We start from the raw sequence: 144,179 nt of genomic DNA on the forward strand, positions 1-144,179 counted from the left end.
TGGAAGTAGGCCAATGCATGGAGAACTAGAACTAACCTGAGGGGAAATCTGACTTTTTCCCAACTGTCAGAACATAACTCTCCCCAGAATGGGAATAAAGCACAAAATAGGATCCCAGAAGTGAATTACCTCTGGGAATTATCATATCACCAGAGTTTGTATCAGCACCACTTTTTTAAGGTGATAAATGTTTCTCCCTGCTCTCACTAGTCCCACTGACCACCATTATCACGCTCTCCAGAAGTATGGCTATGAGAAAAATGACCATGACTGAAGTGAGGATGGGAGAGAGAGGAAGGGATAGATTCGACTAGTTAAGTGCAGAATTATTTCAAATCAGAACATTCGAATGATTCTTTCCACCTTTAGAAAATGATCTCCCTTTTCAAATAGCATGCAGATATAGTTACATCGAACAGCTCAAATTAAATTTCTCAACATGGAAACCAATCATGCTGATATCTTCACCCTTCAAGAGTCCAATCATTGATGATACAGTATCAAACCAGAACACACCCCCTCAAAGCCCCTGTTGGCTTTGAGAAATGAAGGAACACTGCATTGACGTCTGGATGGCCAAAACTCAAGAGATGACGATGAATTGTCAAGAGATGGGTTGATGTTTGCCCAGGACAATAGCTTCTCAGCCTGACTACAGTGAGTCAGAACAAAGGGATCTCCAGACAGACAGGGTCTACAGGGAATGTCTAGACTCTAAAGAGACCCTGATAGACAGAGCCTCCCCATTTGCCCCTGCGCACTTATAATGTATTTACATTCGAGACATCATAAAAAAAGTTTGAACACCTGAGGGGGTCAATTGATATAGCGTGGAAGAAACACTGAAACAAAACACTCCTTATGGCATACTAAATGTAGTCAAAGTCAAATGGCTGCATTTACAGTACTTGTACTAGAATTGTTGAATGTGCATTAGCAAGAATCCCTGTGGCCATCATGTAGGCTACTTTTAGGCAACACCACCATCTGTTGGTGGGGGAGCATGTAAAGGGGACAGAATAATTTGATAACAAAGCTAAACTATTTAGATTTATAGTAAGCATTTAAATTCTAGTTTGTCTGGATACTTCAATATCTTGCAGTACAATCTGAATGACTTGAACCTGAATGACTAGTGATTTTTTTTATGTATACACTCACAGAAGATGGGTTCTTTGAAAGAGAAGAAAAAAACAACAAATGTCACAAGGTAAGAAAATGCGTACATATTTATTCACAAAACGTCCTACTTCACTATACATGAACTTGAAATAATAGTCAAAGTCATCTGAATTCCTAAGTCGAGCGCTCATTCTTTTAAACACTTTACAACATACTTTATCTTAGGGAGCAGAGAAAAAGCACCTCTGAAAAGATGTGTGGTGTAACATGACCCTCCAAACAAAAGGTATATATGAAACTGTACAGGGGCTTTCTCTACAACTTGAAAGGGTTCTAAAGAGATGAAAATCATTCTTCAAATATCAACAATTCTCAAATAAGAGATTGTTCAATCCGAGGCAGTAGGGAAAACTTCCTAAACATATGGGCACAACAAACACCGTATACGGAGTACCACTGACAAAGAATTGTGCATTAATATTATTTCAATTAGACATTTCATGGAAATAGAATGAAAAGTGGAAGATAAAAGTATTATGTACATTGAGGTAAATTATAATAATAAAACATTAAAAACATTGGTGTGCTGAGAGGAGGTATCATTTCCTTTTTTTTTTTTTTGATTGTGTTTCAATCAAACTTTGTTTCATTTCCTTTTCAGCAGAACATGTGCTGGACTTTGAACATGGTTCCATATAATATAACAGAAGTCAAACATAGGCACTGGGAGAAATAAGAAGGCTTTCTTCTGCTGGATGTGTAATAGCACATACTGCAGCTACTTTACAGCTACTGTGCAATATGTGATATAGATGACCAGGGAATCTTCATATTATCCCTCAAATACTGTACGTTTCAGAATGGTTTGCTTACCAGAAGCTTATTTTTATTTGATTTGATTCTGTTTCACAATCTGTACTACACAGCAGAGCTTAATATCAATTTCCAATTTTGTGGTTGCATTAGAAGCCCACTACTAAATATGTATTCTTCGCTGCCTGCCTCACTGGTCTTTTTCTCCTTCTGCTAATCAGAGCATCTCATTCAGTACATACCGCCACAGGGCTCTTCTCCTTTAGCAAATGAGTGCTTGAGTTCAGGTCAGTGAGAGGTGACGACCGCAATCATGTATGTGTAATGATGGCTACATACTGGATTACTGGCAATTGGGGGATTCAATTCCACTCACTGAAAATAATGTGGGGTGCTTCAGAAAGTATTCATACCCCTTGGCTTATTCCACATTTTGATGTTACAGTCCGAATTCAAAATAAGCACTTTGTTTTTTCTCACCTCCCTGACCAATGTAATCCATTTTGAATGCAGTCTGTAACACAAAATATGGAATAAGTCAAAGGGTATGAATACTTTCTGAAGGTACTCTACACACAGATACAAAACACAGTACAATTCACAGCACATTTATAGATTACAGAACAATTGGGAAAGGAAATATCAAAATGTAGAACAGTTTTGAAACTGGGAGGGGGGAAAATGCAAGGTTCCTGGTGAAAGCTAGACTAGCAGATAGTGATCATAGTTAGTGGAGTCCTTGCTGGTAGGGAGTCAGAGGCTGTTTATGTTGCCAAGATAAATACCTGGATGTTTCTATGAGAGTCAGAAAAGTAAAAGGCTGCTGATGAGACAGAGGAATGACGTAGAAAATAAAATTGTTGGATGAGTCATGAACACAGTTGCATTTCTTGTTCCACTGTAAAATAATATTTTTTTTGGTTTAACATACACTGTATATCGTAGCAGCAAAATTCCTTCATCTCAAGTCTGACGAATGTGAAAAAACACCACGTTGTTTTTCCATCCACAACACTGTTCTGTAATGACCAGTTGACCAATTATGCATTCTATGCATGGCACAATAGTTCAAGGGTGTGTTTTGATTTGGTTTAAGCAGGTTGATGTAAACTTGCTAAAAGACAAAAAGAAATAACACAGTAGCAGATATGAATACAGCATGTACCTCTGGTATTGCAAAAAAAGAAGAAGAGAACCCTACAGTTCAAATCTAAATGCCATGGCACTTGACAAGCGTTCATCTGACCTCTGCTCACAGTACTTCATAGTCGATTCTATTAGTGTAGATTATATTTTTAAAATGTAATTATGCAGCAATGCTCAGAAGTGCACTTATTGCTACTAAAGAGATATGAAACAATGTCTACCTCAGATGACCTACAGCATTTCCTTGACTCGCTTAATTATCCTTTCTGTGTTCTGTCCTACTGGAAAATAATAAGGGATGTCACATGATCACATCTGTATGTTTAGCAGCATAATGAATCTCCAACTAATAAAGTAAAATGTTCTGTCTTTCATTCATGCAACAAATGAAAGAGACTACAGGACCTGTATAGGTCTCATGGGGCCTTCTCATTGTAAAGGTAGAGCTGTACACAAATCTAAGATATCCAAATGTACATTCTTGTTTGAAATGTTATGCCCCTAGATGTGAAAACTCATTCACATAAAAGCAATACAAATATACAGAAAATAGTGTATATAATGCAGCTCCGGCAATGCTTTCCCTTAAGACCGTCCAGGTTTGATTCCTACTGAGAAGATTGAAAGGTAAACTGGTATCACGGTGTTGCTTAATTGTATTCATTAGTGCACATCGTAGCACTACTCAGTGGAATACAAAAACAAGAAGGTCTTATTGGATAAATCCAGGTATGCCTAATGAATTTGACCCGGATTTCCACTGCATTTCTTCCTATGGCAGTGGGAGGACCCATTCCTTCAGAGAACCTCCTTGATTCAGAGCACTTCATGGTTATGGTTGAAAGAATGAAGAGTGCTTTGTATAAAATAGAGGTATACTATACTGAACAAAAATATAAATGCAACACGTAAGTGTTGGTCGCATGTTTCATGAACTGAAATAAAAGAGCCCCTGCCCAGTCATGTGAAATCCATAGATTAGGGCATAATTAATTTATTTGAATTTACTGATTTCCTTGTATGACCTGTAACTCAGTAAAATCTTTGAAATTGTTGCATGTTGCGTTATAATTTTGTTCAGTATATCTATCAGCTTAGGTGTACTGTATGTACACATAGAATGTACACCTGTATACACACACACAAAATACATAGGAATAGAGTACAGCATACACACCCACTCCAGAGGAGGCTGGTGGGAGGAGCTATAGGAGGATGGGCTCATTGCAATGGCTGGAATGGAATTAATGGAAAGGAGCCAAACATGGTTTCCATATGTTTGAAAGTTCAATTAATTCCGTTCCAGCCATTACATTGAGTCTCTTAATAGCTCCTCCCACCAGCCTCCTCTGACTGACTCATATTTACACTGTAAGAAATAAATATACAGGTGACAGACAAAATAAAGGAAACACCCACATAAAAGTGTCTTAATAGGGCGTTGGGCCACAATGAGTCCCAGAACAGCTTCAATGTGCCTTGGCATAGATTTGTGTCTGGAACTCTATTGGAGTGATGCGACAATATTCTTCCATGAGAAATTCCATCATTTAGTGGTTTGTTGATGGAGGTGGAAAACTCGGTCTCCGGCGCCGCTCCAGAATCTCCCATAACTGTTCAATTAGGTTGAGATCTGGTCACACACTCACAAACCCTTTAAACCCCCTATGCTCCTTCGAGACCCCTCTTTCAAAGGCAGATCTCTTCTACTAGCCATGGCAGTCAAAATAATGGGCAACTGGGCATTTTTATACATGACCCCAAGCATGATGGGATGTTAATTGGTTAATTAACTCAGGAACCACACCTGTGTTAAAGTACCTGCTTTCAATATACTTTGTATTTACTCAAGTGTTTCCTTTATTTTGTCCGTTACCAGTACATAGCAATGAATAAAATATTGCATATTTCACTGCATATTTGACAAGTCTTGATAAAGGTCATATTCAGTTTTTCTTGACAAAAGTATACACAATTATGGAACTGGCATCTGTAAAATATGTTAAAAAGGTACAAGATGTTGAGTGAAAAAAATAAATGCATGAGTAACACTCAATCCTGTTTGAATGAAATGCTTAAATAGACACAGACCGCGGTACTTTGAGAAATAACCAGACAGAGGTATTTGAAAATGTATATTTTCTTTCAATGTAACTAATTTCTTTGATTCTGAATATTTTCTATGGAATTCCTACAGGAGGAACCCAATAAAAGTCAAGTAGTATCTGTTGTGGGTAAGAAAGAAGGGCTTGTTGCAACCAGTCAGGCAAACCAACAGGAGGGTCAGGGGGTTGCGTCTCTGCATCCAGAGTCCAGACAGAGTATTATCCAGGTTATCCACTGGAATCAACCCATGTTTTAATGCCATCTTAGAGGAGAGCAAAGAAACAATCTCTCCAATCAGTCTTAAAGGAATGAGTCATAGAAGGGTAAACACACCCACCTGATTGTACCATCACCTCCCTCCCTCCTCCTTCAGAGAAAGAGGAGGCGTAAGGGAACAGCACACAGATGGGGACCGAGATTCCAGACATTCAGGTGGCGTTGTCTCTAGTTTACATCTTGATGCCTTCCTGCTGGCTGAGCTGGGACAGGGACTTCTTGATGCGCAACGCGGTGAGGCGGGCCGCCCCGTTGGAGTACCAGCACTCCCTCATGATCTTAGCCATCACCCGCAAAACCTGGGGAGGGGACAGAGGCAGGGGAGACGGCGTCAACATCACAGGACAGCAATTACACATCCATATTTTGTTTTGCATGTTGTTGAGCACTGAGATATACATATGGATTGGTCTAGCTGCCCCCACCAATCGTAGAGTAAACACCATGACTGCGGCAATTGCAATGTCACAATGTCATTCTTCAAGTGGAAAAAGTAATGTAATCACTGCTGTTGTGAAAGAACTCGAGAGCAAAAGAGAGAAACAGCAATAGAGAGACGCTACTCATAGACATGGTATTAAATCTGCAACCGCAGTTTGAATTAAGACTTAAACCCCTGGTCTGCGGCCCAGCAAAGACAATGGAGACACAGAGGAGCGCCAGCTTTCTGACCTTGAAAAGGCTGGTCAGACTTGCAACATCCAGGCCACAGGTCTGAATACCAATCCATTGCATTCCAATTCCTCAATCTCACGAGGGCCGCCGAAGGGCTTTGTCAGTGAGTCTCGTGTTGAATGCAGGGCTGTATTGAGCAGTATGCTCTCTGGCGGATCGGACAGTGAAGACAGACAGGATGTTCTGCTGGTCGCCTCTTAGAGGCTTTTATTTTCAATATTAGGTGCATTATGCATTTGACCTAACTGATTTGAACGAAACACTTGTCATATTCTCAGACATTGAATAGGTCCACTGAACCAAACAATACTTAAATTGGCCTTCTTTTTGGGAGGGTGGTTGGGACGATTAAAGGCATTAATTAAGATTTTGTACAAGGTGCAGGACATATTGGCTAATAGACTTTGTACAGAAAATAACAAACACACTTGAAATAAATATATTCTCAGTAGCAAATAAACTATTCAGGAAACAACTCTTTGCCTATAACATTTGTATCTTAAAGCATAATTGAGAAATAATTAATCAAAGTCATTTTAGACTCCATAATGTTTAATCTGTAGGTGCTACAAAGTGAAAATTGGTGTAATGAAGCTTTATCGCCTGCTCTGTAATATGAGTAGTATTGATTTCAAGAACAATTTTATGACATTAATTTATGAATATTGAAAAATAACAATGAATATTGAAAATATACTGTTGAACATAGTATACTTTACAGACATATTCAAGTTTCAATGTGGGACCTCAAAAGTTATGGCCCATTTTATACTGAGAAGTTGGCATAGTAAGCGATGTAACCAATAACAGCCTTCCTTTTACTTGTATCCAATGTGACACCCCCCCCCCCCCAAAATTGTTGAGCTCAAACTTGAAAGCTGTGAAAATTCTGTGCAACTTCCAGCGCGCGTTTACTGTGAACACCGAGGCTGTACCCCCTTTAAGTTTTAACAGTGATAATGTAGGTTACTGTGGCTATTTGATCATACTGTAGGCCTACTAGAGTGGCCTAAAAACAATGGAGAAAATGCATCACAACATTTTAACATGGAAATAGCTGTTCTATCATTCAGCCTACAGTAGCAGCCAATGTGTGGTGTTCAAAGTAGGCCTACATTCCATGAGACCTTTGGACAAAAAACATGCAGGGCTTGACATTAACCTGTTTATCCACTTGCCCTTCAGACCAGGAGGTGACTGAAAATGTTGTGGTGTTTGATGCAAGAAACCACTTTACAAAATAAAATGCATTATTATTTCCATACCATTATTACAGAGAATAAGACACATTATGCTACCGTCTGTCTATTGGCTACTTAGCTTATACGAGCCTGTCTCAAAATACAACACTGGAACTTTAAGACAAAAAAAAGCATTTTACCTGACTCGCTTTTCAAAGATGGCTATAAATCTATACGTTTTGTGCTCTTGTAGGAAGCAATTACTCCTCTAATGATAACTGCAAATTATGTATAACTGGGCTAATTTACATTTCCATTTTACTAATAACTCACTAACTAGCAAAGGATATGAACATATTGTGCACACGTGGCCACGTGGCCCACAATAAGTTGGGTGAATTTTGGTCCATTCCTCCTGACAGAGCTGGTGTAACTGAGTCAGGTTTGTAGGCCTCCTTGCTCACACATGCTTTTTCAGTTCTGCCCACACATTTTCTATAGGATTGAGGTCAGGGCTTTGTGATGGCCACTCCAATACCTTGACTTTTAAGCCATTTTGCCTTTGGAAGTATGCTTGGGGTCATTGTCCCTTTGGAAGACCCATTTGAGACCAAGCTTCAACTTCCTAACTGATGCCTTGAGATGTTGCTTCAATATATCCACAATTTTCCTACCTCATGATGCCATCTATTTTGTGAAGTGCACCAGTCCCCTCCTGCAGCAAATCACCCAGACAACATTTGATGCCATCTATTTTGTGAAGTGCACCAGTCCCTCTTGCAGCAAAGAACCTCCACAACATGATGCTGCCACCCCCATGCTTCACGGTTGGGATGATGTTCTTTGGCTTGCAAGCCTCCCCCTTTTTCCTCCAAACATAATGATGGTCATTATGGCCAAACAGTTCTATTTTTGTTTCATCAGACCAGAGGATATTTCTCCAAAAAGTACGATCTTAGTCCCCATGTGCAGTTGCAAACCGTAGTCTGGATTTTTTTATGGCGGTTTTGGAGCAGTGCTTGCTGATCGGCATTTCAGGTTATGTAGATATAGGACTCGTTTTACTGTGGATATAGATACTTTTGTACCCGTTTCCTCCAGCATCTTCACAAGGTCCTTTGCTGTTGTTCTGGGATTGATTTGCACTTTTCGCACCAAAGTACGTTCATCTCTAGGAGACCTTCCTGAGCGGTATGACGGCTGCGTGGTCCCATGGTATTTATACTTGCGTACTATTGTTTGTACATATGAATGTGGTACATTCAGGCATTTGGAAATTGCTCCCAAGGATGAACCAGACTTGTGGAGGTCTACCATTTTTTTCTGAGCTCTTGGCTGATTTCTTTTGATTTTCCCATGATGTCAAGCAAAGAGGCACTGAGTTTGAAGGTAGGCCTTGAAATACATCCACAGGTACACCTCCAATTGACTGAAATGATGTAAATTAGCCTATCAGAAGCTTCTAAAGACATGACATCCTTTTCTGGAATTTTCCAAGCTGTTTAAAGGCACAGTCAACTTAGTGTATGTAAACTTCTTACCCACTGGAATTGCAATACAGTGAATTATAAGTGAAATAATCTGTCTGTAAACAATTTTTGGAAACATTACTTGTGTCATGCACAAAGTAGATGTCCTAACCGACTTGCCAAAACTATAGTTTGTTTACAACAAATTTGTGGAGTGGTTGAAAAACAAGTTTATGACTCCAACCTAAGTGTATGTAAACTTCCGACTTCAACGGTATGGCAATTGTCTATTTGATTGTTCATGCCGCACCGGTCTGTGAGCCGTGTCAATGCAATAGAATCCTACTCCGATATATTCTGCATACAACAATATCTCTTGCATAGTTTGTTTTGGTATGTTGCATTGAAAGTGGCTAATATTGCGTTGATTAGATCACAATTGCCAAAGTAAAGGAAAAGTTGAGTGTTAACAGGAAAATTGTAGGGCAGTTTGACTCAAAACACAAGCCGAGATCTACCGCTCACATTTTTTAAACATGACTTATACCTTATGCAACATTAACCAATTAAACTCGGGCCGCACCACATTATTTCTGCCTCATGCACAAATTCATGTTGTTACTCCTATGAACAGAGAAAGTGAAATATTCCTTGATATTAAAAAAGACCCAAGCTGCTAATAACAACAACTACGCAAGCCTACACGTTCCTACTCATTCATTACCTCTGCAGTGCTTGTTGTAGTGCTGAGTGGAAATAGGAAGAATGCATATTTTAGAATTATAAAAGTGTTTAATACAAAGTGTTGATAGTGCTGAGTAAGAACTTACACCTGAACTCACTCATAACAGCATCTCTTTGCTGTATTTCTTGACAGTGTTTCTCTAGTCATGGTTTTATATGTTTTGAAATCTCACCGTATCAACTTAGTTGTAGCTAACGGTCATTTCGGGCCATCCGTTTGGCCAGCGGTAGGCCTATAGTGCACTTTATTTTCTCTTTGGGCCTGCCGGAAAGGCCAAGTTCGTTCCTTCAGACACATGAAATGGTTTAAAATGGCAACAGTTCGCCTACCTGGTGCGCAGGGCAGCTGAATCGGGTGCACCCACTGCCAACAGCGCGAGACTAGGGCTGTTATGGTGACCGTATTACCGCCACACCGGCTGTCATGAGTCATGACTGGCAGTCAAATTCCATGTGAATTCCGCTTAGTCACGGTAATTAGGCTTCTCCAAGCTCTGACGCTGCAGATGGTCATTAGTAGCCTGCCAAACTTGCTACCAGGACTCAGTGTTCTATTGTCCCTCTAATCACTCTGACATCACTGCAAATATAATCAAAAATCGAATCAAACACTTCATGAGAGCCCATGAGCTCATGTTGCGCAACATATCTATAGGCTATGCAATTGCATGAGAAAACAGAGTTGAAGAGGAAGATCCCATCAGCTTTCTATAGGCTAGGCCTACTATATTTATTTCTCAACTTCCCTAATATTAAGCACATTGCTTATCTTTACAACAGGAGTATAGCCTACCTGGCTGGCATGAAAATAAGCCACGGGAAAAACAGGCTCCATTCGCTATTTAAGTACATAGAGGACATGTTTTGTTTTTTTGCCTCTGTTCTGAGACAGGTGTATAACAATGGTCCATTCTAAAACTTTAACACATATTATTTACTATATGTAAAGACAAAATGTAAATTAAGAATATTCTGAAGGGTGACAATATTAGCCTTATCACTTGTGAATAATGTATTATCACGTGTGAACGATGCCCAGCTTGTGCAGTAAGGCAAGAAACGGCACGTGTTTTTTTGCGACTTTTTCTAAATCATAGTCGCACACCTCATGAAGCCAAGCACATAGACCTATATGTTTTGATAAGGTATGTATCACAACTAACGTGGCCAAATAACGTCTTAAAATTAAGCACATTATTGCACTTTATAACCGGTGTAGAGCCTAACTGGCATACATAGGCTGTGTGTGAGTTCCATGTTTGGGGAAGATCATTTTCACCATAAAAATGCATGGATTACCATAAACATATGCAGCAGGCTATCGTATTCAATGATGACTTCCACTTCTGAGTTAGGGCTGAATTCTTTGGTCCAATCAAAGATCCACAAACTGCATTGCAGGTAGGGCATATGCAGTCTGTTGACAGAGGCAGACATGGTTGTATGTCTCCTGAGCTGTTTTTGCTGTCTCTGTGCTCCTCTCCTCCTTCCACCCCTGTACACCACTCTGCCAGAGCTGGCGCCAGGTGGAATGGTTGGCAGCAGCATCGTCTAGGTCTGTGGGTTTGATGTTGCACTTCTTCAGCTGGTCCTTGTAGCGCTTCATCTGCCCCCATACAGACCGCTGGCCAAGATGTAGCTGGCCATACATGATCTTCTGTGGCAAGCGCTGTGGAGACATTCTAATGACATGCCAAAAGCCAGCGCAGTTGGTGTTGGGTGACCATGGCCTCCATACCCTTGCAGTTGGATCTTAGCAAGTATTTCAGTATGGGACACATGGTGGCACAAGGTGAATCCCAGGATGCGCTGCAGGCATCTTATGTGGAATCGCTCGAGCTGCTTGTTGTGGCGACTGTAATTGACCCAGGCTTCACAGCTGTAAAGAAGAATGGTGATGCAGACGGCAACTAGTGTGGAGGTGGAGATCCCTGTTTTGGAAGACCCTGCATCTGAGTTTCCTGATGCTTGATCTTATTTTGAATTGAGGTCGATGATGCAGTCCTCCGAGAGTATGCTGCCCAGATATATGAAGGACGGAACAATTGCCAGTGATGTGTTCAATGGTGAAGACAGGCATGGTGGGTGGAGGGCTTGATCTCCATTGGCAGACCACCTGTTGTGGTGGTGTTGATAGACAGTCCCATCCTGCTAGACCCTCACAGCCGCTACAAGGACAGACTGAAGGGCTTTCAGAGTGTGGGCCACAAGAGCACAGTCATCAGCATACTGCAGCTCAAGAACCTGCTCCATCAAAATGTTGGTGTTCGCTTGGAGCCTCCTGAAGTTCACCGTAACACTGTTGCTGTCTTCAAGCTCTTTGTGGAAAAGCTGGGTGACATACAGGAGGAAGATGTTAAATAGTACCGGTGCCAGCACACACCCCTGCCTCACACCGATGCTTACTCCAAAGGGCACTGACTCTTGCCCTCCTATGGCCACCCGAGCCATCAAACCATCATGGAACTGGCAAAGGACGTTGACACATTTGTCTGGACAGCCACATTTGAATAGAATGCCCCATAGTAGTTCTCTGCTCACAGTGTTGAAGGCCTTGGAGAGGTCGACGAAGGCCATGAAATGGTCCGGATGTTCAAGGCACTTCTCCTGGAGTTGCCGTACTGTGAATATCATGTTGACCGTACTCCTGTCCTTTCTGAAACCGCAATTTGACTCTGGCAACAGTTCCTCTGTGATGTTGTTCACCAGCCTGTGTAGCATCACCTTGAACAGGACCTTGCCGGCAACAGCCAGAAGGGGTATCCCCTGACTGTTGTCGCAGATGGACTTGTCACCAATTGTTCTTATAGATGGTGACAATGTTTGCATCCCACCGCTGTTGGGGGACGATCTCCTCATCCCAAACCTCAGTGATGTGCTGGTGGAGAGTTCTGGTGCAGAAATAACCTCCCTTCTTAAGTAGCTCTGCCAGGATGCTGTCAGCACCAGGAGTCTTGTTTTTCTTGAGGGAACAGATAGCTGATAACACCTCTTGGAAAGTTGGAAAATGGTTGAGGTCTTGAATGGGTGGACAGACAGGCAGTTCTTTCAGGATGGAGAGGTCTGTAGGAGAATGCTGATTGAGTAGTGCTTAAAAGTGGTCAGCCCACCTCATCGGGATCTGGTTTTGGTCCTTCAAGAGAGTCAGACCATCAGCTGTTTTCATGGTGGTGATTGAGCGACTTCTAGTGCCATAGATATCTTTAGTTGAGTTGTAGAAATTGTGCATGTCGTTTTTGTCTGCATAAAGGTGGATTTCCTGTGCCTTATTCTTCCACCATTAATTTTGTTTGCAAGATTGTTTGCGCAATGCATGCCATTGCTTGCGAAGGGTAGCAGATGTGGGACTGTTGAGAATAGCCCTGTATGCTTTATGCATATTATCCAGTAAGGCTGTGATGGTGTCAGAGGCTGGGTAGAAGGCTGTTCTTAATTGCCAGTCCCACACCGTGCTTATGTTGTCCACCCGGAGGGTAACCTTTCCAGAAGAAGGTGTATCCTTCTTCCTCTTATTTCTGGGAACCTTCATCCGGGAACTTGGTCTCACTCAGGGCAGCAATGTCAATCTTGTAGCGCCACAGTTATGCAGCAATCAAAGCTGTTCTCCGATGGGGTCTATTGCTATTATCGTCAGTGTCCAAAAGAGTTCCGATGTTCTTTCTCGCTAGTTTCAGGGGAATTATTTTCTTTAGCATTTTTCGACTGCTGAGTGGAACTCCCGATAGGTGCGGTAGTCTATCCAGGATGGAGTGAGTGGGCAATTTTTAGGCCACCTTTTCTAGGCCTCTCCCCAGCTGGGGTGAGCAGTGTGGCTCCTAAACAGGGCTGCTCAGTCACACAGGGGTCTGCCGAGAGCAGCTGCCACTCAAGTCACAGCTGCTGGCGACCATAATAGCCCTGTGCGGCTGCCACTGATTAAGGGCTCCCGGTGCATTCACTCCTGCCCCCGTCACCAGACACCCCAACGTTGCCAGACTTTAGTCCGGTTTCCGGTTGATGGCTTCACCGAGGCCTGAAGTGGATACCTGCGCAAAGGAAGTTATTTAAAGTGCCGCTGAGGGTGCACAATCCCCAACAGCACTACTTCACTGTAGGAAGGTGAAATTCCAGTGGCAAGAGGGAAACCCAGGACGACCAGTATCTTCCACAGCTGTCCGAGCCCCAGTCTGTCAGCGTCCGCCTATCACGCACCGCCAGCACGCTGCTTTTCTCTCAGGGTGTTCTCCCCTAGCCTTTGTCGTACCAGATGCGGGACAGTGGTTGATAGCTGCAAGGACGTGTCCGCAAAGAGGTGGGCCTGTACAGATGCATCTCTTGGGCCCACTGCTGCTCCGAGATCCCCTGCCAGTTAGCCTGGAGTTTCAAGACAACCAGTAAACGTGTGCCGCCGCGAGGAGGCCCGACAGGAGTCTTGGTCATGGAGAGGTTTTGCACCAACAAGGGGAGACTTGTGCATGAAGCTGCTCCCCACTTCACTACAAGGGCTAGCCGGTGACAGCGAGCTGTAAGCGAGAGTATGCAAGCACATGGTAAGCGGGCATGCAACTAACCTCTACCTAGGCACTACTGCACTAGATGCATCACATGCACGCTGCGGTTGCCTGCCAAAAAGAAAACGGAATTAACATAGATTGTGCCATTATACAATACATAGCCTACTGCATATATGCATGGCAAAACTGATTTAAGATGTCTTTGATACATAATTCATTGGTCTGGCCTGAGTGTGTACTGTTCTTATGCATCATGGATGGACTGGTTACCTTATGCTACGCTTCAAAATGTATATCCATGAGTCTGGGAGTGAACGTATAGCCCTAGGCGATGTTGTTGGTTCATTGATTGTGCAGGGCGTATTACAGTTAGCCTACAATTAGTGAATTGGTATTTGATTTTGAATAGCCTGGTTATAGGGAATTTTTATATTTTCATAATTAAATTGGGTGACACATTACCTTTAGCTATACAGAATCTCTCACTACCATGCGTTTCCATCTCCTCCTCTCTCTCCTTTATTCCTTTCTCGAGTGTGCAGACAGGCTGTCAACAGTTTAGTGAAATATGTTTAGTTGCGAAACGTTACTAATCGATGTACCCGAACAGATTTCACTTGGTTTCCCAAATTAAGCACAGGGTAGCTGCAAGAACCAAATTGGAGAGCCCATGGCATACAGAGTTTGGGTGGAATATCACCTGTCGGGCAGCCAAAGCATACTCATTAAACAGTGGTTGATGCAAGGAGTGAAAAAAGTGTTCTTGTATTTATTTATCAGCGGCTCATATTAAGCACATGCTCCACTATAAAACTGAAGTAGCCTACAAAATAGACCAACGTCCCATATTCGAGTGCATACAGATGACATGTATTTGTTCCCCTGCGATAATGGCCAATTCTAAACCACAAAAAATGTAGCATATTAGTAAAGACACTATTCAATTGAGAATAGTCTGATGGGTGAAAATACAATAATTTGATGAGAAAACAGCTGTGCAGCCTGAGGAAAGAAAAAGCGCAAGCTTTTTTGCTGCTTTATCAAATCATCAATAGCCTAGTCACACCTTGCAGCCCATATACTGTATGTCTTGATTTCTAAGACATTCTATGGTTTGTATCATTCACAACTAAAGATTCCAAATAAATCCAAATCTAGCATACAGGACCTGTCCAAAGTGTGATTGCTTTTACACAATATAGCCACGTCATACAGTGCATTCGGAAAGTATTCAGACCCCCTTTACTTTTTTCCACATTTTGTTACATTGCAGCCTCATTCGAAAATTGATTAAATTACATGTTTTACTCAATCTACACACAATACCCCATAATGACAAAGCGAAAACATTATTTACATAAGTATTCAGAACCTTTGCTATGATAATCGAAATTGAGCTCAGGTGCAACCTGGTTTTCATTGATCATCCGTGAGATGTTTATACAACTTGATTGGAGTCCCGCTGTGGTAAATTCAATTGATTTGACATGATTTGGAAAGGCACACACCTGTCTATGTAAGGTCCCACAGTTGACAGTGCATCTCAGATCAAAAACCAAGGCATGAGGTCGAAGGAATTGTCCATAGAGCTCCGAAACAGGATTGTGTCGAGGCACAGATCTGGGGAAGGGTACCAATAAAATGTCTGCAGCATTGAACATCCCCAAGAACACAGTGGCCTCCATCATTCTTAAATGGAAGAAGTTTGAAACCACCAAGACTCTTTCTAGAGCTGGCCGCCCTTCCAAACTGAGCAGTCAGGGGGAAAGGGCCTTTGTCAGGTGGTGACAAAGAACCCAATGGTCACTCTGACAGAGCTCCCGAGTACCACTGTGGAGATGGGAGAATCTTCCAGAAGGACAACCATCTCTGCAGCACTCCACCAATCAGGCCTTTATGGTAGTGTCCATACGGAAGCCACTCCTCAGTAAAAGGCACAGGATTGCCTGGTTTCCTCCAGTGTCGCGTCTGGAGGAAACCAGGCACCGCTCATCAACTATCCAATACCATCCCTATGGTGAAGCATGGTGGTGGCAGCATCATTCTGTGGGGATGTTTTTCAATGGTAGGGACTGGAGGGCTAGTCAAGATCGAGGGGAATGATGAACGGAGCAAAGTACCGAGAGATCCTTGATGAAAACCTGCTCCAGAGAGTTGAGGACCTCAGACTGGAGCGAAGATTCACCTTCCAACAGGAAAACGACCTTAAGCACACAGCCAAGACAACACAGATGTGGCTTCGGGACAAGTCTTGAACCCGATTGAACATCTCTGGAGAAACGTGAAAATAGCTGTGAAGTGACACTCCCCATCCAACCGGACAGAGCTTGAGAGGATCTGCAGAGAAGAATGGGAGAAACTCTCCAAATACAGATGTGCCAAGCTATTAGTGACATACCAAAGAAGACTCAAGGCTATAATCGCTGCCAAAGGTGCATCAAAAAAGTACTGAGTAAAGGGTCAGAATACTTACAGTACCAGTCAAAAGTTTGGACAGACCTACTCGTTCATGGTTTTTATTATTATTTTTTACTTTATTTAATTTTTTTACTTGTATTTTTTTTTTTTTTACTATTTTCTACATTGTAGAATAATTTTGAAGACAACACAACTATGAAGTAACGCATATGTAGTCATCAAAAAAGTGTTAGACAAATAAAATATATTTTAGATTCTTCAAAGTAACCACCCTTTGCCTTAATGACAGCTTTGAACACTCTTGGCATCCTTTCAACCAGCTTCATGAGGTAGTCATCTGGAAAGCTTTTCCAACAGTCTTGAAGGAGTTCCCACATTTGCTGAGCACTTGTTGGCATCTTAATCTTCTCTCTGAGGTCCAACTCATCCCAAAACATCTCAATTGGGTTGATGTCAGGTGATTGTGGAGGCCAGGTCTTCTGTTACATCACTCAAATAACCCTTACACAGCCTGGAGGTGTTTTGGGGTCATTGCCCTGTTGAAAAACAAATGATAATCCCACTAAGCACAAACCAGATGGGATGGTTTATCACGGCAGATTCTGTGATAGCCATGCTGGTTAAGTGTGCCTTGAATTCTAAATAAATCACTGACAGCGTCACCAGCAAAGCATCTGTAAGAATATTTTAAGACATAACGCAGAGGACTAAAAGGTCAAGAGGGAATTAACGATCAATGGAAATAGTTGTTTTTCTGCAATAGGGAATGAATGATTAATGGGTTAGAGACATGGGAGGAATTTCAGTCTGGGACTCATAGCTACATGTGGCAAGTTCTCATTGGTCCAAATTGTCTATACATTCAGCCTGAAACGGGATACATTGGCCAGATATTATTGCCAGGAATTCAAATTGGTCAACCACAGGCTAGGGTTGGGGGTTATAAATTACATCCTGCCCCTTTGTTCTGTGGAGAATCAGTGAGGACAGGGAAGAATGACCATCTACTTCCCAGCATAACAACTATGATTTGTTCTCTTTGAATAAAGCTATTTTTCTCCCCCTGATTTGCTTTGGGGTCTGTTATTGATGAATAACATCAACTGATAACACATCCCCACACCATCACACCTCCTTCTCCATGCTTCACTGTGGGAACCACACATGCGGAGGTCATCAGTTCACCTACTCTGCATCTCACAAAGACAAGGTGGTTGGAAACAAAAATCTCAAATTTGGACTCATTAGACCAAAGGAAAGATTTCCACCGGTCTAATGTCCATTGCTTGTGTTTCTTGGCCCAATCAAGTCTCTTCTTATTATTGGTGTCCTTTAGTAGTGGTTTCTTTTCATGAAGGCCTGATTCACACAGTCTCCTCTGAACAGTTGATACTTTTTCCAACCTACACTCTGAAATTTGAAATGATGCATTCAATACAGACAAGAAAAATATAATGTTATTAGTTTAAGCACACTGTCTATAAAAATAAAATAATGGATTTATTGTGATGGTGTATATTTAATGATTTATTAGACTTTTTGTTTAAATAGCGATGTTCCAAAGGCACGCATCAGCGGCTTGTATGTGTCGAGGCCTGGAGATGCGTGTTTGTTATTTAATGGTCAATTACCGGGAGACCGGCAGACTTTTGCATGACAACATTTCATGACTGCTACAGCCACACCTGAGACAAAAAAAATAAAAAATAGTAACACAAGTCTTTATCGTTGGGTTTTTTACAGGAATGTTTGGCGATTGACTAGGAATGCCTTGAAGATAAACTGGTTGGTGACCACTGCTCTAGAAAGTTGAGTGAAGTTCAGTGTAATGATTCTCCCATGGGCTGATATATTTCTGCGAGGCAATCCCGGGGAGCTGCGCGGCAGTCGGGGCTACTGCTCACGCAGCTTGGAGGGAACATTGCTTGTATCATCGCACATACTACAAATCACCAACAGAGGGCAACAATATTGAATACATTTTCCCATTCACTCTATTGGTAATGCTTACCATTTGGATCACAACTGTAACATTTGCAGAGATCCCCCTCTGGAACTTTGATATGCCCGTAGAGTATATTATGTTCACCAAAAAAAGATCCAAATAAATTGGACATCTTCAATATTCATGCTTATTTTTAAATATTAATTTAAGAATTGTTATTGAAATAAAAATACTACTCATATTACAGAGCAAGCAGTAAAGCTTCACATGACACCAATTTTTGCTTTGTAGCACCTACAGATGAAACATTATGGAGTCTTAAAGGAGGTCATAAATATGCCAATTGATTGTTTTTAGATACAAATGTCAATAATCCTTTCTCCATAAGGACCATTCTACGGATTTACATTTTGTGAAAATCCATAAAATCATGGTCTTTTTTGTGACCTGGTTTCATGAGGATTCACTCTATGGCTCTACTATTGCCAACTTGTTAACTGCCTAACCTGCTCTCTCTCAGGATAAGGCCAAATTAGCACCTAAATACGCTTTCCAGGAACCCCTTTCCATTAGGAATGTTTCAAACAATAGGTCAAAAATACATTTTTAACCATAACTTCTTATTTAACCAATAAATATTCCTCATTGACTCACAATTTTTTGTCATGAAAACCGTATACCACGGGTATGACAAAACATACATTTTTACTGCTCTAATTATGTTGGTAACCAGTTTATAATAGCAATAAGGCACCTCCGGGGTTTGTGATATATGGCCAATATACCACGGCTAAGGGCTGTGTCCTGGCACTCCGCGTTGGGTCGTGCATAAAAACACCCCTTAGCCGTGGTATATTGGCCATTATACCACACCTCCTTGGGCCTGATTGCTTAACAACAGACCATTGCACCATACTGAATCTTCCCAGATCCTTTGTCTGCACTTATGGACTTGCCCTCTTCAATTCGAAACAAAGGTTTTCAATGTGGTTCAAGTCTGGAGACTCAGTTGCCATTGCAAAATGTTGATTGTGGTCAATTAAGTTGTTTAAAGTTTTATTAGTCGTATGTATGGGAAACACATGGTATACACTGTCCAACGAAATCCTTACTTGCAGGTTCCTTCGACAATGCAACAATAAGAAATAAAATATAAACAAAGTAAAATGGCTCAGTAGAATAGAATAAACATTTTAGTATCAGTATAATACAGGAATTCACAATTTATAATCCAATATTTTACACACTTTGGGGACGGGGGGGTTTAGGGGGCAAGTGTTTACATTGTGCAGTATTTAGAAATCATAATACGAGTCTGGTAGCAGCAGTTGTGTCACGTCTGCTCCTGCTCCTCCACGCCAGAATACTAACCACCGGTCCTGGGATTCATCATTACGCACACCTGTACTCCATTACCTTCGTAATTTCCTCCCCTTTATGTCATTCTCCAGTTGGTATTGTTCTTGTGTTGTTTTGTTGTTTTATTAAAACGTTTCACCTGCACCTGCTTCCGACTCACCGCCCCATCATTACAAGTTGTGATGTGTGTGTGTGTGTGTGTGTGTGTGTGTGTGTGTGTGTGTGTAGCATACGTTTATATGTGGGTATGTGCTAAGGTGTGTTGAGTCAGTGTAGGTGGTCAGTCCAGTTCAAGTGTTCAGCAGTTTGATGGCTTGTAGATAGAAACTTTCTCTGACCCTGTTGGTATCAGACTTCATGCTCTGATGCCATCTGCCCGACGGTAAGGGAGAGAGAACAGCTCGTGGCTGGGGTTTCTAGGGTCCTTGATGGTACTGCGGGCTTTCCTCAGGTGTCCTGGATGGGCGGGAGCATGGTCCCAGTGATGTACTGGGCCGTCTTCACAACCCACTTGAGGGCCTTGCAGTTGTGGAAGGAGCAATTCCCTTACCAGGTCGCGAAGCAACCGGTCAGGACCTTCTCGATGGTGCAGCAGTAGTATTTGGAGAAAACCTGGGATGGCATGCCGAATTTCTTCAGCCGCCTTAGGACGTAGAAATGCTGTTGCGGCCTCTTGACAAGAGTGGTTGTGTTATTGGTCCATGTCAAGTCCTCAGTGATGTGTACAAAGGGGAATTTAAAATTGCAGACTCTCTACCGCAGTCCTGTTGATACGGATGGGGCCATGTTCCCTCCTCTACTTCCTGAAGCCAATAATCAATTCCTTTGTTTTGCTGATGTTGAGAGAGGTTGTCCTGGACTACAATGCCAGTTCACTTACTTCCTCCCTATAGGCTGACTCGTCATTGATGGTTAATCAATGGTTAATCTGTCTATTCCCCTGCAAGGAGACAGAAAGTCACCAATAATATTACAATTCATTCTATTGAACATTTATTCCTGTTTGATATGCATTTATATTGGATATGTTATCCTGTTATCACATGCCAGTATTTGTTTTGTATCCAATGCATTTAGCTTACATTAGGATGAAGTAACCTAGGCCTTCTAATCTAGTTAGATGGCATCATATTACCTTTCAATATTAGTTACCGACAAACGTAAGCATGTTATATTGAACATCTGTGTCATGTAATAATAATATGCAAGGGTGTGATAGTTGTATGAATTAAATCACAATTAAAGACTACTCATTATAAAAAAAAACATCAGCTCTAATGCAATATTAGCTTCACAGTGAATCTCCACTATTCTGGCTATTGATCATTCTTAAACAGTCAGTAAAATAGCATATTTAGCTATCACAAAAAAAACAGTCTAAGATATCATGGAATCTTACCAGTCACATCCACAACGATGAAGCTGCAGACCAAGCAATATGCGAGAGGAGGACCCCATACTGTAGGATAATTATCCTGGTCGGTGTCAATTTCATTCATGAACAGGTACTGAGGATATCAATTCTGTTACTTGTTATTCATATCAGATATTTCCATTTTGGGCTAGGTCACTGAATAGCTAGCACCAGTTGCTCACGCTGCTACAGTGGCAACAAACATCTCACCCCTCGTGGAATGTGAATGGTTTATCACGTGATGCTGCCTTTGAATCACTTCCCAAGTGGCAGTAACCTAATAGAAAAGTGATACCTACTAAGGTATGTGCCTTTGGAGGTAAGTAGGCAGCTGCCTTTGGATTGGTTAAATAATAAGAGTAGGCTACGTCAACATTAGTTTCCATTCATACAAAGTTTCAAAACAATTGCCCAGCAATGGGCGTGAACTCCTGATGCTCTGAGCCGAAGTGTGCTGATCAGACCACTGCGTTACGGCAGTTCACAATGCTCTAGAAAGCCGTAAAAATACTTGATGGTGTGAGGTTCGTTGGTTTGCTGGTTTGCAGAGCCTTCCCCAAACCATAGCCCCTTAGGTATGGTACGACAGTGCATTGTATAGCCTACAAACACCACTTCCAGCTGCCCCCAGGCAGCGATTCTAAATATTCAAAAACATTTTTTAATTCTCATTCTTCAGTATTATTTTTCTCCTGCGACGAAATGGGTCATATTAAGATCCGACATCTGTATGTATGCACTCACGCAGCCGAGTTGGGGAATAGCTTTCAAGATTCTTAGAATTGGTAATACAGTCAGGTGGGGGGGGGGAGAAAGAGCAGCACTGCTGAAAGAACACCAGTCCATCTATAGATTTTAAAGTGAGGAGCAGCAGAGACTGGTAGAAAGATGGGTCTTCTAGTCAGCTCTTCAAATGTGTCCCTGATGTGCTCATGTTAATTTAGTGAATAAGCTTTGAGTGATTTAAAACCGCACCTTTTTTTGCTTCTTTTCTCCAACCGCAGACAGAGTGAAACAAATAGACTGATGGGCCATTTAATATTCACCAGCCTGGCCATCAATTCAGGGGTTTGCTTTACAGCTGGCCTGGGATGCCTAGGCTCTGGCAGGAGCCATTGTAACCTTGCAGGGGATGATGATCAGATTACGATGCTTTATGACTGAAAATTGGATGTAATCTAATTGTCTGTTTCCAAGCAATAAAAATTGCATCAATAAAGACAGAGAGAAAGTGGATCTGGTGATGAAGTGGGAAGGCTTCTGGCAGGAGACCAAATAGGGAGAGAGTAATAGAGGAAACAAAAAAACAAAAAAGAGGGCGAGAAAGCGAGAGAGAGGCGAGGCAGACAGTTAAGAGACCGACCAAGAACAAACAGATGATATTCCCAAGGGAAGTGAAGCAGGACAAGAAGCACATAGTATGTCATACCTCGCAGCTCTGCCACCTGTTGGGGATGTTGGCCCGTAGTTTCTGGTCACACACCACCCTCCTCATCTCTTCCACCGAGGGGTCTGACTGGACCAGGTCATAGTAGGGCAGCTGGTAGTCCTCGTGGATACCTGGGGAGCAACAGACACGGGATGGGATTAGACACAAGGCCAATGGCAATCTAGGAACAAATTCTGACAAAGTGTTGAAAATATCAGAGAAAGGCAAATGATGACTCCAAGCCTTAGAGGGACAGACTAAACTAGAATCAGAGTGAGTCCCACAATATATCCCAAACCTTGGGCCTTGTGTCAGTGGCAGGCTGCACTGTGTAACAGACATGAGGCTTTCAGAAATTAGCTGCGGTCCTTGGGGCCAAAACGAAAAAGGAGCGTAGTGTTATCTCCAGTGGTGGGTAAAGTACTCATTGTCATACTTGAGTAAAAGTAAAGATACCTTAATAGGAAATGACTCAAGTAAAAGTCACCCAATAAAATACTATTTGAGTAAGTCTAAAAGTACATGGTTTTAAATATACCTAAGGATTAAAAGTAAATATAATTGCTAAGATGTACTTATGTATCAAAAGTCAAAGTATAAACTATTTCAGATTCCTTATTTTAAGCAAACCAGATAGCCAGGGTCACACACCAACAGTCAGACATAATTTAAAAACAAAGCATTTGTGTTTAGTGAGTCCGCCAGATCAAAGGCAGTAGGGATGAACAGGGATGTTCTCTTGATAAGTGTGTGAATTGGACCATTTTCCTGTCAAAATGTAACGAGTAGTTTTGGGTGTGAGGGAAAATGTATGGAGTAAAAAGTACATTATTTTCTTTAGGAATGTAGAGAAGAAAAAGTAGGCAAAAATAATAAAGTAAACTACAGATACCTAAAAAAACTACTTAAGTAAAAATACTTTAAAATTACTACTTAAGTACACAACACCACTGGTTCTCACCTCCTATTGAGCATCTCCGTGCGATCTCCCAGAACACCAGGCCCATGGCGTAGATGTCTGCCCGCTTGAACGACTCAAAATGCTTCATATTGATTGAGTCATCCAGGACTTCAGGGGCCATGTACCTGAGGAGACATTCACCAGACAGTTCTCTTTAGCCTTTCAGACACAGGGTCGACAACATGAGCTCTTTACTCACTCTTCATTCTCAAAGAGTATCCTGAGTGATCAGGGTGAACAAGTGTACTCTCAGTTAAGAGGTAATGAATGTACTATGCTGGTTTAAACATGAACGTTCTAAAGATGAATATTCTACACTGACCTTTTCTGATCCAAAGCTCCAATGACTGTCTAAAATCAGGATTTAAACATCCCTGTACAGCACATATGTCAGAGTCAAGGCCCGCGGGCCACATCCGGCCCGCAAGAAGGTTTTTTACGGCCCCTGGGATGATCTTGATTTATTATTAGAACCGGCCCGCAGCAAGCCGGCAGCCCGCAGATCTTTTACACGCACCAATACTACATTTCCCACAATGCAAAGGTGACGCACCGAGCAGTAGGCTGCTTCATTTCAATATTTATTGGCACAGCAGTCGTCAGCATCACAGTAAAATTAACTTTCAGATACCCATCAAAAATGGCAAAACGGAAGGTGGATACTGAGAACCGGGGGTTTCAAACAAGGTGGGAGTCGGAGTATATGTTCACGAAGGTAGCTGGAAAACCTGTGTGTCTTCTGTGTGGAGAAAGTGTGGCGGTACTGAAAGAGTATAATCTGAGACGACATTATGAAACGAAACACGCGGACACACACGCGGACGCAACTGTCAAGGCCAGTTTTATTTTGGCAGAAGAGATCGCTAAATCAGCCCGGCCATTTACGGAGGGGGATTTCATCAAAAACTGCATGATTAAAGTTTGTGACGAAGTTTGCCCAGAAAAAAGGCAACTCTTTTTAAATGTGAGTCTGAGCAGAAACACCATTGCCGAGAGAGTAGACCAGTTGTCCATCAATCTAAAAGAGCAGCTTGTGAAAAAGGGAAAAGATTTTATTGCATATTCCTTGGCTGTGGATGAGAGCACCGACATTTCTGACATTGCCCAGTTGTCAATTTTCATCCGCGGAGTGGACTCCAACCTAAGCGTGACAGAGGAGTTTTTGGCTTTACGTCCTATGCATGGCACAACTACGGGGCATGATTTGTATGAAGAGGTGTCAAGATGTGTAAATGAGATGGAGCTGCCTTGGGAAAAACTCGTGGGTTTGACAACCGACGGAGCACCTGCGATGTGTGGACACAGGAGCGGACTGGTGGCGAAGATACGGGAAAAGATGCAAGAGGAAAACGCGACAGGTGAGCTGACAGCTTATCATTGTATCATACACCAGGAAGCGTTGTGCGGTAAAGCCTTGAAAATGGAGCATGTAATGAGCATCATCACGCGCACAGTTAACTTTATCAGAGCCAAAGGTTTGAATCACCGCCAGTTCAAGGCATTTCTGACGGAGTTAGAAACGGAGCATGGTGATTTGCCTTATCACACAGAGGTGCGATGGCTAAGCCAGGGAAAGGTGCTTCAAAGATGTTTCGAGCTTCGTGAGGAGATTTGTCTGTTCTTGGACAGCAAAGGGAAAGACACAACACAACTCCGAGACGAAATGTTTCTGTGTGAAATGGCTTTTCTGTGTGACATTACGAGTCATCTGAATGCAATAAACTTGCAGCTGCAGGGTCGGGATCGTGTCATCTCTGATATGTACAGTACAGTGAAGGCATTTAAAACCAAACTGACTCTGTGGGAGACGCAGATGCGGAAAGAAAATTTGAGCCACTTTCCCAGCTGCCAGACCATGAAAGAGAAGCTCTCTACCAGTGCGTTCCCGAGCACACAGTTGGCTGATAAAATAGGTATGCTTGCCGCTGACTTTCGACGCCGATTTGCTGACTTTGAAGCACAAAAAAGCAGGTTGGAACTGCTCGGTAACCCATTTGCTGTTGACGTGGAAAGCTCACCACCAAACCTCCAAATGGAGTTGATTGACCTCCAATGCAATGATGCACTGAGGGCAAAATATGCGGCAGTGGGTGCTGCGGAGTTCGCCCGTTTCCTCCCCGGCACAATGCCCCAGCTGCGCATCCAGGCTGCTCAAACGTTGTCTATGTTTGGCAGCACATACCTGTGTGAACAACTGTTTTCTTTGATGAACCTCAACAAAACATCACACAGAAGTCGACTTACTGCTGAACACCTCCACTCAATTCTGAGGATTTCTTCAGCTCAGAGCCTTACCCCGAACATTGATGAACTTGTGGAAAAGATGGGACACCACCAAGTATCACCCTCAACCTCAAACAAGTGAACATTACTGTGCAATCACATATTTAGAGTTTTTACTCAGTTCAAGTTTAAAAGTTAAAATTTAATATTTGTTTTCACTGCATGTTACTTCTCCTTAAACAAAGTGTTGTTTTTGATTAATAGATTTTTGCACTTTATTTTTTTGTATTTCAATCCAATTATATTTTAAAAATATTTCAGTTGAGTGGATGATAGAAAATTGCTATCATTGTTTTTTCTTTGAAGTAAATTTAGCCCACTTTTGCTAAAATAGAAAATATAGTCTACTGATGGTGCCTTGAATACCGGTTTCTTTCATTTAATGTTCATGTTATGGGGATATTTATATAAAGGAAATTTGTCTTTTGTGTCTGTTGAAAATTAAAGATTACTGACAGAGCCATAAGAAAATATTGCTTTATTTATCTGATCATATTGTAATATATTTGTTAGGTTTTCAGTAGGTTCAATTAGGTTCACTAGACTATATGCGTCATTTAAAAATTTTTCAATGAACATTCGAACAGTCCGGCCCTCGTCTTGTAGCTGATTTTTTTATTTGGCCCTCCGTCCATTTGACTTTGACACCCCTGCTGTACAGTCTCAGTCTATTGTCTAATCCTTTACTAGGAGATGATCTGATTGAGGCGAGCCTTGCAGTGTCGTCAGGAGAGTGGGAGAGTAAAAGGGCAGGAGCGAGAGAAAAGGGCTATAGTAGGTTAGAGGTCACAAGAAAGGTCAAACCCAGATGACACTCAGAATTTTTATTAGCCCGTCACACTGTCACTGACTGCAGTGCAGCGCTGCGTGGTGGAAGGCCCGCGTGTGTGTTCCTGCGTAGAAGAGACGGTTGGCAGCAGACGCAGAGTGACATCAGTGAAGGGGATTGGCTGTGACATGCTCCTGCCCAATGCTTGCTAGTGTCGGCTGAGACCAGCCAAGCCTCCCAGCACTGCTCTACACGCCCCATGATGCAACACATTACGATCAACATGCCTCCCTCACACTCCCATCCATCCCTCTGTACAGCCTTAGCTTGACACAGGTAACCATTTTCACACCCTCATCTATCCTTTACACATCAAATCTCACATCCTTACTAATTCCTTTTAGCACTGGAAACCACACTGGAGTGGACACATTGTCCTCTTAATTATAAGACAGAAATAATGTACATTTGTGAGAAATAGCTTTAGTATAGAAAATACAAGTAATGCAGGCAATACTTTAAAGACATGCTCCGGAACTACTAAGTATATTTTAAATGTGTAGTTCATACAAGCATAATCTATGAGCAGAATTACTGTCGTACCTTAAATTCCCTAGTTTGAAAGCCCCCCCCCATCATCGGTTCACCTACCCTGTGTCTCACAAAGACACGGCGGTTGGAACCAAAAATCTCAAATTTAGACCAAAGGACAGGTTTCCACAGGTCTAATGTCCATTGCTCGTGTTTATTGGCCCAAGCAAGTCTCTTCTTCTTATTGGTGCCCTTTTGTAGTGGTTTCTTTGCAGCAATTTGACATGACGGCCTGATTTACACAGTGTCCTCTAAACAGTTGATGTTGAGATGTGTCTGTTACTTGAACTCTGAAGAATTTATTTGGGCTTCAATTTCTGAGGCTGGTAACTCTAAGGAACTTCTCCTCTGCAGCAGATATAACTCTTGGTCTTCCTTTCCTGTGGTGGTCCTCATGAGAGCCAGTTTCATCATAGCGTTTGATGGTTTTTGCAACTGCACTTGAAGAAACTTTCAAAGTTCTTGACTGACCTTCATGTCTTAAAGTAATGATGGACTGTCGTGTCTCTTTGCTCATTTGAGATGTTCTTGCCTTAATATGGACTTGGTCTTTAACAAATAGGGCTATCTTCTGTATACCACCCCTACCTTGTCACATCACAACTGATTGACTCAAAGCATTAAGAAGGAAAGAAATTCCACAAATTAACTTCTAACAAGGCACACCTGTTAATTTAAATGCATTCCAGGTGACTACCTCATGAAGCTGGTTGAGAGAATGCCAAGAGTGTGAAAGCTGTCATCAAGGCAAAGGGTGGCTACTTTGAATAATATATATTTTGATTTAACACATTTTTGGTTACTACATGATTCCATGTGTGTTATTTCATAGTTTTGATGTCTTCACCATTATTCTACAATGTAGAAAATAGTAAAAATATTGAAAATCCCTTGGTTGAGTAGGTGTCCAAACTTTTGACTGGTACTGTATCTGCACATGTGACATAGTACACCATTTTCAGGAACCACTTTTAGCTCGTGAGCTCTACTTTCAGAACTACTGGCTAAAAAGTACAAAAAAGTACCGGAGAATCTTTAAACTTCTACCTGAGTAGAGTAATAGACCAAACAGATCAGATTTCAAACCTTTGCCAACACATGCTCCGTCTACTGAGCCGTTTAAGATTTCAGAGATAAAGCTGTATCTACTCCTCAGCACTCTCTTTCCCCCTTCACTCCTCAGCTCTCCCACTATCACCCACAGGCATCTAATATCAACAGGCTCTATGACTAAGATGTGATTTTCCCTGAGCACAAGCCACAGAGACTCAATACTGACGGCACACTAGTAAGGGCATACACAGCCGTGTGGATTAAGGCATCAGAGAAAAACAATGTAACCTGCACTCAAGTAGAGTTATGGTTCATCCAAATAAGATTACAAATTACATTAAATATACATCTGTGCTTCTATATGTGTTCTTGTGTTTCAAATCATTACTCGTATTTACAGGATACACATGGTATACACTGTCCAATGAAATGCTTACTTGTAGGTTCCTTCGACAATGCAACAATACGAAATAAATTATAAGAATACAAAAGTAAATGGCTCAGTGGAATAGAATAAAACCTTAGCATAAGAATAAACATTTAGAATAAACATTTTAGCATAAGTATAATACATGAAGGCACGCGTGTGTGTGGATGTATCCCCCCAGACAATGGTTTCCCTGTGCAGTAGGGCTGTCCCTGACAACAACAAAAAATCTTGGTCGACCAAGAGTTGTCTGTTTTTTCTTTCAAATTTTAAAAATTGTATTTTTCCATATACACACACCGTATGTGTTTGAATAAAATCAACTATGCTGAACAAAAATATAAAACGTAAAGATTTCAAAGATTTTACTGAGTTAGTTCATAAGGAAATCAGTCAATTTAAATAAATAAATTAGGCCCTAATCTATGGGCAAGGTTTTAGCCATGGGTGGGCCTTGGAGGGCATAGGCTCACCCACTTGGCAGCCAGGCCCACCCACTGGAGGTAGGCCCTGCATTCAGAATTTGTTTTTCTCCCAGGGCTTTATTACAGATATAAATACTCCTCAGCACCCCCCACCCCCACACAAATGATCCCGCAGGTGAAGAAACAGGATGTGGAGGTCCTGAGCTGTTGTGGTTACACGTGGTCTGCAGTTGTGAGCATGCTTGAACATCCTGCTAAATTCTGTAAACGGACATTGGAGGAAGTTTTCGGTAGAGAAATTAACATTCAATTCTCTGGCAACAGCTCTGGTGGACATTCCTGCAGTCAGCATGCCAATTGTACTATTCCTCAAAACATGAGACATCTATGGCATTGCGTTGTGTGACAAAACTGCACATTTTAGAGTGGCCTTTTATTGCCCCCAGCTCAAGGTGCACCTGTGTAATGATCATGCTGTTAAATCAGCCTCTTGCTATGCCACACCTATCAGGTGGCTGGATTATCTTTGCAAAGGAGAAATGCTCACTAACAGGGATTTAAACAAATTTGTGCACACAATTTGAGAGAAATAAGCTTTTTCTGCATATGGAAAATGTTTTTTTCAGCTCATGAAACATGGGACCAACACTTTACATGTTGCGTTTATATTATTATAATTTTACCCCCCTTTTCATGATATCCAATTGGTAGTTACGATCTAGTCTCATCGCTGCATCTTATCCAACGGGCTTGGGAGAGGCGAAGGTCAAGTCATGCATCCTCCAAAACGTCACCCACCAAGCCTCGCTGCTTTTTAACAGTTGCTCGCTTAACCCAGAAGCCAGCCGCAGTAATGTATTGGAGGAAATACCATTCCACTGACGACTTGAGTCAGATTGCAGGTGCTAAACCTGCCACAAGGAGTCAATAGAGAGCGATGGGCCTCCTACTCTGTCCCAGATGCTAAAATATGCATATTATTAGTAGTATTGGAGAGAAAACACTCTGAAGTTTCTAAAACTATTTGAATGATGTCTGTGAGTATATCCGAACCCATATGGCAGGCAAAAACCTGAGAAGAAATCCAAACAGGAAGTGAGAAATCTGAGGTTGGTCGATTTTCAACCCAGTCCCTATTGAATTCACAGTGAGATATGGATGAAGTTGCACTTCCTAGGGCTTCCACTAGATGTCAACAGTCTTTAGAAACTGGTTTGAGGATTCTTCTATAAAGGAGGGACTCATGAGAGCTCTTTGAGTTAGTGGTCTGGCAGGGTCTCTCAGGCTTGTGAAGCGCACTCCCGACAGAGTTTGCTCTCATTCCAGTGCTTTTCTTCTGACAATGAAATTCTCCAGTTGGAACCTTATTGATGATTTATGTTAAAAAACATCCTAAAGATTGATTCCATCCATCGTTTGGCTTGTTTCTACGACCTGTAATGGAACTTTGAGTTTTTGTCTGGACGAATTGTTCGCGCCTCATGAAGATGGATTACTGGGCTGAACACGCTAACAATAAGTAACTAAATGATGGACTTTATGGAACAAATCCGTAATTTATTGTTGAACTGGGATTCCTGGGAGTGCCTTCTGATGAAGATCATCAAAAGTAAGTGAATTTTTAGTGTTTTTTCTAACTTCTGTTGACTCCATAATGGCGGATATTTCCCTGGCTGAATTGGGCTCTGAGCGCCGTTCCCAGATTATGCTTTTTCTGTAAAGTTTTTAAAAAATCTGACACAGCGGTTGCATTAAGGAGAAGTCCATCTTTAATTCTGTAAATAACACTTCTATCTTTTATCAATGTTTATTATGAGTATTTCTGCAAAGTCACCGGATGTTTTGGAATCAAAACATTACTGCACATAACGCGCCAATGTAAACAGATTTTTTTATACAAATATGCACATTATCGAACAAAACATACATGTATTGTGTAACATGATGTCCTACAAGTATCATCTGATGAAGATCATCAAAGGTTAGTGATTAATTTGATCTATATTTCTGCTTTTTGTGACTCCCATCTTTCACTGGAAAAATGGCTGTGTTTTTTTGACTTGGCTATGACCTAACATAATCATATGTTGTGCTTTTGCTGTAAAGCATTTTTGAAATCGGACACGATGGGTAGATTAACAAGATGTTTATCTTTCATTTGCTGTATTGGACTTGTTAATGTGTAAAAGTTACATATTACATTTTTTTTCGCACGCTGCCTTTTCACCGGAATGTTGTCGAGGGGTTCCGCTAGTGGAACGCCTGCTCTAGAAAGGTTAAACACCATGGACCCACACAGCCATCATACCGCTCGGGAAGGAGACGCGTTCTGTCTACTAGAGATGAAAGTACTTTAGTGAGAAAAGTACTACTCAATCCCAGAACAACAGCAAAGGACCTTGTGAAGATGCTGGAGGAAACAGGTACAAAAGTATCTATATCCACAGTAAAACGAGTCCTATATCGACATAACCTGAAAGGCCGCTCAGCAAGGAAGAAGCCAAAGCTTCAAAACAGCCATAAAAAAAGCCAGACTACGATTTGCAACTGCACATGGGGACAAAGATCGTACTTTTTGGAGAAATGTCCTCTGGTCTGATGAAACAAAAATAGAACTGTTTGGCCATAATGACCATTGTTATGTTTGGAGGAAAAAGGGGCAGGCTTGCAAGCCAAAGAACACAATCTCAACCGTGAAGCACGGGGGTGGCAGCATAATTTTGTGAGGGTGCTTTGCTGCAGGAAGGACTGGTGCACTTCACAAAATAGATGGCATCGTGAGGTAGTAAAATTACGTGGATATAATGCAGCAAAATCTCAAGACATCTGTCAGGAAGTTAAAGCTTGGTCGCAAATGGGTCTTCCAAATGGACAAGCATACAAGCATACTTCCAAAATTGAGGCAAAATGGCTTAAGGACAACAAAGTCAAGGTATTGGAGTGGCCATCACAAAGCCCTGACCTCAATCCCATGGAAAATGTGTGGGAAGAACTGAAAAAGCGTGTGCGAGCAAGGAGGACTACAAACCCAACTCAGTTCACCAGCTCTGTCAGGAGGAACGGGCCACAATTCACCCAATTTATTGTGGGAAGCTTGTGGAAGGCTACCAAAGACGTTCCACCCAAGTTAAACAAGTTAAAGGCAAAGCTACCAAATACTAATTGAGCGTATGTAAACTTCTGACCCACTGGGAATGTGATCTGGTGGACATGAATGCATCTGGTGGACATGAGGCCTTAGAGTGATGGACCGTGCCATCCCAGGGAGCTCCGCAATGGATAGTCCACTGAGACAGGCACGTATCAGACGTCTTGCGCACCAAAAATTTAAAATTGCAACTGCTCGACTAAAGAAATTCCGGTCGACCAACAGCCTATCTACCAATCCTCTAAATGGAGTCAGCCCTACTGTGCAGCCAGTCACCTCTTGGTTCCCACTCTGTGATTGGGGGCGATGTCGATGGTGTCGGTGGCGGAGTCGTGGCGGACAGCCAATCCCAGGTCAGCGATGCAGCAGGTACCATTCTTCTTCACCAGGATGTTCTTAGACTTCAGGTCGCGGTGGGCGATGGCTGGTTTACCTGGGGGGAGAGGGTGGGAGAGAAGTAGAAAAGGAAAATAGCTATACAGAGAAAGGAAAAGCTGAGTGCAGAGTAAAACCACCACATTTCATAACTCTATATGTATGTTATGTGGATACATGTGCCACATTTGATTGGTCCTCCTCACCTTGCGTGCCGACAATCTCCATGTGCAGGTGAGCCAGGCCACTGGAGGTGGACAAGGACAGCTTGATCATGCCCTCCACTGTCACCGTGTACCTGTTCAAGTAGTCAAACAGGGAGCCATGCTCATGGTAATCTGATACCAGCCACAGCTGGGTCCACGTGCCGTTATCTTTGAGGAGAGCAAGGACAGCGAGAGGGGCAGAGGGAGGAGAGTGTGAAAGAGAGTGAGCTACTGTATCCTATTCCACAGGGAAACACTTTACATAATGATTGCACTTACAACAGATTATCTCATCATTGAAAGGCTGCCTGCTAGCATCCTGACAATACTGTCTGGGTCCCAGCCAAACACACAGTTCTCACTGCTTGTCAGCTGATTTAGGCATGTGTGGCTTCTAAGTACACTGACACAAATTTAAGAGCATTATAGAAGTCATAGAAAATAGAACCAGTACTGGGTCATGTTCAGTAAGGCACACTGTAGAAACATATTTTACAACAGAAAATAAAAACCTGGCCACTTATTGGACAAGTTCAGAAAGTACCTTCCTGTTTGTAACTGTTTTCTCCCTAATGAACACAACGCTGGCACAATGTGCCCTCTGACCTTTGTTGTCAGCAGCGATGAAGCCCAGAATGTTCTCATGGCGCAGCATGACCGTCTGGTAGATCTCAGCCTCGCGAAACCACGAGCGCTCCTCCCGAGATGAGAAGATCTTAACGGCCACCTCCTCTCCTCGCCAGCGGCCCCGCCACACCTCCCCGAACCTCCCCTTCCCAATGCTCTCCTGCAGGATAATGGTCCTTGCTATGGTCCTCTGCACCAGCAGGGGTAGGCCTGCAGAAGGGGATGGAGAGAGAGCACAGTTATGAGGTAAGGGTTTTAGGATATTTTTCAAAGCAGTTCAAGCAGACCTTGAGTAAAAAGCAAGCCATCAGATCCAAAATGTGTCTTTGTTGATAAATCCAATGTGTGCTCAAGGCCAGATTTTACGAACATTGAGGGAGACAGATGTACAGTCGTGGCCAAAAGTTTTGAGAATGACAAATATACATTTTCACAAAGTCTGCAGCCTCAGTTTGTATGATGTCAATTTGCATATACTCCAGAATGTTATGAAGAGTGATCAGATGAATTGCAAAATCCCTCTTTGCCATGCAAATTAACTGAATCCCCCAAAAACATTTCCACTGCATTTCAGCCCTGCCACAAAAGGACCAGCTGAAATCATGCCAGTGTTCCTCTCGTTAACACAGGTGTGAGTGTTAACGAGGACAAGACCGAAGATCACTCTGTCATGCTGATTGAGTTCGAATAAGACTGGAAGCTTCAAAAGGAGGGTGGTGCTTGGAATCATTGTTATTCCTTTGTCAATCATGGTTATCTGCAAAGGAAACACGTGCCGTCATCATTTCTTTGCACAAAAAGGGCTTCACAGGCAAGGAGATTGCTGCCAGTAAGATTGCACCTAAATTAACCATTTATCGGATCATCAAGAACTTCAAGGAGAGCGGTTCAATTGTTGTGAAGAAGGCTTCACGGCGCCCAAGAAAGTCCGGCAAGCGCCAGGACCGTCTCCTAAAGTTGATTCAGCTGTGGGATCGGGGCACCACCAGTACAGAGCTTGCTCAGGAATGACACCAGGCAGGTGTGAGTGCATCTGCACGCACAGTGAGGCAAATACTGAGGATAGCCTGGTGTCAAGAAGAGCAGCAAAGAAGCCACTTCTCTCCAGGAAAAACATCAGGGACAGACTGATATTCTGCAAAAGGTACAGGGATTGGACTGCTGAGGACTGGGGACTGAGTCATTTTCTCTGATGAATCCCCTTTCCGATTGCTTGGGGCATCAGGAAAAAAGCTCGTCTGGAGAAGACAAGGTGAGCGCTACCATCAGTCCTGTGTCATACCAACAGTAAAGCATCCTGAGACCATTAATGTGTGGGGTTGCTTCTCAGCCAAGGGAGTGGGCTCACTCACAATTTTGCCTAAGAACACAGCCATGAATAAAGAATGGTACCAACACATCCTCCGAGAGCAACTTCTCCCAACCATCCAGGAACAGTTTGGTGATGAACAATGCCTTTTCCAGCATGATGGAGCACCTTGCCATAAGGCAAAAGTGATAACTAAGCGGTTCGGGGAACAAAGCATCGATATTTTAGGTCCATGGCCAGGAAACTCCCCAGACCTTAATCCCATTGAGAACTTGTGGTCAATCCTCAAGAAGCGGGTGGACAAACAAAAACCCACAAATTCTGACAAACTCCAAGCATTGATTATGCAAGAATGGGCTGCCATCAGTCAGGATGTGGCCCAGAAGTTAATTGACAGCATACCAGGGCGGATTTCAGAGGTCTGGAAAAAGAAGGGCCAACACTGCAAATATTGACTCTTTGCATCAACTTCATGTAATTGTCAACAAAAGCCTTTGGCATTTATGAAATGCTTGTAATTATACTTCAGTATTCCATAGTAACATCTGACAAAAATATCTAAAGACACGGAAGCAGCAAACTTTGTGGAAATGAATATTTGGGTCACTCAAAACTTTTGGCCACGACTGTACAGTAAGAAAACATCAACAGTCAGACCTGCAGCTATTCTGTTTCAAAGACGTAGAACAAAAGGTATCTGAGAATAGAACAAATTAACACTGTCTGAAGAGTGACGGTCTTCAATGTTCTCTCATTCTCTAATTTGGAGGTCTGTCTGTCTGGTTTCATCTGGTGTATGTGTACATAAAACAATCTACAGCGTGCTTCTGCCCACATTCCGGCTGCCTGGCTGGTCTGCATTCTTTCCATTCTCTTAAACCTGGCCATTAAAACTCAATGAGCGGAGAGAATAGCCAGTAAGTTTGTGCCAGTTGGAGGGCAGAGAAAAACAAATACTGTCCCGACCTCGCTTCAACAGAGGGTTCATTTTTGAGGCAAACTTGCCCTAACAAGAGTTACTAAATAACTTCTAATCTCAAGTTCTATGGACAGTTAATGTAAAAGCCCTCAGAGGATGATGGCCACACATGAGATGTTGACACATCAAAAGGGTTGGCTGTAAGAGTGTATGATGAGGCTATGATGATAGGTCAAAACTATGTGATTGGAAACATGAATTAGATTATATTTCTCTGATTGAATGATGGTCCTCGTCTGGTAGCAGTATGTCACAGCCTAGCCGGCTGCTAAACTGATGTATTAATGAACACACGTCTCCTTATCATTCACTGAATCAGTCATAGCGAAGAACATTTCCAGCAGCATATTGGCTCTCATCTCGCAAACCACTCTTTTGGAATTTAACAATTGAAGAGTATTGAACAACTTCTTCAATACAACCCACTGAGTATATGAGAAACTAAGAGCTCGCAAGGTCAGGATTGCAGCTCTATGGAAACTTCTAAGCCTTTTCAGAACAACTTACATAAGCGGTCAGTTAATGACATTTGTCTGTGCCTACCGACAGACTTGTCCATTGGGCTGATATAACTATGACACAAATCCTCAAAGTATCCCCCCCACCTCTAGATGGAATACTTTAATCAATCCTAAGGGAGATTATAGCACTCCAAGGTGTGAAACCTGTATTGGTAAAGAGATGGGACGCTATTATGTTAGTTTCAGGAACATCTTAATGAAGATAAAACTGGGCATATTGTACAGAGCATTATGGGTACTGTAATAGACCATGCTACACCTCTAAGCTCAGCCATCTGTTGAAAATGTATCTCCCAAAGAGTGTGCTAAATGTACAGTACATCAAACTACAAAACCCACCTGATCCGGAGCCTGAGGTGGTCATGTCGTAGATGAGGTCTTTGAGGGTGTGGCCGTCAGCTAGGAAGGGGTGGTCCATGGTAGGGTCTTCCTCGTTGGGCACGCGGCGGTGGACGACAGAGCGGCTGTGGCACACGTAGAACACCAGCAGCAGCACAAAGCACAGCACACACACCGGCCCTGCGATGACAGCCGCCAGGGCTACTGGGCTCAGGGGGGGCGTACGGGCTGTGGGGACTAAGAAGGGGTGGGGGGACGGGGGATGATCCAATCGCTGATTACTTTTTTGTACAACACCTGATGTCCCCACAAACGACTTCAACGACAGGCCGTCTCAGTCTGAAGTATGTAGCAAACATAGAGCAGGGGAAAAATTATGTTTGAGTCATCAGGCAACCGGCTATCACCAATCGCAGGAAATCAGTCAGTCCATAAGAGACAATCGCAAGCTGTTTAGTCTGTCCGTAAGAGACAGTTTCCATCTATAAGAACTTCCTTACATAATACACACAGCTTTGTTGGGAGTGATAACAAAGCAAGAACTGATAGGATTCATTTGAAAACACTGCAACAGCCTTGTTGAAACAACAAAAGCATTTCCCAATACTGGCTAGACTTTCTCATATTGACTTGCTGAGAATCAGAAAAGTGTAATCTGCACACAGCGCTGAGACGTGAGAGTGATCAAATATTAAAATGGTACTTTAAGTCAGGCGCTTTCTTTTCTCAGAATAAGGGCCGTCGTGGGACTTCATTACGAAGAATCAAAACTTGCTTCTGGAGCTTTTTAACCGTTCAACTGCCTGGCCACTGCCTGTCAAATCTTTCCAATATTCACAGCTGCACACATAGAGAGGAAGGCTTACTAATGGCTCTGCTATTGCTGTGACACAGCTGAATGACACTACTGTATGGTGAGACAGAGGACATCTGCTGACTATCATACTGAAAAGCACAGCATGGAGGCAGTTTCAGACCCATGACCAAGAATGACAGCACTGAGGTACTTCTTTCTGACCACAAGAGCTAAACCTGACAGCGTGTCCAGGCAGGGACATTGCCTCAGACATAAACAATATTCAGTGACATATAGGACCAGTTTCCTTATCAAAGATTAACCCTCTAGAGTCTAAGCTGGTGGCTAATTTGATGAAACATTTGGCATTACTGCCATTAGCCCATAGAAATGCATTGAATAACAGATTCACTACATGGAACAACAAGATAGTCAAAAGGAAGTTTGTTCTGAAGTGTCTGTCTATCTGAGAGAAATAAGAAAGATGGGGAAACACGGACATGAATTTAACCCCTTAAATACTAGACTAGAAGTACTAGACTATCTCCATATATACTTCTATTCATTTTTTAAACTAGTACTGGGAACCATCAGACACATTTTGTGAGCAAACCAACCGACAAGTACGTGTTTGTGAGAGTCATCTTTCCAGAGAGGTCATAATAGTTTTTAGAACAAACCGTTCGGATATAACAGTAGTTTTCATGAGTAGACTAATTTTTGTGATGTCTCAATCTGACTAACACCCCTCTATCTCTGCAACCTTTCACCGCAGATGCAGAAGGGCGATATCGGCGGATGCCGTGGATTGAGACGCATCCCATGCAAAAAAACATCTCCAGCTTCAAACAGACAGATTTTGATGGGGATTTTTTTTAGTCGACTGGTTGATTGTTTGGTCTGTTGTTTGGACTGTTGGTTGGCCAAGATTTTTTTTAGTCGAGCAGTGGCAAATATATATTTAAAACATGTATGGCACACGAGGATGCCACAGGGATGGCACACCAGTATCACATTTACCTCAAATTACCATCAATTCTAATCTAAAATGTTTGTTTGATTACGCTAATTTCTGTTGATGGATTCAATATATTATATATACTACAGTCTTACTGTTGTCATTGTATGAGTGGACACGTTGTTTGCAGAGCGTACAACCTAGGCTACACTTGTGAGAGAATTTTTGGTTTATTTTTATTCTATTTAGAAGTTGTCCATTTATTAATTGTCTTGTTTGGAGCGCTCCTGTCAATCTTGAGTAAGCACACACACCTGATTACGCATAGGAGTAGGCTAGGCTACCTGGCTTGCGTGAAAATGTAGACTTATAAATGCCCATTTGGGGGTCTGATACTATTTCTGATTGTCTTAACTCAACATCACTGTGTAGCTTCTCAAAGTAATTTGTTTACCTACTGTTTGAGGCAAAGCAAAGTCTGTTTTTACATCCATTGAGAATGAAAATAGTTCAACGTAGCCCATTTGAAAAATCTTTCCTGCTCTCTCCCTTTCAAAAATCACTCAGAGTGAAAGGGGAAAAAAATGTCATGCTCTGATTCGGTGGAAACGTCATAAAATAGGCCTACCTGATTACTTCTTATCCCTTACGCAACTAACCCACTGTTGTGTCTTTCCGGAGCTCAGTGGCCCAGGAAATTGAGTGCCCAGAATATTTTGTTAAATGTTGCAAGTTTGCTAGCACCAGCTTCAAGCCAGACAAAGTTAATAGTTAAAACAGGTCATGCGTAGCCAATGTGATTTATAGGATATTTTCTACAGGCTGCAATGTTTTTATTCGAGTGGCTTTATGTATGCTATTGTTACATATTGTCAACGGAAGTTACTTTTAGATTTGTATAATTTTCATCAACTGGCCCCTCCGTCGCGACGTTACCTGAACGCCCATCTGCGGCCCGCTAATCGTTAGCTGTCTTATCGGCTGCTATCTGAATAGGTCTATCGGGCAATTTTCTTGGGCCACTATAACTATTTTGCCAATTGGATTGGTCCCTTCTACCACACGGAACCCCACTAATATGCCGACGGAAATGCACGAGGTGGCTAAGAACAGACCTCCATCTTCTGCCAGCTTGCTACCCATGGCCCGGCTAGCTGTCTGAATCGCCGTGACAGACAAAATGTGGAAAAGAAATCCAGAAAATCACATGATTTTTCATGAATTTATTTGCAAATTACGGTGGAAAATAAGTATTTGGTCACCTACAAACAAGCAAGATTTCTGGCTCTCACAGACCTGTAACTTCTTCTTTAAGAGGCTCCTCTGTCCTCTAATCGTTACCTGTATTAATGGCACCTGTTTGAACTTGTTATCAGTATAAAAGACACCTGTCCACAACCTCAAACAGTCACACTCCAAACTCCACTATGGCCAAGACCAAAGAGCTGTCAAAGGACACCAGAAACAAAATTGTAGACCTGCACCAGGCTGGGAAGACTGAATCTGCAATAGGTAAGCAGCTTGGTTTGAAGAAATCAACTGTGGGAGCAATTATTAGGAAATGGAAGACATACAAGACCACTGATAATCTCCCTCGATCTGGGGCTCCATGCAAGATCTCACCCCGTGGGGTCAAAATGATCACAAGAACGGTGAGCAAAAATCCCAGAACCACACGGGGGGACCTAGTGAATGACCTGCAGAGAGCTGGGACCAAAGTAACAAAGCCTACCATCAGTAACACAATACGCCGCCAGGGACTCAAATCCTGCAGTGCCAGATGTGTCCCCCTGCTTAAGCCAGTACATGTCCAGGCCCGTCTGAAGTTTGCTAGAGAGCATTTGGATGATCCAGAAGAAGATTGGGAGAATGTCATATGGTCAGATGAAACCAAAATATAACTTTTTGGTAAAAACTCAACTCGTCGTGTTTGGAGGACAAAGAATGCTGAGTTGCATCCAAAGAACATTATACCTACTGTGAAGCATGGGGGTGGAAACATCATGCTTTGGGGCTGTTTTTCTGCAAAGGGACCAGGACGACTGATCCGTGTAAAGGAAAGAATGAATGGGGCCATGTATCGTGAGATTTTGAGTGAAAACCTCCTTCCATCAGCAAGGGCATTGAAGATAAAACGTGGCTGGGTCTTTCAGCATGACAATGATCCCAAACAGACCGCCCGGGCAACGAAAGAGTGGCTTCGTAAGAAGCATTTCAAGGTCCTGGAGTGGCCTAGCCAGTCTCCAGATCTCAACCCCATAGAACATCTTTGGAGGACATCACTGCTCTAGGGGAGATCTGCATGGAGGAATGGGCCAAAATACCAGCAACAGTGTGTGAAAACCTTGTGAAGACTTACAGAAAACGTTTGAACTCTGTCATTGCCAACAAAGGGTATATAACAAAGTATTGAGATAAACTTATGTTATTGACCAAATACTTATTTTCCACCATAATTTGCAATGTGATTTTCTGGATTTTTTTCTCTCATTTTGTCTGTCTAGTTGAAGTGTACCTATGATGAAAATGTACAGGCCTCTCTCATCTTTTTAAGTGGGAGAACTTGCACAATTGGTGGCTGACTAAATACTTTTTTTGCCCCACTGTATATCTCTCTGGTCACCCCCAAAGCCAATTCTTCCTTTGGCCGCCTCTCCTTCCAGTTCTCTGCTGCCAATGATTGGAACGAACTACAAAAATCTCTGAAACTGGAAACACTTATCTCCCTCACTAGCTTTAAGCACCAGCTGTCAGAGCAGCTCACAGATTACTGCACCTGTACATAGCCCATCTATTATTTAGCCCAAACAACTCTCTTCCACTACTGTATTTATTTATTTGTTTATTTATTTAGCTCCTTTGCACCCCATTATTTCTATTTTGCACATTATTCCACTGCAAATCTACCATTCTAGTGTTTTACTTGCTATATTGTATTTACCTCGCCACCATGGCCTTTTTTTGCCTTCATCTCCCTTATCTCACCTCATTTGCTCACGTTAAATATAGACTTATTTTTCTACTGTATGTTTGTTTTACTCCATGTGTAACTCTGTGTTGTTGTATGTGTCGAACTGCTTTGCTTTATCTTGGCCAAGTCGCAATTGTAAATGAGAACTTGTTCTCAACTTGCCTACCTGGTTAAAAAAAGTGAAATACATTTTTTTGATAGAATTTGGATGAACCACATCACATTGATTTTGAGATATGAAGACTACTATTAACGAAATGAAACTGTTCCACCAAAATGTGCACATGAAAATCCTAACTGGCACGCAGATCAGTTGAAATGATATTGTAGGAGAGGGTTCAGACTAAAAAGCATGTTCAATGGAAATCGAATTTGCCTCAGTGTACAGCAGGGTTTCTGTTGTGGGCCCTGACAAGTGACCGGCATTTTATTTTACCCATATGCATTAGTAGGTGTTTAACTCATTACCACATGTGCTCAGAATGACAGAAATAACATTTAGATTATGGTAACTCATCTTAACAGAACATGCAACTTCTGTAATGAAGCAGTCAATAAAACGTCATTTTCAAACATTTGCCAAAATGCAATTAGCTGGAAAACACCATTCTAAACAGGACACCTGATACCAGTGATTCCATGTGAACGAGATGATAGGCGGTGCGTGAGTCAAGTTTGGGGAAGTACATTTTCACTATAAAAACTTTGAACATTGAGATATTAAATAAATTATAGATCAGAAGCATAGAATATAAGGAGTGAAATAGACTAGGTTTTTATGTCAGAAGTTAATGATTTTCTGTAGAAAGACAGAGTGGATTTGGAATGTGTTGGGTGGATGGGAGGAGATCACAGGGTTGCTATAGGGGAGCGGATGGGCATCTGTGTATTAGGCAAAGGAGGGGTTGAGGTCAGGTTAGGTCCCCTGAATGGAGTAATAAGGGTTTATTACCCTATTGCCCTCTTCCTGTGGAATTATCTGTGGGGTGACGCACAATTGGTCTAGCGTCGTCTGGGTTAGGGAGGGTTTGGCTGGTAGGGAAATCCTTGTATCATCGTGCACCAGCGACTCCTGTGGCGGGTCGGGCACAGTGCGCGCTAACCAAGGTTGCCAGGTGCACAGTGTTTCCTACGACACATTGGTGCGGCTGGCTTCCGGGTTGGATGGCGCTGTGTTAAGAAGCAGTGTGGCTTGGTTGGGTTGTGTATCGGAGGACGCATGACTTTCAACATTGGTCTCTCCCGAGCCCGTACGGGAGTTGCAGCGATGAAACAAGATAGTAACTACTAAACAATTGGATACCACGAAATTAGGGAGAAAAAGGGGTAAAATTCAACAACAAAAAAACCACAAACAAACGGTATAAGATACATGTATGTTTGAGGAATTTTTATTATGATATTTCTGTTTTGAATTTGGCGCCCTGCACTTTCACTGGCTGTTGTCATATTGATCCCGTTAACGGGATTGCAGCCCAAAGAAGTTTTAAACAGTTTGGAAAATTCCAGAAAATTATGTCATGGCTTTAGAAGCTTCTGATAGGCTACATTCAAACCCAGTGCCTCTTTGCTTGACATCATGGGAAAATCAAAAGAAATCAGCCAAGAGCTCAAAAAAAAATTGGAGACCTCCACAAGTCTGGTTCATCCTTGGGAGCAATTTCCAAATGCCTGAAGGTACCACGTTCATCTTTACAAACAATAGTACACAAGTTTAAACACCATGGGACCACGCAGCCGTTGCGCCGCTCAGGAAGAAGAGGCGTTCTGTCTCCTAGAGATGAACGTACTTTGGTGCGAAAACTGCACATCAATCCCAGAACAACAGCAAAGGACCTTGTGAAGATGCTGGAGGAAACAGGTACAAAAGTATCTATATCCACAGTAAATGAGTCCTATATCGACATAACCTGAAAGGCCGCTCAGCAAGGAAGAGGCCACTGCTCCAAAACCGCCATAAAAAAGCCAGACTACAGTTTGCAACAGCACATGGGGACAAAGATCGTACTTTTTGGAGAAATGTCCTCTGGTCTGTTGAAACAAATATAGAACTGTTTGGCCATAATGACCATCGTTATGTTTGGATGAAAAGGGGGAGGCTTGCAAGCCAAAGAACACCATCCCAACCGTGAATCACAGGGGTGGCATCATCATGTTGTGGGGTTGCTTTGCAGCAGGAGGGACTGGTGCACTTCACAAAATAGATGGCATCATGAGGTAGGACAATTATGTGGATATATTGAAGCAACATCTCCAGACATCAGTCAGGAAGTTAAAGCTTGGTCGCAAATGGGTCTTCCAAATGGACAATGACCCCAAGCATACTTCCAAAGTTGTGCCAAAATAGCTTAAGGACAACAAAGTCAAGGTATTGGAGTGGCCATCACAAAGCCCTGACCTCAATCCTATAGAAAATGTGTGGGTAGAACTGAAAAAGGACTCCTACAAACCTGACTCAGTTACACTAGCTCTGTCAGAGGAATGGGCCAAAATTCACCCAACTTATTGTGGGAAGCTTGTGGAAGGCTACCCGAAATGTTTGACACAAGTTAAACAATTTATAGGCAACGCTACCAAATACTAATTGAGTGTATGTAAACTTCTGACCCACTGGGAATGTGATGAAAGAAATTAAAGCTGGGGAAAAAAAAAAATCGCTCTACTATTATTCTGACATTTCACATTCTTAAAATGAAGTGGTGATCCTAATTGACCTAAAACAGGGCATTTTTACTAGGATTAAATGTCAGGAATTGTGAAAAACTGAGTTTAAATGTATATGGCTAAGGTGTATGTACATTTCCGACTTCAACTGTATATACTTGTGATGGTTTGAAATTATTTTTTGTCTGAATGCAGCTGTGTCGACCCTTTGGGAAGAATTAAACTTGGTTAAGCTTCTCTAGTGTCCGCAAGTTATTTACTCTGAAAAATAAGAACCTAACAGCATGTAAGATAACCCGCCTAGCTAATGTTAGCTAGCTAGCTAGAATTCGTAACATTTTGTACATTTTTCTAAGTTGTGAAATATTGTGTTTTGCAAATTCGTAACATATAAAACTTTTAAATGTTTTGCAAATTATTAACATACTGTATAACACAAATTGTAATTCATAAAATATCATATGAAATGGGCGATGTACATCCACAAATTAATACATACCACACGAAACATAACATTTCATACTAAAATGGAGGGTCCCCGAATTTACGTACTGAATAATACGAAATGCTCTGAGACCAAGTTGAAAACCAATTACTGCAAAGTTAAACAAACCATAAAACCATGCACAAGGACTACTTTCAACAATTTCCACTGAACATGAAAAAAAAAACGATTTACTTACAGTGCAGATGCAAAGTTTGATAACAGAATGATGGTTTGTGCGGTCATTTTGTTACTAAACTTTGCATCTGCACTGTTCTTCGAGTAAAAGTGTTTTGTAAAAATGTATGTGGAAACTGTCAAACATTGTTCTTGTGCATTGAGTTGTATGGTTTAACTTTGCAGTCATTGGTTTTTGTTTGACATGTATTCTAAAGTGAAAAATCAGTCTCCATGCCATTGCTATGGTGTTGTTGCCCATTCCTAATCCCTACCCCAAAGCATTTTTGTATATCTGAAATGATTGGGAAAGTATAAGCAATATGGTAATATGATGAGAGGTATGGTAATATGTTGGGCAACATTTTCACCATACTACTTCCTTCTATTTACTCCCTTCAGATCTACTGTACACAGTTGCACTGCAATTGCCTATGAATTAGTGGTGGATTTGGGGCAGGGCATGTGAGTGTGTGAGAGATGAGACTGGAGCCATATCAGACACTTACATGTCAACGAGTAGTCGCCCGGATCGGGGTCTTTGTTACACATGTCTGTGTTGCAGCAGACAGGTACCACCCCAGTGTTCTCTTTTTTCGATGGGGCGCAGACAAATGGCCTGTCCTTAGGGATGAGGTCTGCCTCAGGTAAACACATGCTCCCCTGTGCCACCATCTTACTGCCTGACTTCACGAAGGACACAAAGCACAGGCCGTCCGTGTAGCAGGTGCTGTTACTACACCACTGGCAGTGGCACTGCAATGCTAAAGGAGGAAAGAGAGAAAGGTAGTTATTGATTACACATAACACAGAAAAAGAAGGGACATGGGTCTTTCTATAAACTAAAGTATCCGTGAGCATGTCTTGTAGTGGACAGCTGTTTGGAGCTGATACAAAGTAATTAATGACCATTTGCCTTTTATCTGTGTCAAAATATTAAGCTGTAAAAGGGACATCGATAAAAAAAGGAACATCGATACTCTCAATATAATTCATGAGTTGAATCAAACCCTGTTTAAACAGGGGTGTTAACATTTAAATACAGCTCCCCCCTACTTTGTGCAATTTCTGCCTGAAGACATACCCAAATCTAACAGCCTGTAAATCAGGCACAGAACCAAGGATATGCATATTCTTTGTATCATTTGAAAGAAAACACTCTGACGTTTGTGTACATGTGAATTGAATGTAGGAGAATAACACAATAGATCTGGTTTAGATAAAACAATGAAAAAACCATACTTTTTTATTTTTGTATCATCATCTTTAAAATGAACAAGATAAAACAAACATTCAGATAGGATGATGCGGACAATTTCAGTGAAAAATATAAGAGGGCCACAGTACTTGTGCAAAGTTTCAGAATGATAACTTCCAAAATGAGTGTGCTTACATGACATTTATCATGAAGTCACCCAGGTGTCCCACACAAGTAGCCCAAATGTACCCAAGTGGCCAAATTGGTGAAGGTATACATTTTGAAACAAATAACTATATACAAAATACCAAAATGGTATTCTAACACAACCCCCTCCAAAAAAATTAGAAGGGGGGAAAAAAAGGAAAAAATTATAATAATTGATTAAAAAAATACATGAAAAAAAAATATATATAGACATTTACAAAATAACATGGGTAACTATTTACACACTTTCAATACTTGGAAGACCCTCAGTCCTCCATCAAATCAAATCTATTTATATAGCCTCAGCCTAAAACCCCAAACAGCAAGCAATGCAGGTGTAGAAGCACAGTGGCTAGGAAAAACTCCCTAGAAAGGCAAAAACCTAGGAAGAAACCTAGAGAGGAACCAGGCTATGAGGAGTGGCCAGTCCTCTTCTGGCTGTGCCGGGTGGAGATCACAGTGCTTGTAGAGGGTGCAACAGGACAGCACCTCAAGAGTAAAAATGAACAGTTTAGGGTTCCATAGCCGCAGGCAGAACAGTTGAAACTGGAACAGCGGCAAGGCCAGGTGGACTGGGGACAGCAAGGAGTCATCATGCCAGGTAGTCCTGACGCATGGTCCTAGGGCTCAGGTCCTCCGAGAGAGAGAAAGAGAGAATTAGAGAGAGCATTCTTAAATTCACACAGGACACCGGATAAAAGACTCCCATTCGGAGTCAGTGTCACTGTGAAAGAAAATGTTCAGTTAGAATCGTTTCACATATGAGCCCTGTATCAACAGGTATAATAAACAGATATATACAGTGGGGCAAAAAAGTATTTAGTCAGCCACCAATTGTGCAAGTTCTCACCGTTAAAAAATTGAGAGAGGCCTGTAAATTTTCATCATAGGTACACTTCAACTATGACAGACAAAATGAAGGGAAAAAAATCCAGAAAAATCACATTGTAGGATTTTTAATGAATTTATTTGCAAATTATGGTGGAAAATAATAATGCAATATTTAACTAGGCAAGTCAGTAAAGAACAAATTGTTATTTACAATGATGGCCTACCGGGGAACAGTGGGTTAACTGCCTTGTTCAGGGGCAGAACGACAGATTTTTACCTTGTCAGCTCAAGGAATCGATCCAGCAACCTTTCGGTTACTGGCCCAACGCTCTAACCACTTTGCTACCTGAAGCCCCAAATACATATGAGAAGAGTAATGCATGATACGAAGACATTAAGGAAATGAAACACTAGCCACTTTAATAAAGCGGCCAGTGATTCCTAAGCGATGTCTATAGGCAGCATCCTCTGATGTGCTGGAGATGGCTGTTTAACAGTAAGTGTTGTAATATAAAATACAATACGGTATATACATATGAAATGGGTGATGCAATATGTAAAACACAATTTAAAAGTGACTAAGGTACCATAGAATAGTGTGGAGTGCAGGTTATACATACGAGATGAGTAATTCTAGATTCAGAAACATTAAAGTAGCTAGTGATCCATTTCTAAAAGTGGCCAGTGATTCCTAATCTATGTCTATAGGCAGCCGCCTCTGATGTGTTAGTGATAGCTGTTTAGCAGTCTGATGAGATTGAAAAATAGCTTCTGTCTCTTGGTCCCAGCTTTGATGCATTCAAAACATATTGGACTTATTTTCATTAAATAAACTGTGATTTATTAGACATACAGTGATATGAACAAAATTAGAAAGACTGCATGGGGGCTTTAATACCTGTCAAATACTTGCTTCCTCTGTCCTAAGAAGAGTTCAATTGCATTTCCTTGATTTGTTTCATCCTCAAAACCCATTGGATGAGAAGGTCAGAGGTCCTTCCCTCTCACCTTATACAATGGGGTTTGAGAAGGTGAGGAGAGGACATGAGGAATCGAGATTCTCCCCTTGATTTCCCCTCCCCCCGATTCCTCTCACCTTTCAAAGCATATTGGGGGAGAGGAGTGAAGGTTCCTCCCCTCAGGCTAAAATGTACTTTCAAGCAGAGGCAAGGAGTAGAGGAAACGAGGACAGGGGAAGCAATAATTCGACAGCTAGTTCAGACACAGACTCACACAACATTTGTATTGATTATGATTTCATTATTATTACAATATTTCAATGATTTTGTTGACAGAACCCATTGTACTATATTACATATTAAAACAAAAGAACAAAATAAGCATAGCCAAGTCAATACCTTAACATTTCTCTGTTTGTCCGGAATATAAACCAACCATTGAAAATTGGCATTCTTTGTGCACAACAGGTAAGGATGTTCTTTCAGAGCAGTAATTTCAGGATAAATGTGATCACAGCAGCTGTGGTTTGTAAGTAGCCTACACAATGTGGTTGATAGTGGGTTGCAACCGCAGATGCTACAGGACACACCGTAAGTAGCTGGAAAGTGTTGCTAATGCTTTTACTGCAACAGGAGAGTCCAGACTCTAGAGAGTTCTTATTCGTCAGCCTTTGGTCCCATAGCTCAGGTTACACAGGGAGGGTGGAAGGAGGTGTGTGTGTGTGTAACAGTGGCACCATGCAGAGCTGCAGCTAACACAGGCCAGATGTAGTGGGCCCTGCAATATACTCAACCTGCAACGAGCTCCTGTGACCACACACCGCACACACACACCACACACACAAACACCGGAGGAGCAACAGGCCAAACCTCAAAACAGCCTTGCATCAAACCACAGGGTACAATTAAAGCAGTTTGGGATAGCAGGCTGGCTAGACGGACTTCTAGAGCTCTGGCTTGAAACAAGATCGGAGAGGGAGATAGAGGGCGGCCATTAAAGGAATGCTAGGAGTAAATGGACATCTGCTGCATTCCTAGAGAGAATCTTGGGGTCAGGACTTGAGTGGGAGTTGTAATGGCAGCAGTACTGCAGAGAGAGTCAGGGGAGGGAGAGTAGTTATGTGAGAGAGAATGGGCCATGGTAGAGTGGCAGTCTGATCATATATCCTGTAGCACTGACTGAGGGATCCATCAAACCTGAGATAACTATTGTTTTAACTATGCTTTGTGGGGAAAAAAAATATGGTTTTCCCAGGGGAAGAAAGTTACTTTGGAAGGGACAACAACTAATAGATATTCAAAAAAAAGACAACTTTTTTAAAAGTATTTGAATACAGATCTGATAAAGAAACTACTTTAAAAACATTCAGTGCATAACCTACTTAAGTATTCAGACCCTTTTGTTATGAGACTCAAAATTGAGCTCAGGTACATCCTGTTTCCTTTGATCATCCTTGAGATGTGTCTACAACTTGACTGGAGTCCACTTGTGGTAAATTCAATTGATTGGACATGATTTGGAAAGGTACACACCTATCTATATAAAAAGGTCCCACAGTTGACAGTGCAAAAACCAAGCCAGAGCAAAGTCAGAGCAAAAACCAAGCCATGAGGTCGAAGCAATTGTCCGTAGAGCTCAGAGACAGGATTGTGTCGAGGCAAAGATCTGGGTAAGGGTACCAAAAAATGTCCGCAGCATTGAAGGTCCCCAAGAACACAGTGGCCTCCATCATTCTTAAATGGAAGAAGTTTGGAACCACCAAGACTCTACCTAGAGCTGGCTGCCGGGCCAAATTGAGCAATCGGGGGAAAAGGGCCTTGGTCAGGGAGGTGACCAAGACCCCGATGGTCACTCTAACAGAGCTCTAGAGTTCCTCTGTGGAGAAGGTAGAACCTTCCAGAAGGACAACCATCTCGGAGGGACTCCACCAATCAGGCCTTTATGGTAGAGTGGTCAGACAGAAACCACTCCTCAGTAAAAGGCACATGACAGCCCACTCTGAGTTTGGCAAAAGGCACCTAAAGGACTTGCAGACCATGAGGAATTCTCTGGTCTGATGAAACCAAGATTTTACTCTTTGGCCTGCATGCCAAGCGTCACATCTGGAGGAAACCTTGCACCGTCCCTACTGTGAAGCAAAGTGGTGGCAGCATCATGCTGTGGCGATGCTTTTCAGCGGCAGGGACTGGGAGACTAGTAAGGATTTAGGGCAAGATGAACAGAGCAAAGTACAGAGAGACCCTTGATGAAAACCTCCTCCAGAGAGCGCAGGAGCTCAGACTGGGGTGATGGTTCACCCAACAGGACAACAACCCTAAGCATATAGCCAAGACAACGCAAGAGTGGCTTCGGGATAAGTCTCTGAATGCCCTTGAGTTGCCCTGCCAGAACCCAGAATTGAACATCTCTGAAGAGACCTGAAAATAGATGTGCAGCAACACTCCCCATCTAACCAGAGAGCTTGAGATGATCTGCAGAGAAGAATGGGAGAAACTCTCCAAATACAAGTGTGCCAAGCTTGTAGCGTCATACACAAGAAGACTCAAGGCTGAAATCCCTGCCAAAAGTGCTTCAACAAAAGTACTGAGTAAAGGGTCTGATTACTTAAGTAAGTTTTTTACACATTTCAAAAAGTTTAACTGTTTTTGCTTTGTTATTATGGAGTATTTTCCAAATCATGTCCAAACCCCTCAAACACCATTGGGATGAATTGGAACGCAACAATGTTCCATCATCTAGTGGAAAGCCTTCCCAAAAGAGTGGAGGCTGTTATCCTCACTAGGCTAGGGGACAGCATTCTGAATTTTGGATGAAAAGCATGCCCAAAGTAAACTGCCTGCTACTCAGGCCCAGCAGATAGGATATGCATGTAATTAGTAGAGTTGGATAGATAACACTCTAAAGTTTCCTTAACTGTTAAAATAATGTCTGTGAGTATAACAGAACTGATATGAAAACCCAAGGAAAATCCATCCAAGAAGTGCCTTTATTTTGAAATGCCTGCTTTTCCATTGAAAGCCTATCCATCATACAAAGACTTATGATGCAGTTCACGATCTCTATGGCTTCCACTACATGTGGCCAGTCTTTAGGCATTGTTTCAGGCTTTTACTCTGAAAAATGAGGGAGGAACACAACTTCAATGAGAGGACAGTGGAAATTTCCAGACATGAATCCAGCATCCGGGAACGCGCATTATGAATACCAAGCATACTTCCAAAGTTGTGGCAAAATGGTTCAGGGACATCAAAGTCAAGGTATTGGAGTGGCATCACAAAGCCCTGACCTCAATCCTATAGAAAATGTGTGGGCAGAACTGAAAAAGCATGTGCGAGCAAGGAGTCCAACAAACCTGACTCAAACCTGACTCCTGCTCTGTCAGGAGGAATGGGCCAAAATTCACCCAACTTATGTGGGAAGCTTGTGGAAGGCTACCCGAAATGTTTGACCCAAGTTAAACAATTTAAAGGCAATGCTACCAAATACCAATTGAGTGTATGTAAACTTCTGACACACTGGGAATGTGATGAAAGAAATTATATCTATCTAATCTATTATTCTGACATTTCACATTCTTAAAATAAAGTGGTGATCCTAACTGACCTAAGACAGGAAATTTCTACTAGGATTAAATGTCAGGATGTGAAAAACTGAGTTTAAATATATTTGGCTAAGGTGTATGTAAACTTCCGACTTCAACTGTACATTTTACCTCAAATAGCCCGACAAACCGGTACACCCGCACATTGACTCTGTACAGGTACCACCTGTAAGTTGCCTCGCTACTGTTATTTAAAAAAAGAAGTATTTCTTTACTTATCTATTGTTTACCTAATACCTATTTTTTACTTAAACACTGCACTGTTGATTAAGGGCTTGTATGTAAGCATTTCACTGTAAGGTTGTGTTGTATTCGGCGCACATGACATATAAACTTTTATTTGATCAAAATGTGTTACACTTCATAGCACGCCGTTGAAAAACACCAAAAGATCAGACAAAGGTGCCTAGTGTCAAAGATTTTTAGGGAGCCGCTAGTTATAAACTAGCCCATCTTTCCTTTAGTGGTTTCCTTACCAATTGACCATAGCCACTGCAGAAGTGGGGTTGTTTAGGATGCATACAGTCCACATTCGAAGTTCCCAAATTACAAAAACATTCAATGAGTTCCAGGGATATGTTGCAAAAAATAAAATACATTTAAAAAAAAAAGTTTGTTACTGGGCCCCTTCAACCGATGAACCTGCACAGGGTATTGATGCAGGAATCAGTATCCAGATCACTAGCAACTTCTAGATGGACAGCTCGATTCACACCATACCACTTCACATGAATGTGGCCTCTATGGGGCCGAAGTAATCTATGCCTACATGGGTGAAAGGCGGAAAATCAGGTGACACCACATCTTGTGGAAGGTCAGCCATCTTCTGTTCTCCAGCTTTAGCTTGCATCCACCTGTACATGACACAGCTCTTAAGGATCTTCCTTGCTAAGGAGTTGGCAAAGGGGATCCAATACCGCTGGCGAAGTTTTGTAAGCATGTGATCTCTCCCAGTAGCCAACCCACTCATGGATGTGGAGTAAGATCATTCTGGGGATGTAGGAGTCTTTGGGAAGGATCATAGGATTCTTCAGTTCCTTAGGCATAGCAGCTTTGCTTAACCTTCCTCTCACTCTCAGAATGCCATAGTCAACAATTGGATCAAGCTTACAGATTGAGCCGCTTCCCTTGGCACATTGTCTTCCTTTCCCAACGAGTGAAATTTCTTGTTTAAAGTGCTGAATTTGCTCAAATCGAATGATGTCCTTTTCTCTGTGGATGACCTAGACGAAGCAGAGACTTTCTTTTCCAAACGTCAGTTTGATCCTCAATTTGTTCTTTCAGTGAGTTTGTTAACTCTTTGGACGGACTCTTTTCTTCTACACTTGTACTGTTCACGATGACATATTTTCTCACCTCTGGATCATCCGGAGGGAGGGAGCCAAGCTCCTCCGGGACTTTCAACCATTGTGTTTCTGCTTTCTCCAGGAATTCTGGTCCTTTGAGCCATCTCAGAGTCCAGGAAAGTTTCAACATGTAACCCTCGAGGCATTGTCAGCTGGGTTGTGTTTGGAGTTCAAAAACCTCCACTGTACAGCTTTGATAGGTCACGGATTACAGCAACCCTATTAGCTTGGTATCGTTGCGGATGTATTTTAGCACAGACTGAGTCCAGAAAGTTTACTCCTCAAGTTCAATCTGGAGCACCAACCTTAACATCCTGCCAACTTGCACAGTCAATGTTGCTGCAGCAAGTTCCAGTCTGGGGATCGTCATCTGCTTGAGTGGAGTCACCCATAGGTTCACAAACGGTATGGGAAAATCAAGGTAACTTGCCGTGCCATAGCCTTGTTCACTTGCGTCACCAAAGTGATACAGCTGTGTGGTCTTGACCAAAGTTATTAGGTATCATGCACCTGTCAATCTGGAATCTGGACAGCTTGTCCAGTTGAGGGCCATGTCTCCCATGAAATTAGAATGTTCGTCGGGGATGACTTCGTCCCATCCACACTTTAGCTTGCAGCTCTTGAAGAATTTGCTTTGCCTTTAATATGAATGGGGAGAGGAAACCTAATGGATCATAAACAGAGCTGACAGTTGAGAGAATACCTCTTCTTGTAAGGGGTCTGTTCTTGATGGTGACTCGGAAGATAACCGCATCACTTTCAATGTTCCATCGGATTCCAAGTGCCATTTCAACAGGCAGCTTCTCTCTGTCCATGTCCAGTTATTTTATCTGCTTGGCTTTGCGTTCATCAGGGATAGAAGCTAGCACAGCACGGCTCTTGCTTACCCACTTGGTCAACTTGAACCCATCCCGAGAGCACACAGGAGGTTTTTTTGTGAGAGCTATGGCTTGTTCTTCTGTGGCCACTGATATGAGGCAGTCATCAACATAGAAGTTGGACTTGACTCTTTCAATCACCTCTTCATCGTACTTCTCAAAGTTGTCTTAAGCAGTCTTTCACAGTGCAAAGTTTGCACAACTTGGAGAGAATATAGCACCCGAAAAGATGTACCGTCATTCTGTACTCCTCCAATCTTTAGTTAGTATCACCATCTGGCCACCATAGGAATCACAGGAAGTCTAAGTCATCTTCATGGACACGTACTTGATGGAACATTCCTTCGATGTCTGCCATCATGGCAATGTGCTCTTGCCGAAATCTTAGCAAGATTCCGATGAGCGTGTTTGCCAGGTCATAGCCTTGAAGGAGTTCACTGTTGAGAGATGTGCCTTTATATGATGATGAGCAGTCAAACACCACTCCTATTCTTCCTTTGAGCTTATGGTGAATGCCATGGTGTGGTATGTACCATACCTTGGCTTTCTCTGAGGCGCTATTCTTGTGATACCCGCTCGTCATAACCTTTAGTTATTACCATTTCCATTAAACCTTTGTATTTTGCAGCGTAAACTTCATCCTTCTTAACTTCTTATGGATGGGGGGGGGGGGGGGGCAGTATTGAGTAGCTTGGATGAATAAGGTGCCCAGAGTAACCTGCCTGCTACTAAGGCCCAGAAGCTAAGATATGCATATTATTAGTAGATTTGGATAGATTTTAAGTTTCTAAAGCTGTTTGAATGATGTCTGTGAGTATAACAGAACTCATATGGCAGGCAAAAACCAGAGATAAAATTCAACCAGGAGGTGGGAAATCTGAGGTTTGTAGGTTTTCAAGTCTTTGCCTATCCAAGATAGTGTACATTTGGTCCGATTGCACTTCCTACGCCTTCCACTAGATGTAGAGCAACAGCTTTCAGAACCTTGTTTCAGAATGCCATGAGCTAAATCATGCACGTGGCTGTGAGAGCGAGCTGCGTTTCTTTTCCTTTCTAAAGACAAAGGAATTGTCCGGTTGAAACATTATTGAAGATTTATGTTAAAAACATCCTAAAGATTGATTCTATACATCGTTTGACATGTTTCTACGAACTGTAATATAACTTTTTGACTTTGTCTGGACTAAGTGCCTGCGCCTCGTTAATTTGGATTTGTGAACTAAATGCGAACAAAAAGGAGGTATTTGGACATAAATTCCATAATATATCGAACAAAACAAACATTTATTGTGGAACTGGGATTCCTGGGGGTGCATTCCGATGAAGATCATAAGGTAAGTGAATATTTATAATGCTATTTCTGACTTCTGTTGACTCCACAACATGGCGGGTGTCTGTTTGGCTTGTATTGTGCCTGAGCGCTGTACTCAGATTATTGCATGGTGTGCTTTTTCCGTAAAGCTTTTTTGAAATCTGAAACAGAGGTTGCATTAAGGAGAAATACATGGAATTAAAGATGTACAACACTTGTATTTTCATCAACATTTATGATGAGTATTTCTGTAAATTGATGTGGCTATCTGCAAAATCACCAGCTGTTTTGGAAGCAAAACATTACTGAACATAACGCGCCAATGTAAACCGAGATTTTTTTATATAAATATGAAGTTTATCGAACAAAACATACATGTATTGTGTAACATGAAGTCCTATAAGTGTCATCTGATGAACTTATATCTCCCTCACTAACTTTAAGCATCAGCTGTCAGCGCAGCTCACCGATCGCTGCAGCTGTCCATCTGGAAATAGCCCAACCAACCACCTAGCACATTCCCATATTTGTTTCTGCTCTTTTGCACACCAGTATTTCTACTTGCGCATCCTCATCTGCACATATATCACTCCAATGTAAATTGTAATTACTTCCGGTCGAATTCTCAGCCAAACGTGAAGAGCTAACGGAGTTATTTCGGCTACAAAAATAATATTTTTGGAAAAAAGGAACATTTGCTATCTAACTGGGAGTCTCGTGAGTGAAAACATCCGAAGCTCATCAAAGGTAAACTATTTAATTTGATTGCTTTGCTGATTTTCGTGACCATGTTGCCTGCTGCTAGCTAGGCATAATGCTATGCTAGGCTATCGATAAACTTACACAAATGCTTGTCTTGCTTTGACTGTAAAGCATAATTTCAAAATCTGAGATGACCGGGTGATTAACAAAAGGCTAAGCTGTGTTACACTAAATTTCATGAAAATGAATATTTTCTAGAAAATATTTTTTGTCCATTGCATTATGCTAATTACTGTAGTTGATGACTTCGCTCCCGGGTCGGTAGTTACAAGTGATCTTGATCTCAGAAACTCAACCTTGGATTCATGTGGCTGTGCCTTCACCTGTTGGCAGCCGACCAATGAATGCTCACCAGCACAAAATACACAAGATACTGGGAGCAGAGGGTAGGTGCCTGATCTCTTTACTTTGAATGTTTGCAACTCTGAACAAGCTTCTTCCCCCAACTCTTGGACTTGAACTGCTGTTTAAAGGTCTGCTGCGGGATTGGTTTTTAAAAATATTTTGTTGGACAGGGAATCTTGAACATCTCCATACAACGGATACTGCAATATTTTGGCCTGTTTTTCAATGAACGTCACTGAACTGGGCCCTCAGGTGGCTTCTTTATAAAATATCACATGCTGTAGACCTACATTTATCCCTTCGTTTGTAGGGGAGTTTGACATTATCAACTTTATGTTGGGAGGGAAGATTAAGCTCTTCCATGTTCTGTACATCTTGCATAGCGTTTTAGCAACCTATAAAATAGTGCCTCGCCACCCAGTCCCTTTCCATCATCCGGTTTGATGTTTGTCCAGTTCCAAACTTTTTCCATCTAAGCAGTGGTGACTGATTTCATTGCCAAAGTATTCCTTTAACAACCTCAGCATAGCCTCTTCTGGCTTCCATATGCAGACAACTGCAGATCAGATCCTTGGGCTGACCAGAGGTGTACTGTTCCAGGTAGAGCCGATCCTGGTGGCTGCTTGTCTTATCTATGCCATGCTCAAATACACGCATAAATTGCCTAAAGTTTAGATGTTCACCGTCAAACATAGATATCTCCCTAACAGGGAGTGTGGCCTGTTTGAACTGTAGTACAAGGAGGTCGGCAATTTAATTTGCCTTTGCATGACAGTAGAGAGGTTATCATGGCTGGTATTATGGCTGATACCCACAGTGTTGATTCTGTGCTGATTGTTAGACCTTGCTGTTGGCTGCTGAAGGGTGTGGTTTATGACTTTCCTGAATGGGTTTTGATGGCTTTGTTATCTGTTGTAAAACCCTTTGTAGTGGGGTCTTTGGAACTGCACCTAATCCTGCTAACTCAACAGGTGATGGTTCAGGTTCCTGGTTCTCAAAATAGGAGTTCATTCCATCTTCTTGACTTCGTAAGTGTGCTGCCACAGAATGGGATTGAGAAATTGACTCATGGAAATTGCTGCTATTTCCGTGTCCAGTTCCATTTTTTCCATCCTAACATCCAGTTGAGCTTTCTCTAGTTCCAATGCATGCTTGTCCTGTAATGATGTTTGGCGAGAGAGTAGTGCTGCTCTCTGCCTCAGCTTTTAGGCATGCAGAGGACAATGCAGCCTTAGAATACTTGGTTTTACTTGATATTTGACACATTGGAAAAGCGGTCATGTGGTTCAATGAGCATTTGTGGCTCCACTTTCCCACCTTTTTCAGAAAATGTTCATAAATCCTAATTCTTGGTTGATAGTTAATGCTCTTCTGTCACTTTTCTTCTTCCGTGACAAGCTCTCACACAGATTCACGAGCATTCTTAACCTCTTTGATCTCTAGGGGCGCTATTTCATTTTTGGATAAAAAAACGTTCCCGTTTTAAGCGCGATATTTTGTCACGAAAAGATGCTCGACTATGCATAATCTGCAAAGATATTGTCTGTAAGTGCCCCAGAACTCATTCTACAGGCGAAACCAAGATGATGCATCAACCAGGAAATGAGCAGAATTTCTGAAGCTCTGTTTTCCATTGTCTCCTTATATGGCTGTGATTGCGCAAGGAATGAGCCTACACTTTCTGTCGTTTCCCCAAAGTGTTAGCAGCATTGTGACGTATTTGTAGGCATATCATTGGAAGATTGACCATAAGAGACTACATTTTCCAAGTGTCCGCCTGGTGTCCCTGCGTCGAAATTGGAGCGTAAAGCCAGGTGCAATTATTTTTCCATTTGAGAGCAAGGAGAAACCAGGCTTCCTTCCACGAAGGATATATCATTGAAGAGATATGTGGAAAAACACCTTGAGGATTGATTCTAAACCACGTTTGCCATGTTTCAGTCGATATTATGGAGTTAATTTGGAAAAAAGTTCGCGTTTTGAGGGCTGAATTTTCGTTTTTTTTTTTTTTTTTTTTTGGTAGCCAAATGTGATGTACAAAACGGAGCTATTTCTAATACACAAAGAATCTTTTTGGAAAAACGGAGCATCTGCTATCTAACTGAGAGTCTCCTCATTGAAAACATCAGAAGTTCTTCAAAGGTAAGTTATTTTATTTGAAGGCTTTACTTGTTTTTGTGATAGTTGCCTGCTAAATGCTAACGCTAATGCTAACGCTAATGCTAACGCTAATGCTAACGCTAAATGCTACGCTAGCTAGCTACTGTTACACAAATGATTGTTTTCCTATGGTTGAAAAGCATATTTTGAAAATCTGAGATGACAGTGTTGTTAACAAAAGGCTAAGCTTGAGAGCTAGCATATTTATTTCATTTCATTTGCGATTTTCATGAATAGTTAACGTTGCGTTATGGTAATGAGCTTAGGTCTATAAATAGAATCCCGGATCCGGGTTTGGTCGTCGCAACAGGTTAAAGTCATTGAGAACAACAAATGCTTCATGACCCTCATTCACAGTTGCAACATTTCCTCCAACAAGGACTTTTATTTCATTCACTTTGCATGTACATACTCCCAAGTTTGCCTCGCCGGGCTGCTATAGAGTGAACTCTAATGCGCCTCTGCCCTCTCCAGTGCGGTCTCATTTGGGATTTAATCCGCCATCATTCACTTTTAATTCACTCAATTTACAATGACACAGTTGTTGATTTGATTGTTAAAACGCAATGCCCCTTTAGACCTACTTCAAATGATTTAAAATACAGTCATTCGTTTCAGCACATTTTAGGTGTGTTCAACCTTTTCTTCCATTATAGGTTTGGTTCCCTTTATTTAAAACGCCCAGGATCTTTAGATCATTTAGTTGCGTTCCATTGATGGATTGCATTTCCATGTTAGGCCTAATATTAGACATTTGATTAGGCTACATTGTGCATAGGACCTCAGTGTTTCCCAAACTTCATAATTGTTTTCACAGCGCTGTGTTTTGAATTCCATTGCCAAGATTATCAAACATTCTAATTCTAAGAACATTTGCGCTTCAATAATATGCTTGATCATATGATTGCATTGAACATGGCGGCTCATTCAGTCGCAGTGGATACTCATGGCTGGCGAATTCCATCTCAAAATCAATGTCATGTGGTTAATCAAAGTTCCATCTAAATGATACAAATCTAAAAGTAACATTATTGAGAATATGTAAATATAGCCTACATAAAGCCAACAAATAAAAACATTGCAGCCCGCAGGTAGAAAATATCCTCATAAAAATATCTAATAAATCACATTGGCTACACAAGGCCTGTTTGCAAGTAACTTGAAACATTGTATTAACTATTAACTTGGTCCAGCCTAAAGCTTGTGCTACCAAACTTGAAACATTGTATAAAATATTCTGGGCTGGACAGACGGATACAGCTGTAGGCTATTTGCGCAAGGGATAAGAAGTAATCAGGTAGGCCTTTTTTCCAACGTTTCCACTGGATCAGAGCATGCCGAGTGGTTATCGATAGGGAGGGAGCTGGAAAGATGTTTCAAGTGTGCTAGGTTGAGGAACTATTGTCATTCTTAATGGATGTAAAAAGACTGTTTACCTGCCGTTTGAGGCAAAGAAAAAAAATACTTTTGAGAAGCTACACAGTGATGGTGAGTTAAGAAAATCAGAAATAGAATCAGATCCTCAAAATGGCCATTTATAAGTCTCTCATTTTCACGCAAGCCAGGTAGCCTAAGCCTACTTCTATGCGTAATCCGGTGTGTGTGCTTACTCAAGATTGACAGGAGCGCTCAAAACAAGACAATTAATAAATTGACAACTTGTAAATGGAATTAAAATAAACCAACATTTTTCTCACAAGTGTAGCCTAGGTTGTAAGCTCTGCAAACAACATGTCCACTCCTACAATGACAACAGTAAAACTGTAATAATAATAAATTGAATGCATTAACAGAAATTAGCATAACCAAACAAACATTTTAGATGAGAAATTATGGTAATTTGAGGTAAATGTACTACTAGTGATTACATCCCTGCGGCCTCCGCAATGGATTAGTCCACTCAGTCAGGTGTCTCGTATGCCATAAAAAATATATATATATAAATCAAATTTCCTTTGTCAAATGTGCCGCATTTCACATGTAGACCGTACAGTGAAATGCTTACTTAACTGCATTGTTGGTTGAAGGCTTGTAACTTCTTTGGGATGGGGGGGGCGGTATTTTGACCTCCAGATGAAAAGCATGCCCAAAGTAAACTGCCTGCTACTCAGGCCCAGAAGCTAGCATATGCATATCATTGGTAGATTTGGATAGAAAACACTCTAAAGTTTCTAAAACTGTTACAACACAACTGAAATGGCAAGCGAAACCCTGAGGACAAACCATAAAAATAAAATAAAAATCAGCATACCACTGATTTCAATGACTGGCACTTTTATAATACGGTGAAATTGTCCCCGATTACAGTTCCTAGGGCTTCCACTAGATGTCAACAGTCTTTAGAAAGTTTCAGGCTGGTTTTTGGAAACATGAGGGAGGACTTGTAGTTTTTCTAAGTGGCTCCCATTTTGGCTGTAGTGTTTCCAAGCGCATGGCCGAGAGAGCACATTGTTTTTGTTTATCTCCGGTAAAGACTATAACGATTCCCCGTCTTAAATTTGATAGTTTATTTGCGTATTAGGGTACCTAAGGATTGATTTTAAACGTTGATTGACGTCTTTAGATAAGTTTATTGGTAACGTTTGGGATTCATTTTGTATGCATTTTGAAGGAGGAAAACCGAGTGGATAATTGACTGAAGCGCGCCAGCTAAACTGTTTTTTTATGGATATAAAGCAGGACTTTATCGAACAAAAGGTCCATTTGTAACATAACTGGGATCTTTTTAGAGTGCCAACAGAAGAAGATCTTTAAAGGTAAGGCATACATTATAACGCTGTTTCTGACTTTCATGTCGTAACTCCCTGGTTGAAAATGATTTGTTATGCATGTGTGTGCAGGACGCCGTCCTCAGATAATCGCATGGTTTGCTTTCGCCGTAAAGCCTTTTTGAAATCTGACATGGCGGCTGGATTAACAACAAGTTAAGCTTTATTTTGATGTATTGCACTTGTGATTTCATGAAAGTTAAATATTTATAGTAATTGAATTTGAATTTCACGCTCTGCAATTTCACCGGATGTTGGCCTAAAACGACATACCCAAATCTAACTGCCTGTAGCTCAGAACCTGAAGCAAGGAGATGCATTTTCTTGGTGCCATTTGAAAAGAAACACTTTGAAGTTAGTGGAAATGTTAAAGGAATGTAGAACACATTAGATCTGGTAAAAGATAATAGAAAGACAGTTTTTTTTTCACCATCATCTTTGAAATGCAAGAGAAAGGCCATAATGTATTATTCCAGCCCAGGTGCAATTTATATTTTGGCCACTAGATGGCAGCAGTGCATGTGCAACGTTTTAGACTGATACATTGACTTTCTGTAAAAATGAATTGTATCAAGACTGCCCAAATGTGCCTAATTGGTTTATTAAATAACTGTGTTCAAAACTGTGCACTCGCCACAAACAATAGCATGGTATTACTTCACTGTAATAGCTACTGTAAATTGGACACTGCAGTTAGCTTAAATTCTTGTTAATCTTTCTACCAATATCAGATGTGTCCAATATCAGATGTGTCTTGGAAATGTTGTTACTTACAACCTCATGCTAATCGCATTAGCCTATATTAGCACAACCATCCCGCAGTGAACCAACCAATCCTGAAGTTAAGAGGTTAAGGGAAAAAGTATATACTAAAATAAACTGAAGTAAAAAAATAAAAATAAAAAAATAAATAAATAAAAAGAAGCTTTTAAGAAGCCTGGGGACCCATGCCAACATCTATTCAGTCTCCTGAGGGGGAAATAGGCATTGTCGTGCCCTCTTCATGACTGTCCTGGTGTGTTTGAACAATGATGGTTTGTTGATGATGTGGACGCCAAGGAATTTGAAGCTCTCAACCTGCTCCTCTACAGCCCCGTCGATGAGAATGCGGCGTGCTCGTTCCTCCTTTTCCTGTAGTCCACAATCATCTCCTTTGTCTTGATCACATTGAGGGAGAGGTTGTTGTCCTGGCACGACACTGCCAGGTCTCTGACCTCCTCCCTATAGGCTGTCTCATCGTTATCGGTGATCAGGCCTACCACTTGTGTCGTCGGGAAAACTTAATGATGGTGTTGGAGTCGTGCTTGGCCATGCAGTCATGGGAGTACAGGAGGGGACTGAGCACGCATCCGAGGGGCCCCAGTGTTGGGGATCAGCGTGGCAGATGTGTTGTTACCCACCCTTAACACCTGGGGGTAGCTCGTCTGTAAGTCCAGGGTCCAGTTGCAGAGGGAAGTGTTTAGTTCCAGGGTCCTTAGCTTAGTGATGAGCTTTGAGGGCACTATGGTGTTGAACGCTGAGCTGTAGTCAATGAATAACAAAACCTTGAGACTTCCTTAATATTAGATTTCATGCACCAGCTGTTACTTACAAATAGACACAGACCACCACCCATTGTCTTACCGGAGATAGCTGTTCTATTTTGCTGATGGACCGAAAACCCTGCCAGCTGTGTGTTATCCATGTCGTCGTTCAGCCACGACTCGGTGAAACATATTACAGTTATTCATGTCCCGTTGATAGGGGTCTTGATCAGAGCTCATCCATTTTGTTATCCAATGATTAATGTCAGTCCTATTAGCCAACGTGCCGAGGGGGATAACTCACTCGCAGTCGGATCCTTACAAGGCACCCCGACCTACGTCTCCAATATCTCTGTCTCTTCCTCATGCGAATGACGGGGATGTGGGCCTTGTCGGGTGTCTGAAGTAAATCCTTCGTGTCCGACTCGTTAAAGAAAAAAAATCTTTGTCCAGTAATCGTTTTCCTGATATCCAGAAGCTCTTTTCGGTCATAAGAGACAGTGGTAGAAACATTATGTACAAAATAAGTCACAAATAAGGCGAAAAAACAAAAAAAATAGCACAATTGGTTAGGAGCCCGTAAAACAGCAGCCATCTCCTCCGGCGCCATCTCTCATATTCTGTATATACACTGTATATTTGCCACGGCTCGACTAAAAGAATCTCGGTTAACCAACAGGCTATCGGCCAAACAATTGACAAATGTTATCAGCAATTGATGGAATGAAAATAAACAAATCCAAGGCAGAACTATACTTTTACAATCTAGAGAGAAAATATGTACTGGGCACTATACGGAGGCTGTGTGCAGGTTACACAACCTGACCTTGAAGTCATGAGGAGAACACAGCAGAATAGAGACAACCAAATAAAGAACAGGACAAATAAACAAAAACAGTTCTCTTATAGAGGTGTATTCATAGCACTCGTTGGAAAAGCTCATCAGTATGGCCACTGTAATACCGTGCTCAGCAGAAGAGACCTTGGAGAGCTAAAGGGAATGAGAGGAGCGGATGATTGCCTGTTCCGTTCCCCTCAGACAGTAGCCTTGACTGTCTCAAATCTCTCTCCATCTCTCGTTCTCTCCCTTCTCATATTCTGGATGCATACCCGAGGCTGTGGGGGGAGGATGGGCCTACTCAGTGCTCCTGGGGGGGTGCTGCATGGTTTGACTGACCAACAGCAGCCCTAAGGACTAACAGTATCAGACCATCAGCACCGTTGGCTGCAACACTGGCATCGCCCGACACAGGTTTCTGTGTACCCACTACCCTGTCCCCTAGCCAGAGAGAGCAAGGCCTGCTGGGATGCAGGAATGGAACCTTCCAGAAGCTAGAGGATGATTGACAGCCCCACTGGAACATGATGACTTCTACAGCTACTAAAAATACTCCAATACACACAATGAACAAAACCTTGTAACTAGCATAAACCCAGCAGGATTCCTAAACAGCAGGATTCCTAAAAAAAACAATCCCTTTTATACCAGTATTAAAAGCCCATAAATACAATCACAAACTGGCGGCGGAGTCCGCTAAGGCAGTTACATCTGCCGATGTGCCATTGAGCAAGGCTCTTAATCCTTACTGTGCCAGCTTCGCTGTTGATAATGGCATACCCTGGCCATGATCCCACTCTCCAAAAGGGATCTCCGGGAGAGTTGGGATACGTAAAAAGGTTAAAAAAATAATAATAACCTTTCCAATTTACACGTGTACATGTGTGAAATAGGAAAATATAAAGCAGCCACAAACGTATCATTATTTAACAGCCCAGAACTTACGAAAAGGCTTTTAGAGAGGAAAAGTGAATGCCGACGGCAGCAACAGGTTAGAGCAGACAGACAGATAGAAATGCCTGGGTTTAAGCACACAGCCAGAAGAAATTATGGAGTTGAAATAGGAGAGGTAGAGAGGGAGAGAAAGGAGAGCTATGCAAGACATATCCATCAGCTGAGGGTAGAGGTAGGGCCTACAGAGCGAAGGACCCTGTTGCCTCAGCAGCTCTCAGTCAATGGCCTGGCTGGAAAAGGCAACTATCAGGCCCAAGTGTGCACTTCAGGGACATAGTCACACTAAGGACAGAGGACAAAAGCAAGGCAGAGAGCGACATTTTCTTTATCCTCTAAGCAGTATTTACCCCTGGATTTTAATCAGCAGTGGTGGCAAGGGTAGCAATGACATGCTAGCTGTTCACAGACTTCGTCACTGAGCCAGCGACTAGGCAGCAGAGGCTTTGAATATATAAATGTCTGACTTGTGTACTAACTTTCTGCATATAATATATTTGTATTTGTTTGCCGACGTCACAACATTTATTTCCATTTAAATGGAGTATAAAATATAATGTATCCATTTGAAAGTGCGTCTTGGCAGGAAAATATATTTAAACAATTACAGCATATTTTTTGAAGCGGTGGCGACAATTTAGAGGCGATGGGCGATACGGCCTAAAAATCATCCATTTCTTTTCTAACTTAAGGGCGATTCACATCTCAATTTAAAAAAAAGTAATTCACAAAATAATAATTGTTGTACAATTAAAAGGACACTGCATTTCAAACAGTAAGCAATAATCTAATGATTTCAGGGCTTGTGAAGTTATACCTAGGCTAAAGCTAAGCCTTCCACAACCATAAAACCCACAAATTATTTAATCAAAATAGTTTATCCTGCTTTTATTTGCAATAATCACGATCTGGCTTTCAAGTATTTCAATGAAAAGGCCCTTTGTAGTTACAAATTTAACTAGAACCATGCATAATGCACATTCACTAATAATGAAACTTTTTGTAGCAGGCATTAGGCTATAGAAAATGAACATAGGTCCCATCAATCTCTCAAGCCCACGTGCTAGTGACTAGCCAGCTAATCTTTATATTTCAAGTTAAACCAACTTGGATATACACGGAACAAAAATATAAAACGCAACATGTAAAAGTGTTGGTCCCATGTTTCATGAGCTGAAATTAAAGATCTCAGAAATGTTCCATATGCACAATAAGCTTATTTCTCTCCAATTTTGTGCACATCCCGATTAGGGAGCATATTTTCTTTGCCAAATTAATCCATCCACCTGACAGGTGTGGCATATCAAGAAGCTGGTTGAACAGCATGATCATTACACAGGTGCACCTTGTGCTGGGGATAATAAAAGGCCACTAAAATGTAGAGTTTTGTCACAACACAATACCACAGATGTCTCAAGTTGAGGGGCAGGAATTTCCACCAGAGCTGTTGCCAGAGAATTGAATGTTAATTTATCTACTATAAGCCACCTCCAACGTTGATTTAAAGAATATGGCAGTACTTCCAACCGGCCTCACAACCGCAGACCATGTGTATGGCGTGTAGATGAGTGGTTTGCCGATTTCAACATTGGGAACAGACTGCCCCATGGTGGCGATGGGGTTAAGGTATTGGCAGACATAAGCTTCAGCCACAACGAACACAATTTAATTTTATTGATTGCAATTTGAATGCACAGAGATACCATGAAGAGATCCTGAGGCCCATTGCCGTGCCATTCATCCGCCGCCATCACCTCATGTTTCAGCAAGATAATGCACGGCCCCATGTCGTAAGGATCAATACACAATTCCTGGAAGCTGAAAATATCCCAGTTCTTCCATGGCCTGCATTCTCACCAGACATGTCACCTAGGGCTGGGCGATATGGCAAATAGATTATCACGATATCTATATATATTTTTTTCACTCGATAATGATAATTATCACAATATTAATCAAATAATGTTTAAAAAGGTGCATATCTGGCCAGTAACCAAAAGGTTGCTAGATCGAATCCCCGAGCTGACAAGGTAAAAATATATGTTGTTCTACCCCTGAACAAGGCATAAGGGAAAATTGTTCCATGTTTGTGGCCAGGGAGCACGTACCTGGGGTCAATTAAAATGATAAGCCTCTTGAAACCTTCCTTTGACTGTGCTAATTGGTAGCATGTCCTTAGCAATGCAATGCATAATAGCATTTGTCATGTCTTTGTCTTTTCGATGTTTGTTTGTAGGGCATAAACGCTTTTAGTGTTGACTGCGTCAGGCAAACATCCCTAGTTTATCTGGTGCTTGACGGACGTTGATCAATACCGTGGCGCAAACTCAAACTTCCTGCATGTTCCAAAGAGTGATTTCGCTTCAGATGTTGAAAAAGGTTTATCGTATTACCAGACTTCGTAGTCACCGGTCTACAGCACAATTTGCACCGAACATTGCTCTGTTCTTTGTCGGACTTCAAAAAGCCAAACCACTTCCAAATTACTGAAGCAGTTTTAACCGTTTTTATCAATAATTTCGTTGTTGTAATTGTTTGTAATTTCTGCTCCTTCTCCATGGCTATCACTGCCACTGCCTACATCACTCATTTTCGTGGTTAATAGTAGCTACTCCATCACTCGAGGTGCTAAGTGTTTAGTGGGCGTATACCTCTCCATGTGCACATTGTCACTTCTACGCATGTTCCTGCTGCGTCAGAGGTGAAATGGACTGCTGTACCTAATGATTCTATATCGGCATTATCGAAAATGAATCTAAATGTTTTTATATCATCATTGAGGGAAGTAATTACCTCGATAATTATTGATATTGATTTATTGCCCAGCCCTAATGTCACCCATTGAACATGTTTGGGATGCTCTGGATTGATGTGTACAACAGAGTGTTCCAGTTACCGCCAATATCCAGCAACTTTACAAAGCCATTGAAGAGGAGTGGGACAACATTTCACAGGCCACAATTAACTCTATGCAAAGGAGACTGACTGGTTTATATTCTTGTTCAGTGTATTTGCTAGCTAACAAGGTTGAACAGTTGAATTGTTACTCTGTCTCCAACTTTTTGAAAAGCATGTTAGTCTGTCCACTTTGTTCAGATGCTGAAATCAAGTGGACAACTTTATTTCTCAGAGCCATTTTCCAGAATCAATGTTCATTAATACTCTCGTTTTTGTAGTGTCTGCTCTGCATGCAATTTAAGTAGTTGAAACATTAAAAGGATATTGTTAGAAAAGTGAACTTCTCTATTACAGTAAAATAATGTCTCAATGTGTTTGTGTTCATATGGCTGATACTGTTGGACCAAACCTCAAATAGCAAGTTGAAACTGCTTGTCAGAGAGAAAGATGAGATCTCTCAACTTTGTTGGCGTGAAAGGCAGAGGCTTGGTGTGTGTGTAAACCATAGAGGATAACAAAGGCCAATGCATTTCTATGGGCCTATTTTTGACCTAAGCATGTTGCCTGCCTTCCCGCATTTGGGACAACGACTCCCTTTGTTAGGGCGGAGACGTGCATCTCACCATTATATACAGATCTCTGGTGTAAATGGTAAAATACACACAGTACCGAGGAGCGAAAGAGACGAGACCAATAATACAACAGAGAACAAGCGGACATAAACACTCATAAGAACAGAAATAACAAAACTTTGATTCTTGCGATATTGGCATTTGTAATATCGCGCAAAAACATACATTGAAATTAATCTGATATATCGCCCAGCCCTACGGTGGGCTAACGCTGCTGAATAAATATAGGGGAAACACAGCTCTGAGTAACCTACGTGTGTAATATATGTTAATTTCATTGCCTTACACTGCATCCTGAGTCCCCTTTCTCACACGCACACCATAATGCCACTGAACTACAAGCTGAGGGGGTTTAAGACTCGCTGGTATTTTTTTGTCACCCCTCGTCCCCGGGGAGAGAGGAACTCTTTTCAACAGGGCCACGGGTCAGTCAGGGATCTAGAGGGGGAGGGGAATATAGACAGGACATGAGGGAGCATCCGACCTGCCTAGTATCAAAAAATCCCATTTACTTTACTCTTCAAAAAACAGCCCACATTAGATGGGTTGGCTGACAACGTCACGAAAACAAATGTGTACGCTTCAAATGGGACAGATGGCTGGGATCTACCAACAATGACAAGCTGCCATGTAGGGAATCGTAGGTGGCTCGTTTAATCTTGAAATTAACCACCTACGTCTTGTCTTATGTCTTGATTAGAGGTGTTTTGACTGATGTCATGTCTATTCTAATAAGGCAAAAAAAATAAAACAGCTAGTTAGCAAACCAACAACTGTAGCGATGTATTTGAGAGACAACAAGTGCTCATTGTGCAAATGTATTTAATGTTTTCAATAAACATTGGAGACAAATGTTTACATGTTGTCAATCTAAGCCAACCGTCTGTTTTGCCACAGTTGCGCACGCGTCGGTTTTGTTGCTAAACAACCAACCAGTCTATTCCTGTCTTCTAACAAAGGACATACCAACCTATACCCTCAAGTCCTAACCTCCAAACGCCATTATCTTTGATTCAGAGGTGACAATCAAGAATACCCATCCACACTGATGACTAGGGCTGGAAATTGCCAAGGACCTCACGATACGATATTACCACGATACTAAGGTGCCGATGTGATATGTATGGTGAGTCTACAGGTATTGCGATTTGATGTTCCAAACATAATGCTCACTACATGTCTGCTGCAGAGATACGAGAGAGAGCACAAGAAAATTAGTTATGATCAGTCATGGAAATAAGTGTTAACATGTTGACTCATTATTTAAAAAGAAGATGGCGAACAAGTTACAGGATGAAAAATACTAGTTTTTCTCCAGGTACAGCCGACTAGCACTAACTAACGCTATAGTTGACCGCTCTACAGTCATCTCCGTAGTCAGGTCCCAGCTTTGCCCTGCTGCTTTGCTCCATCCCCCTGATTGCAGCTCTTTTGTCCTCAAAAGGTGTGTGTGTGTGTGTGTGTGTGTGTGTGTGTGTGTGTGTGTGTGTGTGTGTGTGTGTGTGTGTGAGAGAGAGAGGCGAGCCCCGACTAAAGCAGATGTCTCGGGTGACCGCTCTGATCGTGACCTGTTCTCTGCCCATTCATGACTTTAGGGACCTCAGAGTAATTCAGTATGTGTGAGCTTACTCTGACTAGCTGATGCTAGTACACAGATTGCCTAATTTAAGACAAACCTAGATTGATTTTGGAGCTGGAACACAATTGGCACACACTCATTTATTGCAAATCATAGAAATTGAAGTGCTCTGAAAAACCACAAACAGCCAGTGGTGTAAAATAACTAAGTACAAATACTTTGAAGTACTACTTTGTGAAGTAATTATTTATTTACTATTTATTTAACAATTCCACTACATTCCTAATGAAAATATGTCGATTTTACTAGGGATGTGACAAAATAAATTATAATCTTAACATTTAAAATGGCCATTTTGCTATCGGTTTTCCGTTAAACGATAAGAAAAATTCATAAAATTCCAAGTGAATTCACAATGCAGATGGTCTACATCGCACAGATATTTTCTAATTTATGCTGCTGGCGTTCTTGCTTTCACGAGAGAGGCGTGTTGTTTTTTTCAAATCATAAGTCATCAAACCAGCACTAGGCTAGTCATAGAGCTAGGGTCTCCGTGTGGCAAGTTATTAGGAGACATCTAGGCTAATCAAATGGAAGATGGAATTAAAATGACAGAACTAAAAGTCAAATGAGGACAGGCTAGAGCCAACAGGTAGGCTGCAACTTAATCATCTGAATGGAGTTGTTATTTACTGTAGGATTCAGAATGGGGAAAAAGCACCCAGTTCAAGTTATGTAGTCTCAATAAGCCTGGCTAACATTTGCTAGTTACCTAGCTTCTCTCGGTTTAATGCAGTCAAGACAGGAACCATGTCATCAGATGAGATGATCAATAACTAGAAATAAGTTTGTCTACCAGCGCAAGTTGACTTGGTTACCATCTCTCACCCCCTTCCCTGCTCCCCTTGTCACTCACTTTTGAGTTGCTGCTCTGCTTTGAGCCTCTCACACTCCCTCGTGTATTACAGCTCCGGTTAACCTCTCTGCGCACCGAACCCGTTAGCGGGATTAAATTCGACAACATAAGGTGATCGCTACAAAAATAGTCATATTAGACATTCATGAAAATACAAGTGTCTCACATGGGTCGAAAGCCTAGACTCTTGCTAATCCAACTGCGTTGTCAGATTTAAAGAAGGATTTACTGCGAAAGAATACGACGCGATTATCTGAGAACAAAGCCCAAAACAAAGCCCAAAACTATTTCAACCAGCACAGGCGTAACATTGCAATAAAATAAGTTGTTTACCTTTGACGATCTTCCTCTGTTTGCAATGCCAATGCTCATTGTTACACAATGAATGGTCTTTTGTTTGATAAAATCAATTTTTATAGCCTAACACGAAACATTTTGTGAACCGCTTGTGTCGTGAATTCCGTCTCATTCCATTTTCGACGACACATTCGATGTAAATACACACACTAAACGTGACTTTTCCAGTCATGTTTGGTTTCATTGCAATCAACTGGTTTGTTTGTAACACAACCAAACCTGATGGGTCATTTCGCGGGATGTATTGACTGAAAGAAACCGATTTGAAGACAAGTAATGACATCATTGTGCACCAATGATATGACCGCTGTTTCGTTGATTGACTGTATTTTAACCCAATGACCACTGATCGTCTTGAAATCTAGCTGGGTAGATCGCCAATGAGCTGAGGTAAACGGCAATATATAATGTTTGTGTTGGATGGCCAACCCATGTAGTAAACTCCGGCGTAAAGAGGGTCATTCGCCAATGAAGTTTCATACCGGAAGGAGCCACGCATGTTACGCACAGCATTGTTTTGGTAAAGCGCATCTTCAGCTGTTTATATATCAATCAGTATGGCGACTAAGTCAGGGAAAGCTAAATCTAAGTCTAGATATACAGATGTACACACAATTTTAGAAGAAATTGATCGGGAAAGTGAGAGATTGTTGGACGATTCATTTAGCGATTCCCAAATGGAGAAATATTTTTTGAACGGAGAGGACATCGTTTTGGACTGGTAAGTTCTTCTCATGCTAATGCCGTTGTTTGAAATTAATAATATAAATATTATTTGTGATTTTAATTTTTTTTAGTAGCAATATATAAAAATGTAATGTAATGAAATGTGAGATGAGTGTGTCTGCCGCCCCACCCCACATGAAATAGCCTATGTGAGGCTGTTGAGGGGAGGGCAGGCCCACAACAATGGCCAAAGTGAAATGGATACAGTAGATACAGCTGATCTGTTGTAATATAATAAAGACAGTAGATCTAGCTGGTCTGTCATAATATAAATGAGACAGTAGATCTAGCAGGTCTATAATAATATATTCAACCTTATGTTCCCTGTCCTCTATATACATCTGTTTATTATACCTGTTGATACAGGGCTCATATGTGAAACTATTCTAACTGATCATTTTCTTTCACAGTAACCCTGACTCCGAATGGGAGCCTCCAGTGCCAAGGTGTCCATCCCCCACTGAAGCTGGTTCATCCAGCTCCTGCCACAAGTGGTGTTCATCTGCCCAAATTTATTTCTGCAGGTATGGATGTGCCTCAGGGCCAAAAGGGCACAGCATGGAGGCGTCGCTGTGTTCTTTGCAAAATGAAGTCCCCCAACACCTGCACCACATGCTTGGTGACCCTCAGCTTTACAGCAGAACGAAACTGCTATGGCACCTGGCATCAGCAGCACAATATTGTGACCGAGGGTCTTCCAAATATTGAAAGTGTTATTTGGGGGGGGGGGGGGGGTTAGAATACCATTTTGCTATTCCATTCAAAATGTATAACTTCACCAATTTGGCCACTTGGGTACATTTGGGCTACGTGTGTGGGACACCTGGGTGACTTCCTGATAAATGTCATGTAGCACACTCATTTAGGAAGTTATCATTCTGAAACTTTGCACAAGTACTGTTGCCCTCTTATATTTTTCACTGAAATTGTCCCCATCCTATCTGAATGGCTGTTTTTTCTTGTTCATTTTAAAGATGATACAACAATAAAAATGAAAAAAACATGTTTTTTTCCTTGTATTATCTAAACCAGATATATTGTGTTATATTCTCCTACATTCACATGTACACAAATTTCAGAGTGTTTTCTTTCAAATGAAACCAAGAATATGCATATCCTTGGTCCTGAGCTACAGGCAGTTAGATTTGGGTATGTCTTCAGGTGGAAATTGAAAAAAGTAGAGGTAGCTGGAAGAGGTTAATAAAGTAGCTAAAATATTTGCCCTTTTCTCCTCCTAACATTACAGCATTGTTTCGTTAGGTATTGGTTTAATTTGTATTTCCCTTTATGATGATCATGACCTGTTAGTGGTAGCTTTGTGATAACTACACTGATTTTAAATTGTGTGAAAACCAACAAAAAAAAAACACATTCTCCAGTTTAACTCCTCCTTTTGAAAGATTACTCAAATGTAGTCTATTGCTGTGTGACACCAAATATTGGGCTGTCGCCACCCACCGAAAAAAAAGTTTGTGGCACCAGTGCCAACACGGGAAAATTTGAGTCTGGAGCCCTGTCCTCAAGCCAAAAAGTTAGACCACCCTTGGACAGTAGTTTCTGTAGAAAATAATGGCTTCATAAGTATTATTGTTTTGCTTCTAGCTCAGTCATTGCATTTGAGGAAGCCAATTGTGTTGTCGGAGTCTCGAAAGAACATTATCTGCTCCAGAATTAATTCATATAAATTCATCAGTATTCAATTCATATAAATTGCTTTGCTCAAGGGTAAAATGTTATTTTAGTTATGTGACTGTGGAATCCAAAAATGTCAACAATAGATTATGTAGGCCTACATGTTCCTCCTGTCCTTGTACACCATATTGTCAAGGAGGGGTAAGGTACTTGTACACTAGTGTGAACATGTAAAACTCGATAACATTTGTCAGTTTAACTTCTTATAGGCCTAAGGTACGCTAACCCCATTCCATACAAATGTGCGCAACCACGAGGTTGCAAAGAAAACTAATGGGACTGTTGCAACTGTGTTGACATCAAAATCTGGGGTGTGAACTACGTTTCTATTCAAGCGTTGATTGACATGGTAATGGCTCTATAGTATTGGAGAAAAGTTTTTTAAAAACGCTGTACGTCGCATCGTGTCATGTCGTAACGTACAGCACACATAAAGCAACTAATTCTGTCACCAGGCGTAGCACTTCTCTCACTGTTTAAAAACAAGAAAGGGACAGGGTAAGGGGGGATACCTAGTAATGTTTTTGCGTCATCACTGCAAGCTATCGTGACTCTCAAAAGCCGCTGTTTTCTTCTGAAGATCAGATTGTTAGGGCAGTGCTAAAGTGATTGAAATGTGACACAAACCTTCAAATAGGTATGTAATGACACATTATATAAACTCTTAATAGTGTTTTATTTACATTTTAGAGGCGATAAGGTGATAAGTTGGACAGATCGAGTGAAAAAAAAGACGTTTCCCCACACGACATCTCTCCTTCTCACTATCACGCAATAGGCTTTGCTTCCCCACCCGCCATTTTTTTTTTTAAAGACCCGACGGAGCTCATTGCCTTCTTGAATCATGCAGAGATGGGCATCATGAAGGTCTCGTCATTGATTTTGTTGGAAAGGGGAGAACTTGCACTTTACAATGGTATTGATATTACAGTTGATCTGGCAGTATTATGTTTTTTGGGCACTAAAATAAGGTAAATTGTACAATGTAAAAAAGTGAGTTAGTTCACATTAGTTGTTGGTAGCGCCCAGACGGTCTCGATTCACAGTCAACACTGTTATGAATAATGATGAATAACATGATGAAATATGTATCCAGCTGACAAACTATGTTTGCGTCCCAAATGGAACCTTTTTGCGTATATGGTGAATACTTTCGATCAGGACCCATAAGTCGATGGTGGGCTGGAGGGCTGTGGGGCCCCTCAAAGAAATGCCACCACACACCATGACTGACCCACCGCCAAACCGGTCATGCTGGAGGATGTTGCAGGCAGCAGAACGTTCTCCACGGCGTCTCCAGACTCTCTCACTCTGTCACATGTGCTCAGTGTGAACCTGCTTTCATCTGTGAAGAGCACAGTCCGCCAGTGGCGAAGTTGCCAATCTTGGTGTTCTCTGGCAAATGCCAAACGTCCTGCACGGTGTTGGGCTGTAAGCACAACCCCCACCTGTGGACGTCGGGCCCTCATACCACCCTCATGGAGTCTGTTTCTGACCATTTGAGCAGACACATGGACGTGTCTGCTACAGGGTAGCCTAGTGGTTAGAGCGTTGGACTAGTAACCGGAAGGTTGCGAGTTCAAACCCCCGAGCTGACAAGGTACAAATCTGTCATTCTGCCCCTGAACAGGCAGTTAACCCACTGTTCCTAGGCCGTCATTGAAAATAAGAATTTGTTCTTAACTGACTTGCCTGGTTAAATAAAGGTAAAATAAAAAAATACTAAAATAAATTTGTGGCCTGCTGGAGGTCATTTTGCAGGGCTCTGGCAGTGCTCCTCCTGCTTCTCCTTGCACAAAGGTGGAGGTAGCGGTCCTGCTGCTGGGTTGTTGCCCTCCTACGGCCTCCTCCGCGTCTCCTGATGTACTGGCCTGTCTCCTGGTAGCGCCTCCATGCTCTGGACACTACGCTGACAGACACAGCAAACCTTCTTGCCACAGCTCGCATTGATGTGCCATCCTGGATGAGCTGCACTACCTGAGCCACTTGTGTTGTTTGTAGACTCCGTCTCATGCTACCACTAGAGTGAAAGCACCGCCAGCATTCAAAAGTGACCAAAACATCAGCCAGGAAGCATAGGAACTGAGAAGTGGTCTGTGGTCACCACCTGCAGAACCACTCCTTTATTGGGGGTGTCTTGCTAATTGCCTATAATTTCCACCTGTTGTCTATTCCATTTGCACAACAGCATGTGAAATGTATTGTCAATCAGTGTTGCTTCCTAAGTGGACAGTTTGATTTCACAGAAGTGTGATTGACTTGGAGTTACATTGTGTTGTTTAAGTGTTCCCTTTATTTTTTTGAGCAGTGTATATATTTATACAGTACCAGTCAAGTTGACACCTAGTCATTCCAGGGTTTTTCTTTATATTTTACTATTTTCTGCATTGAAGAATAACAGTGAAGACCTCAAAACTAGGAAATAACCCATATGGAATCATGTAGTAACCCAAAAAAGTGTTAAACATTTCAATTAACAGGTGTGCCTTGAGAAAAGTAACATTTCTGGAACTTCTTTCTGAACGCATTTGAGCCAATCAGTTGTATTGTGACAAGGTAGGGGCGGTAGCTCTATTTGGTAAAAGACCAAGTCCATATTATTATATTACAAGAATAGCTTAAATAAGCAAAGAGAAATTACAGTCCATTACTTTAAAACTTGTTGAGTGTAGGGGGCAGTATTTTCGTTTTTGGCAACAAAAAAATTTACCAATTTGAAACTGCCTATTTCTCAGGCCCAGAAACTAGAATATGCATATAATTGTCAGATTAGGAAAGAAAACAATCTAAAGCACATATGTCAGAGTCAAGGCCCGCGGGCCACATCCGGCCCGCAAGAAGCTTTTTTACGGCCCCTGGGATGATCTTGATTTATTATTAGAACCGGCCCGCAGCAAGCCGGCAGCCCGCAGATCTTTTACACGCACCAATACTACATTTCCCACAATGCAAAGGTGACGCACCGAGCAGTAGGCTGCTTCATTTCAATATTTATTGGCACAGCAGTCGTCAGCATCACAGTAAAATTAACTTTCAGATACCCATCAAAAATGGCAAAACGGAAGGTGGATACTGAGAACCGGGGGTTTCAAACAAGGTGGGAGTCGGAGTATATGTTCACGAAGGTAGCTGGAAAACCTGTGTGTCTTCTGTGTGGAGAAAGTGTGGCGGTACTGAAAGAGTATAATCTGAGACGACATTATGAAACGAAACACGCGGACAAAAACAAGAATATGGACATGGAACAAAGGCTACAAAAGGCAGAGGAATTAAAACGAGGCCTCAAATCTCGACAGGCTCTGTTCAAAAAAGCCAAATCACAAGGCCAGGCTGCTGTCAAGGCCAGTTTTATTTTGGCAGAAGAGATCGCTAAATCAGCCCGGCCATTTACGGAGGGGGATTTCATCAAAAACTGCATGATTAAAGTTTGTGACGAAGTTTGCCCAGAAAAAAGGCAACTCTTTTTAAATGTGAGTCTGAGCAGAAACACCATTGCCGAGAGAGTAGACCAGTTGTCCATCAATCTAAAAGAGCAGCTTGTGAAAAAGGGAAAAGATTTTATTGCATATTCCTTGGCTGTGGATGAGAGCACCGACATTTCTGACATTGCCCAGTTGTCAATTTTCATCCGCGGAGTGGACTCCAACCTAAGCGTGACAGAGGAGTTTTTGGCTTTACGTCCTATGCATGGCACAACTACGGGGCATGATTTGTATGAAGAGGTGTCAAGATGTGTAAATGAGATGGAGCTGCCTTGGGAAAAACTCGTGGGTTTGACAACCGACGGAGCACCTGCGATGTGTGGACACAGGAGCGGACTGGTGGCGAAGATACGGGAAAAGATGCAAGAGGAAAACGCGACAGGTGAGCTGACAGCTTATCATTGTATCATACACCAGGAAGCGTTGTGCGGTAAAGCCTTGAAAATGGAGCATGTAATGAGCATCATCACGCGCACAGTTAACTTTATCAGAGCCAAAGGTTTGAATCACCGCCAGTTCAAGGCATTTCTGACGGAGTTAGAAACGGAGCATGGTGATTTGCCTTATCACACAGAGGTGCGATGGCTAAGCCAGGGAAAGGTGCTTCAAAGATGTTTCGAGCTTCGTGAGGAGATTTGTCTGTTCTTGGACAGCAAAGGGAAAGACACAACACAACTCCGAGACGAAATGTTTCTGTGTGAAATGGCTTTTCTGTGTGACATTACGAGTCATCTGAATGCAATAAACTTGCAGCTGCAGGGTCGGGATCGTGTCATCTCTGATATGTACAGTACAGTGAAGGCATTTAAAACCAAACTGACTCTGTGGGAGACGCAGATGCGGAAAGAAAATTTGAGCCACTTTCCCAGCTGCCAGACCAAAGAGAAGCTCTCTACCAGTGCGTTCCCGAGCACACAGTTGGCTGATAAAATAGGTATGCTTGCCGCTGACTTTCGACGCCGATTTGCTGACTTTGAAGCACAAAAAAGCAGGTTGGAACTGCTCGGTAACCCATTTGCTGTTGACGTGGAAAGCTCACCACCAAACCTCCAAATGGAGTTGATTGACCTCCAATGCAATGATGCACTGAGGGCAAAATATGCGGCAGTGGGTGCTGCGGAGTTCGCCCGTTTCCTCCCCGGCACAATGCCCCAGCTGCGCATCCAGGCTGCTCAAACGTTGTCTATGTTTGGCAGCACATACCTGTGTGAACAACTGTTTTCTTTGATGAACCTGAACAAAACATCACACAGAAGTCGACTTACTGCTGAACACCTCCACTCAATTCTGAGGATTTCTTCAGCTCAGAGCCTTACCCCGAACATTGATGAACTTGTGGAAAAGATGGGACACCACCAAGTATCACCCTCAACCTCAAACAAGTGAACATTACTGTGCAATCACATATTTAGAGTTTTTACTCAGTTCAAGTTTAAAAGTTAAAATTTAATATTTGTTTTCACTGCATGTTACTTCTCCTTAAACAAAGTGTTGTTTTTGATTAATAGATTTTTGCACTTTATTTTTTTGTATTTCAATCCAATTATATTTTAAAAATATTTCAGTTGAGTGGATGATAGAAAATTGCTATTATTGTTTTTTCTTTGAAGTAAATTTAGCCCACTTTTGCTAAAATAGAAAATATAGTCTACTGATGGTGCCTTGAATACCGGTTTCTTTCATTTAATGTTCATGTTATGGGGATATTTATATAAAGGAAATTTGTCTTTTGTGTCTGTTGAAAATTAAAGATTACTGACAGAGCCATAAGAAAATATTGCTTTATTTATCTGATCATATTGTAATATATTTGTTAGGTTTTCAGTAGGTTCAATTAGGTTCACTAGACTATATGCGTCATTTAAAAATTTTTCAATGAACATTCGAACAGTCCGGCCCTCGTCTTGTAGCTGATTTTTTTATTTGGCCCTCCGTCCATTTGACTTTGACACCCCTGATCTAAAGTTTCCAAAACTATCAAAATATTGTCTGGGAGTATAACGGAAGTGATATTGCAGGCGAAAACCTAAGGAAAATCCAACAAGGAAGTGCTGTTTTTCCTGAAAGCTCTCTGTTCCATTGGATGCCTTGCCTCCATTTAAAGGGATATCAACCAGATTCCTTTTCCTATGGCTTCCTCAAGGTGTGAACAGTCTAGATATAGTTTCAGGCTTTTATTTAGAAAAATGAGTGAGAAAGAACCCATCGCGTCAGTGGATGGCTGGGTGCCAGGAGAGTTTTTCATGCGCAACAGCCATTTTCTCTCTCTCTCCTATGGAAGAAGCTACATTCCGGTTGACATATTATCGATTATATATTGTAAAAACAACCTGAGGATTGATAATAAAAAACGCTTGACTTGTTTCTACGACCATTACGGATACTATTTGGAATTTTCGTCTGCCCACTCGAGCCTGTGGATTTCTGAACATAATGCGCCAAACAAATGGAGGTATTTTGGATAGAAAATAATCTTTATGGAACAAAAGGAACATTTGTGTAACTGGGAGTCATGAGTGCAAACATCCGAAGATCAAAGTTAAGCGATTTAATTTATTGCTTTTCTGACTTTCGTGACCAATCTACTTGGCTGCTAGCTGTTTGTAATATTTTGTTTACCGAGAGAGATGTTCTTACATAAAACGCTTGGTATGCTTTCGCCGAAAAGCTTTATTGAAATCTGACGCCAGGTGGATTAACAACAAGCTAACCTGTGTTTTGCTATATTGCACTTGTGATTTCCTGAAAATTTAATATTTTTAGTAATTTAATTTGAATTTGGTGCGCAGCGGATGTTGATGAAAATGATCCCGCTAATGGGATGGGTGAGTCAAGAAGTTAAGAAGTTAAGGTATAGGGGGCAGCATTTTCACTTTTGGATAAATAGCGTGCCCAATTTCAACTTCCTGCTACTCATGCTAAGAATATAAGATATGCATATTATTAGTAGATTTGGATAGAAAACACGCTGAAGTTTCTAAAACTGTTTGAATCATGTCTGTGAGTATAACAGAACTTATGTAGCAGGCAAAACCCCGAGCACTAACCCTTCAGAATTTTTGGATGTCACCAGTCTTTGGAATTTTGTTGAGGTTATTCCTTTGTGCAATGAAGAAGTACGGCCATCTAGGACTGGGTAACACTGTTGAGAGTTGCGCAAGACTTGAAAAGTAGCGTTGGTTTGTTGTCTTCCTGTATTGAACACAGATAAACACATCTTCAATTGGATCGATTATTAACGTTTAAAAATACCTAAAGTTGTATTACAACGGTAGTTTGAAATGTTTTGGCAAAATTTACAGGCAACTTTTGAGATATTTTGTAGTGACGTTGCACAAATTGGTAGCTGTTTTTTTCTAGATCAAACACGCCAAATAAATGGACATTTTGGACCAATTGTGATGTTTATGGGACATATTGGAGTGCCAACAAAAGAAGCTCGTCAAAGGTAAGGCATGTTTTATATTTTATTTCTGCGTTTTGTGTAGCACCTGCAGGGTTGAAATATGCTACTCTTTGGTTTACTGTTGTGCTATCATCAGATAATAATAATGTATTTATGCTTTTGCCGAAAAGCCTTTAAAATCTGACATGTTGGCTGGATTCACAACGAGTGTAGCTTTAATTTAGTATCTTACATGTGTGATTTAATAAAAGTTAGATTTTTATATCATTTTATTTGAATTTGCCGCGCTGCATTTTCCCTGGCTTTTGGCCAAGTGAGACGCAAGCATCCCCTCCCTATACCTTAAGAAATTTAGATATAAAGGTCCGTCAATACGAAAAATTTTAAGAACTTTGAAAGTTTCTTCAAATGCAGTCTCAAAAACCATCAAGTGCTATGATGAAACTGGTTCTCATGAGGACCGCCACAGAAAAGTAAGACCCAGGGTTACCGCTGCTGCAGAGGAGAAGTTCATTAGCGTTAACTGCACCTCAGATTGCAGCCCAAATAAATGCTTCAGAGCTCAAGTAAGACATCTCAACATCAACTGTTCAGAGGAGACTGCGTGAATCAGGCCTTCATGACTAAATTGCTGAAAAGAAACTACTACTAAAGGACACCAATACGAAGAACATACTTGCTTAGGCCAAGAAATACGAACAATGGACATTAGACCGTTGGAAATGGTCTTACGACCAAATTTGATATTTTTGGTTCCATATGCCGTGTCTTCAAGATGCAGAGTAGTTGAACGCATGATCTCCGCATGTGTGGGTCCCACCGTTAAGCATGGAAAAGGAGGTGTGATGATGTGGGTGTGCTTTGTTGGTGACACGGTCAGTGATTTATTTAGAATTCAAGGCACACTTAACCAGCATGGCTACCACAGTATTCTGCAGTGAAACACCATCCCATCTGGTTTGCGCTTAGTGGAACTATCATTTGTTTTTCAACAGAACAATGACCCAAAACACACCTTCAGGCTGTGTAAGGGCTATTTGACCAGGAAGGTGAGTAATGGAGTGCTGCATGAAATGACCTGGCCACCACAATCACCTGACCTCAACCCAATTGAGATGGTTTGGGATGAGTTGGACCGCAGAGTGAAGGAAAAGAAACCAACAAGAGCTCAGCATGTGGGAACTCCAAGACTGTTGGAAAAGCATGCTAGGTGCATGCTCTTGAAGCTGGTTGAGAGAATGCCAAGAGTGTGCAAAGCTGTCATCAAGGCAAAGGTTGGCTAATTTGAAGAATCTAAAATATAAACTATATTTTTATTTACTACATGATGCCATGTGTTATTTCATAGTTGTGATGTCTTAACTATTATTCTACAATGTAGAAAATAGTACAAATTTAAAAAAAACTTGAATGAGTAGGTGTCCAAACTTTTGACTGGTACTATCCACACACACACACACACACACACACACACACACACACACTAAATTATCAGAACTCATTTACAGCAACGACCTGGGGAATAATTACAGGGGAGAGAAGGGGGAATGAATGAGCCAAATGGTAATCTGTGGATGATTAGGTGGCCATGACGGTATGAGGGTCAGCTTGGGAATTCAGCCAGGACACTGAGGTTAACACCCCTACTCTTATGATAAGTGCCATGGGATCTTTATTAAGCACAGAATCGGGACACCCGTTTAACGTCCCATCCGAAAGACGGCACACTATACCAGGAAATGTCCCCAATCACTACTTTCAGACCAGAGGAAAGAGAGCCTCCTACTGGCCCTCCAACACCACTTCTAGCAATATCTGGTCACCCATCTTGGGGCCAACCATGCTCAGCTTCAGAGGCAAGCCAACAGTGGGATGCAGGGTGGTATGCTGCAGGGATAAAATGTTTTATCCAATACAGGGATAGATTATTAAATGTAATGTGGAAAGGGACACATGGTTTCTTCTCAGACTACATTTCACTGGTAGTCTGAGAAGAAACCCTGTGTCCCTTTCCACATTACACTTAATAGTTTGTGCAATTCCATGAAATTGGGGAGAACAAGGGGTAAAATTCAACAACAAAAAGCAAAAACAAAAAAAAAAAAAAGAGGGTCTTTTTTTTATTGAATTTTTACCCCTTTTTCTCTCCAATTTCATGGAACTCCCCCCCCATTTCATGGAACTCCCCCCCAAACCCCCCCCATTTCACTGGTAGTCTGTGTCCCTTTCTACATTACATTTACTAATCTATCCCTTTTTTTGTTTAATTTTACCCCTTTTTCACCCCAATTTTGTGGTATCCAATTGTTTTTAGTAGTTACTATCTTGTCTCATCGCTACAACTCCCGTACGGGCTCGGGAGAGAAGAAGGTTGAAAGTCATGCGTCCTCCGATACACAACACAACCAAGCCGCACGGCTTCTTAACACAGCGCTCATCCAACCCGGAAGCCAGCCGCACCAATGTGTCGGAGGAAACACAGTGCACCTGGCAACCTTGGTTAGCGCGCACTGCGCCCGGCCCGCCACAAGAGTCGCTGGTGCGCGATGAGACAAGGACATCCCTACCGGCCAAGCCCTCCCTAACACAGACGACGCTTGGCCAATTGTGCGCCACCCCACGGACCTCCCGGTCGCGGCCGGTTACGACAGAGCCTGGGCGCGAACCCAGAGTCTCTGATGGCACAGCTGGCACTGCAGTACAGCGCCCTTAACCACTGCGCCACCCGGGAGGCCAATTCAGCCCTCTTTACTAGAATCCAAACATCACTGCCATATCTCTGCTAAAGAAGTGTCTGACCAGTGGGGACAGGGCGCTGCTTTATGTCAGATAGTGGGATAGGCTTTTTATGTGGTCTGTATTTGCCTAGTGCCTGCATTGAATCAAAGCTTCACCCACTCATATAGGAAATAGAATCTCCATCTAGCCTATGGTTTGGCTTTACCAATTTCCTGTCACCGAGGACATTGAACACTTAAATAATTAATGTAAAGCAGCACTCACACATATGATGCAGTGGTATTTTCTTAAGTTTATTTCATAACCAATGTGCCAAGGATACGGCAGCCTATACAATTCACAAGAGGAGGGTAAATGCTGTGTGGCTGACATATTTAATTTTTTGGATGGCTAACAAAGCCTTTGAGGCCAATATGTGTCCTTGAGGCTGATGTTATGATGTGTGTGTGTGTGTGATATATATATATATACATACACACACATACAACCTTTCAAAAGTTTGGGGTCACTTAAATGTCCTTGTTTCTGAAAGAAAAGCACATTTCTTTGTCCATTAAAATAACATCATATTGATAAGAAATACAGTGTAGACATTGTTAATGTTGTAAATGACTATTGTAGCTGGAAACGACTGATTATTTTTAATGGAATATCTACATTGCGTACAGAGGCCCATTATCAACAACCATCACTCCGGTGTTACAATGGCACATTGTGTTAGCTAATCCATTTTAAAAAAGGCTAATTGATCATTAGAAAACCCTTTTGCAATTATGTTAGCACAGATGAAAACAGTTTTTCTGATTTAATGAAGCAATACAACTGGCCTTTAGATTAGTTGAGTACCTGGAGCATCAGCATGTTTTGGATCGATTACAGGCTCAAAATGGCCAGAAACAGAACTTTCTTCTGAAACTCAGTCCATTATTGTTCTGAGAAATGAAGGCTATTCCATGTGAGAAATTGCTAAGAAACTGAAGATCTCATACAACGCTGTGGACTGCTCCCTTCACAGAGCAGCGCAAACTGCCTAGAACCAGAATAGAAAGAGTGGGAGGCCCAAGTGCACAACTGAGCAAGAGGACTAGTACATTAGTGTCTAGTTTGAGAAACAGACACCTCACAAGTCCTCAACTGGCAGCTTCATTAAATAGTACCAGTCTCAATGTCTCAAAACACCAGTCTCAATGTCAACAGTGAAGAGGCGACTCCGGGATGCTGGCCTTCTAAGCAGAGTTGCAAAGAAAAGGCCTTCTCACATTTGCCAATAAAAAGATTAAGATGGAGAAAAGCACACACACTGGACAGAGGAAGTCGGCCTAGAAGTACAGCATCCCAGAGTTGCCTCTTCACTGTTGACGTTGAGACTGGTGTTTTGCGGGTACTATTTAATGAAGCTGCCAGGTGAGGACTTGTGAGGCGTCTGTTTCTCAAACTAGACACTAATGTACTTGTCCTCTTGCTCAGTTGTGCACCGGGGCCTCCCACTCTTTCTATTCTGGTTAAAAACCAGTTTGCGCTGTTCTGTGAAGGGAGTAGTACACAGCGTTGTACGAGATCTTCGGTTTCTTGGCAATTTCTTGCATGGAATAGTCTTAATTTCTCAGAACAAGAATAGACTGATGAGTTCATTAGAAAAGTTCCTTGCTTCTGGCATTTTGAGCCTGTAATCAAACCCATACATGCTGATGCTCCAGATACTCAACTAGTCTGAAGGACAGTTTCATTGCTTCTTTAAAATCAGGACAACAGTCTTCAGTTGTGCTAACATAATTGCAAAAGGGTTTTCTAATGATCAATTAGCCTTTGAAAATTCTAAACTTGGATTAGCTAACAATGTGCCACTGGAACACAGGAGTGATGGTTCCTGACATTTAATCTTAGTAAAAATTCCCTGTCTTAGGTCAGTTCGGATCACCAATTTATTTTAAGAAATGTCAGAATAATAGTGATTTATTTCAGATTTTTATTTCTTTCATCACATTCCCAGTGGGTCAGAAGTTTACATACACTCAATTAGTATTTGGTAGCATTGCCTTTAACTTGTTTAACTTGGGTCAAATGTTTCGGGTAGCATTCCACAAGCTTCCCACAATAAGTTGGGTGAATTTTGGCTCATTCCTCTTGACAGAGCTGGTGTAACGGAGTCAGGTTTTGGCCTTCTTGCTCGCACACGCTTTTTCAGTTCTGCCCACAAATATCTATAGGATTGAGGTCAGGGCTTTGTGATGGCCACTCCAATACCTTGACTTTGTTGTTCTTAAGCCATTTTCCACAACTATGGAAGTATGCTTAGGGTCATGGTCCATTTGGAAGACCCATTTGCAACCAAGCTTTAACTGACTAATGTCTTGAGATGTTGCTTCAATATATCCACATAATTTTCCTACCTCATGAGGCCATCTATTTTGTGAAGTGCACCAGTCCCTCCTGCAGCAAAGCACCCCCAGAACATGATGATGCCACCCCCCTTCTTCACGGTTGGGATGGTGTTCATCTCTAGGAGACAGAACGGGTCTCCTTCCTGAGCGGAATGACGGCTGCGTGGCCCCATGGTGTTTATTCTTGCGTACTATTGTTTGTACAGATGGACGTGGTGCCTTCAAGTGTTTGGAAATGGCTCCCAATGATGAACATGACTTGTGGAGGTCTACAATTTTTCTTCTGAGGTCTTGGCTGATTTCTTTTGATTTTCCCATGATGTCAAGCAAAGAGGCACTGAGTTTGAAGGTAGGCCTTGAAGTATATCCACAGGTAAACCTCCAATTGACTCAAATTATGTCAATTAGCCTATCAGAAGTTTCTAAAGACATGACATTATTTTCTGGAATTTTCCAAGCCGTTTAAAGGCAGTCAACTTAGTGCATGTAAACTTCTGACCCACTGGAATTGTGATACAGTGAATTATAAACAATTCTGTAAACAACTGTTGAAAAAATTACTTGTGTCATGCAAAGTAGATATCCTAAACGACTTGCCAAAACTATAGTTTGTTAACAATTAACAAGAAATTTGGAGTGGTTGAAAAACAAGTTTTATTGACTCCAACCTAAGTATATGTAAACTTCCGACTTCAACTGTAGATATTCCATAAAGAAATCAGCCGTTTCCAGCTACAATAGTCATTTAGAACATTAACAATGTATACACTGTATTTCTGATCAATTGGATGTTAAATGGACAAAAACAATGACATTTCTAAGTGACCAAACTTTTGAACGTACAGTGGGGCAAAAAAGTATTTAGTCAGCCACCAGTTGTGCAAGTTCTCCCACTTAAAAAGATGAGAAGCCTGTAATTTTCATCATAGGTACACTTCAACTATGACAGACGAGAAGAAAAAAATCCAGAAAATCACATTGTAGGATTTTTTATGAATTTATTTGCATATTATGGTGGAAAATAAGTATTTGGTCACCTACAAACAAGCAAGATTTCTGCCTCTCACAGACCTGTAACTTCTTCTTTAAGAGGCTCCTCTGTCCTCCACTCATTACCTGTATTAATGGCACCTGTTTGAACTTGTTATCAATATAAAAGACACCTGTCAACAACCTCAAACAGTCACACTCCAAACTCCACTATGGCCAAGACCAAAGAGCTGTCAAAGGACACCAGAAACAAAATTGTAGACCTGCACCAGGCTGGGAAGACTGAATCTGCAGTAGGTAAGCAGCTTGGTTTGAAGACATCAACTGTGGGAGCAATTATTAGGAAAGGGAAGACATACAAGACCACTGATAATCTCACACGATCTGGGGCTCCACGCAAGATCTCACCCCGTGGGGTCAAAATGATCAAAAATCCCAGAACCACACAGGGGGACCTAATGAATGACCTGCAGAGAGCTGGGACCAAAGTAACAATGCCTACCATCAGCAAGGGCATTGAAGATGAAACGTGGCTGGGTCTTTCAGCATGACAATGATTCCAAACACACCGCCCAGGCAACGAAGGAGTGGCTTCGTAAGAACCATTTCAAGGTCCTGGAGTGGTCTAGCCAGTCTCCTGATCTCAACCCCATAGAAAATCTTTGGAGGGAGTTGAAAGTCCATGTTGCCCAGCAACAGCCCCAAAACATCACTGCTCTAGAGGAGATCTGCATGGAGGAATGGGCCAAAATACCAGCAACAGTGTGTGAAAATCGTGTGAAGACGTACAGAAAACGTTTGACCTCTGTCATTGCCAACAAAGGGTATATAACAAAGTACTGAGAAACTTTTGTTATTGACCAAATACTTATTTTCCACCATAATATGCAAATAAATTCATTAAAAAATTCTACAATGTGTTTTTCTGGATTTTTTTTTCTTCTTGTCTGTCATAGTTGAAGTGTACCTATGATGAAAATTACAGGCCTCTCTCATATTTTTAAGTGGGAAAACTTGCACAATTGGTGGCTGACTAAATACTTTTTTGCCCCACTGTATATGTATTTAAGTGCTGGCCCGAGAGTTTTTATTCAATATGTGGAGAAAAAGCATTCACTCAAAGACTTTGTTTACGTGAATTATTGGTTGACAAATTACCTAAACATTGGCTGAATGATTTGATGTGACATTTTCAATTGGTTCACAGAACCCCATCACTCTGAAGTGACAATGGTGTTTGTACACATTGTGGAATGGCTCTGAGGGTTTATTCCCCATGGTAGGCTATAGGTTTGTAAGTGACATTATAGAAATGACATATAGCCTATATGTCATTTCCAAAATATCACTCACAGACCTATCCACATCTCTGCATAGTACACTGACATACATAGATGAAATTAGACATTATAGCAGAAAACTAGATCATGTTTCTGATCATATCTCTGCTTTCCTCTCCTCCACTCATCTATACCGAGATCCTACACTGGGATGCTAGTGCTGGAGAATAAGCTGTGCTCTGTACATTGAAGGTATGAGGGTGTGGATGAGCATCTTTCAGCTCTGCCTATCAGAGTGGACTCATGGAGCGCATCATCGTTCCCCGTACAGATGGGATGCTTTGTGTCAAGAAGCGTGCTCCCTGAATGGGATTTACCCTTTTATCTAAACTGCATCTCGAATTGGATTAAAAACGTTGTGGCTTCATTAACTATGACCTTGACTCATCTCATCTCTAGGCTACATCTATCCATCCTTTATAAACGCAAATCCGTCCCTGTACGTTTTTCGAATAAGACATGGCGATAATGATACTGTGTTACAATGTATTTTTGCTCTCTGAGCTCCAACAGAGAAGCTGTCGAAACTATAAACTATGTTGCCTAGGACAACTCGCGGGTTAATGTCAAAGTCGGCTGCATGCGACTCCAGCATTCACGGATACATCAGCACGCGCGTTGAATGTTTAGTAGCCTAATAATTCATTGTTATTGTCATTGTCATTGTTAATTCACAGTTATCAGCAACACATTGTTTTAATTGATAGCCAACTACGGCTCCCATTGTCTGTATCAAACGGCCCATACGATGTTTATCTGGTAAATGTATCGTTGGGTTGTCAGTAATTAACAATGTAACCGCGTATCTTCATTTACACTACACACGTGAGTACTAATCAATGCGCTTCAATCGGCAATTTAGCGACCTTTTAGATCATGATGTGGTCTTCGGACTAATGTCTTCTACTTTATCTATTCGACAATTGTAGTTATCGCTATTCCATAATAATAATAATAATAATAATAATAATAATAATAATAATAATAATCTAGCACTTGTATCACATTGTAGCAAATATAAAACTGCCACGTTTACAGCTTTGCTTGTCCCCCGACTCAAAACACAAGAAAGCCACGATAAACAATTATTCTGGACAAAATGAATTTACCGCGCGCCGTGCCAAAAATGGACAAAGTAGGCTACCGAAAGATCAATTGTCGAGTTTCTCTCTTTTGCTCGACAACATAGGCTATGAACCACTTCAACACAACGGGACATACATGTCTGACCATGGCACCGCCTAAGTCCTAAACTACAGGCAACTGAGGCCATTTTCGTGTGACTTTTTATTCTCGCTCCCCCTCTCGTCTGGCCATACGCTTAACAATAAACATTCCTGACAGCTCGCATACCCCTGACCTGCGCCATCTTTGAAAACACTATTCTTGAAAACAAAAAACAAGTGTGAAAATGTAACTTGAGAATCACAATTCTGTATCTAAAGCCATATAAGGCAGTCACCGAATCACTTACCGATGGATATCTGAACTCCCGCTCCAAGAAACAGGACCCAACATGTTAAATAAGAGCGCATTGTATCCATTGTCGCACGGAATTACTCTGGACTTGCTGTTGGTCAATCGGCAATTCCTCGCACTCAACTTCTGTAGTCTTTGCTTGGAGAAAAAAAAATTGTGTGATTGGCCAACAACGCGAAAATACCCCGCCCACATGGGACACCCCTAACCCCACTCTCGTTACCCACCCTGATTTGATTCCATTTTGTAGCCACGTACAACGCATGCCTATCCATCCACTGCTATTTACATGTCAGGCATCGATGCCCAACCCCAACTTATCCATTAGTCTAAATCATTTTAATAAGGAGTAGCCTATTCCTATAGAAAGATTATGTATAATTAATTATCCAGTCCCATTGATGACATTAAAACCCCTAGCCCATTGGTAGCCTATTGATCAGATCAGCTTGAAAATGTATTATATAAATATATCTAAGCATGTAGCCTATGAATACGCAGCATACATATAATTTATGTCAATAACTTCAAGACTTCAAAATTGTATTAAGCTTTCTCCCATTCACTCCTACCACTGGTTGTATGGATCCACATACACAACTAGTATCTGACCCAGTCCCGTTCTGCCCCCCTCTACACCCTTCTCTGGGCCAGTGGCAGAAGAGATTGATGACAGGACATTCTCTCTAGTATCTGGTCTATTTGCCAACAGGACTTGTCCTGGCGGTCCAGCATACACTGGACGCAATGCACCAAATTCCCCCCAGGCCCACCCGCCCCAAACATAGGGGGATCAATGTGGAATGCTGCCCTTTTTAGTTGACCAACACAGTTTTCTGTTTGTTTGACTGCTGAGTAAACAGCCTTTACCGTGACAGAAAAACATACCTTGCTGGGGAGGTGCAAACAAACAACACGTCACTATTTGGAGTCACTAGGCTTTCTAAGTTTAAATCCATTCACGGTCTTCCATTCATTCAAGATTTAAATTAGCACCACTTCATCAATAACACTGAATTTGAGAACCATAACCTGGCTTACTTTCATCCCACCAACAGAGTTACAGGATAAAAAGGTGAATGTTATGGTTAGGGGGGGTGATAGAATAACTTGTTTCTCCGTCATGCATTTATGTAGGAGACTGAGCTGGGTTGTGCTCTGCTTTGATAATGAGAAGACTGGTGGTACGGTAGATAGTGTACAGGGAGAGCACATTATCCCCTGTTGTTTGTTGTAGTTTGTCAGTGCCTTGGACAGGTGTCTTGGGTGGCGGGGTGCAAAGTTACACAAGGGCAGGTGACAGGTGGGAGTATAAATTGTCTCCACACACACAGGTTCTGAAATGACACAGAGCACAGTGAGGGCAGATGGTCATGAACACAGGACTCTGGATCTACCTGTAGGGACAAGACGTGAACATCCCATTAACAACCTGAGAGAGGCCTGTAATGATGAAGAAAACAACAAACACACTGCCGTGCTGCATGAAACTGGCCTCCTTTGTCACAGGTGAAATAACGTAAGCTCCCCCTATGACTACAAGCCAATGCACTTATTGAACCTGACATGATTACTATGGAAAAAATATATATTTTGAGGGATGAAAGATCCATCTTGAGGGGGGATGTTACTGTAAGTTTTATATTGCCCTTCACTCTTTCCGTATGAACATAAACCTTTATTTTCATTTAATAGATTTTTATTTTCAACTCAAAAGTGCATCATGTCCTTCAGAAAGGGTATCAGAACTGCTGCTTTGTCTGGAGGACAATGATGTATGTACAAAGCAGCACTGTGTACTGCAAACATCTAGGTTTTGGATTCAGGGAAACAATGAAACATTCAGAGAATCTTGTTTACAAAAGATAATTAAATTCAATATGATTAAAATGACTTCGGTCGATTAATCATTTCAAGGAGAAACACAGAAGAGTTGTAATCATTGCAGATACACTGTAAGAAACACCTAGTCAGAGTAATCCAGTGAGACAGATTTGATAACAAACCAGAAATATTTCTCAAATGTCCCCAACCATAATTAAGAAGCTGTATGAACACTCATATCAAATTATGCCGAGGTTTTTTATTCTTAATGATGTAGACGTCCTAGGCCCACTTTCAACAGAATAATCGGTAAAGTGACATGGTTTGCTACCACCTAGTGCCCATTTGGTGTATCTGCGTTTATTTACCTTCAAGATAAAATGTCATTGATTGTGTGTTGCAGAACTACACATGACATTAATAACAGAGTCTTAAAAAAACAAACATTTATTCACTGAGCAACAGTCAATGAGTACAAACATTGTATTTCTCTGAATGACAGTCAAACATTTTCTTTCCAATTTAAAAAAGACAATCTTCCTGACTGTAAAAATATAACCTATCACGTCTGTGAAATTAATCAACATATAAAAATACTTTGCGCTCTAGAGTTGTTACTGTTCCTATCATTTCCCAAGCCATTAAAATATCTAGCTCTTGATTATATATTTGTTGAAAGTACATTTACAGTTAGTCAATTAGTAGAATACCGTATAAAAATAACTTTCAGGTTAGATAGCACGTGTAGTGTTTCAATTTCATTTCATTTGAAAGTGAAGCTATGTTTTGCTAGATTTAAGATGATGTGCTGTTACAGTATAAACAAAACATGTAAAACATAGAATTAAACTTAAATATTAAGAAAAAGTTATCACTCGCAACAGAAAAACCCTTAACAATTTTCACAGACAAAAAGCCTTCATGGCTATGGGAACATCCCAAACTATTCAAATCAACTCACAGTGCATCGAAATGACTTCAAGGCCTAAAGAGGAAAAAAAGGTCCCTTGTCTGAAAACATCCAAGTATTTTATTATACATTTTTATCACAGAAAAACAGAAAAGACCAGTCGTCCTAATTTCATCATATCATCACATTGTTTTGGGGACTGATACAGTAATCCACAAAAGGTTAGAACTGTTGTTGCCTCTATGCAAACTACTCTACTGGGCACTTAAGAATAAGACTAAATTGAGCAAACCAACAAAAAAAAATGTGTTAATGATTACTTCAGCAGAAACAGTGTGTTAGTCGGTTGGTTGCTGATTACCAGATCTTTGGCATTCCTTATTCAGTCAATTTAAACACAAAGTGAATTGGAGTTATGCAGTGCTTTTGACAGGAAGCAACTTACATTATATTTACATTTTTCTTAAAGGGACAGGAAAACTTAGATTAGGGACAAGTGCAAAGCGGTGATGCTGTGTTGATGGAAGGTTAATAATGAGAGGTTAATGAAGTGGGGAGTTTCATCTGTGGTCAGTATGAAATAGTGTAAAAGTGCCTCGTAGTCCAGCACATAACTGCTCTTTGTTAATAGGAGACGTGTGTGTGTGTGTGTGTGTGTGTGTGTGTGTGTGTGTGTGTGTGTGTGTGTGTGTGTGGAGGGAGGGAGGGAGTTAGTTTATTGTGTGGTCCACATGGATGTTTGCTGTCAATGAGAGGTGTGCGTGTGTTTGTTTGTGTGTACTGGATTTGCTTGAACATGTGTCAATAGCTTAGTTTTACATGCTCTTCATGAAAACATGAATGAGATCTAGTTTTGTGTGTGTGTATGAGAGAGAGTGTGTATACTAGACGTGTGTGTTGAGGTTAATTAGACCTTCTGTGGTCAGTGTAGCTGTTTTCGATACACAGCACTACGAAGCGGTTGGAGCAGCTGCGGGTGTGTTGGCCCAGCAGTCTGCCTGTTTGGAGGAGAGAGGCCTGGCCCGTCACTGCCATGTCACCTGCCCGCCACGCCTCGCAGTAGTTAGTGGTCATACGGATTCCCACCGTGCTGGAGCCATGCCACACCAGCTTCTGAGGCCTGCGTTCACAGACAACACACACAGAGAGTTAAACACAGACCTTTGACATTTTACATTTAGAGACACTCGTTTCCAGAGTGACTTAAACCAGGGTTCAACTATGTTGTATGTCTTTTAAGGGGTCAGCCAAAGCTGGTCACTAACCAAGTGGTGTCCGTCATGACGTTCCGTCCGTCAAAGGAGTAGATGGGGATTGATGGGTCCAACACACCTCCATTCCCAGAGAAGATGTTCATCCAGCTGCCATAGAGCACCTCTCCCTGTGGAAAAGATATGATTAAAGGCACATTTACAGTCACACACTTCCTGTAGTTTCAATGAAGGAAATATTTCATTTAGAAAAATATGACTAAACCTTAATGAGATTAGGACAACTGTCTTACCACATCATAACCAAAAAACGAAGGACCTATCAGTCCATTGTTTGTGTTTTAGTTGTCATAAGAGAGAACAACTGTACCTTGAGGTTGATGACGGGCATGCTGTAGCGATCTCCCTTCTTGACGATGGTTGCCAGGTCCTGGAGGTGTGAGGACATGAAGGCTCTGTAGGTAGCGGTGAGGCCCATGGTGCGGGCCTGCTGGTAGCACTGGAAATCTGCCCCCCGGATGCCACGCATGTCCCCAGAGAACGGAGCGTTTAGGGCCACCAAGTGCAGCTGAGGAAGAAAAAAGTCAATGAATTTAGACAACACAGCTTAAAATTAAGCAAGTCCATGGTAAACAATGTGCAACAGAGGTATAAACCCATAGCATATTGATTATGAAAATGAAGTCTTACCCCCGGTACTGAGTGAACTGTATGAGGTAGGACATTATAGTTGGGCATGTAGCTAGTTCCAACTAGTTCCTAAAAAAACAGAGACACAAGCAAAGATTGACACGCCGTGAGTAAAGAAATCCTAAATAAAACATTGATAATAGACTGAAGAGTGGCAGGTAGCACCTAGGTTAGAGCGCTGGGCCAGTAACCAAAAGGTCACTGGTTCGAATACCAGAGCCGAGAAGGTGACACGTCTGTTGTTGTGCCCTTGAGCAAGGCACTTAACCCTAATTGCTCCAGGGACGCTGTTTGGATATGCAAAAAAACTCAAATTTCCATTACGCACTTGTGTGTAGCAGGACAAATATAAGCACACCCCAGATGCAGTGTGCAGTGTAACAACAGTGGGTGCTGTGTTACTGTTGCCACAGTACCTGCCTGTGTGGTCTGCTCAGGGCCTGAGACAATGCGGAGGATGGGGTCTCTGCTGGGACAGGGATCAGCTCACCAAGCTGGAGAGACAGGACACTCATCACTGAATAAGCACAGGCAATATCTCATTTTCTATGCCAAAGGCTTTAAGTAACTGAAGACATAACTGTGGGATTGTGGGACTGTAACGGCATACAGTACCTGAACCTTGCGCCAGCCATCTCTGGCTCTAACATAGAGTTCTCCCTTGTCTGAGACGTAGGCCATGGATCCCTCTGCAGCACGGTGGCTCTCCCTCATCAGAGTGATGGTGTTCCTGTATGTGGTCACCTGGGGCGAGAAGAGAGGAAGTTCACACTGAATCATAGACAACAGATAAATCCATGGTGGCAATGTGAGAACTGTATAGTGCACAAACTCACACACAAGTAGGTACACAAAAACACATACACACATTTCCCTGTATGTTTACCTATGTTGACTTGGAGAGTATATAAGGAAGTAAGTACCCTACTGGTTGTCTTACCAGATTTTCATAGCCAGTAATCCCAGGAGGACCAGGAGGCCCAGGTGGGCCAGGAATACTCACAGCTGAAAAATAGAACAGTCATACACAAGTATAGCAGTGTACTGTAGGTCTACTAAACATACATTTGTGTATTTTATTAAATACATGAACTTGGAACTCACCCTAAACTAAAGCATGACAGAAAGGCTTAGTTTAAGATGTTGTATTTTAGCGAGCACACAGTGCACAGCTACCTGAGGCATAGACAGGGGGTGGTCCAGGGGGTCCAGTAGGGCCAGGGGGCCCCCGAGTGCCTGGTCGTCCAATGCCAGGAACTCCTGGTTCACCAGGAGCTCCAGGATGACCAGGGGCGCCAACAATGGATTCACCTTTTGGCCCCTACATATAAAGCATATACAAAATGGCCAGAGACACTGTCATATTTACTGTCATATTTCCAAATGTAACATACAAAAGTAAAAGCTTTATAATGTATGGAAATGAGTGTCTTTTCTATTTAGCTTGACTACAGTTTGTAGTCAAGGTAAATGTATACAAGGTAAATGTATAATGTATACTGTACTTTGTTGAGTATTTGGAGCCTGGAATTACCCACCACAAGGCCTGATCTCCCAGGAAGACCTGGTGGGCCAGGCAACCCAGCGTCACCCTTCTCTCCTTTCATTCCTTCATAGCCCACGTCCCCTTTTTCTCCCTGTGGAACACACAGTTTGGCTGAATCAGTCTATTACATGTGCATTTGAGTCATTATCCGCAGCGACTTGCAGAAGCAATCAAGGGAACATCGACAGTTTTCTTGACCTAGTTGGCTCTGGGATTTGCACTAGCAACCTTTCGGTTACTGCCCAACGTTCTTAACCATTAGCCTACCTGCCGCCCTATGACATGCATAAGAGTTTTACATAACATACATTTCCACTACTTATGCAGTATTTGAGAGTTGAACCGGTAAATGTTCCTTAGAGAACTTAAGGAAAAAGACTCACCACAAAGCCTTCTGGAAGAACACCATCTGAGGAGGGAGAAGACATCTTAGTTAATTGTCGTCTGTTGCAAACATATGTCTGAAGACACTCATGCATACAGTTTCTGTTATAATTAAGTGCGCCAATTGCCAATAAACAAGTTCAATGGAGGAGAAACTGCACCCTTGGCTGCACATACATACCTGGTTCTCCAGGTGTTCCAGGCAGTCCAACCTCTCCCTTTTCTCCTTTAGCACCTCTGTTTCCTCTCCTGCTACCTTTACAGAAATACAGTACAGGTGTATGAGACAACTGAGATCATCTATAAAAATGTAAACCCTGCTCCATAGGCTGGATAGGTGATCCGATATTGTCAGTGTGATTCATTGATGACTTACCTTGTGATGATCCCCTGCTGCCATTCACCTAAAACACAAGATTGTATGCTTATTGTACTGTTATTGTGGATCAAACTTGTTGTGGAAAGATGTCACAAACAATGTGGCTAATATAAAATTACACCCAAAACCAGTTCCACATAATTCCCCCAAAATAATCACTAACAAAACAGCTGTACATCCTATACAGACAACAAGTAAAGATGTTTCTGTTCAGTCAAAAACATTGGGAAATTAAAATGGAGACATGAAGATTCATTTAGGTGTTAAAACATCCCTGCCAGCCTTGCACACACCAGTTAAACATAGAATGAGGACAAGGAGGGTGAGAGGTAGTAAGGAACTCAGTTGAATGTTCTTATTTTGGTTGGCCACCTTGAACTGCAGAGAAGTTATAAGACGGAGAGCAACCATTACACTGGCTTTAAGGTCTCTGCACTGGCTGCCTGTGAGTTATTAAATGCATTTTTACGATTCTTCTATTGTTTTATAAGTCAATCCACAATAGTGCACCCCAATGCATGTCAGACATGTGTTTAAGGTATGTACCTAGTAGGTCCCTTAGGTCCTCTGGCACTTAACTATCCCAAAGCCTAGAACCAAGAGGCATGGAGAGGCAGCATTTAGTTATTATGTCCCCAGCCTGGAATAGCCTGCCAGAGAATCTGAGGGGGGACGAAACTATGGACAAATGTAAAATAGATCTTAAACACATCTTTTTAGCTTTGCTTTTCCTTAGGATGATTTTTAGTGGTTCAGTTTGTGTCATTCTTTCGTTTTTTTTATCTTATGTTTGTTGTTTTTGTCCTGTAACGCACATTGTGTTGCATGAAATGTGCTGTATAAACAAAGCTTGATTTGATTAATAACCTCTTAGCGCTCTAAAGCTGAAAACCCAACAGATAAAAACACATGCAACAGCAACATGCCCAGGGTTAAAGGAACTGGATCACTCGAGGGGAAAAAGCTCTTTAAATTTCTACTGGATTTTTACACTGTCAGCATAAAGCAGGCTGAACATTCAAAAGAGTTTGAATTCATCAATTCAGAAATGTATTCAGTGTGGTTGAGATGTTCCAGTCACATATAATGGGACTGTATGATGTCACATATGACCTTATGACCTGCGGAAGAGCAGGAGCCAGCTTTATGCTGTTGTGAGGACCACCACAAACCCAGGAAACGCGGAGGGAGACACAGCACAGCTGCAGACAAGAGGAGATGGAGGGACTGTCTGTTAGAGGTAAGAGCTCACGGACTTACATGCGCCGCCCCACCCAAAGGGCCTTAAAGGTGCTCAAACACAAACTTACTGGTGTTTTGCAGAACGGTCGGGGACGGACCGGAAAAACTGTCTTTAAGATTCAGAGGGAAATTATGACATCAGACTAGTATTGATGGCGACATAATTGACAGTATCTGGATATCCAATGAAAGCGAGTACTTCATGTGTTGACATTACACCATCACTGGAGACAAATGACCGTTCATTTGTTGCTCTGTTTTGTTTGTCTCCAGTGGGTCTCGTTGCTACTGTATAACATTGCTACTAAAATCAAATGTCCATTCCCATCCACAATGCATTCTAATAATAGTAGAGAAACAGCAATGACATCAACACATCAATTCTTACTTACAGTATACATGCATACTGTACTTACTCCATTGAGTCCTATTACTGGTCCTGGGGGACCGGGAGGGCCAGGAGGACCAGGAAGTCCCTAAACACAATTACATTGATCAATAAATCACAGTCAATGACACCTCACTTTTCTATTAGTTAGTTAGTTGATTGTACTGTAATCCCATAAAATCACATTCAAAGATGGCGATTCTTACTGGTTGACCAATGGCATCACCCTTGTCTCCCTTCTTCCCTGCCATTCCAAGTCGTCCCTACAGAAGAAAAAGGTAAATATTTACACAGGGCAGATTGCAGTGACGGATGAAACTATCATATAATAACCAAACAAATTAAAACAGTAGTGACAGTAGAGTAGTGACTAAAAACACTAACCGGTCGACCAGGGAACCCGTATTCTCCTTTTTGTCCGGTTGGTCCGATTGGTCCCTTAAAAAGAAAACATGGTATTTTTTCATAACATTTTCACTCAGTAGACAGTAGGGACCAGTTTCCCAGACACAGATTAAGCCTATTCCTGGACTAAAAAGCATGCTCAATGGAAATTCTCCATCAAAAGTACTTTTTAGTCCAGGACTAAGCTTAATCTCTGTCCGGGAAGCCGGCCTTATATGTTTACAGTTGTTTCCAACGTCTATAGCTAAGACCAATGTAACAGAGCATTGATTTAACAAGTCTTCATTCACTCACCATGATACCAGCAACTCCAGGGAACCCACGCTCACCCTGTAAACAGCACCCATACAAGGTCAGAATGCTTATCATCAGACAACCACTACCATACAATGTCTGTTGACCCTAGAGGTAGAAAGAGACGTCACCTTTATTCCTTTTGGTCCCTGAGGGCCCCTGACACCTGTCAACACAGTGCCGTCGGCAGCGATCGTGACACCAGAATCCCCCTTCGCACCCTATGATGAGGAAAGACATAGAAGACACAAAGACATGATCACCAGGTCTTGGTTAGGTTATAAAAAACCTACCTATCTGTTATAAGGTCCAGAGAATATAAATGCCCTAGCATGCAAGGGCAGTTAACACTAAAGACAAGAGCTTCCTCTGAGCTTACCTTCATTCCTGGTGGACCGTGAAGACCAGGAAGCCCAATGTCACCCTTTGGTCCTCTTGGGCCCTGGGCCAAGATCACAAGAATAATTATGGACAGAAAAGATAAGCGTATTTGAGCATAATGTACTTACAGTATAGTAGGTGAGTCAAGATATATGTTTTATTCATAACTACAGACTCTTCTCATTATGATAAGGAAACTACAAGTTTGTAGTGATTCCTATGTTGATGTAAAGAATATTTGTTGGTCCGTCATTTGAGAAGCAACCAGACGCCAAACTTGACACATTTATAAAATTGCTTATCCCAGTTAATAATAAGCATGCACCCATTAAGGAAATGACTGTATCGATTGATGAGGAGTTGAAAAATTGTATGGTTGAGAGGGACGAGGCAAAAGAAATGGCAAATAAGTTTGGCTGCACAACCGATTGACAAATTAAAAAATCATGTGACTAAACTGAATAAAAAGAAGAAGAAACTACACTATGAAACAAAGTAGAATGACATAAAGAATGATAGTAAAAAGCTTTTGAGCACCTTATGAAATGTTGGTCAAAAAGGCATACTCCCCTCCATCATTCATTGATTCAGATGACTCATTCATCATAAAACCCATTGACACTGCCAACTACTTTAATGATTTTTTATTGGCAAGATTAGCAAATTTAGCCATGACATGCCATCAACAAACGCTCACACCACACATGCAAGTCTATCTTACCAAATATGAAAGACAAGAGTTGTAATTTTGAATTCCGGATACTGAGTGAGGAAGAGGTGAAAAAAGTGTTGCTGTCTATCAACAATGACAAGCCACCGAGGTCTGACAACTTGGATAAAAAATTACTGAGGATAATAGCGGACGATATTGCCACTCCTATTTTCCATATATTCAATTTAAGCCTACTAGAAAGTGTGTGCCCTGAGGCCTGGAGGGAAGCAAAAGTCATTCTGCTACCTAAGAATAGTAAAGCACGATTTACTGGCACAAATAGCCGACCAATCAGCCTGTTACCAACCCTTAGTAAACTTTTGGAGAAAATTGTGTTTCACCAAATACAATGCTACTTTACAGTAAAGAAATTGACAACATATTTTTTGCATGCTTATAGGGAAGGACATTCAACAAGCACTTACACAAATGACTGATGATGATAAAATGATTGTGAGGGCTGTTTTGTTAGATTTCAGTGTGGCTTTTGACATTATTGATCATAGTCTGCTGCTGGAAAAACGTATGGTGTTATGGCTTTACACCCCTTGCAATATTGTGGATAGAGAGTTACCTGTCTAACAGAATACAGAGGGTGTTCTTTAATGGAAGCCTATCCAACATAATCCAGGTAGAAATAGGAAGTCCCCAGGGTAGCTGTCTAGGCCTCTTACTTTTTTCAATCTTTACTAACGACATGCCACTGGCTTTGAGTAAAGCCAAGGAATAAGTTAGTCCTAAATATTTCAAAACAAAAGGCATTGTATTTGGCACAAATCATTCACTAAACCTTAAACAAAATTTTGTGATGAATAAGGTGGATATTGAGCAAGGTAACTAAACTGCTTGGAGTAATCCTGGATTGTAAACTGTCATGGTCAAAACATATTCATACAACAGTAGCTAAGATGGGGAGAAGTCTGTACATAATAAAGCACTGCTCTGCCTTCTTAACATCACTATCAACAAGGCAAGTCCTACAGTATCTAGTTTTGTCGCATCTGGACTACTGTTCAGTTGTGGTCAAGTGCCACAAAGAGGGACTTAGGAAAATGGCAATTGCCTCAGAACAGGGCAGCACGGCTGGCCCTTAGATGTACACAGAGAGCTAACATTAACATGTCAATATCTCCTGGCAGAAAGTGGAGGGGAGATTGATTTCATCACTACTTGTAATTGGGAGAGATATTGACATGTTGGATGCACCGAGTTGTCTGTTTGAACTACTGGCACACAGCTCAGATACGCATGCATACCCCACAAGACATGCCACCAGAGGTCTCTTCACAGTCCCCTAGTCCAGAACAGACTATGGGAGGCGCACAGTACTACATAGAGCCATGACTACATGGAACTCTATTCCACATCAAGTAACTTATGTAGGTAGTAAAATTAGATAAAAAAACAGATAAAAATACACCTTAAGGAACAACGGGGACTGTGAAGCAACACAAAAATAGGCACAGACAATTGCATGCAAACACACGATAACATACGCACAATACACACACGTACCGTGGCTTTTTTTGTTGTAGATATGTGGTAGTAGAGTAGTGGCCTGAGGGCACACACTTAATGTGTTGTGAAATCTGTTGTGAATGTATTGTAATGTTTTTTAAATTGTATAACTGCCTTCATTTTGCTGCACCCCAGAAAGAGTAGCTGCTGCCTTGGCAGAAACTAATGGGGATCCTTAATACATACAAATACCCAATTCCTTCCCATGGCAGCAAAGACTAAATTAAATCTGTAATACAGTAATTCATAAATGTACAATGGATCCTGCATGCTACATATGGGGTTATCACATTAAGAATGGAATTGCTCTTACAGGGAATCCTGCTCTGCCAGGCTCTCCTTCGGGGCCCTGTGACATGCAACAAAACACACATATTATTAACGCATGGAATAATACAGTAACATGAAATGTCTATGCAGCATGTATTAGCGACCATCTCACAGAATACACACATTTCGAGGCTGTAATGTATCAACAATCTTTAGACCTGATATAATCATGATTGAGTGTAAGTGTATACATACATTATGTAAGTAAGCTAAGCATATGCATTGTATAACCTAACTATATGTATTCTGGATCAATTATGCATTATGGTTGTATAAATGGTTGATTGGATGGTTAGGCTGAAATGTAGCTGAACCTACCTCTAGTAAATAGGCATTGAGGAATTGAAAACAGGCCACTCTGGCTTTACAAATGATAGATGGGACCAGAATGTATGAATCATTATGTCATTGCTCATGCATGACAAAACAATAAATGCAAACTGCCCTGAGGCATATTGATATGTGCCATGCTTCAGCGTCCAGCCCATTTAATGTAGAGCAGAATGGTCATTTCGATTAAATTATAATCGACTAGTTTCAGAAATACATATCAACTGAACATTGTGTTTCTCACCATCGGGCCAGGGGGCCCACGGATCTGATTAAACATGCCCTCTGTGTCGTTCAGGAGGAGCTGAGGATAAATATATGACGCACTGATTACAATGGTAAATATGCTGTATCTATACAAGCTATACACTTTACATACTCTACAAACTATGAATATTTGAAAACCAAGTGGATGGCGATGAATACAATTGCAACATACATCTCAAGTTACTTCATGTAATATACAGTGAGGGAAAAAGTATTTGATCCCCTGCTGATTTTGTACGTTTGCCCACTGACAAAGAAATTATCAGTCTATAATTTTAATGGTAGGTTTTTTTGAACAGTGAAAAAAATCCAGAAAAACGCATGTCAAAAATGTTATAAATTGATTTGCATTGACACCTCACAATCAGAAAGATTTCTGGCTCCCAGGTGTCTTTTATACAGGTAACGAGCTGAGATTAGGAGCACACTCTTAAAGGGAGTGCTCCTAATCTCAGTTTGTTACCTGTAGAAAAGACACCTGACCACAGAAGCAATCAATCAATCAGATTCCAAACTCTCCACCATGGCCAAGACCAAAGAGCTCTCCAAGGATGTCAGGGACAAGATTGTAGACCTACACAAGGCTGGAATGGGCTACAAGACCATCGCCAAGCAGCTTGATGAGAAGGTGACAACAGTTGGTGTGATTATTCGCAAATGGAAGAAACACAAAAGAACTGTCAATCTCCCTCGGCCTGGGGCTCCATGCAAGATCTCACCTCGTGGAGTTGCAATGATCATTAAAACGGTGAGGAATCAGCCCAGAACTACACGGGAGGATCTTGTCAATGATCTCAAGGCAGCTGGGACCATAGTCACCAAGAAAACAATTGGTAACACACTACGCAGTGAAGGACTGAAATCCTGCAGCGCCCACAAGGTCCCCTTGCTCAAGAAAGCACATATACATGCCCTTCTGATGTTTGCCAATGAACATCTGAATGATTCAGAGGACAACTGGGTGAAAGTGTTGTGGTCAGATGAGACCAAAATGGAGCTCTTTGGCATCAACTCAACTCGCCGTGTTTGGAGGAGGAGGAATGCTGCCTATGACCCCAAGAACACCATCCCACCGTCAAACATGGAGGCGGAAACATTATGTTTTTCTGCTAAGGGAACAGGACAACTTCACCGCATCAAAGGGACGATGGACGGGGCCATGTACCATCAAATCTTGGGTGAGAACCTCCTTCCCTCAGCCAGGGCATTGAAAATGGGTCGTGGATGGGTATTCCAGCATGACAATGACCCAAAACACACAGCCAAGGCAAAAAAGGTGTGGCTCAAGAAGAAGCACATTAAGGTCCTGGAGTGGCCGAGCCAGTCTCCAGACCTTAATCCCATAGCAAATCTGTGGAGGGAGCTGAAGGTTTGAGTTACCAAACGTCAGCCTCGAAACCTTAATGACTTGGAGAAGATCTGCAAAGAGGAGTGGGACAAAATCCCTCCTGAGATGTGTGCCAACCTGGTGGCCAACTACAAGAAACGTCTGACCTCTGTGATTGCCAACAAGGGTTTTGCCACCAAGTACTAAGTCATGTTTTGCAGAGGGGTCAAATACTTATTTCCCTCATTAAAATGCAAATCAATTTATAAAATTTTTGACATGGGTTTTTCTGGATTTTTTTGTTGTTATTCTGTCTCTCACTGTTCAAATAAACCTACCATTAAAATTATACACTGATCATTTCTTTGTCAGTGGGCAAACGTACAAAATCAGCAGGGGATCAAATACTTTTTTCCCCTCACTGTACGTGTGCACATCAATTTGGTCATGAATACTCATGAAGGTAATAACCCCTTAATAAACCACAACAGCTCTATTCCTGGTCAATGTGTGTGTTTTATTTTCAAAACAGCACCCAGACAGAGGATGGGAGTTGTGAGGGGTGGACGTACATCCTGCAGATTGATGATGGGACCTGGAGAGCCGGGAGGACCAGGAGAACCAGGTACACTGTGTCCATCAGGACCACACTCTCCCTGGAAGACACAGCACACAGGACAGTTAGGATACTGTCCCCCCCCCCCCACTATTTTTATTTATGAGAGGTATTGATTGACATGTTGAATGCACCAAGCTGTCTGTCTAAACTACTGGCACACAGCTCGGACACCCATGCATACCCTACAAGACATGTCACAAGAGGTCTCTTCACAGTCCCCAAGTCCAGAACAGACTATGGGAGGCACATAGTACTACATAGAGCCATGACTACATGGAACTCTATTCCACATCAAGTAACTGACGCAAGCAGTAAAATTAGATTTAAAAAAAACAGATTAAAAAACACCTTATGGAAGAGCGGGGACTGGCACAGACACACACGATAACATACACATGGATTTAGTACTGTAGATATGAGGTAGTGGTGGAGTAGGAGCCTGAGGGCACACAGTGTGTTGTGAAATCTGTGAATGTATCGTAATGTTTTTAAAATAGTATAAACTGCCTTAATTTTGCTGGACCCCAGGAAGAGTAGCTGCTGGTCTATAATGTTGTAACAGGCTTTGATGCAACCACACGTAATATATGATGAACAGTAGATGAGGGTAGAAGAACAGCCCACAACAGGGTTAGTTTGGAGTCGTTCTGCTGTCTAACACTAAACATACCTTTGGTCCTGGATCGCCTTTGTCTCCTTTCAATCCCTGGGGAGAGACAAGTAAAGAAAGCATAGCGTATCAAACACCTTCGTAGTAAGACAGTAAGTAGATGAAAGTAAGCCGGTACGGAAATAGTGGGGGTGCACTGTACCGGTAAAACATGAGACTTCAACAATTATAAAAAATAAAGATGGCAAGAAAACTGTTGGTTATTAAACAAAAATGTATCATAACTGCCTGTCAGCCACATGAAAAATTTGCGAATGGACTTGAAAATGGGTGTTATATGCTACAAAATGCAGTGTGGTTGGACGTGAACACAAACATTTTGGCTCGGCAGAGATGACTGGCCGTGACCGACACACGCGCGGACAGCAGTGGACACATCAATTAAATCTACTTTAATCCCTGGGTTTAGCTAAGACTTAAGTTCATGGTTACTGCACGTGAGGCATGGTGTACTTTCTGGTTCAATACTGACCCTGGCGCCAGGAAGTCCAGCTAGCCCTTGGAGTCCCTCAGGGCCAGGAGCACCAGGCTCACCCTGAAAAGAGACCGAATAAAGCTGAAGACAGGATAAATTACACAGTATATGGAGACACAACCATCAATGTCCATCATTATTGTAGAAGGTGGTGTAAAATAGATGCAACCAACCTTCACTGACAACCCAGGAGCCCCATCCTTCCCATCTTCACCCTGTAGAAAACAAACAGGATATACAACTTATCAGATTTCCATGTGAACCAACACTGAACAAAAATATAAACGCAACATGTAAAGTGTTGATCCCATGATTCATGAGCTGAAATCTTAGAAATTGTCCATGTGCACAAAAAGCTTATTTCTCTCCAATCTGTTTACATCCCTGAGTGAGCATTTCTCCTTTGTCAAGATAATCCATCCACCTGACAGGTGTGGCATATCAAGAAGTTGATTAAACAGCATGATCATTACACAGGTGCACCTTGTGTTGGGACAATAAAAGGCACTCTAAAATGTGCAGTTTTGTCACGTAAACACAATGCCACAGATGTCTCAAGTTTTGAGGGAGCGTGCAATTGGCATAATGACTGCAGGAATGTACACCAGAGCTGTTGCCAGAGAATTTAATGTTAATTTCTCTACAATAAGCCACCTCTAACGTAATTTTAAGAATTTGGCCTCACAACCGCAGACCACATGTAACCACTTTAGCCCAGGACCTCCACATCCGGATTCTTCACCTGCGGTTTGTCTGCGACCAGCCATCCGGAAGGCTGATGAAATTGTGGGTTTGCACAACCAAAGAATTTCTGCACAAACAGTCAGAAACCATCTCAGGGAAGCTCATCTGTGTGCTCACCAGATTCTTGACCAGTTCTGCGTCGTAACCAACTTCAGTGGGCAAATGCTCCCCTTCAATAGCCACTGGCACATTGGAGAAGTGTGGTTTTCACAGATGAATCCCAGTTTCAACTGTACAGGGTAGATGTCAGATGGCGTGTTTTGCGTCGTGTTGGCGAGCGGTTTGCTGATGTCAAGGTTATGAACAGAGTGCCCCATGGTGGCAATGGGGTTATGGTATTGGCAGGCATAACCCAATAGACAACGGACACAATTGCATTTTGTTGATGGTAATCTGAATGCACAGGGATACCCTGACAAGATCCTGAGGCACATTGTTGTGCCATTCATCTGCTGCTATCACCTCATGTTTCAGCATGGCCCCATGTCACAAGGATTTGTACACAATTCCTGGAAGCTGAAAATGTCCCATTTTAAGTTAGGGCAAATCAAGTCAGAAATGTTCAAGTGGAAAATTTCATGTTTGTAATCTTACCTTTGGTCCTGCAGAGCCAGGAAGACCAGGAGGTCCCTATAGAAGAGAGTAGATAACAACAGTTATTCTCATGAAAACTTAAGGAGAAAGACCATTTACAAGTACTTCAAAACTACAGGAGACACACACATACACCACTCTCACTCACCTGAGGGCCTTTGAGTCCTACGCCAAGGAGCATGTCATTCTTCCCAGACCCCTCCATATCCTGCAAGCACCAACACACAACATTGTTGCATTCAGAATCAATAGAGACAAAACAAGTCAACCGTATGACAGGAAACTGACTCAACAGTAAAATCAACAAAACAGCACCTCGACAAACAATCCTGCACCTGGGGGTCCGGGGGGGCCAGGCAGCCCCCGAGGGCCAGTGTCACCCCTCTTTCCCTCTGGTCCCCTCAGCCCTGTAGCTCCTGCCAACCCTTGGTCACCTGGATCACCCTGCAGGGAAGAATAGGCCCATTAAACTGACTATGAAGAACATGGTATAGTTTTGACTTTACAATAAAGTAGATGTTACTGCGTGTCAGCAGCATGATTAGGAACGTAGGTCTCATTGTTTGATTAATGCATTTTATAACTGATAACTGAGTTATCAGATGGTTAGAAATACCTTCGGTCCAACTCGTCCTTGTTCACCCTATGTGAGGAAGAGAGATCGGTTAATGTAAACATTTGCAATGGAAATGGTTATAGGGGATCAAATGCCGACAATAGCCTCCAGAGTAACTATCATCTTACCTTCAGACCTTTAGGCCCCTTCGGCCCAACATCCCCATCCAGACCAGGTTGACCCTGAAATCAACAGCAGAGAGATGTGATGTCACAACCGCCGCTCTCTGAATTTCATGCACAAACAGGTCCCACAAGTGACTAGTCAACCATGACCAAGACTGTGTTGCTTTCCTTCGAGTGATAGTAGCAACCATAGATACTGTTGCAAAGATAACGTTCAAAAATTCATTTCAAAGGTTTCTCGACATAGTAATTATTGATTATTTTGTAACTTTATTGAATCCCTCAGAATTAGTTACTTTCCAACATAAAATATAACATTCCTCTGTCTAAATAGTTGTACATTTTTTAAAAATATAAATCATTGCCAGCCTGTGCCACCATTGTCTCTTTTGCCATTCCTGAAGGAACAACATGGCTCATTGACTGTAAAAAATAAAGAGCAAGCTCCATAAATGCAGTTAGTGAAAGCACGCAGGCAACTGACTTACATAAAAAGGCAGGTTCTCTCCAATGTACAGTAGCTTGACCATGTTTGATCTATGAAGCACATAGCTCAAGCTTAATGTCCATCAAGGCCGTTAAAGTCAAACCTGGGTTGTTTCCCGCTAAATGAGAGGATTGGGAATGAGCATAGACCCCATGATGGTTTCATAGATGGGTAAACAATTCAAAGCAGAGGCACATGTGCGCACACACACACACAGGAGTGGCGTACCGCAGTTTTGTGGGGCCTCCGCAAGGTCTGAGAACTTCCCTGTTAGAAGTTTTTTTTGGGGGGGTTCTACATATTTTGTCATGGGCAAAGATAAACATTTTGCAGTTGTATAGCTAATCTCATGCTATTCTACACATTTTGTCATGTCATGAGTTTGAGAGAAAATGATGCTGTTTTAAAGCTAATTCCTTGCAATTCTACACATATAATTGCCATGGGGCAGAGAGAAAACATTTTAGTTTTATAGCTCATTTCATGATATTCTACACATTTTGCAATGAGGGTGAGAGAATTTTGCATTTTTAAAGCTCATTTCTGTCTATTTTACACATTTTGCCATAAGGCTGAGAGAAAATGTTGCAGTTTTACAGCTAATTTCCTGTAATTCTAAACATTTTTGCCATGGCTTGTGACCTGTTCATATAGAGTACCAGTCAAAACTTTGGACACACCTACTCATTCAATGGTTTTTCTTTATTGTTACATGAGGACCTGTGGTGGTCCTCATGAGAGCCAGTTTCATCATAGCGCTTGATGGTTTTTGCGACTGCACTTGAAGAAACTTTCAAAGTTTCCGGTTTGACTGACCTTCATGTCTTAAAGTTTTGATGGACTGTTGTTTCTCTTTGCTAATTTGAGCTGTTCTTGCCATAATAAGGACTTGGTCTTTTACCAAATAGTGATATCTTCTGTATACCACCCCTACCATGTCACAACATAACTGATTGGCTCAAACGCATTAAGGAGGAAAGAAATTCCACAAACTTTTAACAAGGCACACCTGTTAATTGAAATACATTCCAGGAGACTGACTACCTGATGAAGCTGGTTGAGAAAATGCCAAGAGTGTGCAAGGTTTTCATCAAGGCAAAGGGTGGCTACTTTTAAGAATCTCAAATATAAAAACACTTTTTTGGTTACTGCATGGTTCCATATGTGGTTTTTCATAGTTTTGACATGCTAGTGGGGCCCCCAACCTTGCGTGGTATGCCAGTGACACACACACAAAGACACACACACACTCATCCCATGTACAGTAAGTTAAATGGCGCAGGCTGTTAGAAAACATGGTTGGAGAGAACAGTCTGCCTTTTCAAGCCTACTGGTTCAGTGAAGGAACCAGGGAAATACCTCGCCAGAACCAAGCCCAGAGCCGAACAACCCTGAGCCAAACCCAGAGCCCAAGCCAGAACCACTAAACCAATCCTCATTCACCTGAAACAATAAAGGCCAGGGACAACCAGGTCAATAACAACAGAGAGTGGAGAGGAAACCACTGTCAACTACAATGCATACACATACAGAAGAGTATAAAATATAATTTATAATACAAAATAAGGGTGGGAACATCAATAACAGTTGAAAATGAGTGGTAACAGGTGGAAACATCAATAATGGATCTTAGGCATAACATGAGATAGACAGACAACTCACCGGAGGTCCAGGTTTCCCAACAAGGCCATATCTGCCAGGAGGACCTGGTTGTCCAGTGAACAGGCCTTCCGAGGCGTTGAAGGGGCTGGTGGGTCCTGGGGGGCCAGGTTGACCTGGAGGGCCAGGAGGACCCTAGGAGAAAATCATAAAATTATCACATCACTATAGTGGATTGGTCTCAACTGTACAGTAGGTGATCAGATGAAACAACACCACCTGTTGGATATGGGATGCCATAGCACATGTTTAACATTGAGAGATGAACACTTGTAGCCTCCTACTTCAAGCCTGAAGTGTATCGAAACCGATAGTGATGAGATGATTTTTTTAAATGAAATCTTGCGAGATCAGGCTGGCAGTATGTGGCTAAAATACTCCTCCTAGAGACATTTTATTAGAGAAAAACATAACAGATAGGCTGACAGCAGAATGAACGTTCTTACTCTGATCAATTCTGTATTGTCAAGGTCTCCAAAACCAGAGCCGAGTGCATCCTCTCCATACTGCAATGCAACAGAAAACAGGCAGTTAAAGACAAATCCCCACTTGATCCTTAGTTCAACCCAATGTTTTCAGGATGTTACACTGCTACCCACTGGCACACTGTGTGATCTGAGGGGTCCGGGAGGTCCAGGGGGGCCTGGAGGCCCTGGTAGTCCTGCTCCTGGGTCCCCCTGCACAGAAGAGAACAAAGGGTACGACTAACGGCCTATCTCACACACATTGAATATAAATTTTTCCTTCTAACATCTTTTATTACTGTACCTTGTCTCCTTTGACTCCAACCTCCCCTGCCAAACCTGGGAAACCTTGAGGTCCTCTCTGTCCCTGTGGGTATTGCCATAGATTCTGTCATTTCTTAAGACATACACTATTTATGTATGACCATGACAGAACAGTACACATTTGACACAAGACCAGATTTACTCACTGGATCTCCATCTTCACCCTTGATTCCCTAAAAAAATGGAACACTCCTTTGATTTATCTTTTCAGTCTTGTCAAGTGAAGGTAATAGAAAACATAATCAAACATGTACTACGATCACAGAGTAATGGGAGATTATAATGACATAAAGCTCACCTGCTGTCCGTCCTTCCCTGGCACCCCAGGGGCCCCTGTTGGCCCCAGAGGGCCCCTGGGTCCTGGCTGGCGGTGCCCAGACCTTCTACCCTCAGAGAGAGTGGGGGGGCCAGGGGGGCCAGGGGGGCCACGGGGACCAGCAGGACCTATAGGCCCAGGCTCTCCTCGCTCTCCTTTCAGTCTGTGGCTAAGAGGTCCACCCTGATGATCAGCACAAAGAGGAGAATGTTGTATAAGAAGATGTATTAAATACTGAATCATTAATTAAATGCTTAAGGGACATCAGGTTTTGAGGCACGTAACATCTGAGCTATTACTTACATCCCCTGACATCTCTGGCTCCTCTGTCTGGTGGGGTCCTGAGAGAGGAACAAGAGACACCAATAGGATTAACCAATGAGGCTTCAATAATGTTAACCAGGTAGGGATATATGATGTATTCAACCAACAATATCAACCAGTGAACGACAGATAAGATTGATCAATGCAAAGAGAAAATCCAATAACAGTTGACATAGTCACCGGGCGAGTTAAATCAAGAGCTCATCAGTTATTTCCCTGGACTGCCATAAGATGATAGGATAAGTGCATGGTGAACCTGCCTTCCCCACCTCTGAGATGCATCTCCTGATGGGCCTCCTCTGTGGGGGTCAGGTGTCCTGAGTACTCATCTAGCTCCACCTCCGGAGACTCTGTGGGCGGGGCTCGCAGAGGCCCGCTCAGCATGTCCTCTGGCTGAAGGGAGAAACACATTTACGAGGAAGAGCGAGAGATAAAGAGAATGCGAGAGAGAGAGAGAGAGGTAAGTAAATTTGTAAAACAATGTGCAACTTATTTTAAATATGCAGGAAACATCTAGCGATCTAAAACATTTGACGAGAATCAAATAAGAATAATAAGAACAGACAGCTTACATCATATATTTATTTGTAGTAATTGGGGTCAGATTGTGGGTTGTTTAAGGGCAGAGTGACATGACATTCTGGGACAAGTACAGTGTGTTACAAGGCTAGTGGTGGGAGGATGAAAGCGAATGTAGCATACACATAGCCAGAATCTGGAGCACCCCCCGAATGGAAGAGAAACAGACACTGTATCTGTGTTTGCTTCCTATTGACAAGGATGTGGGGGTTGGCCACATTTTCCTTATAAACAACCACTGCTACCAGTAGACATAACAGACACATCAAAGGCCAGTGCAAATACTTAATATGGGGGGGAACATTAGTGTTAGGCCATAGACAAACACACTATCCAGGTTATACTTCCACACTCCCTTCCCACAGGTTGCAGAAGCAACCTTGTCCAAATGCTGAGCCTGGTTGATAAGCACACCAAGTGCTGCCAATTAAGGTGATCGTCAGTCAGTCTCCCACGGGGAAAGCCGTGAGGTTGCTGGGTTTGTTTGGTGGCCATGAGGTCTTTAGTTTGGTTGTTTTCCTTTTTGTACATATTTATGTTTCGTCACCATCTGAACAAATTATAATCCGCTTGGACTGGCCAACACGGAGCTGGCCCTGAACTCGGTAGGTTGCGGTCTCCTGGGCACATGCACTGCATGAAAAGCAGAGATTCTGGGTGAAATCAGATCTCCTATATTCCTGTGAAATTTGAGGTGCATGGTCGTGGGTGGGAATTTCCTATGCATTCTTGCACACTCCCATGCATCCCTAAACATTTGCGTGATACGGGAATTTCTGGGATAGTAAATTCCTGGACATTTTCAGACTGTGCATGTCAGGAAAATGTTCAACAGCTGTAGATGTGTGACTCCCTTTTTTGTCATGTGGTGGAAGAGAAGCAAACTATGTCTGCATATTTATCCTGTTTTCAGGTTTGTAACATTTATAAACATGGTTTCTTTTAAAAAATCTAGAGATTGTTATAAATTGAGTTGTCTGTTCATTTTGATGTATAATTTAAGTGTTTTTGACTGAGCTACAGTAGCTACTTTTCCGAGTCTATATAACCAGCTTATCAGGCTCCATTTCAGTGTGCTTCATTCTATACCTAGAGGACTCAGTTATGTCCAGGAGTGATAAGTATATATTTAGTCTCTGTTGTGGTCTAGTACTGTCTTTTTGCTAGCTATGGCCATCTATTTTAAGTGCTGCCTGTCTTCCCAGTAGCCTATTTGGTGTGTGAACTCCTGACTGCTCATAATTTGCAAATAGTTGTTGACTCATCAATCAGGATCAAGGGGCAGGGCGATTTGTTTTGGTAATCAGTGGCTGTATTGGAGGGGGGAGTGGTTTCACCTCTCCTAGGCAATCAGCAATTAGTAAAGGGAGGTGTGCACCCCACCTCTGCTAGGCAATTAGTGTTAAGAGGATGGCTCCACAACACTCTCATTTTAGAATCTTACCTAATTATTTACAGATCTAATTGTTTTTTTGATAGCTTTGTCCACAACGTGTTTTCTATACCTGTTCACACCTCTCCCTGTAGGCTTTGCAGATGCTCCCCACCCCTTGTCTGCAACCCTTCTAAAGTACTGTACAACCCATGTGGAATTCTGGGTCTTTGGCAGTGTTTGGATCTGCGGTCAAAATGGCGAGTTCATCTCAGCTTAGGCTGCCCTTCAGTCCCTTGACTTTTTGGCCCTGAAGGAGACATGGATCACTCCAGAGAGAGCAGCTGGAGTAGCAGTGTTTTCTTCATCTGACTGTTTTCTCTCGTAGTCCGAGAGCATCTGGTCTTCTACCCTCAACACTATAGCCCTACAGTAACCACAATGTATGCTCGCCCTGGGCGACGCTGGATGACTCTCAGTACGGTATCTGATTTATTTTGTTTGTTTCCTTGAATTTTGAATAGCCTCGTTCATATTTCCTTAATCTGGTGCTTACCTGTTTACACAAATGTAAGCACCACAATTGTAATGCAAAGATGAATGAAAGTAAAATATAAAAATCAAGCAGAGTACTGGCAAGATTCCTCCACGGTGGTTGCTTTAGTTTCAGGCCCTGCTTAGCCTAAATGCAGAGACTATTCTTCTCTCTGCTGAAATAAATGATCGTCCTTCAAGATGTGATTTAAGTGGATTTGTGTTTTATTCAAGGAACTGCGATGTAGGGAACACCTTGATAGTGGGAAACCCTGAGGTGTGGTGATAATACATTCACTAATTCAATAAGTGTGTTTCTAATATTCCAGTGACATACAGCCACTACTGGTTAGCATTCATTGCGGCGAATAAGCACAGCCTTAAACAAGTACACGGTTATTTACTGATACTTATGGGTGAGACTTGGGCGGAGATGTATTGCAACTGGTGTTAAACGTGCATTGGAATTTCAAGATGTGTGTGTGTGGCCGTTTTTTAGGGGATTTACTGAACCGTTTCCAGATATATGCACGCCCTCACACAAGGGGTCCGTTATCGGCGATATACTGGATGTGTGCAGGCCCGTAAACGTGCCTTTCCATGCAGTGATGTGCATTCAACACAGTCCTCAAATGCTGATTTCTCAAATGAATGCACACATTCATTCAGGGTACAGACATGTAACAAGGCTTAGGACTCCTAGACTTAGCGAGTGCAACAATGTTAGCAGGCTAGTAACTGGGGAGAGAGGAAATGAATCCCTCTACTGAAATATATGCCCCAAGTGTTCACTATTAGGTACTTGTGTTTTGTACCAGTACAAATTGAAACTGATAAAACAGACAGATGCTCCACTGCACGTCAAAGTGTTGCTCAGTCAGCGACGTTCCTTGTCCAAGCCAATCTTAGTTGAGCGGGTGGATGTTCTTTCTCTCACCTCTGCTCAACCAGTGTCCGTTGACAGCCTCTCACTGAACACAATCTCTCACCCCATGCTCACCCTTGTTGTTTCCTTTCTTCGTTTCATGTCATTCATCGTTTCGGCCCCACTCCCATCCCCAGAAGCCTGGAATACAGAAGACATCACCACCCATCTAAACACGATATTGACACCAGTGACCTAGAAGTAGAATTTCCCTAACTAACCACTAGAGAGAACTCTTAATTCACATAATTTAGGCGAAGAAAGGCAAGAGTAGTGGCAGCTATGGATGTGCGTGAGAGCCAGTTAAAGTGAAAATCAACCAGTATTCCCTATTTTGAACACTAGGGGGAGCCATCTATGCAAAGTCAAGCCATGGATAGTGCGTTAGTCAATAATTTGTGCTGGTGAGGCCTCTAGAATGTCAGGAGCTCAAGGCTATGGATGCATACATATCAATAGAACTGAATGTGTATTGTCAGGCTGTGGTGTGTAAACACTCACGTAGGGATCATCTTCCTCACACTGCTCCTCTGCAGCCCTGGGGTCTGATTTGATCACCAGCTGCTGGATAGAGCCCTGTACAGAAGGAGAGAAAGAGATATGTAATGTATGATAAGGAGTTATTGTGCTGATATAGCTAACTTAGAGAGAGATTCTGATCTGGGATCAGTGGGATGTAAAATACTGGCCCCACAGTCAGTCAGTATGGAACACAGCAACCTACGACATATACTGCTGTAAAATCATAAGACACAATATTGCATAGAGAGACAAAGACCGCCTGAACACAAGACCAAAGCGAGAGAGTGAAATGAATCAAGGCTGCATCAGAACAAAACTCGTAGCTTTATTGTCCTGGCTGGTTTTGATGGGCCAGAGCTATCTCTTCACACAGTGTTGCCCAGCATGACAGACCACAGTGTTCTTTTGGCTCTGTGGGACCCCCTTATTCTACCGCCTTCTCTACCCCCTCCTCTCCCTCTCTCTCCCCTCTCACCCCTCCCTGGCCCTTCTGCACTGACTGACTGTGGTTTACCCCTCTTGGCCCTCTCAGGCCCCTCGCCAGTCCAGCACCAAATTGCCTCACAACAACAAAAGGTAAAGCTGCCCACTTTGCTGCTGTCACCATGGAAACCACTTTCCCAAACACACACCAGAACTCTCAAGGCACAGCAGCATACTAATAAAACACGTTGCTGGATGGTTCATTTAGGGGCATGGAGAAAGTCCCATTCACTTCATCATCAAGTTATTAGTCATATCATGTACAGGGTACAAACGGTATACACCGTCCAAAAAGAAATGCTCACTTGCAGGTTCCTTTTCAACAATGCAACAACAACAAGAAATAATAAAAGAGAAGAATACGAACATAAAGTAAATAGCTCAGTGTTTGACCTAATAGAAGCGGGCTTTAGGGGAAGTTTTGCTCTGACACCCAGCAACATTATTAATAGGAATATTTTCATTGGTTATATTGAACCAGCTGAATAGTTCTCTCTTCCTAGATAATATAACATTTCAATGGTCTCACTCTAACTACACTAGATGACAGTCAATGTTTGATAGCTGGGAGATATTGTTTTGACTAGACCAGACACGACTATCACCCCCTTAATTCCTATGTTTCTCTTCTCAGAGAAGCAAAAAACTGGAACAGACATCACAGGACACATCAATGTGAGGAGCAGAGCTGACCACGGGTCTGTTTATTAAACAAAGTTGATCTCTCCCTTCCTCTCTGAGAAACTGCCAGGACCTCCCATCAGGACACAGACTATCAATGGCTGTCAAATTTCAGGATGTTTGGACCGGAGTTATACAACCTTATATGAGCTTATTCTGAGAAACTGTGATCAAGTGACTATAATCCATGACTGAGCACATTCATACATGAATCACTGTATATGATACAGCTAAACATTCTTGTTGAAATCTAGACATCTAGACATTGTATGCTAGACAAGTGGTGCACAGCGAATGGGAAGATGTCCCAGCTGTGGAGCTTTTAGTGCAGCAGTTAAGACTAATTCAACACAGATGACCATTGAGTCTTTTACCATGTTAATTGAGTAATCATGAGTAATGTTCACGCTAACACAGACTGGGCAAACAGAGTAGGACTCACAATCCACACAGTGCAAGTCATTTGTGCAAAGAATTGAACACAGACAGAGAGCAAGAGAGCCCAACCCACCCAAACCCAGCACACAAACTCAGTACATGGTACTGTAAAATGATCAGAAGCAACCACCAACTTACCACAAACCTCTCCAGGCCAGTCCCTCCAGCGTTGCCCACAAAGATGCCTGAGCTGGGCTCAAAGCTGAGCTGGCGGCTGCTCCTGTGGAAGGTCTCTGCTTGGAAGTCATCACAGTTCATATAGAGGCACACTTCCTGGTCCTGCACTGACAGAGTGAATATTGTCCACTTTTTGGTCATATCAGGCACCTTGAAAGACACCACCTGCTGGCTGTGTGAGGACTCCTGGCCCCCCTCGGTGTAGTACAGCTGAATCCTCTGAGTCTGATCCTCCACGGCTGTCAGTGCCAGCCCCAGCTGCACCACCCTCTGCTGGGCATCAGTGATGGCGAACAGCACCCCTCCCTGGTTGCTGCTGGGCCTGATGGTGACGATGATGGCAAAGTCCCTGAAGAAAGGGTCGGGCATGAAGGTCTTGGTGAGGCGTCCGATGTTGGCGCCGGGACCGAAGTTGTAGGCCGGCCGGAAGCCCTCATAGCCGGTGATATACGAGACAGAGGGAGGGAGCGGCACTCCGATCAACTCAGTCAGGTCTAGGTGGCCTGTAGAGCCAAGCTCTGTAAGCAGGAGGAAACGCAACAGAATCTTGAAATCAAAACACAATGAACAGAATCACGTGTATGAGCCTAAAGCTGTATAGAAAACTCTGTGGCAGTTAGCCTAGCAGTTAAGAGCATTGGGAAAGTAACCGAATGGTCGCTGGTTCGTGTTGTGCCATTGACCGAAAGGTCTCTGGTTCAAGTCCCCGAGCCGACTGAAAAATCTGTTGATGGGTCGTTGAGCAAGGCACTTAACACTAATTTCTCCTGTAAGTCACTCAGGATAAGAGCGTCTGCTAAATGACTAACATGTAAATATAATAGATGGCTCAGTATTACTACAGATATCAGTACCATTTCCATTATCAGCATAACTCAAAATCACAATAACATCCAATGCTCTCATCAAGATGTCTCATCATACTGTACGTCATCAGGTTACGTAACTTCACCACTGCAGTCAGAACCTCAGTCACTGGAACCTTTATGGAACTCCTCCTCCAGTGTCAATTAGCAGACAATATCATACATGTATGTATGTGCTGTCACCTGACCGTGATCAGTCCCTGGGCATCATCACAATCACTATTGCATGGTTATATGCACTGAACACAAAGGTAGGCTTTTCCAGACACAGATCAAGCCTAGTCCTGGGCTAAAAAGCACTTCCAATGGAAATTCTAAATTGTTTTTACACCTCGATCATGTGTAGTACAGACTATAGAATGTTGTAGGATGCCATAGTAAATACTACAGTAATGTCTGCAAAAACACTACAGTCCACAAAAACACTACTTTTTAAACTATAGTAAATACTACAGTATTTAATTTGCATTCCCCTCCCCCATATCACAATTTGTGCCACCCATAAGTGAGAAACCTACATACCAAGTATGTACCATATATTGTGCTCCCTACCTACTTACAGGTCATGGAAATGTGCTCTTTTAGTATTTCTCCTGTAGGTTTCGTGAAGGAGAAAGCCTCCACTTCTATGTCAAAGATAATAAAATACTACAGAAAATACTACATTCTGCAAAAACACTACAGTAAATACTATAGTATAGTATAGTCCTCAAAAACACTACAGTAAATACTACAGAATACTTCAATCCACAAAACCACTAATTACAATAGTAATTACTATATCCTGCCCATTCCACTCCCTCATAACACAATTTGAGCCACCTATCAGTGAGAAACCTATATGCCAAGTATAGACCATATTATAATAATATATATTATATTGTGTTCCCTACAGGTTATAGAAAAGAGCGGAAGTGCTGAACCATCTGTTCAGATCCCAGTTCTACCTACCTACTTACCTACCTACAGGTTATTGCAAATGTGCTCTTTCAGTATTTCTCCATTGGGTGTCCTGAAGGAGAAAGCCTCCACTTCTATGTGATAATAAAACAAAAACACTACAGTATAGTACAGTTTGAAGAAATACTACAGTATACTTCAAACTATATACTGTAGTTTTCTTTTACTGCAGTATTTTAACTGTAGTTAACTGTAAACACTACAGTATACTACAGAATAAACTGTAGTGTTTTTGCAAACTTTAGTCTGCAAAAACCCTACACTGACTACTATACTAATTTTTAATGTGTGTAGTACAGGCCTAGGCTTAACCTGTGTCCCGGAAACCATACCAAAGAGTGCAAGCACAGTATAGGAATAATATCTCATTCTACCATAACCGATGTGGCCAGGGTCTCCCAAATCCATCTATTCTCATCACTGAGCCTAACGACCCCTTAAAGAGTCAAAAGTTCACCTATGGCTCATTGCACTCATCCCCCCCCCCCTGTCCAGACCATAATGCTCCCCAACATAACCTACAGACACTTGCCGTAAAGCCTTCAATTGGGGTTGAGGGGCCTATCATCGTGGCGTATAGAGAGAGGGCTTAGCAGAGAAAGATACCGGTAGATCACATTCTCTCCATTCTCCCCCACATGCTGTTCATCTCCCTTGGCGAACACTATGACCCCAACATTCCACCGTGGTAACCTCTTGGCCATTGGTTTCACCTCAGTCTGGTCAAGTATTAACCCTCATCTACACATCAGTGGGCCTCTCTGCCCACAGACTAGACATGGTCTCTGATTGGGTCTGTAATTCCTGGGAAAAGACACACCAATTAGGGAGGAGGGTGATAGTGTTTGAACATCCTCCGCTCGGAACAAATGCCTCCCACAACATGCAGCCTCACACAAACACTGACTGAGTCACACAACCCGGACTGCCACAACCAAGCCAATCTATTAGTGGGATCAGAGAAAGATCGATCAGAAGTTCAAGTAAAATAGTTTGGTAGGAATATATCCAAACATACATCTGATGTCCTCAAAGAGGACCCTGCCTGTTTTAGCATATCGACACAGTAATGCAAATAACGTACGGGTGAATGGTGTGAACTGTCTAAAGTTCTGTAAATAGGTTGTCATACTGAGTGGATGTCTGGGAGAGTGAGTTACTGTTTATGGCCGGCTATAATCAAAGCTGGATTGACAGACCGACATCCTCCTTGGACAGGCACATTGTGGAGAGAAGCTGTCAGAGTGTAACACCTACAGTACAGTTCAGACAGCGGAATAGACAGGAGAGCCCTCATGAAACTTATGGTTTACTACAGTAAGTTAACAACACATTTCATTCTGAGAGAGCTTGCAGAATGTGGACACAACTTTGTTCTCTTTGTCCAGTGACTTTCTTGGAGTCTATGTCAGGCAACACTATAACCGGTGCACCATCCATTTCAATTCTGAAAAAGTTGTATCGCTCCTCTCATCTCCAGCCTCTTGATATCAGTCCTCCCTCCCCTCCCCCATTCCCCACTCTCTCTCACCCCACAACCCAGCCCAGCCAGGCTCTGAAACAATTCTCACACTCCTCAGACCCTCATTTCCTCAGGTTCCATGAAGGCTCCTGGCCCTAATCCTATTATTTTAATATCATGTGATAGGGATTTAATTTGGAAACCAAGGAGCTAGCAGGAAACCTGCTCCCCTCAACAGTGCACAGCCTCAATTAGACAAGTTAAAAATGCTTAGCCACGCTTAGTAATCTTGAGCAGGCTGTGAGGGAACACACTTCCGAATCCCTGTCATGATCCCACTACAAGTATCAGCTTGAGACTACTTTAACAAAAATAATGGACCACCATGAGTCTACAGCTCCACAGCTCCACATTGTCAGGGTCTTTAGATTCTTTCAGGGGAAGTTTTTAGAGCATTATGCGAAGTCGATGACTGAGAACTCACAGAGCATTGGTTCTATTTCATTGAACGTGAAAGCCAAGTGTAGAAACCAGTAGCAGAAGTGTTTGTTATTTAAACACAACATAAAAGACTACTTTTTTGGACAGAATCCCAAACGGAAATGAAACTGAAAAAACTACTTCACCCAGCAACACTCCAGGTGTTCCTCGACTCCTGCACAGCACAGAATAACTCACCACGACTCTTCCACATTTTCAGAGGTATTTTCTTAGCCTTGGGCTTGATCTCTGTTGTTCCAGCACCTGCGGGCTCATGTGTGCTCTGTAGAGGTGTACTCTGAACAGGTGCAGTAGTGTACACCTCTGTCTGGGTCCCCACCTGGCCCACCTCTGTCCTTTCCATTGTCCAAAATACCTTGGTGGTGGTGAGGACCTCGGTGGTGGGGGGCTGTGTGGTCATCTCCTGTGCATTCCCCCAGAGCACACTCCACCATTGGCCATGAACAGGAGCCATGAGCAGCAGCAGCAGACTGCACAGACGCAGGACAGCCATCCTGTCTTGATGCTCCAACTACCGACTAAAAACTTAAGATGTATGTTCTCCAGTATGTTCACAGATCAGCTCTCATGCTCCACTCTTTTCCCTGCTTCTATCTGCGCTCTCTCTTCCCTGCTTCTATCTGCTCTCTCTCTCTCGCTCTTCCCTGCTTCTGTTTTGCTCTCTCTCTCACCTGCTTCTAACTGTGCGCTCTCTCTCTCTCTCTCTGTTCTGCTCTGCTCTGTGATTAGCGGTGACCCCTGCTCCAGACCCCCTCAGCACCACGCAGACTTAGGTATTTCACAGGCAGCACAGCAAGAGCAGCAGCTCTACACCACGTCTGGCTCACTTCACTCTGGCTCCCATCACAGTGGGTGGGTGTGTTAAGAGGATGTAAGTGCCAGTTGTAAGCCACAGCCCCCTTCAGTAATGCCATCCCCGTCTGTATCCCATTATCATCAACCCTAGTACAGCTTACATGTAGGAGCTGGCCATCAACAGTCGTTGCTTACTAAACAAACAGTTGTCAGTAAAAAAAATATATAAAAAACATAGGGGCACCGTGACATTAACTCTGGTGTTTTTGATCCTGTAGTATGTTCTCCATTTTCTTTTTAAAAAGTAAGCCAACATGTTTTCAGCACCTTTATTTCCATGACTGATCAAAATGATTTTTTATTATGGCTCGCTTATGTGTTTCTGCAGCAGACCTAAAGTGAGCAACATGTTTGGAGCATCAAATAGCAATATCATCGCAGTATCGAATCACAATACATATAGAATCGTGAGAACCGCAATATATATCGTATCGGGACCTAAGTGTTGTGATAATATCGTAGTATCGTATCTCGAGTATCGTATCTCGAGACTTACCCAAATTGATCCACACAGACCAAAGCGGGTTTGTTTAAAAAAATGTATCCTCGGATAAACTCTGTTGACTATTGCATATTTTAGATGCTTCATCAGAAACAACAGCTCCTTGGGCTGTATTATTTCTGGACGCAAAAAAATATTTTGGTCTGTCTTGGAACATATGGGAATTGGCTCCAATACTATGATTAAAATACTCTATGTCAATCCCTCAGCCATCGTTATAACAGACAATATCTGCCCCGTTTAGAATCACTAGAAGCAGCAGACAAGGCAATCCAATTTCGCCTTTGCTATTTTTATTATCCATGGAACCCCTGGCACAGGCAATTTCTCAAATCGAAGGAATAACACCAATTTACCTAGAATCTACTAATTACTTCATCTCATTATACACAGATTATATTTTACTTTATCTAGACAACTAATCTCAATCGCTCCCAAACACATTGAAAATCAAAGATAAATTTAGCTTAATCTCAAGTTATAAAACATACAGTATCTAACCAAATCAAGACTTCTGCATCTCAAGGCCCCGATGGAGCTCCATCTCTACTTATGGAATACCAATTGTTACCGATTTTAAATACATCGGAGTAGATATTTCCTTTTTTAGATAAAACCATCACCAGAAACTTTAGCAGAATGCTTAAATCAATTAAATCCGACCTCGATAGAATAATATCCTAGTTGCTTAAACCGGCAGAATATCTATTGTCAATATACACACAGTGCATTCTGAAAGTATTCTGCCCCCTTCCCTTTTTCCACATTTTGTTATGTTCCAGCCTCATTCAAAAATGTATTAAATAAACAATTTCCTTCATCAATCTTAACATAATACCCCATAACGATAAATCAAAAACAGGTTTTTAGTCATTTTTGCAAATATAAACAGATAACTTATTTACATAAGCATTCAGACCCTTTGCTATGAGACTCAAAATTGAGCTCAGGTACATCCTGTTTCCATTTATCATTCTTGAGATGTTTCTACAACTTGATTAGAGTACTTGATTAGTCAATTGATTGGATGTGATTTGGAAAGGCACACACCTGTCTACATAAGGTACCACACAGTTGACAGTGTATGTCAGAGCAAAAACCAAGCCATGATGTCAAAGTAATTGTCAGTAGAGCTCAGAGACAGGATTGTGTCAAGTCACAGATCTGGGGAAGGGTACCAAAACATTTTAGCAGCATTGAAGGTACACAAGAACACAGTGTCCTCCATTATTCTTAAATGGAAGACATTTGGAACCACCAAGACACTTCCTAGTGCTGGCCGCCCGGCCAAAGAGTTCCTCTCGCCCAGCTCCAGAGTTCCTCTGTGGAGATGGGAGAACCTTCCAGAAGGACAACCATCTCTGCAGCCCTCCACCAATCAGGCCTTTATGGCAGAGTGGCTAGACAGATGCCACTCCTCAGTAAAATACAGCCTGCTTGGAGTTTGCCAAAAGGCACTTAAATGACTCTCAGACCATGAGAAACAAGATTCTTGGCTTGAATGCCAAGCGTCACGTCTGGAGGAAACCTTGCACCATCCCTATGGTGAAGCACGGTGGTGGCAGCATCAAGCTGTGGGGATGTTTTTCAGTGGTAGGGACTGGGAGACTAGTCAGGATCGAGTGAAAGATGAATGGAGCAAAGTACAGAGAGATTCTTGATGAAAACCTGCTCCAGAGCTCTCAGAACCTCAGACTGGGGCAAAGGTTCACCTTCCAACAGGACAACTACCCTAAGCACACAGCCAAACAAGGCTTTGGGATTCGGGTTCTTGAGTGGCCCAGCCAGAGCCTGGACATGAACCCGATCGAACATCTCTGGAGAAACCTGAAAATAGCTGTGTAGCAACGCTCCCTATTCAGCGTGACAGTGCTTGGGAGGATCTGCAGAGAAGTATGGGAATATTCCCAATATACAGGTGTGCTAAGCGTGTAGCTTCATACCCAAGAAGACTCAAGGCTGTAGTTGCTGCCAAAGGTGCTTCAACAAAGTACTGAAAACGTATGTAAATGTAATATTTCAGTTTTTTGTTGTACATTTTCAAAAATGTCTAAAAACCTATTTTTGCCTTGCAATTGTGGGGTATTGTGTGTAGATTGAAGAACAAACAACAATTGAATCAATTTTAGAATAAGGCTGTGACGTAGTCAAGGGGTCTGAATATTTTCCAAATGCACTGTACTGCTGCGGCTGGATTTTTGTACTTCAATGATTCCCATGGCTCCCCCTTCTGGCAATTGGGATAAAATTCATAGTACTGTTTCAAAATGTATATGGCAAGGTAAACGATCCAGGATAAAATGAACAAACTTACAAAGAGGGAAAGACATAGGAGGACTATGCGTACAAATGTTTTTATCGTATTTCCAGGCACTAGCATTTCGCCCCATCCTAAGTTGATTAAGACATGATTTTTTCGCCATCTGGCTGAGTATAGAGGGACATATGGTGTCGCCTATTGCCCTAAAAGAGGTGGTTTTCACTGATATATCCCTTAAACAATGTAAGCTATACTTTGGTCCTATTATTGCTCACACAATTTGTATTGGCACCAAATGTAAAAACAAGGTAACTGGGAATCAAAATGTCATGCCCATGGAGTCCCACTTATTTTTTTGTTTTCTTTTCCTGTATATACTGATTGTATTATTACAAAACATCTCAGCAATCAGTACATTAGGTCCCCATTGGACAGGAATCTGCCAATCAGTGGCTGTCTGACTCTGAGGGCCCCTGGGCACTGATTAAACATGGGAGAGTGAAAAGCTGGACTGTGACAGAGGAGAGGGGAATGCAGGGCATGGAGGAGAAGAGGAGAGGGGTTTCTGCCAAGCCTTCACAGCTCAGTGATCAGAGGGGCCGGGCAGAAAGACATGCAGGCAGGCAGACAGGCAGGCAAAAATACAGGCAGGCAGGCATAGTGACAAAGGAGAAGCCTGTTTCGCTACTCAGTACTCAGGACCCTGGTGTTGAGGGGATGGGAATGGGGCCTAGGACAGGTTCTGACAGCACTGTCAGCAGCACACACACACACAGACATGGAAGATGAGGATGAGCCCAATCTGGACCAATCAAGTACCAGGGGAATACACTGTTTAGATACTGCTTCAATTACAGTAACAATACCTATTCAAATGCACATTAAGATTACCAATACACAATCATGCATTGAACACCAACTGTAATTGTGAAGTGCATGTTTGGATATTACAACCAGCACTTGGAATTGCATGTGCATTGTCTTAGATGTGCAACATTTCACAGCAATCCACAGTGGAGGTATGGATGGACTCCATACCAAAGAGACTGGAAACTAGTGTTTCAGTGGTCCCGGCAGAGAGGAAGGAAGCCCAGGTTAGCCTGCCCTGGGGTGGTAGTGTTTCATGTGAGGGGGCCTCCATAAGAATCCCATTCTTATAGGGTCCTGATGGGCTATAGAGGGCTAGGGGCTAGGAGGCAAGCTTCAGTTGCTGTTTTAATGTTGTGAATCTCTTCACACAGAGATACAGTAATTTTTCATCTATATGGAATCAGTACACAAGACCTTTGACTGTAATACACTATATCTAAAATCCAGTAACACCTAGCACTTCATCACATGTACTATGTATAAAATAGATTCAGCACAAAGTGATTAATATGCCCACAATATATGCAATGAACAATGATAATATACATTCTGTGCTCATATAAAGTCTAACCATGAATGGGTTTGAATACCCCCATTCAAATCTGTAATGAATTCCTTCAAATGTCCCTACTGTAAAAGTGACTGTGTTTAATATAACAACTAAGCTTCTTGGTAACTTCATGTGTAGATTGTTACAGGTGTAAAAGCATTCACCTTCCCTGATACAATAAAATTACATCACAGACCAATCATTCATAGACACAGAGTGGTCCTCCAGCTCCTCCATGTGGTCATAAACAGAACTGCAGATGAAACTTCATTCCCTCACCAGAACACACTGCCCTGCGTACTACACACACTGTGCCCTAAATGCACCCCATTCCCTATGTAGTGCACAACTTTTGACCAGGACCCATAGGACTCTGGTCAAAAGTAGTGCTCTATATGGGGAATAGGGTGCCACAGCAATCCCTGCCCCTTTAAGATTGACCATAGTGATGTCACCAGAGGTTAGGTTCCTAGGAGGATTACCGTCAGTGTGGAGGAGAAGAGCCAACCTGACAGAGGCCAGGCCTCACTAATCAATTAGCAAAGTGAAGGAGACTTTGCGGGTGAACAAAAACAGAACTTTGTCACATTAAATCACAATCACTGGGAAGCTCTTATCAAGAGTCTGACCCTTGAATGGTGTATTATTATTATGGGCAGCAGATCAAGAGCAATCTGGTTTTATCGGGATGATTTAGTTAGACACATGGGCCCAATGGCCTATAGCTAAGTTTGTAGCCAAATAAGTCTCTCTCTCCAAAAAATATTTGTCCCACCCAACATGTTGAAAGACAGACATTCCAATATTTTGCTTGCAAAATAATCCATTATTTGTATGCCACCATATGTTAGGATATTCAGATCCTCACTCCTTTAACTATCCTCATCAGTTAATTATACATTTAGCTAAGCCTACATTTCATCTGAGGGCTGCCAATTTCTTTAAAAAAAGTGACAAAATCCATAAGCCATAAAACTCCTAAATTGCCACATACTGTAACTTTCAAATAAGAAGGCATTACTTCTAATAAAATGCTAACTTGCCATAAAACCATAAAAACATCACTTTAAATGTACAGTTGGACCAATCTACCCTTGAAGACAAAGTATGTAGGAAGGCTGTCCATATAGCAGCCAAAGTATTTATTGTGTCAGAGGAACAAACTGATTGGCAGTTCTCCCAGCCAATCCCTGTCTAGATATAAGAGCTATGGGTGGAGACCAGTGGAGAGGTAGACAGTGTGTGACTGTTCTCCACTCTGGAAGAGGTAATTATAAAGCATTTCACTTTTCAACTCTCTCTCCGCAAACACACATACATAAGTTCCCTCTCAGCGATCCAACTCAATGAAGCCTCTGTTGCAGATCTGTTTTCCTATGGCTAAGTTGGCCAACTCCCCCAAGTGTCATTTATGACGCATTTTCAGGTCAGGCTATCTATGGCATGTTCAGAGCAGGACATTTATTTATTTATATCTACTTATAGGTTAAGGGTACTGGTCCTCTCTGACTTGTAATAATCTGCAATAACATTAGAGTTGATTATGTTTTACTGGGCGAAATACTTTGGCAAATGTGACACCAGATTACAGACACACTGTGATGATACACCACTGACTATACCCTACCCCCCCCCCCCCCCCCCCTCATGTCTTCCACAGGGATGCTGTCCCACACTTTCCACAGTTGTGTCAAGTTGGCTGGATGTCCTTTGGGTGGTGGAACCACAGTGAAAAACCCAGCACCATTGCCGTTCTTAACACAAATCGGTGCGTCTGGCACCTACTACCATACCCCGTTCAAAGGCACTTCAATCTTTTGTCTTGCCCATTCACCCTCTGAATGGCACACATACACAATCCATGTCTCAATCGTCTCTAGGCTTAAAAATCCTTCTTTAACCCGTCTCCTCCCCTTCATCTACACTGATTGAAGTGGATTTAACAAATTACATCAATAAGGGATCAGAGGGAAGCAATGGCGGAAGGAGAAGTATTTTTTGATTCTCTTGGCACAAGTACAATTGGTAAGAATGAGTGGACGATGGTGAACAAGAGTGGAGAAAAAGGGCTAAAGTTGGAGATGAAAAGCAATTTATGGTCGGGGTGCAATTCACAAGCAGGGATGTTTTTTGGGGTAACGAATTGGGTAAAGTGGAATCGTCCAGAGTGACCAGGAGAGGTATGATGTTGATTTCATGTGTGTCAAAAGCGCAAAGGGAGAAAGCTCTGTGGCTCAACAAGATGTCGACGTCTGATGTGGAAAGCTACACTTTTCAGAGTAGGGCACTGGTTAAAGGTGTCATCATTCCAGGAATGGTAGACGCACTTAGCTTGAATCAAATGATAGACGGAAAGAAGGATCAAAGCCTATCGGTTGTACTGCCGTTTGATGAAGGGGTTCTCCCGACTTATGTAAAGATAATTTGGTGAGACAGTGCTGTATGTACAGAAGCCGTTTCAGTGATACAATTGTAAAAAGTTTGGACACGTGGCAAGTGTTTGTCGAAGGAATAAATATGAAGTAGTGGAAGAAAAGTATAGCCAGTTATATTTAGTTATGGTAATGGTTTAGCAGATTCTAAAAAAAGAAGACCAGTCTTTACGTGGCTAAAAGAAATATAACATTATTAAAAAGGTTATATCAGGTATTGTTTATCCTGATCAGACAGGTTTTTTCATGGACGATACATTGGAGATAATATACGACAACTACTAGAAATAATAGAACATCATGAAACCTCTAAGAAGCCAGGCCTGGTATTTATAGCGGATTTTGAAAATGCCTTTGATAAAGTAAGACTGGATTTTATTTATAAATGCCTGGATTTTTTCCCATTTCTGTGATTCTCTTATAAAATGGGTAAAAGTAATGTATAACAACACCAGGTGTAAAATAGTAAATAGTGGCTACTTAGACAGTTTTTAATTGTCAAGAGGAGTTCATCAAGGGGGTCCGCTGTCACCATATATATTCTTTATGGCCATCAAAATGCTAGCTATTAAAATCAAATAACAACAGAGTATTAGAATTCCAAGGCTTAAAAACTAAAAAGTGTCCATGTATGCCGATGACTCAAGTTTTATATTAAGTCTGCAAGCTAGATCCCTGCAATGTCTCATTGAAGATCTAGATAACTTTTCTGGACTCTCTGGGCTAAAACCTAATTATGATAAGTGTACCATATTACGTTTTGGATCTTTAAAAAATACAACTTTTACATTACACTGCAGTTTACCTATATAATTGGCTGATGTTGGGGTAGACAGACGTACATGGTGTTCATATCACAAAATATATAAATTAGCTCTCCACAATGAATTTCAATAGAAAACGAGTAAAAATAGACAAGATCCTTCAACCATGGAGAGGTAAATACCTGTCTATTTATGAAAAAAATTGCCCTGATTAACTCCTTAGTCATATCTCAGTTTACTGATTTACTTATGGCGCTGCCTACTCCAGATGATTTGTTTTCAAATCATATGAGAAAAAAAATATGTTGCTTTATCTGGGACACTAAACCAGACAAAATAAAGTGTGCCTATCTATATAATGAATATGTATTGGGTGGGTTGAGATTATTAAATATAAAAGCACTAAACCTCTCTCTAAAAGCTTCACTTATTCAAAAGTTTTACTTGAACCCTAAATGGTTCTCAAGTAGATTACTAAGAAAAGCTCATCCATTGTTTAAAAATGGCCTTTTTGCCTTTGTGCAGATTGCCATGTCTCATTTCTGTTGAATTGAAAATGACAATTTTTTTAAAGTATCTCTCTTTTTCAAACAAGCATTGCAGAGCTAGCTACAATTTCAATTTCATCCCCCTGAAAAGATAGAACAAATATTACAACAAATACTTTGGCTGAACTCAAATGTGCTGGTTGATAAAATACCTGTATTTATGGGAAAGATGTTTGAAAACGGTATTTTGTTTTTAAAGGATATTGTAAATTGGAATGGTAGAGTTGTGTCTTACATGGAGTTGTCAGAATTGTATGGGGAGGTATGCTCAATCCAAGAGTACAACCAATTAATTACAGCATTACCCCAAAAATGGAGGAGGCAGGTGGCAGCGGGAGGAGGTAGGGAACAGGTCTGTCTGACCAATATAAAGGATCAAAACTGGCGGAGGAATAAAAATAGCATAAAGAGGAAAGTACACCAGTTTCATTTGAGGACCAGGATGTTGGCACAACTGTGCCAAGAGACTTTTGATATACCGATTCCATGGTATGAGTTGATATATAAAGATTCAAGACTGTGTTTTTCAGCTAAAATTATTATATGGAATTCTTGCTACCAACAAAATGTTGAATATTTGGGGCATTCAATCATCGAAGCTCTACAGATTTTGTTGTGAGGATACAGAATCAATAGACCATTTATTTTGGTATTGCCCTCAGGTAGCCTGTTTCTGGTCTCAGGTTCAGGAATGGCTGAAAATGCAGAACAATGATCTAAAATTGACCCTTGAAATAGCACTGTTGGGCGATCTGGAGAGACCGGGTCAGTCAATTAATAATATACTAATATTCTTAGTAAAAGTATTTATTTTCAACTCGCAATCTGGGGATTCTATTTGATTAGATAAATCAGGGCAGGTCACCCAGCCAATTCTATTAGCCTTAAAGGAAGTCATAAGAGGAGAATTATAGAACCTCAGATGCTCTCCTCTCCTCACATACAGACAGCGGTTCAAAGCGTGTTGCCGTGTGCTGTGACATCCCTGTAGGGATAGACTAACGCAGGACAGCATTTGAGTAGAACCACAGGTTATTGGGTAATGTATCTGTATTATCCAGTGTGTGGCACTGGCAGATTGAGTGGAATGACTTGTATTAAATGCATTACAGTCAGGGTTGGGGAGTAACAGATTACATGTAATCCTGTACATGTAAGGGGTTACAAAAAACAGTAACTGTAATCCGTTACGTTACCAGCAAAAATATTGTAATAAGATTAACGTTTAAATTCAGAAAGGATGTTTGTGGAAAAAAAATCTTTGACACTTCTCTGTTTTCTCAATAAGTTTGTTCCTCCTGAGTGAGGCTGACCACAAGTCAGAGACCATTATGTGTCATCATGATGACACATCAAATGGGTTTGATGGATCGCGGGAAAAGAGCAGGAATCGTTTTAAGCTACAGTGTCTTCCAACAGTGCCACTGATGTAGGCATCCAAAGATTATCCAACTTGAATAAACACTTGGAGGTAAGGATGACAGCAGTGGTGTAGTCTACGGCGATACGGATATCACTTATTATTGATATCTACATACCGCATTGATGTGAGTCACACTGCTGCTCTCTCATTTAGCTATTTGCACATTACGGATTGTGGTTGTTGTGGATGGCTGTTCACAAATCGAAATGTGTATTTGAACCCTATAATGGTTGAACTCAAGAAGTTTAAGCTGCCTATCAATCATTGTCCTTAAACCAGTGGACAGCCAGTGAAAAATGCGTTCCTGCAACAGCTGCATAGTGCCGATCCAAGCCTATGTAATAAAAGTGGGCCTTTTATTCCTCAATCGAATTAATGCTGATGAAAAAATAATCCATAGGTCTAAATGGTCACATGCACAAACTCGCACACTTTCGATAGATTTAAAAGGGGCAATCTGTAGTTGCAAGCAACCATTTTTGGATTTAAAACAATAATTGCGATATCATGGTCAGTCCTTGCATTCATAGCTCTTGTCTATTAATCTGAGAGTGGTTACATTTCTCCAGGCCCATCCCTCAGATTTTTACCAAAACAGAGGCGGGGCGCCCGTTTTGTTGTTTAATTTGTGGATTTTCCCTTTAAACATCTGCATATTATCAGGATATCAGTGTCACCAAAAAAAAGGTAAACAATAGGCCCATAGTAAATGCAGCACATGGCATTCATTTTTCACATGTAAATAGCACTTTTCAGAACCCTATAGGTTCACTCCCCTTGTCAATTGTAATTGTTTAACCTAGCTCAAAACCTCCCAAAAATGTGGGATTGTACATGAGTTTGAATTGGAGAATTGTATTGAATCTCCAATCAACGCATTATTATATGAAATCAAGCAGCCTCTTTTCTATGGACATTTGTAAAACTTGGCTAGAAGTCAGCCAGTTGTTAGCCCAGCTGTAAGCCACTATCTAAACAAGTTATTAGTCTGAAAAATATTTACACTTTTAATCTCTTTAGAACAAGTGTGAATCTTCACATCCCATTGTCATTGGAGGTTGGGGTGGGGGGAGGTTAGTTGCTGACTTTTTGGGGGTTTCAGGATGTTCGCAGAGTACTCTTAGTTCTGAGTACATGAGTTCACAGTAGTGAAATAGTGTTTATTTTTCAACTGTAAATAGTGTCACTTTTTGGTCCACCAAACATCGTCTCTCCTTTCCTGTTTACAATCAAAGCGATTGTATTTCAATGCTCCCTAGTCATACTCTCCTCTTAAACATGACCCATTTCACCTTAACATGGTATCAAATACATCCTGCTTCAGTGGGATATGTTTATAGCTTATTAATGGCCATGTCTTTCTGTGCTTGGGGCTTGTGTCACTTTTAGAGGTTGTGTAGAGCGGCTGAGCTGACCTGAACACAGGTCTACAGTACAGTAGTACTGATAGAGCCAGCATGGCCAGATTTGATTTAATGTTCTCATTGGAAGCAATAACAGAGTTTAAGGTAAACACTTGTGCCTTAAGGGCATATATTTAAAGAGTAGCGGAATTAACAGGACGCCTTTCTGCCAGCTGATGACCATCAGATTAGTTGATTTACTTCATTCTGAGACATTTTAACCTGGAGTAAAGTTGAGTGGGAGGTCAGGTTAGTTAAAGAACTACTGTAACATAATACAATACAATTTGTACAGAAAAAAATCATATTATATGATGGCATGCCAAAATAACACTGTCCTTGATCCTCAAGTGCTTAAAGTAGGAAAGAAAAGGTTGCTGATAGTGTCTGATACAGATTCATAATACACATCTGGGTGTATTGTTTATAAGGACAGATAACTTTCCCGCAACACTGTACCCACAATTAGTAGTAATGGCTATGCAAACAGACCTGTGGAGATGCATTGTGTGGTCTGCCACTCGTGCTTATTTGGGTCGGACAGAGGAGAGCCCGGGCCATCTTTCTGAGTTTGCCGAGGGTCCCTTCAGCACGCACGCACGCACGCACAGACACACGCACACACACACACGTACACACACACTGGCTGGTAAGCAGTCTGGTTCAGTCTTGCAGTCTGCTTTATAAAGACAATCAAGCCATTTCACTGGCTCACTCAACCAATCAGAAATCATACAGCACTGGTGACATCACGTCACAAGAGCGTGTTTTATGTGTCTGGACAGAATGGAGAGGAAAGATGGTTTGACAACATTTCGGCCACAAAGGAAAACCAAACAGCCCTGTGAAAACCTCTATTGAGTATTGTTCAGACTGAGACAGATTTGTTACAGTAGACTGGACAGTTATTTAGCAGAGTTCATTCATAAATCTCCCTGTGTAGGGAGTGAAAGAGGTCACATTTACAGGTGAGATAACTAATGTAATGTTCCCTCAAACCATGAACTGTCACTGTGGTCATCGTCACTGTCTCTACTTTGATATCTAGATGATCTGTAGCCTCAGTTAGATTCACCTGGTCTCACAGGAGAAGCAACTGGAGTCACCATATACCAACAGCCACTTTGATCTCAGAATAACTCTTTCTATTGGATCATCTTTTAGCCTCTAACAATGAGAACTTAGATTTCGTTTAGATTTAAGTGCTGCCTTCAATACTATTCTCACTATTCTCACTAAGAGGCTAGACGACTTGGTTGGTCTACGAGGACAGGTTCTCAATTGGTCCAAATCATGCACCACACCAGTATCTCTACCTGCACATGTTCATCTGATCATTTATCACTCCAGTGTTAATCTGCTAAATTGTAATTATTCACTCCTATGGCCTATTTATTGCCTACCTCCTCATGCCTTTTGCACACAATGTATATAGATTATTTTTTTTCTACTATGTTATTGACTTGTTTATTGTTTACTCCATGTGTAACTCTGTGTTGTTGTCTGTTCACACTGCTATGCTTTATCTTGGCCAGGTCGCAGTTGTAAATGAGAACTTGTTCTCAACTAGCCTACCTGGTTAAATAAAGGTGAAATAAAAAATAAATAAAAATACCTCTGAGGTATTCAATTTGTTCACCTGGCCAATAATTCATCTGAACGTTCCAAGCTTGAATGTGCCGTTTCCCAAGGTTCTGTGCTTGGACCCCTTTAATTTCCCTTGTACGTGTTACCCCTTGGTTATGTTATCTGTAAGCACAACATGCACTTTTACTGCTAACGCTGATAATACTCAACTGTATTTATCTTTTAAACCAGACAATGCTTTCCAGTCAGCCCACCATGAGACTTGCATCACAAGTCTCAACACAGGATGACCAACCTCTTGCTTTTAAACTCTGATAAGACATAAATGATGCTACTTGGACACTAAAAACATATATAAAGTGTCAGACCTCACTCTCAACGTTGAAGGTTGCCTCATTACAACAAACATGGCTGTTAAAAACATTTGTTTTACATTTGACCCGGCCTAACTTTGACAACCACATAAAAAGCATCCAAAAACAGCATCCTTCCATCTCAGGAACATTTCCAGAATTACACTTCATCTCTCAGCCAGAAGTCGAAAAATTGGCCGATGCATTTGTTTAATCTAGGCTAGACTACTGTAATGCCCTCATCTCCAGCTGCTCAGACTCTATTAAAAGTCTACAATTTGTACAGAACACTGCTGCTCGGATTTGAACCAACAATGGAAGGTATGAGCACATCACTCCAGTTTTATATGCACTACACTGGCTGACTGTAAAGTATCGGATTTTAAGATCTTACCCTTAACTTTTAAAGGCACTGCATGGCCTTGCCCCCTCATACAGTGCCTTGCAAAAGTATTCTTCCCTGTTCCCGTGTTTCCTATTTTGTTGCATTACAACCTGTCAGTTAAATACATTTTTATTTGGATTTCATGTAATGGACATACACAAAATAGTCCAAATTGGTGAAGTGAAATGAAAAAAAAAGAAGAGAGAAAAAAAAGTGGTGCGTGCATATGTATTCACCCCCTCTGCTATGAAGACCCGAAATATGATCTGGTGCAACCAATTACCTTCAGAAGTCACATAATTAGTTAAATAAAGTCCAACTGTGTGCAATCTTAGTGTCACATGATCTCAGTATATATACGCCTGTTCTGAAAGGCCCCCGAGTCTGCAACACCTCTAAGCAAGGTGCACCATGAAGACCCAAATCAAATCAAAATGATTTGTCACATGCACATGGTTAGCAGGTGTTAATGCAAGTGTAGCGAAATGCTTGTGCTTCTAGTTCCGACCAGGTAGTAATATCTAACAAGTAATATAACCTAACAATTTCACAAAAACTACCTTACACACAAGAGTAAAGGAATGAATACGAATATGTACATAAAAATATATAAATGAGTGATGGCCGAACGGCATAGGCAAGATGCAGTAGATGGTATAGAGTACAGTATATACATATGAGATGAGTAATGTAGGGTATGAAAACATTATATAAAGTTGCATTGTTTAAAGTGGCTAGTGATACATTACATCAAGATGGCAAGATGCAGTAGATGGTATAGCGTACAGTATATACATATGAGATGAGTAATGTAGGGTAAGTAAACATTATATAATATAAAGTGGCTAGTGATAAATTGATTTCATACATTTTCCCATCATTAAAGTTGAGTCAGTATGTGGGCAGCAGCCACTCAATGTTAGTGATGGCTGTTTAACAGTCTGATGGCCTTGAGATAGAAGCTGTTTTTCAGTCTCTCGGTCCCCGCTTTGATGCACCTGTACTGACCTCGCCTTCTGGATGATAGCGGGGTGAACAGGCAGTGGCTCGGGTGGTTGTTGTCCTTGATGATCTTTTTGGCCTTCCTGTGACATCGGGTGGTGTAGGTGTCCTGGAGGGCAGGTAGTTTGCACCCGGTGATGCGTTGTGCAGACCTCTCTACCCTCTGGAGAGACTTCCGGTTATGGGCGGAGCAGCTGCCGTACCAGACGGTGATACAGCCCGACAGGATGCTCTCGATTGTGCATGTTTTTGGTGACAAGCTAAATTTCTTCGGCCTCCTGAGGTTGAAGAGGCGCTGCTGCACCTTCTTCACCACGCTGTCTGTGTGGGTGAACCATTTCAGTTTGTCCGTGATGTGTACGCCGAGGAACTTAAAAGTCTCCACCCTCTCCACTAATGTCCCGTCAATGTAGATACGGGGCTGCTCCCTCTGCTGTTTCCTGATGTCCACGATCATCTCCTTTGTTTTGTTGTCATTGAGTGTGAGGTTATTTTCCTGACACCACACTCCGAGGGCCCTCACCTCCTCCCTGTAGGCAGTCTCGTTGTTGTTGGTAATCAAGCCTACCACTGTAGTGTCGTCTGCAAACTTGATGATTGAGTTGGAAGTGTGCATGGCCACGCAGTTGTGGGTGAACAGGGAGTACAGAAGAGGGCTGAGAACGCACCCTTGTGGGGACCCAGTGTTGAGGATCAGCGGGGTGGAGATGTTGTTACCTACCCTCACCACCTGGGGGCGGCCCGTTAGGAAGTCCAGGACTCAGTTCCACAGGGCGGGGTCGAGACCCAGGGTACTATGGTGAGGGGTACTATGGTGTTAAATGCTGAGCTGTAATCGATGAACAGCATTCTCACATAGGTATTCCTCTTGTCCAGATGAGTTAGGGCAGTGTGCAGTGTGATGGCGATTGCGTCGTCTGTGGACCTATTGGGGCGGTAAGCAAATTGGAGTGGGTCTAGGGTGTTAGGTAGGGTGGAGGTGAGATGGTCCTTGACTAGTCTCTCAAAGCACTTCATGATGACGTAAGTGAGTGCTACAGGTCGGTAGTCAATTAGCTCAGTTACCGTAGCTTTCTTGGGAACAGGAACAATGGTGGCCCTCTTGAAGCATGTGGGGACAGCAGACTGGGATAAGGATTGATTGGATATATCTGTAAACACACCAGCCAGCTGGTCTGCGCATGCTCTGAGGACGCGGCCGGGGATGCCGTCTGGGCCTGCAGCCCTGTGAGGGTTAACACGTTTAAATGTTTTACTCACGTTGGCTACAGTGAAGGAGAGCCCAAGGGTTTTGGTAGCAGGCAGTGTAAGTGGCACTGTATTGTTCTCAAAGCAAGCAAAAAAGTTGTTTAGTCTGTCTGGGAGCAAGGCATTGTGATCCACGACGGGGCTGGTTTTTCTTTTGTAGTCCGTGATTGACTGTAGACCCTGCCACATACCTCTCGTGTCTGGGCCGTTGAATTGCGACTCCACTTTGTCTCTGTACTGACGCTTAGCTTGTTTGATTGCCTTGCGGAGGGAATAGCTACACTGTTTTATTCGTTCATGTTTCCGGTCACCTTGCCCTGATTAAAAGCAGTGGTTTGCACGTTCAGTTTTGCGTGAATGCTGCCATCAATCCACAGTTTCTGGTTGGGGAATGTTTTAATAGACCCTGTGGTACAACATCACCGATGCACTTGTTAATAAACTCGCACACCGAATCAGCGTATTCGTCAATGTTGTTGTTCGCCGCAATGCGGAACATATCCCAGTCCACGTGATCGAAGCCTCAGGATATGTGGTTTCCAGTTTACATAGAGTCCAATAAAGTTCTTTCAGGGCGGTCGATGTGTCTGCTTGGGGGGGAATATACACGACTGTGATTATGATCGAAGAGAATTCTCTTGGTAGATAATGCGGTCGGCATTTGATTATTAGGAATTCAAAGTCAGGTGAACAAAAAGACTTGAGTTCCTGTATGTTGTTATGATCACACCACGTCTCGTTAATCATAAGGCATACATCCCCGCCCTTCTTCTTACCAGAGAGATGCTGGTTTCTTTCGGCGCGATGCATGAAGAGACCAGGTAGCTGTACTGACTCAGATAGCGTGTCTCGAGTGAGCCATGTTTCCGTGAAACAAAGAATGTTACAGTCTCGGATGTCCCTCTGGAATGCTACCCTTGCTCGGATTTTGTCAACCTTGTTGTCAAGAGACTGGACATTGGTGAGTAGTATGCTCGGGAGCAGTGCGCGATGTGCCCGTCTACGGAGCCTGACCAGAAGACTGCTCCGTCTGCCCCTTCTACGGCATCGTTGTTTTGGGTCGCCGGCTGGCATCCGATCCATTGTCCTGGGTGGTAGGCCAAACAGAGGATCCGCTTCGGGAAAGTCGTATTTCTGGTCGTAATGTTGGTGAGTTGACGTTGCTCTTATATCCAATAGTTCTTCCCGATTGTATGTAATAAAACATAAGATTACCTGGGGTAACAATATAAGAAATAACACATAAAAAAAAAATACTGCATAGTTTCCTAGGACTGCGAAGCGAGGCGGTCATCCCTGTTGGCGCCGAAAATTCCCAAACAGGTCAGGGAAAAAGTTGTAGAGAGTACAGATCAGGGTTGGGTTATAAAAAAATATCAGAAACTTTGAACATCCCACAGAGCACCATTAAATCCATTATTAAAAATGTAAAGAAAATGGCACCACATCAAACCTGCCAAGAGAGTGCCACCCACCAAATCTCACAGACCAGGCAAGGAGGGCATTAATCAGAGGCAACAAAGAGACCAAAGATAACCCTGAAGGAGCTGCAAAGCTCCACAGCGGAGATTGGAGTATCTGTCCATAGGACCACTTTAAGGCTTACACTCCACAGAGCTGGGCTTTACGGAAGAGTGGCCAGAAAAAGCCATTGCTTAAAGAAAAAAATAAGCAAACACGTTTGGTGTTCGCCAAAAGACATGAGGGAGACTCCCCAAACATATTGAATAAGGTATTGTGGTCAGATGAGACTAAAATTGAGCTTTTTGGCCATCAAGGAAAACGCTGTCTGGTGCAAACCCAACCCTTCTCATCGCCCTGAGAACACCATCCCCACAGTGAAGCATGGTGGTGGCAGCATCATGCTGTGGGGATGTTTTTTTATCGGCAGGGACTGGAAAACTGTTCAGAACTGAAGGAATGATGGATGGCGCTAAATACAGGGAAATTCTTGAGGGAAACCTGTTTCAGTCTTCCAGAGATTTTGAGACTGGGACGGAGGTTCACAGGACAATGACCCTAAGCATACTGCTAAAGCAACACTCGAGTGGTTTAAGGGGAACATTTAAATTACTTGGAATGGCCTAGTCAAATCCCAGACCTCAATCCAATTGAGAATCTGTGGTATTGGGGGGGGGGGGGGTTGTGTTACTTCTTGTATGTTTCAAAGTGGTAGGCATGTTGTGTAAATCAAATTATACAAACGCCCCAAAAATCTATTTTAATTCTAAGTTGTAAGGCAACAAAATAGGAAAGATGCCAAGGGGGGGAATACTTTTGCATGCCACTGTATCTGGCAGACATGCTCGTTCCATACAACCTAGCGAAGGCGCTCTGCACCCAAGGAGCCGGTCTGCTTACAGTGTCTAGATGCAGAACCAAGGCAGAGGGCGGAGCGTTCTCTATTAAAGCACCTTAGTTGTGGAAGGGTTTGCCCTGTCAGGTATGAGAGGCAGACACCATTTGAGGTTTTTAAATCACATTTTAGCTGGGCTTTTAATAAGTGATTTTTTTCCACATCCTCTGCTCATGTTATTACTTAAAAAATATATGTATGTAAAGTGTGCGGCGATTTTAAATGCACTTTATATAACGTTTAATTTGATTCAGTCATCATTGGACCGCACTCTGGCACTTTCATGGTGAGATGCTGCTAGACTCTAAGAGATGATCTGTGCAGCAAAAACACATCAAACAGAACCAAGAGTTCCCAGATGAGACAGACGACACAACACAGCAGGCATGTCTCTCTCCTAGATGTCTCACTGGGTGGTGTTATGACAACAGGAAGTAGTCATAATTCTCCACAACCAGTTTGTGCCCACTGAGTAATCTCTATAAAGATCCTTCCCATCACAGCTGTAAAATGGCCACGGCTTTCCTTTCACTGGGTGTGTTCCCACAACTTTCACGGGACAGAACAGCGGCATACAGAGAGTGCTGAGTGCTCCCCATGGAGCCTCCAGGAATACTGTACTGTACATTCCCCTTCATTTTTACCTCAAAGTGAACAGCTTGTGAACAACTTATCAGGACAATTTCATCAAGAAACCTATCATTTTCATCATCGTACTCAGACAAGGTTATCATAACACTCTTACAGATGTCACTTACACAAGACAGTCTTCACATCCAAAAGTGGGTAACCGTTAGATGAGGGAGTTACTAGCCTTTTCAAATGAAGTAACCAAGGAAACCTCACGCTTACAAAACAACATCAGCATATGTTTGACGCCACCAACTGTCAAATATAAAAACGGTTGAGAAGTTACGATATTCCTATGTTTGTATGAGCACATGGTAAAATATTGTATATTCATGTCAATGTCTCAAAAAGTACTAATACATGAATAGGTAGGATATTTTGTAATAAACCTTCCATTGAGTGGTTTTTCCCTTAAAAACCACAACGAAACATTACATTATAGCTTAGTGACACCTTTTACAGTTGGTCTTATAACCTTCCCCATTCTGCTCTATATGACAATATAATGTAAGTGGAACATACTGGAACCTTTTCCAAAAAGTGGAGGGAATTTCTTAGCCCATAAAACTGATTAAGGTTTATAATGTGAATTGTTCATTTTCAAATGTATTTATAAAGCCCTTCTTACATCAGCTGATATCTCAAAGTGCTGTACAGAAACCCAGCCTAAAACCCCAAACAGCAAGCCGTGCGCAGGCGTAGAAGCACTGTGGCTAGGAAAAACTCCCTAGAAAGGCCGGAACCTAGGAGGAAACCTAGAGAGGAACCAGGCTATGAGGGGAGGCCAGTCCTCTTCTGGCTGTGCCGGGCGGAGATTATAACAGAACATGGCCAAGATGTTCAAATGTTCATAGATAACCAGCAGGATCAAATAATAATAATCACAGTGGTTCGATGTACTAACACGCTTCAAAAGAAATCTCCCACTGGGGACCGATCAACAGGACTGTATTAACCAAACATGAATTCATTTGTGAGGAACTGAACCAGACTAAAATCAAATGTGAAAGGCAGTAATATTCAGCCCCACTAAAGACAAATGTGGGTTAGGGTTAGTAAAAGTAGTCCAAGTAAAAGTCCTCATTAACCAGTCATAAAGAATAATATAACCTCAGATAGCGGTGGATTTCGTGATAAGAATATACAATCTCTGTCTTTCATATCTTCATTAACAGACGTTTTGGCTAGGGTGATCATCATATTTCAAATGATGACATTCCTACACACATTCCCATATTTTAACTCAAAACTACACACTGAGAAACAGATATTATACATGCTTTATGCATTTTTTGTTGTTGTTGTAATTCGATTTGAAGCGTAGTTAACACGATATTCTCCAGAGCCAGTCCATTAGACAGCAGATTGAAGGGGAACTTAGCCCTTCAGAATGTGTGTTAACCAGAGTCAGTGTAATGACAATGTAACAACCCTAGATAATTGTACAGTTCTCTCTCTATGGTAGTAACAAGAGGGACATTTACATAAGAAGTGACCACACCAGTTCACACCCAGGTGCTGCGTTTAACCAGACCACTGCTTCCACGTCCACTGTGTGTACAACACTGCCAATAGCGGATGGGGCGGAAACCAGGGCCAGTCAAGAAAACATCTTATCGCAGGGTATATGGGGGCTATCCAAACAAATTAAAGCAATTAGAAATGCTAAATTGGTGGGTAAATATACATACACTCTAAAAAGTGTTTGTTTACAAGTATTGTATGTGACTCACATATTATTTTGAATACAGATGCAAAGAATGCATGTCCACACACTTACAGTGGGGCAAAAAAGTATTTAGTCAGCCACCAATTGTGCAAGTTCTCCCACTTAAAAAGATGAGAGAGGCCTGTAATTTTCATCATAGGTACACTTCAACTATGACAGACAAAATGAGAAAAAAAATCCAGAAAATCACATTGTAGGATTTTTTATGAATTTATTTGCAAATGATGGTGGAAAATAAGTATTTATATGCTCATCAAGTGAGCATATAACTCAGACTCGCCCAGAGTCTGTTTACTACATGCTATGTATGTCACAGGATAATCTGTGAGATGGAGAAAAAAAATCATTCAGCTATTCACCCAATAAACCAGTTGCATTCAACTTTCAGTAGGGAGATAAAAGATGCAGCAAACACTTCATTTCAAAAGCATCTGCAGCATAGGGGGATCAATAATGTACTGTACACTAAAACGACATAAGCCTACATCTCACACATTAAATCAACTTGTCCTCAGAAAAGTTATCAAGTATATCCACTTAAGATAATGTATCTAACTATTTTGACATAAAGAAGGCTATTTGATAAAGAAGCTACTTTGTCTTACAATTTATTCCAAGAGAGTCAAGACATTTTAAATCCAAATGCAGCAGGTCGATAGCCTTGGCAATGTTTAGGCAAGTATTGAGTGCATCACATCAGCACTACCAAGAAATACATCAAATAGGGCTACATTAATTATGAATACTTACATTACAAAATGTCTTACCTTCAATGACCTGAACTGCAGGTATAAAGTGGTACAGCAGGATGAGAAGAATAACCGAAGACCACCTGGGGAGGCTGTAGGTAAGAAAATTATGTTGCATGAGTTAGTCTGAATATTTTTGGGGCTTTTAAAATCAAGCACAGAACATAAAAAAATAAACACCCTTACCGAATAATCATTTTGGGATAGAGATGTCAAATCCAAGCATCCAAAATTGTCCTCAACGTGTTTAGAGTTGGAATCTGCTCTCGGTCTACTTCAGACCTTTGCCTCTCCTGCCACTGAGTCCACTCTCCCTCCCTCCCGCTCTCTCTTCCCTCTGTCTCTCTCTCTCCCTGACAGGCTGGAGTACCAATCGAACAAAGAAGGCCTCAGTTCTTCAGTGAGTCACTGGCCCACGGACACGGAAATCTGACTCCTTAAAATCCCTCACTAAACCGCTGCCTTAAAATTCTTAACTTTGCCATTTGTATGGTGACTATCTGAATTTTTCCATCTCCATTATTTTATTGCATTATTACCAGTATTTGAAGTTGATGGAATGGAAGATATTTTGCAATCCATCTATCAGGCTGGCTCTTTTTTTTATTTTTATTTAAAAGTATTTTTAATTTTATTATTTTAATTTTTTCTCCCCAATTTCATGGCATCCAATTGTTAGTAGATACTATCTGGTCTCATCGCTACAACTCCCGTACGGGCTCGGGAGAGATGAAGGTTGAAAGTCATGTGTCCTCCGATACACAACCCAACCAAGCCGCACTGCTTCTTAACACAGCGCGCATCCAACCCGGAAGCCAGCCGCACCAATGTGTCGGAGGAAACACTGTGTACCTGGCAACCTTAGTTAGCGCGAACTGCGCCCGGCCCACCACAGGAGTCGCTGGTGCGCGATGAGGCAAGGACATCCCTACCGGCCAAACCCTTCCTAACCCGGATGACGCTAGGCGCGTCGCCCCACGGACCTCCCGGGCGCGGCCAGTTACAACAGAGCCTGGGTGCGAACCCAGAGTCTCTGGTGGCACAGCTGGCGCTGCAGTACAGCGCCCTTAACCACTGCGCCACCCTCGAGGCCTGGCTGGGGAACCTCAATAAGATTGAGCAGCTCCAAAATGTTTTAGTGAAAATTACATTTTGAGAGGAGCCGAAATTTGTTCTGACTCAATGAGAGTTGGGGAAAAGTTAAATCAACTTAAAATGACGTGTTACTGAAATTGTTCTGATTCATGAGACAAGTTACTATGGAAATAATTTCATCACAAATGTGTCAATTATGTCAAATATTGGAAAACTTAATCGTAAACGTCTGTTCATAGCCTATACCCAACAACAGGTAGTGGCACCCTGACAGTGAAATTTAGTAATAAGGTGAAGGACCTTCCATGTCTTTGAAGTTTGGTTGTCATCAACCACTGAGGACTGCTAAAGCTTTTCCATAGACCCATGTGATCATGTGGCAAGTTTTATGGCAAAAAGCAAATAGGTTTCAATTAACAGAGTTGGTTGGCCCAGTTCAACAGTTTAAAGAGATCCAAGTGTTATTATCTCAAGCAGGGAATGGACAAGTAGAGAAAACATGGTCAGGATCCTTCTGGCCCAAAGCTACATTCAGATCTGCCTATAATAACCTTAATCTCAGCAAGCACAGAGAAGAGGCTGTGAGGCCATGCTGTTTTCAGTGAAAATGGTTGGGATGTTAACAAACTACAATTAGTAGATCTTGGAATGAAAGGGTTCATAATCTACCTTTAAACTGAGGAGAATGCAGACAACCTGGCTAATTTTTTGCCTTATTATTAGAATTGATATGCTCTTCTATCACCTAAGGACAACACCAGCCAGATACCATCTGAACTGTTGTTGTGTCTGTGAAAAATGTATCCTGAAAAAACGATAGAATCTACTGTTTTCATTTTGAGAATCAATTCAATATGTTTTTAAAGAGCATGCTAGGACATCTGATTTGAAGTATTTCGTTCAAGGCCAAGATACATCGACAGATATTACTCCAAGTTTAGCAGGGACCTGGGTTGATTCACATTAAAGTAGTCTCTCGCTCATATGAGATTTGGTTCTGGATGCCAGATTAGCATGAAAGTAACACTTACTATACTTTATTGGAGACCACAACAAACACTACCCTCTGCATTTCTATGGATTTTCCTCTCATAAGGCTTTAAAACTTGTGCCATGATACCTGCATGAGGTTTTGAGCAGCACCGGTCTCCTCAACCTCTGTCTTCTACAACCCCATGGTGTTGGGAAAGAGAGCTAGGAAATCTGAGAAATGAGACTTGATAACCCTAACCCTAACCCACTAAAAAATGGATTACTTCATTAATGCCACTTTAATAATGATGTCAACATATCTTGCACTCCTCATCCCAGATATATATACGGTATATACTGTATTTTATTGCATCTATTGCATTTTGCCTATGTCGGTCGGTCATGGCCCATCCATATATTTATATGTATATATTCTTATTCCATCCCTTTAATTAGATTTG

The 144,179-nt window shown here is 41.9% G+C and overlaps 2 protein-coding genes across 3 annotated transcripts; both read right to left on the reverse strand.

Annotated features, from left to right (window-relative positions):
* Positions 1–2,008: 2,008 nt before the first annotated feature.
* Positions 2,009–89,115, reverse strand: LOC139376112 (TGF-beta receptor type-1-like). The gene is made up of 9 exons (XM_071118308.1): positions 88,946–89,115; positions 45,163–45,417; positions 36,604–36,840; positions 33,435–33,665; positions 32,829–32,996; positions 32,524–32,680; positions 23,552–23,676; positions 22,591–22,721; positions 2,009–5,762 (listed from the first exon to the last, which is right to left on the reverse strand). Exons 1-9 carry the CDS (start codon positions 89,013–89,015, stop codon positions 5,637–5,639), a joined length of 1,500 nt encoding a protein of 499 aa, XP_070974409.1. The 5' UTR covers positions 89,016–89,115; the 3' UTR covers positions 2,009–5,636.
* Positions 89,116–91,207: 2,092 nt separating this feature from the next.
* Positions 91,208–120,838, reverse strand: LOC139376113 (collagen alpha-1(XV) chain-like). Of its 2 annotated transcripts, XM_071118309.1 has the most exons (43): positions 120,183–120,606; positions 116,178–116,734; positions 114,417–114,491; positions 113,991–114,056; positions 110,775–110,898; positions 110,485–110,522; positions 110,164–110,364; positions 110,012–110,038; positions 109,846–109,908; positions 109,677–109,754; positions 109,524–109,583; positions 109,081–109,212; positions 108,778–108,861; positions 106,935–106,988; positions 106,807–106,833; positions 106,506–106,634; positions 106,339–106,398; positions 106,191–106,226; positions 105,026–105,067; positions 104,850–104,912; positions 104,378–104,413; positions 103,661–103,744; positions 101,739–101,798; positions 101,148–101,183; positions 98,603–98,665; positions 98,355–98,444; positions 98,224–98,259; positions 97,909–97,962; positions 97,731–97,787; positions 97,553–97,612; positions 97,205–97,246; positions 95,892–95,919; positions 95,697–95,771; positions 95,515–95,540; positions 95,124–95,222; positions 94,762–94,906; positions 94,526–94,590; positions 94,201–94,329; positions 94,002–94,079; positions 93,586–93,654; positions 93,266–93,463; positions 92,950–93,065; positions 92,462–92,804 (listed from the first exon to the last, which is right to left on the reverse strand). In XM_071118309.1, the coding sequence occupies exons 1-43, from the start codon at positions 120,496–120,498 to the stop codon at positions 92,588–92,590; spliced, it is 4,095 nt and encodes a 1,364-aa protein (XP_070974410.1). In that variant the 5' UTR covers positions 120,499–120,606; the 3' UTR covers positions 92,462–92,587. The 2 variants fall into 2 exon arrangements, with proteins under 2 accessions (XP_070974411.1, XP_070974410.1); XM_071118310.1 differs by lacking the exons at positions 97,205–97,246; positions 108,778–108,861 and having other exon boundaries at positions 91,208–92,804; positions 120,183–120,838.
* Between the last annotated feature and the right edge of the window lie 23,341 nt (positions 120,839–144,179).

The sequence above is a fragment of the Oncorhynchus clarkii genome, chromosome 20 (assembly GCF_045791955.1).
Source record: "Oncorhynchus clarkii lewisi isolate Uvic-CL-2024 chromosome 20, UVic_Ocla_1.0, whole genome shotgun sequence".
Taxonomy (NCBI): domain Eukaryota; kingdom Metazoa; phylum Chordata; class Actinopteri; order Salmoniformes; family Salmonidae; genus Oncorhynchus; species Oncorhynchus clarkii.

Bases quoted from the DNA above. Each gene is read 5' to 3' on its own strand.
- LOC139376112 (XM_071118308.1), bottom strand. From the start codon at position 89,015: ATGGATACAATGCGCTCTTATTTAACATGTTGGGTCCTGTTTCTTGGA. The intron at 45,418-88,945 runs GTAAGTGATTCG...TTCCTCCTTTAG, and splicing joins GGGAGTTCAGATATCCATCG to CATTGCAGTGCCACTGCCAG. The intron at 36,841-45,162 runs GTAAGTGTCTGA...ACCCCTTCTTAG, and splicing joins GGGCGACTACTCGTTGACAT to TCCCCACAGCCCGTACGCCC.
- LOC139376113 (XM_071118309.1), bottom strand. From the start codon at position 120,498: ATGGCTGTCCTGCGTCTGTGCAGTCTGCTGCTGCTGCTCATGGCTCCT. The intron at 95,772-95,891 runs GTAAGTCATCAA...ATTTCTGTAAAG, and splicing joins CAGCAGGGGATCATCACAAG to GTAGCAGGAGAGGAAACAGA. The intron at 93,066-93,265 runs GTACAGTTGTTC...TCTTTTCCACAG, and splicing joins TGCCCGTCATCAACCTCAAG to GGAGAGGTGCTCTATGGCAG.